The 144,179-nt window shown below is 37.2% G+C and overlaps 3 protein-coding genes across 3 annotated transcripts; 2 read left to right on the top strand and 1 right to left on the bottom strand.

The window, feature by feature from the left end:
* Nucleotides 1-35,239: 35,239 nt before the first annotated feature.
* LOC113076079 (heparan-sulfate 6-O-sulfotransferase 3-B-like) lies at nucleotides 35,240-36,228 on the top strand. Its single transcript, XM_026248748.1, has 2 exons — nucleotides 35,240-35,250; nucleotides 35,421-36,228. Exons 1-2 carry the CDS (start codon nucleotides 35,240-35,242, stop codon nucleotides 36,133-36,135), a joined length of 726 nt encoding a protein of 241 aa, XP_026104533.1. The 3' UTR covers nucleotides 36,136-36,228.
* Nucleotides 36,229-40,761: 4,533 nt separating this feature from the next.
* LOC113076078 (2-oxoglutarate receptor 1-like) lies at nucleotides 40,762-41,770 on the bottom strand. The gene has a single exon (XM_026248747.1). The coding sequence runs from the start codon at nucleotides 41,752-41,754 to the stop codon at nucleotides 40,762-40,764; it is 993 nt and encodes a 330-aa protein (XP_026104532.1). The 5' UTR covers nucleotides 41,755-41,770.
* A 27,306-nt stretch (nucleotides 41,771-69,076) lies between these two features.
* On the top strand, nucleotides 69,077-132,289 carry LOC113076077 (parathyroid hormone 2 receptor-like). The gene is made up of 13 exons (XM_026248746.1): nucleotides 69,077-69,264; nucleotides 73,729-73,825; nucleotides 76,104-76,214; nucleotides 85,566-85,681; nucleotides 85,761-85,858; nucleotides 89,832-90,018; nucleotides 101,191-101,344; nucleotides 107,781-107,841; nucleotides 114,465-114,531; nucleotides 121,222-121,316; nucleotides 124,054-124,192; nucleotides 125,441-125,482; nucleotides 131,351-132,289. The coding sequence occupies exons 1-13, from the start codon at nucleotides 69,112-69,114 to the stop codon at nucleotides 131,738-131,740; spliced, it is 1,710 nt and encodes a 569-aa protein (XP_026104531.1). The 5' UTR covers nucleotides 69,077-69,111; the 3' UTR covers nucleotides 131,741-132,289.
* The last annotated feature ends 11,890 nt before the right edge of the window (nucleotides 132,290-144,179 follow it).

Genomic DNA, 144,179 nt, shown 5'->3' with positions numbered 1-144,179 from the left:
ACTGATGAGAACAGTAATTATGACGGTTCCTCTGATTGCATTTACCCTGCAATTAAGCCTGGAAGGCCCTGTATATATCCAAATATAATACATATAGCACTTTGATTACTTGATTGCATGTGTGTTTGAACATATAACCCAGCAAGAAAAGAAACATCCTCTCACATTCAATGTGTAAATATTTGTATATAATATTTTTATTACCATGAATTCAGCATGTAAGGACAAGCATATTTATTTCTTCTGGTGTTTTTCATTCAACTCTTTGTACTAAATTATTATAACTCTGACCTTAATTGCCTACTGCCTGTAAACTGCAAGTGTCTTAAGGACAGTTCCTCTAATGCTCTTTATACCTGATGAGTGATGCTGCATTTTAATATATATTTAACAAAATATAGCGTCAGTCATCACTATGGTGGCTTGTTAGGACCAAAAATTTTGCATAGAACATAAAGCTTTTGTCGCGTCTTACTTACAATATAGATGAGGATGTTTCATGATGATTCATTCTCTCTGCTTATCAACTCCTGAGTGTATGATATCATTTCCTGATTATTAAACGCTACAGCACTAGCTCGTCAGCTTTTACAAGAGTGATGCCTGGAGTGATGTTCAACTTGAGCAGGTTGTTCTTCTCTTCAGATACTTAAGTTTTCACATCTGATAGGTGTAGCACAGCTAGACAGGAACTCGTAGTTCACTTTTACGTTTTGCTGCAGTAAGAGAGAGTTGCTGTTGCTTCCGTCTGCGCTTCTGACAGCTTGTGAAAATGAACACGAAGCCCGTTGTTAAGTCCTAGGAACAGACATGTGGAGGGTTGTCCAGTGTCTCTAATTTTATGGCCCGTCATCTGCCTATGTGCGTCAGATCTGTCATCTCGGGCCAAACAAGCTTTCTAAATCTGGGTTCTGGATACATGAGTGACGAGTGTGAGTAATGAACGACCTCAGTGTGACGTTTCGTCTGAAGCTCAATTGAGCAGATGCACCAAACGCTGCAGGATCCGTCTGTGTCCATCTGGTGTGATGGTTTACACTTGGCAGGATAATTTGGTTCAGAAAGAGAACTTTACAATTTAATGATTAAGAATACACAAAGCTAAAAGTCAACTTATGGAGACACAAGAACTAGCGTTATGCAAAACTACATTTTTTAACTTCTATATTTAGCTTCTATATGGTTTATAAGGTTTACTTAGCACTTGTTGTATTTTACAGGAATCAAATTATGTTCCAAATGCTCGCCATCTGTTGATCACAATGGTCGAATATGTGTTGCTGAAACTGTTTTATAAATTTTAAGGTCGCCACATTTGTGTGCATATATTTTATCATAAAAAACACTTGTTCGCTAAACAACTGCTGTCCAGTTTCACCACGGTGTGGCGTATTTAAAGGAGACCGATTATGCCCCTTTTTACAATATGTAATAGAAGTCTCAGGTGTCCCCAGAATGTCAGCTCACAATATCCCACAGATCATTTATTCTATCATTTTGATGTTTGATGCCCATGCTGTTTTCATGCATGTCTCTTTAAATGCAAATGAGCTGCTGCCCCCCACCCCGTTTCCCAGAATAGGGCCTTGCCTTTACAGCTGGAAAACACCTAAAAAACATATTTTGATCATGTCTATCACACCGAAATTATGCGTTTTAAACAATTATTAGTTTAAACTTCTGATATATGGTTTTCTGAAGTATGAGCACAGAAAGCGACTGTCATTACGGTTATTTTCGTAAATGAAAACCAAAACTAAGACGAAAACAATTGGTCAAGAAACATTTTCATAAACTGAAATAAAATGATAATGAAAAAAAAAGTCAAATAAAATTGTATTCTGTACCCAACCAGACCGGTTTGACGACCGCAATTAAAACCACATGGGCATTAAAGCTATATGTCAGGTAGCTATATGTCAGGTAGGCAAAATTATGTGTTTTCTAATGTAACACAAGAAATCAAACCAACATTAGGTGCTCTAAGTTGGTGCTTTAAAAAAAAAACACAAAAAAAAACAGCACAACATGGTAATTAACAAAACAAATAAAAAGATGGGAACATGCATCTTTCTGTAAATAATACAATACCTTTGCCTACATCATGTGAACACTCTGCCAGTTTTTTTTTTAATGCATAAACCACATAAGGTTACATTAAGTCTTTCTTTGGTCTGTGCTTTGGAAGGGATCAGTTTATTTTGAACTTTAATTACAGAAACTAAAACTGAAACTAAACAACATAAAAACTAATCAAAATAAAACCTAAACTAAAACTATTAAAATCATTAATGAAACTAATACAAACGAAACAGAAGTGTATAGCAAATTTGAAAATGATATTAAAATAAAACAAATAAAAAAAATGTAATAACCTTGATCACACAGCATGCGAGCACTATATTAATGTCTTGTTGCATTTAAACTGTCAGATATATCACAAGTTTATGCTAAAACATATGAGTTACAAAAACAGTTGGTTAAGTCTGCGAAGATAAACAGCTGGGTAAGAAATGTTTATGTTAGATCTGTGCGGTAGCAGCATAATATATAGTTAATAAATCGATACATCCACTGCTCTCTTGTCTCCTTCGAGGCTGAGACTCTAAATAGTGTTCTGTGCTCAGTCAAAGACAGAACAGTTAGCATGCTTTGCCATGGGCATTTCAACTGGTACACCGCTTTCGCTTGCAAAAACACTATGGCAGTGCCGTGGGTGAAAAGTGCAGATTAAGGCGTGGTGATATTATAATTGATCCCTTTTCTATGTCACAGGTGGAGTGAAATCTGAACGGCTTGTTTTTTCACATGCTTGCAGAGAAATTCACTGGGTTGTTCTTTTTCACGTTGTTGATGTATGCACCTGTTATCCGATTATAGCACTTAAACTGAAAAAGAAAGTCTGATTTTCATGATATGTCTTCTTTAAATGAAGTAGCTGTCATATGATATGTATCATAAGCTTATCATGGAATGTTCCTCATTCGTAAAACTCTTCCTAATACTTTTTTGGGTTACCTGATTGAGTAAACAATTAGCTCATTTTGAACAATTCTTTCATATGACTCACTTTGGAGTGACGGATTGTGTCAGAGAGTGATTCATTCATTATGTTTGTGATAACACATGCACAACATTCTTTCTTTTGTGATTAGTAGGAAACAAATATGTTATAAGGATGGCTGTGATATTCTACTGTGACTATGATATTTTAGGTCTGGAAGGTAAGTGTTGAGGAAAACATCCTTCCGGACTAGAGAGGTCAACTGTAATCATTTCTTTGTACTTATCAGAGCTGTTCGGCTGTCACCTATCAAGAGAATGAATGACTTGGACTGGAGTAATGATTTGAGAGGTGAACTGCTTGAGGTGATCTGTTTCCTGCAAACAAACTACGCAAAAAACTCGACAGTTGAGATGCTGAGTGGTGAATCAATCATTAATCGGTCATCATAATTTGTCTATGGCTGAAATTATCATGATTTCCTTGGAATGTGATGATGAATTTAACGGATAAATTCACTTCCAGAGTAAAAGTTCCTGATAATTTACTCAATGTCATGCGATCGCAAAGAAATTAAGGTTTCTGAGGAAAACATTCCAGGATTTTCTCCATTTCTTCAATGGGGCCCAATGGGTTGAAGGTCTAAATTGCAGTTTCAGTGCAGCTTCAAAGGGCTCTACACGATCCCAGTCGAGGAATAAGGGTCTTTTCTAGTGAAACGATCTGTCATTTTATTAAAACAATAAAAATTTACATACTTTTAAACCAGAAATTATCAGTTACTTTTTATTCTGGAAGTGAACTTATTCTTTAAGTTGGTGTACACAGTTGTGCTGAGGGAGTTTGGCTTTATTATCTTCCCTTCGCTATAACAGTGGCCAGGGTTCATTTTTCTGAATCTTCCCAGAGGGCTGTTTCTAATAGGATACACCTCCTCAGCTTCTTTTACCTCTGAACTGCGTTGATTAAATAAATCATATATCAGCCTAACCCAGGTGCCAGTAAGTAATTAGCATTTTGCAGAGCATTTCTTCAGTTTCTATGGTTACAGTTTCTTATTGCATCCATCCAGTCATGTTTGTCCTGGGGAGAACATAAAGGTTTTTCATAATCATGATCAGGACCATTGACGAATCGTTTGTCTGATGTTGCAGTTATTGCAATTTCATTTCATGCGCCTTGATAATGTAATTAGGTGTATTGATTGATTAACAAACTGGATGATTGAATCAGTTGATTGTTCTGGTCCATGTTCGCCTGCGTTCATTTTAGTGGTTCAGAACCGTTATGTGGTATAACCTCTAATGCAACTGGAGGACTATCGATTCCAGTCCTGCTCAAGATGTTTTATAGATTGTTGGATTAAATTCCTCTCTGGTATCGATTATGGTTTTTGAGGGCAGCACTGACACACAATTTCTGGAGGGCATCATCACAGGGACTGAGCATGGATCAATTCCATGCGAGATATTACATTTCAAATCAATTTCCGGAACATTTGAGGGAAGTAATGAGATTAAACTATTAATATCAGAGAGATCGCCCGTTTTAGGTCACGTTTGTGGAAAAGACCAATTTCAGGCCACATATTTTCTCTAATTACACACAAATCACAATCATACCAGGCAGGAGCTGGAGAGTAAATGTCACTGAGGCTGTAAAATGAAAATAAATAAATATGTGAAGGAACCAGAGATGCAGGGTAGAGCTGAAAATAGGAGAATATATCAGCGGTGGTATTGTTGTCCTGTTGGCTGTTAGCTGAGATGTTTTTTGTGTAATGAGGTAAGGAGGAACCATCACTGTTGGCTCTCGGCTTCCCACACACACAAATCTCTCATGAGAATCACACTGTGGCACCTCATGTGGCGGCAATGGCAGATGCACAGACAGCGATGTTATATTCCCATTCAGATGGCAAGTATTTTACCCTGACGTCGTGATCTGTGAGGAATTGTGTGCATGTGGGAACATTTTGGTTTGTTTGTTTGTGTTTGATTCATTTGTGTGAGCATGCACTTGAAACCCGGTGTATAGTATACAGAGTTTATCTGTGTATTTTTGACATTCTTGATGATGGTGTGTTTGCGTGTGAGTTTGTGTTCGGGCTGCGGTCCAGCTCTGCAGGGCTGTGGATTCATCCAGGTCTCCAGCATGCATCAGGATTATCTCCTGCTCGCAGGAGAGGGGATCGGCGTCACAGCGCTCTGCACTACCCAAGGCCATCAAACCTTACTAGCACACAGCACACCATCATCTGTCATCACTGTACACGAATACAGAGATGAGCTGCAAATTATGTATATTTATGCACACTGCGTTCACACTTTTGCATTTAAACAGATCGGTCGAGCAGCAAAACTGATCCGTTAAACAAAAACTAAAGCGAATGTTCAAAGTTTGATGTGATGTTAGAGCGTACTCAAAACAAGGTGATTTTTGTTTTGGAATGATGATGAGAATCTGAATTTATATACATGATCTGACACAGAGTTTGCATTTTAATTCATTTGTATAATAATTAAATTATTATAGTTATGAATTAAATAAACATTGTTAAACTTAATATTATGTTAAAAATGTAACTAAACAAATAGTGCACCCAAAAATGAAAACTTGCTGCGGATTTACTCGCTCCCGGGCCATTCATGATAAGTTTGTTTTTTCATCAGAATTGGAGAAATTTTACATTATTACTTGCCCACCTCTGCAGTGAATGGTTGCCGTCAGAATGAGAGTTCAAATATCAAATAAAAACATCACAATAATCAATGTAAGTATGTACACCACTTCAGTCCATCACGTAACATCTTGTGAAGTGAAAACCTCTGTGTTTGTAAGGAACAAATCAATTATTAAGATATAACTTTACTGTAAACTGTTGTTTCTGGCCAAAATATTATACAACTTCATTACCCCTAATAAAGCTTCCTGCAATCCATCCCGTTGTCCTCTGATATCAATATCAAATGACATATTTGTTTAAAACTCTTTTAGACTTTTCGCCTGTAAATAGTGTTAGATCTGTGCATATTTCTCTCCTGATTCAGACGAGGTGACCTTTTCACTTAAGACAGCAATATTATGGATAGAGGGTTCATTTGAAGCTGAAAACATCTTGATGCATTTGTTTTGCTTTACAAACGTTAATTGATGGACTTGAGTCGTGTGGATTACTCGTGGATTATTGCAATGCTTTTATCAGCTGTTTGAACTCCCATTCTGAAGGCACCCATTCATAGGAGATTTCTGCTAAATTTCTCCATATCTGTTTAGATGAAGAAACAAACTTATGTACATTTTCATTTGTGGGTGAACTAATCCTTTAGGCTAAGCCTTTAGCATGCTAGCTTAAATGTTACATTTACTAATTTAATCCAATACATGCAAATACAAGAGTTTCATTTTGATGGCTGTGCGGTTAAATGCCACTACAGCGACATTTCCCTTGTGAGAGTCATCATTAAATGGAACAGAGTAATTAAAATGTGAGGTGAGTTGAGGATTCGTACTTTGACAAACAGTGAAGCTGATCTTTGAAATAGGAAGAGGACTGCAAATTGTGTTTATAGTTATAGAAGCATTTATACATTTACTGTAAATTACTGACACACAACTCCTAAATCAATAACACCAAACGAGGAAAGTGTTTCATTATTCATGAGAAAACAGTGTCACACTATTATGTACATATCTGTGAAATGATGTTGAATATTCTAACACAATCCTAATTAGGATGTGGAAATGTTTTGGGAAGTGTCATTTGCTAGTTGGAAAATCCTATTCTTTTACACATGCACACTTTAGGATTTTCGTTTTGCAGACTGGAGAGAGTTCACAGCCCCAATAGGAAATCAAATATGAGTTCTAGATTTTGCCGGTGAAGGGGGGAGAATTATAGAGAGGTAATCCAGTTTTTGCGATAGAGAATGAAAACGATCGTTCAGCTTCAGTCCCGGTAATCCCCTGAAATAACAAGCTTATGTACCAAAGCTCCCATAATTTTATCTGGAATCTTTCATACAGTGGCATTAGAATGACATCAAAGCTGGACCAGTAATTCATGGCCAGCAAATCAATAGACAGATGAGCCGTGTTAATTCTTGGCATGGGCTGAAGCTGGTGTCTGTGGCTCAGGTAGGGGTTTCCTGAGATAACCATTCTGGTCTGATGCTCATATCACTTTGCTTTGAGCTTTATGCATAAAATACATAACTTTCAAAAGTTTGGGTTAGTAATTGTAATGAAAAAGAAAGAAAAATAAATTAACTTTAATTTAGCAATGAATAAAATACAATCAAAAGTGACATTTACTGTGTCATGATTTCAAACAACTACTGTTCTTTGAACTGTATTTTTATAAAAGAATCCTGAAAAAAACGATTACATTTTCCACAAAAATATTAAGCAGGAAAATAGATATTTTACATTGTAGTCATATTTCTCAAAATTTATATTTTACTGTATTTTAGATAAAATAACTGCATCTTAGGTGAGCAAAAGAGACTTTTCAAATAAAATGCTGATAATTTGTATAAAGTTAAACTCAGTTCAGTTTATTTTACATCACCGTTAAGGCATTTTACAGTTTGTTTCTGCATTAAGGATTTAATGACTGGCTCCCTGAATGAACTGTTGACGGTGCACTGAAATTGTGTCTTCGACAATAAACTCATTTGGGGTTACAAGAATTGTAATTAGGTCTGCTGAAGCTCTGCAGTAATCCCTCTATTAATAAAGTTTTTAATTATACTTAACAGCTGAATTGGGTATATACATTGTTCCTTCTAGGATGTTTTGTTTACTGAATGGCAAGATTTGTCTCCAGAGCCTTCATTTAGCAAATTAATTTCCTAAATAAAGGTGCACTCAGTAAGGTTTTTCTCATTAAAAAAGTTTTATACATAAAAAAACACTTTTGAGAAATCTTAGAATAATGTTTGCTTATATAAATATATGAGTGGCCCCCAGTTATCATCTCAGAAAAAAAATGGTTATTGTAGATTATTATGATGTTTTAATGAGTCCTGAAAAAAGATCATGCTAGATATTAACTTCAGTTTATTGTCCACACTGGAAATGGTCAAGTGCATTAGATCATACAGTATTTCCTTGTAATGTATAAATGAAACAATATATAACTATAAATATTTTAGCAACCAACAGTTTATAAAACTGTTGGGATGATATTATGACGTTTATTACAGTGTGTGGTATTAGGTTGGGAAATCACACTGACTAAAAAGAAAACAAAAAACAAAAGATCCTGTGTTGCTCATTTGGTAGAGCGACCTTCTTGTGAGGCGGTGGATTTGTGCAGTGGTGACAAACAACATTTAAATCTCATATAGAAACAGATTACAATAGCTTAGTCAAGACAAGATAATAATACAAAAGCGAAACAGGCAAACAGCACTCAGAGTTGCCACAGTATAGGAGAAAACCAGAGGAGAGAGGGGTGGAGGAAGAGGGCAGTTAAAGAAGCGCTCTGCAGCATAGATGCTCTGAGGTAATTAGGCTCGGAGGAGTCAGATCCAGTCTGGCTCAAGGACACAGCCGAGCAGTACAGACATCATTTCCTTCTGCATGCTGCCACTAAAAGTTCTGCTCACTGAGGAGAAGATAGAGAGACGCGTGTTCATTTTAGGGGCTTTGTGATGGCCTGTGCCTAGCTTTACAACAGAGTCAGAAAGGAAGGCTGGGAGTAAAAAAGAAATTACAAGTAAAATCATTAAAGAAGTCCTGACAACACATTTTTGTGTGCTTGTATGTTTCCGTGTACGAGTGTGTGTCTGAACTGTATGTGTGTGCATTTGTATAGGAAAGAAAGTGAGAAAAGTGTGTGGTTTCTATACATAATAAAACAATTTTTAAAATAATTTGTCAGTTTTATCCTATTATCCTCTTGACTTGACTAGGTCTCTGTTAATGGCTATTTACAGACCTCGTAATATTTCCACACAAATTACATTTTAGTAAACGATTGCGAAGTTCGGAATGGCTGAAATCAAACTGGTTATCGTGTAGTGAATTTTGTCAGCTATTTTCAGTTTTAGTCTTAGTCTTAGTGCCGTGATAAATGTACTTGTTAGTTTTTGTCATATTTAGTCAACCTTATCCTATCTAGTTTTAGTCAAGTTTTAGTCAACTAAAAGTCTCAACATTGTAGTCTAGTTTTAGTAAAAGAAAACCTGAAGTATTTTAGTCTAACTTTAGACAATGAAAACTTGTCATTTTAGCAAAAAGATTATTATTATTTAACCATACAGCAGTATTAATATTGGCAGCCATTTTTTATTTAGTCTTAATCTAACTCATGTACATTTTAGTTACTATATTTAGTCACTCTTGTGTTTTTATTGTTTAGTCAAATTTAAGTCAATGAAATGTATGCATTTTAGTCAGGTTTTAGTCAAATCTTAGTCAGATTTTTGTCATGCTGTATAATGGTTAAACTGATTACATTTTTTTTTTATTATAATGATTGTTGTCATTTGAGAAACTTACTTTTGTATTTCAGGTATTGCACCAGTGAGCACAAATAAATAGAATGTGGACTCATGGTCTATTTTACCTCATGTGAACAGATTTATTATAGGCTTTTTATTATATAAATTAATACCAAAGACTTATGCAATCTATCTGTCTCACTATGAAAGCTAAATAAAATTTGCTAAATCAAATAAAATATATTATAACAGTGAAATTCCAAGTAACTCCACTAAATCCAAATTACAAAAGCCTATTTCTCCATTAAATCAACAGCAGTTGAGTAAGTGCATTTATTCAGCGATTACAATCACAAACAGAACACAGACCGGCTGAGTAACACTTTCATTTAGATCGTTAAACTCCAGCTTGTTTGTAGTTGTTATCGGCTCATCGACGGCGGCGCTTCCGCAATGAGGAGCGAGTGTTTGTGTGCGCGTGGTTGCCAGGTTCCTTCAAATAAGCAAAACACAGAGCAGAAAATGTATCCATGTAACAGCAAAGCTCTGATTCTGGGATTTGAACTCTTGATATCTGGCAACCGCACACATGAAAGCTTGCGTATAGAGGCATGTAGAGCAGTCCGCAATAACATTTTGTATCCTTTTCTGATGAAAATGTTAAATAAATAAATAAATAAATAATACATTTTAGTCTCTCCTTTTTTTGCCAACGTAATTGTATGTTGATATAGTCTTAGTTATCGTTTATTGACCTTATTGTGGTCTCGTCTTACTTGTGGGGAAAAAGCTCGTCAACAACAACAAAAAAAATTAGCCGAAATTAACACTTTTATTGTGTTTAGATACCACTCTACACTGGGTGATCAGCAGGGTGATCATGGAAGGGCTCAGTCATTTAAAAAGTTGTTTCCTTATTTTAATTCGGCCATTAAGATGCAGATCTTCATTCAGAGAGCATACATCAAGGGCCAGCCCGGGCACATCGGAGTGCACCAAAGGGAATGTCAGCGAGCACCTTGAAACCGCCTTCATTTGTCACAATCAGATTCTTGGCCCCTCTCATGCTTTTTGTATTCTGTGCAGTCAGGGCAACAAGCTCGCAGGGACAAATCGCTTATCCCTGATTCCCAACAGCTCCACACAACATCAATAACAGCAGTGTTTAACATAGCCTGTGCTCTCGTTATCAATGAGTCGTGTTGTGGGCTGCAGTCTAGACTCTTTATCTGTGAAAGAACGTTTCGGATGTTTGAGGTGCTTTGCAATTTACTCATGCAGGGACGGAGGCTTTGTTGTCAAAAACTTTGATCTTTAACCATATCCAAAACATTTGTTTAGTTGTTTGTAGTTGAAACACCAAAAAAAAAAAATTCTTAACAGTTTCCAAATCCATTTGTCCTGCTGCCAGAAGTATCCTCACATGGATATAATGAAACATCTATTTTTTTTTTTTAATCTGTTTTGGCTGTAAAATCCTTTTGGGAGCATCTGTACCAGGTCCGTTTAACATTGTTGAATTGATGTTATTTATGATTATCGTATCGCACATAAAATATTGCATTATTAAGGTATTGCACATAGCGTTAATCTTGAATATTGTGCAGGTCTAATGTGTACTAGAACATTAACTTTCTCAGGTCGTCTGCAAGTGCATAGTTTGGACAGCCACTTGTAAACATCTCTTTTTATAACCCTGAAGTTATGTTCAGCTAATTAGGGTCCATTGAGAGACGCTCTTCTGATGTTAATGTTTTGTGTCAGGTGCAGTTGTTTCTGTAATTTAATTACCTTCAGTTTTGCTGGTCACATCACGCTGACCTCAACTGTTTGTGCGATACATTGTAGTAAAGAAAGAAACTGCCTGTTTAATTGGGTCAGAAAGTATGATAGTCTAAATTATGAATAGAGAAAGTTAGAATAAATCACCTTTGCTTGAGGGTTCCTTCTGGGAAGGGCTGACAATTAAATTTTTTTGGACTACATAAGTGAGTTTGTTGGAGAATATGAGCTGCTTCTTATCGTAGAGATGTTTGCTCAAAGTTTGCATGTCAGAGAAGGGTCACTTATGAATTATAAAAATGTGGTTATCATATCAGATGTAAAGAGTAATCAATAGTGTCACCACTAGCACTAAAGGCTGTATTAAAATGAAACTATATTTAGGAATCAATCTATTTGCTCATGAGAATACAGCCGCATGTATTTCAGTTAGAATGATGTAACAGTAAATATTTGTATGTAATAGTGAGTGGATTCATATTTGGACGTTCTTAATAAAAGTAATCATTAATCAGTTGACTTAACTGAGAAATGTAAAATAAATCAAAGTAAAGTGACAGAATAAAATGTAAACAAGTGAACTTATACTAAATACAACAAAATATTTTAATTTACATGACTATGTTGAAAACATAGTACAAGGACTCAAATCAGGAAGTCCAAATAAACTTTTAGTACTGAGAGAGAGGGCAACTTGGGATGAATGATTAATGAATCATTGAACAAATTATGTTTTATGATGTTTTATTTAAAAAGCAGTCCCTGTTTATTATTGAGAATAAATGTTATCAAAGGCTTAAAGATGTTTGTTCATGTTTTTATTGGCTTTACTCTGAAGGTGTTGGTCATTCTGAAAGCCGTGGAGAGAGGTTTCTCAGCCCTGCAATATATCTCATGCACTAATGTCACTTAATTGTTGTGCAATTGTTGGTCAAAAACCCAGTTGTGACAGCCAAAAATCAACAGGCAATATAAGAACACTGAATTGAGTTCATTAGATGTAACCATGCAATACAATGAAAAGTGCTAAGTAACTTTGTTTATCATGTCTCAAGTCCACTAAATACAAAGAGCAAATTATGCTGGTTGTGGATTGCTAGAAAGTATTAGGGAAATTTGATCGCATGCTTGCTTGCTTGCTGGCTTGCTAATAGCATTCTTGTAATTCTAAAATAATGGCTCGGTGGGTTTTCTGTCATCTGAAACTCTAGCAAAAAGTTGGTGATCATGACATTGTTCCAGAATAACAGAATCAGTCACAAACATGGTGGCCAAAACTAAAGAAATTGCTTATTTCAGAATGGCCACAATGTAAAAAAACAAACAAAAAACCCCTGACATTTACGGTAAAATACCGGCAGCTGTGCTTGCCGGAACTTCACCATTAAAAATATGGTAACGACATTTTAGGTTTTACAGACTTAACTTAAATTCACCATAAAATACCGTATTTCATTAATTGATCTATTGTGTAATGTTAATAAATCAACATACTGAAGTACTAATATCTGTTTTGAACCATTGTAATGCACTAACAACCACCAAAAACTGGTGGTAATGAGAAAGTTACATGATTAATCAAAGCTCATCACTAACAGCTCTTCCACAACTGATTAATTTAACAACTTTAGATGAAAGATAAAACCCTAATGTACACAACTGATAAGAAAAAACTAAGAAGAAACATAGTTATTTCAATGAAAAAAAAAAAAAAACATAAAATATGAAGTGTCATGCAGGGAATTCTGGGAATGTCAATTTACAGTTTTTCTTTTTTACTTCCAAAACCTGTAATTTTAACGTTATTTTACTGTAAAATTACATTAAATATAATTACAGTTATTCACCATATATAGTATGGAAACTTACCGATAAACAATTAACAGGATTTTACTGTAGCATATATTTCAACAAATTCTCATGATAATTTAAAAATATTTAATGTTTTGGTGAATTGGTCATGAATTTGCACGATTTTTAAATAATCTCTTATGTATGATTTCGTACAATCCGCATATACTCCACTGTCAGTTAGGTTTAGGGCTGGGGTTCGGTAGACCTGCATTCTTGACCTGCTTTTTTTTCTAAAAACTGTACATTTCCATACCAATCAAATATTGAGATTGGGTGGTATATTTTATCCCAATTAAAGGGATAGTTCAGCCAAAAAAGAAAATTCTGTCATTAATTACTCATCCACAAGTCGTTCCAAACCTGTAAGATCTCTTCGGAACAAGGTCCAAAACTTAGCAAAGACATGGTTAAAATAATCCATGTGACATCCCTAATAACGACTTTATTGAACAATTTGTATCCTCTGTATCACCCTATATTTTCGAGAGTATCACATACTTAAAGTATGCAGCGTATGTATGCAGATATGTTGTTTATGTTCAGATCAAAGTGCAAACAATGTAAATGTATCTGTGTACAAATGTTGCATATGTTAAATAAATGGCACTATATGGTGATGCGAGGAGACTAATTGTTGCGGAGGAGACTAATTGTTGAATAAAGTTGTTATTTTTGTACAGTTGAACCCCTGATGTCACATGGATCATTTTAACAATGTTCTTGTTATGTTTATGAGCTTTGATCATGTTGGGATCGTGTCTTTGCTCTCTATGGGAGAGCTCTCAGAATGAATCAAAAATATCTTAATTTGTGTTCCGAAGATGAATGAAGGTCTTTCGGGTTTGGAACGACATGAGGGTGAGTAATTAATGACAGAATTTTCATATTTGGGTGAACTATCCCTTTGAATAAATGTTTCATGGACCCATATGCATTGACTTTCAAATACATTTACTTTTTCCAGAAAGAGGTTTTGTCAGATTTCTCCAACTTCCGAGGAATCCCAAACGGTGGCTAAGTAAAGTCGCACACACAAACACACTCCTGCCAATCGGTGGGGTGGAGATTAGCCCCTTCCAAGCGCTCTGCTGTTCCACAGATTTGCCAGGAAACAGAGACACGAGGCTGAGCTGCAGATCTCAGATTAAACCTCTTTTATCCTTCTATTCTCTCTGTGTGTGTACCAGTCTGGACTGCTGGTTTGATAACACAAAATAGGCTGTAAGCAAAGATATTGATTCTCGCACTGACGGAGTGCTTCTAATACAGTGCATGCAAATACTCAGCTTTGTGGTGATGCTGAATGAAGCTAAACTCAATCAGAGGAAGTGCTCGCTGCTCTGTGAAATGTGCCGCATTCATTTTCCTGCCTTGACCTCAATGGGCATAAATGACCAGTGAGGAAATTACATTCACGTTCCCACACAACAAATTATGGCTTTGAGTCACCATTAAAAGACCCAGTGAAATTAAAATTGGAGTTCTGTAGCTGTTAGTCCATGTCTGTTAGCTTTGAGGCCGCCTATATGCATTAGTACTCTCCAATTAGTTAGTTTAAAATTGTACTTTTTTTTTCAGATAAACATATTTAAAATGTCCTCTTTTCAGGTAAAATGTGCAAATATTAGTTGTTCAAATATTAATGTGCAAATTTAAAGGGTTAGTTCACCCAAAAATCAAAATTATGTCATTAATGACTCACCCTCATGTCGTTCCAAAGCTGTGAGACCTCCTTTTATCTTCGGAACACAGTTTAAGATATTTTAGTCCGAGAGCTCTCAGTCCCTCCATTGAAAGTGTATGTACGGTATACTGTCCATGTCCAGAAAGGTAAGAAAAACATTATCAAAGTAGTCAATGTGACATCAGAGGGTGAATTAGAATTTTTTGAAGCATTGAAAATACATTTTGGTTAAAAATAGCAAAAAGGTCTTTGGAACGAGTCATTAAAGGTGCTGTTGGGAACTTTTGTAAAAAAATATTTTTTACATGCTCCTCTGGCTCCTCCCAGTGGTCCTATTGCCATTTGCCGTTACAGACTGCTCCAGGTAAGAAATCAACCAGTCAGAGCTGCGGTCCGTAACTTTGTGTTCAAAATGTAGAAAAATTTATATAATAAGCAAATACACCATGAATCCATTTTCCAAACCGTGTTTTTTGGCTTGTCCTGAATCACTAGCGTGCACCTATAATAAGTGTTTATATTCGGACTATTTTAGATTGCTTCGGGGATACCGGGGCGGAGTAACCCAGTACCTTTGTGATTCCTCATAGACATAAACAGAGAGAAGTAGTTCCGGCTACGATGTTCTTCCGCAAGACGCAAACAGTTCTGTTTATTAAAGAGCCAGTAAGATGAAAATTCTAAGCTTCCTATCACTGTTTATAAGTCCTGTACATTAGGTTTAAATCCATCCAAGGTTAAAAAACATTGTCATTTTGTCAAAATATCATTTTAAAATTACCTCAATTCTCAGAGATCCCCAAACGGTTCGCACGAAGCTGTTCAAAAGATTCAGTTTCCTTAAACCCCACCTTTCGGTAGCATACTGTGTTCTGATTGGTCAACTAACATAGTTTTGATTGGTTGTTCCGCACACAACTTCATGGTAAACTATGCGTTAGCATCTGTTTGGGGTGAATTATGTCTCATCGCGAAGCAAACAGTAAAATAAAAAACTTGAACAGTCTTGCTGCTTTTTCTTCTGTGTGGGTGTATTCAAGCCGCGCGCTTCAGTTTGAATCTGAATAGCGCGTTCAGCGCGGGGACGTGGTCACATTACATATAACGAACGGCAACATGAAACAGACATCGCGTTGTTTTCAGAGATCCGTTTCTCCCAAGACGGTAGGCGGAGATTATTATGCAAAGTGCTCCTAGTGACGTACATAGAGATGGGCAAAAGATTTGAAATCTATAACGACTCATTTCAGCGATTCAGAGTCGACTTCTTACTTTAAGAAGCCAATAACTTTATAAATCGTGTACTTTTTGGTTTAATTACTTTGCACATTGTTTACACTGATGGACAGCTACATCATACACTGTAATACAGGTAATTTTTTATTTCCCATCTGTGTGGCTCTTTAACCGCTAGAGCGTCAAAAGTTCCCTACCGCAGCTTTAATGATATAATTTCGATTTTTGGGTGAACTAACCCTTTAAGGCAGTAAATGTCTTGAACACTGGGAAAGACAAAAACATTTTTAATTTGGGGTTGACAGGATTCAGGAATTGAGGTATTATAATGGAACAAAAGAAAAAGTAAAATAGTAAATTTGCAGTTAATATTTTTATCCACATAATCACTCTTTATCATGTTGTGTAATATGCCTAAAATGCCACTTTTAATGTTTCTCATCTTGTCACATTCAACTAAATGCATTTTAGGAACTAGGAAAATTATGAAGACGAAACCATTCAAAATGGCAAAAAAGTTAAGTACATGGCCATCACTGTTATTTAATATTTTTTATATCATAAAATGGTTGTTGGAACGAATCACACTGTAATTCATGTTCAGATTCTGTGAACAGTAAAACTCGCCTCCTTTGATTTGATTGGATATTTCAATCATCTTGATGTAGATGAGCACTGTTAGACCTCTGAGGCAAACCAGACTAAAAATGTAACAATTTAAACTTCCTCTCATCCTAATAGCTGTCACGGTTGCTTGCTGGCAAGAAGACGAAGGCAGAAGAATAAATTACAATATCCGCAAGTTGGTTACTGTTTAATCCAAGTTACTGAATAATCCAACTAGGCAGTCATACAGAGAGTGCAAAAACAACACAACATAACAGCGACTAGACACCAATGGAACGTTAGGGAAGGGTTTATAAAGACAACACAACCGAGATAATAAATCAAACACAGCTGGACACAAATGATAACAAACGAGGAGCTGGAACTCAAACAAAGGAAAGAGGAACTAATGACCGATAAACTAAAAGACTGTGAATGACAAAACTAAAGTCCATGATTGTGACAATAGCACAGACAGCAGTGCATAATGGAGTGTAGCAGAGCAAGAATATCAATTATTTGGCCGACAATCATGAGATAGTAATGTATCATGAAATCTGACATTTTAGATACATTTGTTAAACTTGTTAAAACTTTCATTTGTTTTACAACGTATTAGCAAAAATGCCAGGTTTTACATTCATGGCGGATTGAAGTAGGATTTGGATTTATTGGGTTTATTTATTTATTTACTATATTATAAAAACTGATTCATTTCCAGTTCCTGTCAAATCTTTGACATGATTTGAGTCTCTAAAAACAGATCGGTGGTGTGCAGGTGTTGAGAGCCTGCAGAACCAACAGCATGTCATCACCATGTACTGAGTGCTTTTCTGTGTTTCACACTAAAGCAGACTTGTCATTTTCTCTCAAAGGGAGCACAATACTGTATGTATATAGGATTTGGAGTATACTATTAGTATCTTTACCTATTGACAAACATGCAGGCACAGAAAGGGACAGTTCACCCAAAATAAAAATGATCATTTACCCATGTTCATGAAGAATGTTTCAATTGCTTTTGTCCATACAAAGAAAATCTGTGGGGTATAGACAAGAAAAACACATTATTTCATAATGCCTACTTTCGTGTTTCACAGAAGAAACGTTTAGGATGACATCAGACTGAGTAAGCATTGACAAAATTGTCATTTTTGGGTGAACTATTCCTTTATGAAATACTTAATGTTGAATAAGACAAAGAACATAGACTTTCATCCCTACTAAAAAGAAAAGAAAAGAAAAGAAAAAAGCTTAAACCAGAACACACTGGAGCTCTAACTGGCCTCCCAGCCTGGTCTGGTGTTCAACTGAACCAGAACAGACCAGCTAATAGCAAGCTTAGACTGATTATGGTGTTTTTTTTCAGCTGGTAAAAAGCACCTTTCTGTGCTCTGAACAGTGATGTGGTTGTCGTGGTGCACCTGGGTCGAAGGGTAGGCTTTTCTTGCTGCATTGTAACTGCCAGCGAGTGCCATTTTCAGTATGCGCACCATGTCAACTACCCCTAATGCCAGCTTCCTGACAAGTAAATGAAGGACCGCTCGTTGCTCTTGTTTCTTCCCAGGTGACATGCCGTCCCCATTCCGTCACTATCAAAGAGACAGAAGAAGATTCAGAGAGTCTGGAAAACGGTCCATTATGGTCTGCCAGAGGGAGTACAGGCACCATTAGGGAATGATATCCGTTACAAATAATGCATGTTTCCAGACTCTCGCTCCATTCTGTCAAGGGCGACAACGGGAGAAGATTGCAGAGCAGCAGAAGCGAGCACATTACTGTTTTAGTGTAAGACTACAGAAAAGAAAGTGATCAGCCTATGTTGGGTAAATTTGTTCACAATTCAGTCGATCTGCATGTGTCAGCTTGGTTTCATGTGGCTTGTGTCAAGATTGAAGCAGATGCAGAAATCTGTAGATGTGGCATTCTACTTAAAAATACCCTGATTAAATATTTAGTAAGCTTAAATGATACAGATGTTAAGGTATTCAATTTATAATCACATTAAACAATGTGCTTGATTATGTAAGCAGTGAATCTTTAAAGATTGAGTAGATCCACCATTAAATGTGATCCTGGACCACAAAACCAGTCATGAGGGTCAGTTTTGTGAAATTGGGATTTGAAATGAATCTGAATGAAAAAGTTTTCCATTGATGGAAGGTTTGTTAGGATAGAACAATATTTGGCCAAGATACAACTATTTGAAAATCTGAAATCTTAGTGTGTCAAAAAGATGGAAGAAAATTGCTTAAAATTTGTAATTAAGTACTTTGCAATGCATATTAAGTTTTGATATATTTACAGTAGGAAATGTACAAAATATATTCACGGAACATGGATCTTTATTTAATATCCTAATGATTTTTGGCATAAAAGAAAAATCAATAATTTTGACCCATACAATGTTTTGTTGGCTATTGCTACAAATATACTCTTGCTGTTACATACCTGGACTCTTTTAGTGTGTTTTTGCCCCTGTGACCCAGTTTCTGTCTTCCGTGTTTGGTTTGATTAGTTCCCAGTTGTGTCTATTCTATTCCTCATGTGTTCCATGTCCCTGTTAATTTAGTGATTCCATCCACCTGTGTTTCCCCATTATCCCAGGTACATAAGCCTTGTCCTTTCAGTTCTGTGTTGTCGGGTGTACTTGCTACTCACTTACTACTTACTTGTGTCTACCTCTGTGCTCCATGTGTTGAATATATTAAAAGCCTTATTTCGTTTATCCTTGGCTCCATGTTTCTTCCGGCAGCATAAACTGTAACAGAAGACCCGACCCAAAAAGAGAGCATAAAACTGCGTGTTTTTCCCTCCGTTTTGTTTTCATTTTTTTCACAGTCTTTTCTTTTCGTAGTGTCGATGGAACCCCTCTATAGCCCCGAATTCCTCCTCCTCCTGCTGGAGCAGGAAGGATGTTCTCTCGAGGACCATACCAGACAGTTTCTTCTGTTAGCTAATGCCACCAGCTACCCGGACTACGCGCTCTCCACCTTCTACAACACCAGCCTGAACTCCAAGTGCAGAGCGTTGTCGCCCGAAGATGGTCCTCAGGAGGAATTCACCGCATTCATGGAGTGGACTCTGGCAAGAAATGGCTCACCTCTCACCACCTGCCCCATAGAGGATCTCGCCAGTTCCACTCCCGACCCAGAGACCAGCCAGCCACCATCCCGCCACACGGAGCCAGAGCCCACCGCAGCCGCAAAGCCCGAGCCATCCAGTGACATGGAGCAGGATCTTGAGAGCGCGACTGACCAGGTGTGTGAGCCGGCAACACTGTGCATCGTGGGAGTCCTAGTGGAGATCGAGGGTGTGGAGGAAAGCCCTGCCCACACATCCACGACTGAGGGTGACCTACATCCGGTCTCGGGTAACATGGAGCAACTTTTGGATCTGATGGACTGGTCTATGGAGGTAATCCCTAATATTCCTGTTTCTCCGCTGGTTCCGTCCAGCCCTGACTCCCCTGTTTACCCTTTTAGTCTCCCACTCCTACATCCTCCAGTCATTTCCTCTGCTCCATTTCCGCTGGTTCTGCCCAGCCCTGAGTTTTCTGTTTCTCCGCTGGTTCTGCCCAGCCCTGAATTTTCTGTTTCTCCGCTGGTTCCGCCCAGCCCTGAATCTTCTGCGTCTCCGCTGGTTCCGCCCAGCTCTGAATCTTCTGCGTCTCCGCTGGTTCTGCCCAGCTCTGAATCTTCTGCGTCTCCTGTGTTCCCTGTCAGCCTCCCTCTCCCACCTCCTCCTGGACCTGCTGGTCCCTCTGCTCCACTTCCGCTGGTTCCGTCCCGCCCTGATCCTCTTGTCTTTCCTCCCATCCTTCCTCTCTCCTCCTCCTAGACCAGCTAGTTCCTTGCCATCCCTGCTGGTGCCAGTCAGTCCCGCAGCTCACCCTCAGTCCGCACCATCTGGGCGCGATGGTTCGCCGCTGGACTGCCAGTCTCCAGCTCCGCCTTGGCGCGTTAAGGCCCTGTCTCCGCCTCCAGCCTCCGAGCCCTGGACTCCTCCTCGGTCCTTCGACCCAGCGGCTCTTCCTGGGCTCTTAGCTCCCTCGTCTCCACCGTGGCCTGGCATCCCACCTGCTCCACCAGGCTCCCTCGTCCCTCCAGCTCCACCTTGGTCAGTCGTCGACCATCCGCCGCCTCGGGACTCCACTCCTCTGGTTCCACCTCGTCACTCCATCCCTCCGGCTCTGTCAGGCTACTCCTTCCCTCCGGTTCCACCTCCATCCTTGGTCGCTCCGGCTCCACAGCGGTCTTCCAGGACCCCGCCTCCGCCTTGGTTGCCTGAGCCTTCTGCTCCACCTAGGCCCTCCGGATCCTCGACATCACCCTGGCTCTGCGGCTGTGCTGCTCCATCTTGGGCTCCTCACCCACCTGTGCAGTCTCCGCCTGTCGGCCCCCTGGTGTCGTCGACCCCTCCTCCCGCCGTAGACTCCACCATGGATCTCCGTCCTGCCTGGTCTCTGGTGGACCATCTGGCTCCTCCTGCTCCTGTCCCCTCCCTGGCTCCTCCCTCTGTCATCTCCTCCCTGGCTCCTGGCTCCTTCCTCCGTGGTCCCTGTCTGCTGGCCCCCTCCTGGGAGTCTGTCCTCCACCGGAACCTCCTCCCAAGTTCCCACCCACGCCTCCCTCGGTTGTTTCTATGGTGCGAGGATGCACCTACCGGGAGGGGGGAGCACTGTTACATACCTGGACTCTTTTAGTGTGTTTTTGCCCCTGTGACCCAGTTTCTGTCTTCCGTGTTTGGTTTGATTAGTTCCCAGGTGTGTTTATTCTATTCCTCATGTGTTCCATGTCCCTGTTAATTTAGTGATTCCATCCACCTGTGATTCCCCATTATCCCAGGTACATAAGCCTTGTCCTTTCAGTTCTGTGTTGTCGGGTCTACTTGCTACTCACTTACTACTTACGTGTGTCTACCTCGGTGCTCCATGTGTTGAATATATTAAAAGCCTTATTTCGTTTATCCTCGGCTCCATGTTTCTTCCGGCAGCATAAACCGTAACACTTGCGACTTAAGACTTTTTTTTGTGGTCACATATCATAGATTGGCACAGATACTATATTTTCTCATGCTTTTGTCATTTGCCAGATGGCTCATTTGATTTTATACTATACTACTATAAAGAGGGTGTGTGTTCAGTATCGGGTGTGTTTACAGAGTGTGTTTACTGTTGTGTGTGTGCACTTTGGATGGGTTAAATGCAGAGCACGAATTCTGAGTATGGGTCACAATACTTGGCTGTATGTCACGTCACTCACTTAAAGAGGATAAATATGAGTAGGAAATAAAACACCTTCAGTGAGTTTGGAGTTTAATAGCAAAATGTAAGGATATTAAATATAATTTAGTTTTTATATTCTCATATATATATTTTATATTCTCATATAATTTATGAGAATTTAATGGAAGAACTAAATTGCTTTGGAAATGGTGTTATAAACAATTTCCTGATAAGTGAGGAAAGTATTAAGCAGCCTGATAAAATAACATTTCACATAAACACAAAACATATTGATGCTTAATTTTCACACAGAGACTGTGATTCATTTCAGGATTCTTCAAAAGAAGGTTTTTCAGAAAGTACTGTTTTTTCAAAAAGTTCAAAAGAACAGGATTTATTTTAACAAACTCTTATAACAGCTGTATTGTCACTTTTAATCATTCTTAGCCAAATGAATGTATTATAGTCTTTCAAAAAAGAAACTGTGGTCTAAAACTTGGTCAGACTCGACAGAAGCTCTCTGCGCTAACCATAGACTATAACGATATGCAAATTAAAATGCACTAAAGAAGAACCGTTTTGTCAGGATTTCTAATTCATCTGAAACTCTAAATTGGAGCTTTTAGGCGACATTACAATATATGCAAATATCTGTCAGTTTTCTTTTTGGTTCCCTTTGTATCTGTGATACAAAAAGAGCACTAATGATATTGAGACTGAGGATCGTGAATGTCATTTCTGCTGTTAGGGCAGCATGTCTATTATAATGTCACTGCAGAATGAGAAATTTTAAGTGCACTGACTTATTTAATATGCATTACTTTGTCTTTCCCCTTGTATCAATCATCCTTAAAAGTCTATAACATTTTCAGGTCTAGATTTTGCATGATTGTGGCAGAAGGTATGATAAAATTTTTAATTTTTAATTTTATGTTACATAAAAATATTGATTAACATATATCTTACTCTCTGTCTTAAATTATTTTCCTTCTCGGCTGATGACATCAATTCCCTTTAACCATCTGTTACATAACTTTTCATGGCACAGTTTTTGTTGTTATTGTATATCTTATTTCACTTCGAAATATGTCTCATTATGAAATTCAAATGGGATGCATCTGCCATACCAGGTCGACTATTCCTTGTCTGGTCTCATTTGCCTCATGCTGTGTTTTCTTCAGCATTTAAACTTCAGTATTGTGTATAGTTGGTAATGCAGTTTCTGGCCTGAGGGGTGGAGTGCTAGGAAATAGTATTGGGATTACAGCTGCCATTTGGCCTGAGGATCTGCTAGAGGCAAGCTCAGATTTACAGAATAAAAACCTTTTGACTGCTTAACACAACATTTAGAAGAACAATGAAAACCTGACAGCCCTAAACCATTTGACCAATACAAAACACAAAGATTTGTTGCAGACAAACTCGACTGGATGTTAGAGTTCTGAAATTTTCTGGGAAATTCTTGTCTGCAGCTTTGCTGGTGTGAAGATGCCAAGGCTTTAATTCAATTGAAACTGAAAACTGAAACAGAAACTGAAAGAGATTTATATTTATACATATACATATTTATATACATACATATATATATAAATCTGAGGGTACACTATAAAAATATTTTTCTATTTTTCAAAGTTGTCAAAAAGGTGTAATTTAAACAACATTTTATAGTGTCTCTATTATAGATTTTTGAAAATTACCTTTCATGCAGTGTGTAACACAGCTCTAAGTGAATGAAAACATTCTGCAAAGTCTTAAAGCTGCAGTAGGGAACTTTTGTAAAAATATATTTTTTACATATTTGTTAAACCTGTCATTATGTCCTGACAGTAGAAAATGAGACCGATAATCTGTGAAAAAATCAAGCTCCTCTGGCTCCTCCCAGTGGTCCTATTGCCATTTGCAGAAAGTCATGCGCTCCCGGTAAGAAACAACCAATCAGAACTGCGGTCCGTAACTTTGTTTGTGTTCAAAATGTAGAAAAATGTATAGACGGTTTCATCGGGCGCACGCGCCTGGACCTAAGTTAACTTCCGGTCTGTGTTATATCGGTCTGGCTGCGGTGCCATCTACAAACGCAGTTAAAGTCAAGGTGATGAGTAGACTGAAGTTGGGCTCAGGTGGCTGTGCTGCGGGATGTGTTTCCCATACATTTATTTATTTTTGGAGACTCGCAACAATTTTAAAACTGATCGATTTTCAAAAAGGCTTCGTTAAATAAACATGAGTAACGTTACGTAACGTACTGCACGTTTAATAATTATAATTCCTTACATTTATGTTTAAATATCAAAATGAGGCACGGGTGTTTTTATATCACTGTATTTCTGAAGGAAGACTTGCATGTTATATGCCTGATAGCAGCGTATGAGCGTACCAGCTCTGCTTTGTTTACAGCTGTTACTGGGGAAACCTCTATTTCTCGCACTTTATGTCTATGCTTTAAAACATCTCCTGCTGGCAAATAATGAATTAGCATTTTCATTAAGTCCGCCTGATCCACACAGAAAACACATTTTGTTTGTTATCAAAAAATATCTACTCTAGAGGGACTTGGCTGTTGTTATTGATTCTATTTGGAGTCTACCGGAAGTTAAGTTAGGTCCACAAAAGCGCTCACGCGCATTAACGTATGTTTATGTTGATGCCGTTGAAACCGTCTATATAATAAGCGAGTACACCATGAATCCATTTTCCAAACCGTGTTTTTAGCTTGTCCTGAATCACTAGGGTGCACCTATAATAAGTGTTTATATTCGGACTATTTTAGATTGCTTCGGGGGCACCATGGCGGAGTAACCCAGTACCTTTGTGATTCTTCATAGACATAAACAGAGAGAAGTAGCTCCGGCTACAATGTTCTTCCGCAAGACGCAAGCAGTTCTGTTTATTAACCGCTAGAGCGTCAAAAGTTCCCTACCGCAGCTTTAAATCTGAAAGTGCACCATGTATAAAGTTATTGTCTCTCAAAAGAAAGAGTCAACTCTGAATTATTGAAAATAGTCGTTTTTAAAACGAATCCCAAGGCGTTTCATGTTGATGTCAACATGAAAGATTAGCATATTGCCCACCCCACCGTAATGTCTTTTCCGTTGGTTTGAATAAAAATGCAGTTTCATTCTTTGCCACTAGGTGCCACTTTTGAAGCAGTAAAAATAGCTGTTTTCCCGGTAACGCTGTACACAAAGCAGCACTGCTCTCACAAATGCTGCTTTATTTTTTATTTTTCATTTATTTTATTTGTATTATGCTTTAAATGAACAAATGCTGCTGTATCAGACATTACAGACATGAGACCAATAAAATGAGACCAATCAGACCAATCACCGAAGATTAGCACCACTCAAAGGAGGGGTTCGGAAAAATTATTCGTTGAGTGAATCAATTGGGAGTCGTTGAGAAATTAAGGTAAAAATAAATGCATATTATAAGACAATGAAAAAGTTTTTGACCTTGCATACATGTCAACCTGATGTTGGAGACTTCCAAAAACAAAATATGAACCTGTCATTACCCATAATAGGGGCACTTTAAAAATATGATTTTTTTTCCATACTATGGAAGTCAATGTCTACCAACAGCTGTTTGAATTGACATGAGGGTGAGTAAATGGTGACAGAATTTTCTTTTTTGGGTGAACTATCCCTTTAAGGGACAGATATATGTAGAACGTTGTGAATGGCAGGTGTTTCAGTTTTGAAATAATCTGCTGAACTTTTTGCAAATATTAAAACATATATGTTTATATAAGTTATTTCCATGTGGGCTGAATACTACAGGAAATATTTCTATAAAAAGTGTATGACTTTTCCAGGTTCTTTTGAAGCAGATCTGGGCCTTTAATTTCTCCTCAGACAGCACTAAAAGATCATCCTTATCCACTGGTTTATCTTCCAGTATGATTTCTGGTCCAATGTCAGTCCACACAGAATATCCCTGTACTGAGACAAAATGTCATATCTGATACCAATAATTAAGACGAAAGAACAGGAGATGGGGACAGTGACGAAATATGTGATAGACGGCTGCCGAGCGGAGGAAAAGAGATAGAAGGATGGGGTTCAGATTTGTGTGAAATACAACCGAATCAGAGGCGTGATTAATCTAGCAACCTTTAGAGGAAAGGTCTGAGGTCCCGCGGGAGAACTGATGGCTGTGAGACACAGAAAGAAAACTGAATGTGGAAAGGGCAGAAGTCAATAGAGGTGCTGAGTGCATTCTCAGCCTCAATTATAATGCTGTCACTGTGAACTGTAAATACATCAGCTTCTCTGGGTGAATGAAGAGACACATTGTATAACCAAGAATCTTTACTGATGTCCAGGGGTGCATTAACGCACAAGCTATAAGGGGCTGAAGCCCAGGGGCCTACACTTGGGAGGGGCCCACTGGCTGCTGGGAAAATATATATTTTTAATAATTATTTGTATATATGGGAGTTTGGAGCAGTGACAATTTAAGCAGCCCAACAGTTTTAACACTGATCTTCATTCTGTATATTAGAACGATTTCTGAAGGATCTTGTGACGACACTGGAGACTGGAGTAATGGCTGGTAACAATCCAGTGCTACATCAAAGAATTAAATGATATATATATATATATATATATATATATATATATATATATATATATATATATATATATATACACACACAGTAGGGCTCGAAAGTTTGGGCACCCTTTGCAGAATATTATAATTTATTTATATATATATATATATATATATATATATATATATATATATATATATATATATATATATATATATAATAAATATAGCCTCGAAGAGCATTACTTTTGAATGGCAGTGCGTGTGTGTGTGTGTGCATATACTGTATATATATAGAGAGAAAGAAAGAGAGAGAAAACCATATACAGCAGATTTATAATATCAACCAACATATCAGTTACTGCCATAGCATAAATAAAGATTAATTTATGACCGACCCTTAAAATATTGAACTAAATTCACATCCAAGATACAATGGACAGCCTGCTTGTAGCTGTGACCATATTACCACCTTGTCTGCGCTTTCATTTCCAATAAGTAAATGGTGAAAAAAGTGAAAATGGCCTTTTTTTGGTAGAATGTTTGGAATATTGAAGCCTCACCCAAGCATATACTGTACAGTAGGCACTACAGGCGTTTGTGTGCATTTTTTTTGTTCTGGTGTTGATATGTGTGTGTGTGAACTTTACTGCATCTGATACAGTGAGGTCAGATATGAAGCGATGTGCACATCTGAGTTTGCAGGACAATTTTACTGCAGTATCACTTAGAAAAATAAGCTTCAAACTACATAATGTCTCCTGTAAGCAGTACTAAAGCAAATGTTTTTTTCTCTTTCTTAGCTGATTAGGCCACTTAACCAGTCACAACACTTCGGGCAACACACAAAAGACTCTGGGCTTTTTCAAGAGCTTTTCTCATCAGTAAGCATTTGCCAAGTCAAAAGAGAAAGTTAAACCTTCTGTTACTAGCAAGCATATAGTTTGGCTACATATATTTGGCTCAGTGGCAGAATGTAATTGGATAGACAATAACAGAGCGCGATTGTGCCATTGTGGCTAATTACAGGCTATCACAACCCACAGGTCTGAAACTGACACAGCTAGAGAAGAGAGATCTGTCTGGATGGTTTCTGTTAGCAAAATGCTATCAGAAGGTACCTTTTTGTTCCTGTTTGTTGCAGTGGCTTATTTGTTTCAACATTGTTGAGCAGCAGTATAGAAGAATTAGAGTTTGCTCAGAGGTTGCTCTGGAGTTCTCTGTTATTTAATTACAAGGTATATGAACAATCTGAAAGGCCAACAAAATGCTCAATTTGCTGTGTACTTAAAGGAATAGTTCACTATAAAATAAAAATTAGCTGAAAATGTACTCATTTTCAGGTCATCCAATATGAAGTTGAGTTTTTTCTTTTAATACAACAGATTTGGAGAAATGTAGCATTACATCACTTGCTCACCAATACATCCTCTGAAGTGCCGACAGAATCCAAACAGCTGATAAATTACTAAAATACACACAGCCATCTTGTGAAGTGAAAAGCTGTGTGTTTGTAAGAAATAAATTCATATAGATGTTTTTTGACTGATGCATTAGTCAGCTGTTTGCACACTGTGTTGGTATGCAAGTCTAGTGCAAAATTTCTCAAAATCTTAATAAACTCAATTACAGCTCATGAGTCAATTTTCAGCAAATTTCCATTTCTGGGTGAACTATTCCTTTAATCTCAGTACTGTATAGGAGATCATTATTAAATATGTGATTTTTCCAGATTACACAAGAGTTCACTTCAGTTTGAAAATAAATGTGTCAAGTATTAGGAGATCCTCAGAGGAGTCCAAGAATCACTCATTAATGCGCTGTGACATTTCATTTCTTCGGTCTCACCTGTTTTCACGCTTCCTGTAGTTACTGCACTCTGTGAAATCTGCCGTGCTGAGCTGTGTTTGGCGTATTGCCTCTAGTCGTTGACAGCTGAGTGTTATTGAGACACATTGTTCCACACCACGATCGCTCTCCCTGGGTTTGAAGAGCTTCATTGGGCTTCCGATTTCAGACGTTTGGTAAACCTCAGGTAATCTCTAAACACATTTGCCTCAGTCTACTTTAGATGAACGGCTGGGCTATTTTTGCTTGTTTGCAGCAAACTTTCCTTAAAGAAAAAGTTCATTCAAAACTGAAAAGCCCTTCTTTGAATACTTGGAAGATGACTTGATAACTGAATTTAACCTTATTCTTTAATTGGAGTGGTTAAGTCTAACCACTTAATAATCCACACAATCTATATATCTATCTGGTCGCCGTAATTTTGCCAAGTAAGACATGTTCCTGGATCAACATCTTTTGATGATCTTGGATCAACATTTATTGTCCAAAATATAGACTTAACCCAATCCCTACCCCTAAACCTAACGATACTGACGATAGCTGATCAGGTGAAATCACGCTCACCCTTTCTATCTATCTATACAAAGTATATATAGCAATATCTCTCTCATCTCTCTCTCTCTCTATATATATATATACAGTATATATTAATAGTTCTATTTAGCGAGGATGCATGACACTGATGAATGGTGACAGTAAAGACATTTATAATGTTTCTACAGATTTCTGTTTCAAATAAATACTGAACTTAGTATTTGCCAAAAGAATCCTGAAGAAAAGTATCAAACAAAAATGTCAAACATTTTTCTTTTTTCTCTGATACTAACAAAAATGTTATTTGAGCACTTAATCAGCATATTAGAATATCATTTCTGAAGGAAAACATGACACTGAGGGCTTGAGTAATGGCTGCTGTTTTTTATTGCAATGTTTTTTGTTTATTTGTTTTGGTAATAATTTTTAGTAACATATACCATTAATATATAATATATAATAATTTGGTAATATTAAATGCATCCTTGGTGAATATAAGAGACATTTTAAAAAATCTTTTAAAAAACTTTTGGATAGTAGTGCAAAGGATTTAGTGTCATCAAAAATGTATACATTAATGAGATATTTCATACAATATTTCTATGATCAAATGATTTGAATTTAATGTAATGACAGCATAAGAGTCAAATTGTAAGCAGCAACTATAATATCAATAGTTTTTTGCACAATAAATATCTCTCAAATATGAGGGTAAATATGTTTCAGAAAGAAAAAATTGGAGCTTGAGAACATTAAAAAGTTTGCAAACCCCTGAATTCATTTCTTCCTGTTACTATAAGCCAAGAGAGACAGGCAGTATATTCGAAAACATTTCCCAGTTATTCAGTAACATTTTGTGGGCAGAAATGGGTGCTTTGTGGAACGGTTGTGGGCTATGACTCAAATACATATCATCGAGCAGAAAGAAACGAGCACAGCTCACCACAATTGCACCTGGGTTGTTCTTGGCTGAGGCAAAGGGCCGAGCTGGAGCCGTTTGAGGCTAATATACTGTGACACTGATGGTGCTCACCATGACCTTTTTGCAGTCGGCTTGTTCTGACACCACTTCCTGCATGTGTTTGTGTCCCTGGGACAGGCTAATGAGAGAGTGTCTGCACTCCACCCACTCTGAAAGATGAGCCGGATACAGCTGCTGCCGGCAGGGTTCTAATCACACCCTACAGCCTGACACCCCTCTATATGTGTGTGTGTGTGAGTTAAACCCTAACAGGCTCCCCTCCCACACAACATCATCATCATGTAACGCTAGCTACCGATTTTCCACTGACACACTTACAAATATGAGTGTCTCTTTTCTACAGTATTTATACTTCCTCACCGGAGTCTTCGTAGATTCAATTATTCCCAATTTAAATGGAATGTGTGTGTGTGTGTTTGTGTGTATATATATTAGAATACTTTCTCTAGTTGCAGATTAAAGATAAAAATTACATTTCTTTTTTCTTTTCTTTTCGTTTCTTAAATATATTCTACAAGTGGTGTGATAATTGAAATTGGACAGATTGGGGAGTTAAAAAAATACACATTTCAACATTAAAGTCGGCAAAAAATTATTTTTAAAATAGTTTCCATCAATAGTGCACCTTGCTAGTGTTGTGGTGAACAGTTAATCTGTGCAAGTTAATCTTGTACAGTATGTCAATTGTTTTATGTCAAAATCTGATTATTTGCTTCCCCTCTGCCATCATGATGATCAGTCACAATCTGATATCAATAACAACCAGTTCACACAGACTTAAACTCTTCAAGTGAGCTAAATCAGTGTTGTTATTGTTATCGTTTTTGTAAATTAAAATAGAGCTGAAATAAAATATAAATAATAGATTTAAAACCTAAACCTAATTGAACTTAAAGAGCCAGTAAGATGAAAATTCTAAGCTTCCTATCACTGTTTATAAGTCCTGCACATTAGGTTTAAATCCATCCAAGGTTAAAAAACATTGTCATTGTCATTGTCAATATTGTCAAAATATCATTTTAAAATTACCTCAATTCTCAGAGATCCCCAAACGGTTCGCGCGAAGCTGTTCAAAAGATTCAGTTTCCTTAAACCCCACCTTTCAGTAGCATACTGTGTTCTGATTGGTCAACTAACATAGGTTTGATTGGTTGTTCCGCACACAACTTCACGGTAAACTATGCGTTATCATCTGTTTGGGGTGAATTATGTCTTATTCCTCTCATCGCGAAGCAAACAGTAAAATAAAAAACTTGAACAGTCTCACTGCTTTTTCTTCTGTGTGGGTGTATTCAAGCCGCGCTTCAGTTTGAATCTGAATAGCACGTTCAGCGCGGGGGCGTGGTCACATTACATATAATGAAGGGAGACGTGAAAAACAGACATCGCGTTGTTTTCATATGGATTACTATATCACAGAATATCTGTTTTCGGCAGCACTTGTTTAGTTTTAAAGTAGACATGTCAAGCTTTCTATAGATATCTCTCTCATGTCTCTTCGTTGAGTATTCACGGAGTTACACTTCATTTTAATGACGTGTTTGTACATGACGATCAGCGCAGACAGGCTGCAGGCAGCACACATACTGATAAGACGCTCGGGAGAAAACAGACACATAACTTCATAATCATACTTCGCGTTGTGATTCGAGATGCTCGTTGTTCTAAATAAAGTTGGTAATGAACCCTCTTTTATGGCCAAACGCTTTGAAAATCCCGCTGTACTCACCGAGATTAGAAAAGCAGTCATCAGTGAAATGTTGTGAACACAACAAAAGGGATTTGTTGTACTGCTCTGGTATTGTGGTAAAACTGAATTTTAGCCATTGGTTCTTCTGATCTTCATTATTTGGCAGTGAAAATAAAACACACTGTCTCCTCGACATGATGCTCTCACACCAACCAGAGCGTCTGTGTGGGGGGTGGGGCAGGTCAGAGATCCGTTTCTCTCATGACGGTAGGCGGAGATTATTATGCAAAGTGCTCCTAGTGACGTACATAGAGATGGGCAAAAGATTTGAAATCTACAACGACTCGTTTTAGCGATTCAGAGTCGACTTCTTACTTTAGAAGCCAATAACTTTATAAATCGTGTACTTTTTGGTTTAATTATTTGCACATTGTTTACACTGATGGACAGCTACATCATACACTGTAATACAGGTAATTTTTGATTTCCGATCTGTGTGGCTCTTTAAATATTAGAAATGTTGCCTTGACAACTAAGTTGAAGTTGAAGTTGAAGGACTAAAATTACTACAACTAAAACTGAGATAGGTATACATTTAAGGTATAGAAAATAAAATAAATAAATAAATTAAAATATAAATACAATGACAAAAGCACAATAAAATTCCTAAACTGAAAACTGAATATATTGCAATAAAAGCTCATTCAAGTGACAACAATTAATAAATACTACAATAGTATAAAATTAATATTAAAAAACAATGGGTTATCCTGGACTGAATAGCATAAACTGGCATTAAATCTAAATTTTTTTTAATAAATAAATAAAACCCAAAATGCTATTAAAGAGAGATTGCAAAAAGAGAGTCTTCCAAACCGCATCTTTACTTTACCCAGATACACTTTCATAAGTGTATAATAAGAATTTATATTTTAGAACAGACCACATGGATTTTTTTAATTAAACAACATACAGTACATACGTCATTTGCCAATGCAGGTCATGTCATATCATATCCGTAAACTGAAAAAAAAATCTGAAATAGTCTTATTATACCAAGGTCTGCAGCTCTACCATTGGAGAAAGCATAACAGCTAGCTTGGCTCATGTGTGCTTTAGTAACCAGTCACATTACTGATCCATTGATATCGATTAAAAAATGGCCTCTGGTCTCCTTGCCCGCATAGCATTCAACAGGTAACCCTGAGTTCATTATATAACATTTAACATTATATAACATTTATATAACATTCAAAAGCTCATCAAAAGGGTTATGGCAAATGTTATGGCAAATGGTAATTACTTGTAATGTAAACTTTTCTTAGATCATTAAACAACAGCATGTACCATACAGTCAAAGCCCTTAAAAACTTCAGGAGTCAGAGAAGGTGAGAGAGAGGCTGTGTTCTCTGTCCAGGACGTCTGTCCTCTCTGGGGGAACATCAGAACTGCCTCATTCACTATTCTTCCAGCACAGAGGCGGTCGCCACCTGCTTCAGGCCCATTCTCCATCAGACCATGACTGTGCCTGGTTTCTCTCTCTTCATTAACGCATCGGCCTGCTGCTAATAACACTGTGGTGGCATCTGTTCCCTCACGTGCTTTTCAAACGTTAGCGCAACCGCTTACAGTTGTGATTAATGTAAAAAGACTGACAATCTAATTGACTGTGAATGTAGATGTATCTTCGACTGTTCTTTACAGCATCAGATACAGCTGTAACTTCTGTTGATAGATACTGATCAAAATAAAAATGGATTATTATTAATTATTCATTTCAAACTAATACAATTATTTGCCTTTATAATCTTTAATCAGAATCCATATGGACTACTGGATTATATTAACCAGCAGGCAAATATCACAGCTATTTAGGCATTATTTGATTAATTTAGATTTTCACTGGCTCCCTTCTGGTGTGTACTGTAACAAGATTCCCAAAATGCGTAGTATCCTTTCACCTGGAAATATAAACAAGTTACAGTAATATATACAGTATATCAAGCCCTGCATGTGACATGCAAAAAAATAAATAAAAATAAAATAAAAATAAAAAATGTACTTCAACGACTTTTTTTTTGGCCACATTTTATTAATTTGTTCCCTTGTATTACTTAAATTGTGGATTCATTTTATCAATTTGTTGCCTCATTTTATGTAAACAGTGGCCACATTGTACTGATTAGTTCCCTTATTTTAGTTACATTGTGGCTGTAATATAAATAAATTGAAATAAAGAAACAATTTGGAACAACGTAAGATTAAATAGGTTAATACCTCAAACAAATACATTTTTCCCTCACATTTTAAGTGCGGGTCTCTGTAAAAATGGATTGAAAACAGGAAATTCAGTTTTAGCTAATACAAAGATTTTCTCAGCCATTAAGTGCAATGCTGTGTAAGTATATGCTATTGAAAAAAACATGGAACAATGTTAAGCTTACATAAAAATTTTGACTTAAGTTACGCACTAAATAAGACATGCACACACTTTTTGTTCTTGAATTTGAATCCTTCTCCATGGTGCACTGCTGAGGACGGATTAATTGAAACGTATCGGTTTTTCACTCTTCTGTGTCTGTCCTCCAGCTTACAACGACTGAGAAGATGGATAACATTGTATAACTGAAATGTGGAACCTAGATGACAGGTTGATAAGTTCATCATGGTTATTTTTATGAGAAAAAAAAAAAAACTCTCAAAGCTCCATAGAATAGTGCTGTTCAGTCATTATGTTAATTTGTTCACCAGAAAGGCTAATTCTCCATGGGTTCTGTCTAGAATTTCCCATGGGTTTTGCTATTTTAGTTTTCAGTTATGAGTAAAATATGGTTCGTGGTTCACATTGCTTGAAAAAACTTTAGTTTTATTATTCAAGGATTTGAACCCCCACAAGGATGTGTTTACATGCTTGATGAATTGTGTTTAGCAAAGAATGTTTTTACATTGCATTGAGACATTAAGCAGGAACATTTTTACCATGTTTACCTCCATTCTGTGGTCACAATCTTTTCTAATAAAATTACTTTTAATGTATAAGAAAATTATTTTTACTCAAAGAGACTTTTATATGGAGCCCCGCACATGACATACAAGAAAAAAGAAATAAATTGTGCGCAAAATTTACTAATTTGTTCCCTCAATTTACTAAAACGTGCACATGATTACTATTGCGTTCCCTCGATTTACTATTGCGTTCACTCGATTTGATAAATCGTGCGCACGCTTTAGCAAATCGAGGGAATGAATTACTAAATCGTATAAGTCAAATATGAAATAAATCAATATAAGGACTTTAAACACCACAAGGATATGAGTTTACTATGAGTAAGCTATAAGGCCTGCTGTTAACATTACTTAAAGAGATAGATAGAGTCATTAATTACTCACCAACACGTCAATTCAAACCTGTTAGACCTTCGTTCATCTTTGCAACACAAATTAAGATATCTTTGATGAAATACCAGTGCTTTCTGACCCTGCATAGACAGCAAGGATACTACCACGATCAAGGCACAGAAATGTAGTGAGGATATCGTTACAATAATCCATATGACATCAATGGTTCAACCTTAATTTTAAGAAGCTACGAGAATACGTTTTATTGCTTTTTTCAACAATTAATCTTCTCCACGTCATCCTGGCATCATTTTGGAGAGTATTACAACGTACTGTATGCACAGGCTTTGATCTGAACGTAAACAAGGCAAAGCGCATGTGTGTTCAACGTCAGCAGCACCACGTGCATACGCTGTTGACATTCAGATCAAAGTACTAGCATGATTACTCACCAAAATGGCGTCAAGGTGATGTGGAGACAAATTGTTGAATAAAGTAGTTATTTTTGTTTTCTTTGTGCACAAAAATATTCTTATAGCTTAATGACAGAATTTTAAGTTGTCTGTCAACTATCCATTTAAAGAGACTTTCAAGTAAGAAAGAAAATAAATAAATAACTTTGTCCTTTTTATTTCAGGAACTTCTACTACATCACCATGCTCCGAGACCCTGTGTCACGTTACCTGAGCGAATGGAAGCACGTGCAACGTGGTGCCACCTGGAAGACTTCCCTTCACATGTGTGACGGCCGGTCGCCCACACAGGACGAGCTGCCCACCTGCTATAACGGAGACGACTGGTCGGGGGTCACGCTGCACGAGTTCATGGACTGCCCTTCAAACCTGGCCAACAACCGGCAGGTGCGCATGCTGGCCGATCTCAGCCTGGTGGGCTGCTACAACCTCTCCACCATGAACGAGAGCGAGCGCAACCCCATTCTCTTAGCCAGCGCCAAGAGTAACCTGAAGAACATGGCCTTCTACGGCCTGACGGAGTTCCAGCGCAAGACGCAGTACCTGTTCGAGCGCACTTTCCGTCTGCGGTTCATTTCCGCCTTCACTCAGATCAACAGCACGCGTGCCGCCAATGTAGAGCTGCGTGACGACATGCGCAGACGCATTGAGCAACTGAATTTCCTGGATATGCAGTTGTACGAGTTCGCCAAGGAACTTTTCCTGCAGAGATACCAGTTCATCCGCCAGCGTGAGCGGCAGGAGGAGAGATTGAAGAGGCGAGAAGAGAAACGCTGGCTCAGGGAGCGCAGAGTCAACCAGAACAAACAGCCCAGTGTGGAAAACCAACCTCAGGTCACCACAACTGAGGACTATGCCAGCCAAGTGGTCCATTGGTGATACCTCTTGGAAACATGCACCGGGACACAGAGAACGTAATGGCTCAATTGAGGAAGAGAAGGTCACATTTTGGGCTCTGTCATTCAATTTAGCTGGCCGGGTTTTTTTTTCTTTTTCTTTTTTTTTTCATGAAGCCTGTTGCACTGTAAAAAAATCATTGCCTTGAGCAGTATTTTTTTTTTTTTTTTTTTTAGAAAAAAGGAAATTACATAAGAATCTAATTTTTTATTAATTTATATATATATATATATATATATATATATATATATATATAGAATTACATTTATTTTTCTTACCATACTTTTTTTGTTTTAAACATTAAAACAAGTTTTCTGCTTAAATCAACACACACACACACACAATTAAACTTGAGAAGTAAACACAAAGATGAGAAAAACAGACTTTTATTTGAAGATACAATAACTGTTTTTTAGAATGTTTTTTTAAGGCTGTTAGCAATCAATTTGTTCAAAACTACAGTAAAAGCAGTAATTTTGTGAAATAACATTGCAATTTGAAATAACTGTTTTCTATTTAAATATATTCCTGTAAAAGCTGAATTTCAACAGCCATTACTCCATTCTAACATGCTGATTTGGAGTTTATGAAACAAACACCAAACTGTTTTACTGTATGTGTAAACTCTTATATATTTTTTCAGAATTCTTTGATTTATATAAAGTTCAAAAGAACAACATTTATTTGAAATAATCATTTTTGCAACATTATATATGTCTTGTTACTTTTGATTCATTTATTGGGTCATTGCTGAATAAAATTATTTTATTTTTTTTAACTCGCTGACCCTAAACATTTGAACAGTGGTGACTATTCTCTGGGAAGTGTTAATATTTTGCTTTGCACAAAACTTATTAGATTAGATTCAATTCAGCTTTGTCATGGTGCACAGTGCAAGTACAGATCCAACTTTTCAGTAATACAACTATTTTTTTTTTTTTTTTTTTTTACAATTATTCATTTAGCACTCAGATTTAGTTTTTCATATTTTCACTGTAAAACATAGCAAAAATACTGCTTAAGAAAATGATTCTTGCAGTGTGGTTTATTCAAGATCTCTGCTGATTCCTTTGCAATAAAACCAGGGCTGCGATGTATATAGACTGAAAAAAAGGAGGATCGGTGCTCATTCGCAAAGCAACCTCCGACATCCTTGTAAAGGATCAACAAACCCTACACCACAGAGTTATATAAAGCTACAGCCCTGGAAATGTGAAGGGTGTACACTCAAGATGTGTTCTTACATTCAAAATCAGCTAGGCAGTGAATGCAGTAAAATGCTGACAAGTTTTTTACACTCAGGCCTGTTGCCAGTAAAGATTCTCAGTAGACACTCTCTCTCTCTTTCTTTTTTAAAAACGAAGCAAGCTTGCAGCATGGAGACAGTGTGTACTGAGAATCTCTAGTCTCTAGTAGTTTCTCAATGATAAGTTGTACAATTCAGGGTTAGCAGATTCCGTCACAACAAGAGCCTCATCTGTGACACAGTAGCAGAGAACTGTTACAGTTGCTACTGTAAACACTATATGATATTTACAATGTTTTTTTTCTTCTTTATTTTTGTCAAGTATTATTTAGTATGAGTTGCACATGAACATGAATATGTAAAAAATGAAATAAAAGCAATGCAAATGAAAGTTATACAAAAAAGACAAACAAAACCCACACAGCTCACTACGTAAACATTTTATAAATTACAACAATTCTAATGGCTTGAGAAATTATGTATATAATGAATGCAAAAAAAAAAAAAGCAAGAAAGAAAGAAAGAAAACCAATAGCACAGTTGGATTGTGAAAACACTTCATGTTTGTATGCCCCCTAAAGGTGAAAGAAGATTCACATCACAAAAAAAGAAGAAAAAAATAATAATAAAAGATTTGCACATGATTGTTCAAAGTTCTAATGCTTGTCTCATTAGTTCACATTTGACCTGCAAATGCAATGGAGCTGTATAAAGACTTTAGGAATATTTGTACACAGGATGAATCCAAAACGAAGTGCATTAAGCAGCGAGCGAAGTATGTGTTAATATCATGAAGACTGAATGAATGGGTGAATATTTTGTTTCTTCACCAGTGCTGTTTCACACTTGTGTAGTCCATCCACACTAAAACTTTCTGAAGCCAGAACTTCCAAGTCACAGGGAATGAAACACTTGTGGTCTTTCCATCCTTGAACCATTGGCGGTTTAAAAGAAAAGCCTTTTCTGGTCTGTGCTTTGTGGCACCTTTTAAAAACTAGATCCGCAGATGCTGTGTACAGATGAATAAAATATATGAACCCTGCAAATGAATAAAAGATGTGAACCCTGCTGATGCAAATCGCATCTGGATAATAATGGGTGATTTTGCTATCCCTAAAAGCAAATAAACTATCTGTATTGCTCATTGTGGTTATGGAGAACATGGGAATGCTACATTTAAAGATCAACGTTTTGGAATGCAGTACCAGAAATGACTGCAGACCAAAAAAGACGGTTTTGTTATCTTTGTGTATGTTGTTTCAAATGTTTTAACTTGAATCTGTGCTGCTATATGTTTTTTTTCTTTTCTTTTTTGAGATTTTATATTTCTTTTTTTGTGAGGCCAGAAGGCCTGAAGTTATGTACAAATGCAATTTTGTGTGCATCTCTGTGTGTGTGTGTGTTCTGAAATGAATATAAGTGTTGCAATGTGTTTTAATTGCTTTGTTCACTTAAGTGCAATATGATATTAAAAATAACCCCTTATGGGAAATACAGATGTTAATAAGTCTGTACATTTTGCTGTTTTGGCTTGTTTTATAAATACTACTTTTAATTTAGCCTTAATATTGTTAATATTATACATACTTACATAAAGTAAAATAACAAATACCACAAGGACACATTGATGAAAAAAGTGATGCTCAAATGTCTACAGTTCTTGATTATATTGACCATAGGCTGAAGCATCAAGCATTTGTTATGCTGCATATTTCACGTTTCAATGAAGTTTTAGTTTTGCTCAGAGTTCTGGCATCACTTGTTTGCAGGTGCCATTTGGTGTAATATTTTGTATCTAATGTAAATGTATTTTTACAGAAAGTGTGGCTTAAGTGTCCAAATGGGGAAAGATCTCAAATGTTCTAGTCTCTGTGTTTGTGATTAAACCACTAGAGGGCAGAGAAACCACCAATGTTTTACTGTTTCCTATAGGGTGAAGAACACTGTAAGTGTGTGAAGGCCTCAAAAATTGCATTGATTGCTCATAAAATGTGTTTTGATCTTAAAAAAATAACTGCATGGTTCAGATTTTTGACTAATTTACTAATTTTGTTTAAATCATTTTAGATTCAATTTATTTACCTTTTTGGAAAGTTAAGCAACGAAGCAATTTTTTACATATGTTTTAAATAATGTCCACTTACTAGAGAAAAAAAGGTTGTTTATTCTATACAATGGTGGTCCCCACTACTGACTAGTTGAATGCTCACTTTAGCGCAGTACTATTGGTGCTCATAAAACTCATAACTGAAAACTATTATTTAGCACACCTTTATAAGAAACAGTTGGAGGGACTAGCAAGAGGGGTATCAACCTGCACTACAAAATTACATTCCACAATGGCACATCTCTGGTAATTAAGCATGAAAATATGTCATAAGACAATGACTGATTCATCCACCGGTTACCTGAAAACCATTTTCCATATCATCATGGTCTGCAATGACAGAAATATAATTTGCAGAACACTTGAAATATCTTTCTCACTGAAAGATTATGTCTTTGTTACTCAAGTAACAAAGTACAAAAAGTAGAGTTAAAAGTATATACATAGGTTTAATACTTTTAAAATACTTTTTATAATTTAAATATATATAATTAACAGTATTTACAATTGAACTTTTTTACATTACATAACTAATTTTTTGACCCTATTTTTCTTTTTCTTTTAATAATGTTCACATTATAGAACTAAGTAGCAGTAATACAAAATAAAGTAGTTAAAATGCTATTACCCACTATTTTACATTTTGTACAAGTCTGTAAAATGATACCAGTATTAATATACATATATACACAACTGTTCAAAGTTTAGGATCAGTAAGATTTTTCTTTTTTTTTTTTAAATGAAGCCTTTTTCCCCCCATCAAGGATACATTAAATTGATTAAAAGTGACAGTAAAGAAATTGATAATGCTAAAAACACCATTTCATCATTATTGTTATAACATTTATTTTTTAAATAAATGTTGTTCTTTTGAACTGAATGATTTTTCACACAAATATAAAGGTAAATTGGTAATTACAATCAATGTTTCCAAATCAGCTTATTACAATTATTTTTAAAGCATTATGTGGCTGGAATTCAGTTTTGCCAATGATTTTTTAAATATATTAAAATGAAAAAAAGTTTTAAAATGGCACAACATCCATTTTTTACTTTATCAAATAAATGCAGCCTTTGTGAGCATAAGAGGCTTCATTCAAAAACCATTCAAAAAATCTTACCAAGCCCAAACTTCCTTTTAGAGTCTATACAGTACATATGCAGTATATACACACACTTAATATATATAATATAACACACACACACACACACACACACGCATACACACACACACACACACACATATATATAACACTTAATGTATCAGATCCTCATGTGGTCTTTCTTTGTTTGGACAGTGGATTACAAATATAGTGCTGCTTGTGTGCCCCTTCCTGTGCACAAAGCTCCAGAAAGCCTGCTGAAACTTGTCTCCTGCCAGTGTATACAGTGCTAGGTTGAAGAAGGTGTTGAGGCCAGCCAGGGGTCGTGACAGTATGTATGCTGCATGGATACCTCTCCTCTGCATGCATGACACGGCAGGTCTGAGCAGGCTATCCACCCTCAGTAAACGCATGATATGGTATGGCAAGAAGCACAGCACAAACACAACCAGAATCAGAATGGACAGCATGCGAACTCGTGAACGACTCGGCTGGTTTCTGGATATGCTGCTGCCCAGAGAGCCTGCAATGTGAGTGTAGCTCCAGCACACCACCAGCAATGGGAACACGTATCCAAACATTGTGAGGATCCAACCATACCACCACACCACCTGTGGATCATTACTGGCGAAGTCCAGGCATTTTGTCATCTTGTCCTCCTGCTGTACAGTAATCATCCCCAGCATCGGGCTGATCTCCACCAAGGAAATGACCCAGACTGCCAGACAAGCCAAGATGGTCCATCTTTTCCTCAGGATCTCAGCAGCCTTCAGCGGGTGCACTACTGCGATGTAACGGAAGATGCTGAGGCAGGTTAGGAAGAGGATACTGCCGTAGAGATGGTAGTGGAAGCAGAAGCGGATTAAACGGCAGATGAACTCTCCCAAGGTCCAGTTTTTAGTGACATAAAAGTGGACCAGCACAGGTAAACTCGACGAATACAGCAGATCAGCTACTGCCAGGTTCACCATTATAATGCTGCTGCTCTTCCAAGGCCTGAGTTTTACCAGGTAAATGATGATCACCAGGAAGTTTCCCACGATTCCAACTACAGAAATGATGCTGTACATCACTGGCAGATAATAAGCCATTATGTATTCATCAACTGGAAAACAGTCAGTTGAATTCGTTTCCAGACCCCCCATTGCTTTCTCTTTGTGGCAATTGTTTTACACTGAAAATGTACATTTATATTGTTTATTTAATGAATCAAGGTAGCCTTATATCACAGTATATATAATTATGTCATTGAAAAATACAGTACATAAAATATAAACTTAAAAACACACTGTACAGTTATCATGGTACATTGATGCATTGACAGTATCAGATAGTAATATAGTTATTTTATAATAATGTTTTTTTACAGTGGCACTTTCTGCATGTTAATGGCAATAATGTGCCTTTTGTGTTTTATGAATGAGTCACTGAACAATTTACTCAATAGATATGACAAACTGAACCAACAACGGGAATGACATATTGTTCGGTGCCAGAATGTGCAAGTTTAAATTTGTGAAGCCACAGATCAGTCACTTCAAAACGACTAACACTAATAAATGAAAAGTATGAAGTATGATCAGTATGAGTGAATGAATGCTGGCTAAAAATGCTGCCTTTACTTGCCTTTACTAGAATATGAATTTCATGGAGACACGAAACAATACACGTCAGTGAAAAATATGACACTAAAATATTCGTGGCATGCTAACGATTCTGTTTTAAGTAGAAGTGCACAATAGCATACAATGATGAAATAGCATCTCTGTGATGTGCAGTGCAGTTGCTTAAATGACTGTAAAATCCCCCCCCCCCAAAAGATTTTAAGTAGACGTGGCATGATAACAATTCTGTCTCTTATGATATTTGTTCTAAAATAGAGATCTGGTCATGGTTGAAATAGGCTATTAGCAGAAATTAGGGCAGAACAGAAAGACAAGCTGATGTGCAATCAATAAACTGTGGCTGTATATGGTAAAAAAATATTAAATAATGCCATAGTAAACGGCCAAATAAATATATAGCCATATTTAACCATGATATTATGGTATGTACAAATAACTCAATGATATAGTCACTAACATACACATTTCAGCAGGTTCAATATAAGATATTTTACATTCATTTGAACTTACCAGGTATTGTTAATCCCTTCCTTTCCCCTCAGGATAGTTTTCAGTCTTTGAGTGTGTATGGATGCAGTCTCTTGGATCCACACAGTCATCAGCAGACATTCAAAGACACTTGGTTATCTTATCAAGTGTCATGTGTTTTTGTATTGTCAGCCTTCACTCCCTACAAACGTATGAGGAGTGAGTCAGCTTCTTCATTACAGAAGTGAGCTTTATGCCTTGAGTTACTATTTAACATTTCCAGTAACTTCCTAATACATTCACATTTCCTCAAACACTTCATAAGAAATTAGAGATCTTTATAGACCAAACAGTACACTGAGGGTGGAGGGCCTATGTGATTATTCATTTCACATATATAAAGATGCAGTTCTCAAAGTTGTTCATGCAGACCCACCTTCACGCATGTCACTTCTTGAGAAAAATATGTGCAGTGCTTGTGTGGAAAAATGATTCAATCAGAATCAAAAGTCACCAGTTCAGATCAGAGATGACTCTGCAGCTAACGGTTCCGGTCTGCACCTAACAGTTTGTTGGTTTGTAAAAATCTGGTACACATGAGCACATTTACTGTTAAAGAACCCATTTATTTTTTGGTTTTATAGATTAAACCGGGAAGTTAAACACAGCTTGAGGAATGAGGAAACAGGAGGCCAAAAATAACCAGAAGGTCTTAAACTTTACTGTGTATTGTGTGAAATCAGTGTGCTCATCAGCTAAAGATGCTCATGCAGATGCTATTGTCTCACTGAGATCACAACCAAAAAAGCTGGAAAATATCTACTAATGACAAATGTTGAAAATCAGATTAAGAGTAAGTGAGACACAAGACTCATGAAAAGTGTCAAATTAGTTCTTGCGTTTGAGTGCAAACTGTCGTTCACCATTGTTTAAAACTCTGAGTTTTTTAACTTTTTTAAATGTAATTTAAAAAGTCTTCTACGCTCACTAAGGCTGCATTTGAAAAATAAATTGTGAACTATTAAAACGACAACAACAAAACCCAGTAAAATTAGAAGTAGTGTGAAATATTCTATTGGAATATATTTTAAAATGTAATTAATTCCTGATGGCAAAGCTGGATTTTCAGCAGAAACATTCCCATCTTGAGTATCATATTAACCTCAGAAATCATTCTAATGTAATGTAAATGTAAACCTCTGTACGAGACCGACAACAATACATCATGTGCAGTAATATTCCCTGTGTACCAGCCACTAATAATGTTTTACCACTAGATGGCGAGCAGTATCAAGTTTTAAAAAATACCCAGTTATCAGCATTTTCAAAACTCCATACTCACAATAAAAAAAAGGGGGGAAAATTCAGATATGCCCTTGTGGTTGCCGTTTAACCATCAAATATCATTTTATAGGTTCTGGATGAACCAGTGAAATAGCTCCAGCAATTTAAAGTCTGATTACTGAGAACATACTGAACCCAACTTCTAGAGAACTGTTATTCCCATCACATGATCCTTCATCTAGAACTGCCCGATCTGACAGCAGTTAGACAAACTGTTCCCAGTACCTCGAGAAAAGTGGACTTAAAAATGAAAATAACAAATGTCAGAAGCGGTGAATTGGTGGGTTTGTGTTAAACGTGAGCCAGAATCATCACAATTAAAAGAACCAAAGAATAAAACTACTTCAGTCAGATCAGGCAGAAGCATCCATTATTATAACTTCAAGCAAACTATAAGCAAAATGAAATACATTTAAATCAAATTTATGATTTGTATTAATAATAAGGAGATGATTAAGAGGGTGCTGAGTGTTGATGCATCAACAATAAATATTTGGCAGACAAGGTTTAAAAAAAAAAAAAAAAAAAAAAAAAAAAAAATATATATATATATATATATATATATATATATATATATATATATATTAAAGTTCATATATGATCAGTTCTTGCCTTCCCTAGAAATCAGACCTATGACAAAAACTTACTGCTTACAAAAATACTTACTGCGCTCTGAATTTCTATCAGACTTTTGATCACATGACAATTCTGTGAGCATCTTGAGATAATAGTGAGTGAATCTCTGGAGGAGACGCATATGCATCTTTTCTCCGAAGAAAAACGTGAGACTTCAGAAAAAGTTTTCTTTGTTTGTTCTTTTGTTTAATTTCATAGCTGTTGGAGACACAATTTAAACATTGAAGGGATTTCATTTGTGATTTTCCTTTCTTATGGAAGCCATGCGCCATAAGATGAAAGAAAGAGACATGTCATTTCAGCCAGTGTTTTTTTATTTTTTTTTATTTGGTAAATTCCAGAACACAATAAGAAAAGAGATCATTCACTTGATCATTCACATTGCAAGACTGGTTTCTATCTGGCAGGAAAATCTCGTAGGGAAGGATTTATTTCATTTTCAATGGCTAAATCGACTGGATTGGTGTTGGGTCTTTCTGGAAGGACAGACACTTCATTAGCGGGAGTTTCAGTGTGGTTGATATGATGACAGATTAGTGTGTTTTTCTGTTGAGCAAATCTGTGTCTGCTCTCTCCAGGCAAAAGCTGGAGTTTTTGAGCAAATTGTGGTGAAGTGTGGTGTTCATGTGAGATTCTTATCAGAGCACTGAGACACATTCCAATGGGTTTTAACCAAGAGAAGAATATTAATTAGTAGAAGCTTATAATTTTTTTTTTCTGAACAATGTTGATTTCAACCTACATATTTTCAAAATTTGTATTTATGCTTAATTTATCTATCCTTATATTGAAATTCACAGTGTTTTTTATACACATATATAAAAAGCTTTTGTTATGTTTGTTTGTAGAGTACATCCTGAGCAAACTCTTGGCAAAAACTAAGCTGGTGTTTATTGCTTCGACATTTTCTTTTATGAAAACTGAATGTCAAGGCATTTTATTTTTTGTTTGCTATTAATTTTCCTATTCCTCTCCTTTCTGAGTCTGAGCATTTGTGATTTAGGACTTTGGGAATATGTGTAACATTAAACATTTGCACCTTCTCTTTACCTGTGTGACCGCTGTGAACATCATACATGGAAGCTCACACTATATACATACAGTTTTCAAATAATGTGCATCATTAGCATCTGAGAGCCTGTCGTGAGCCCGACTCTGAGATGATGTTTTACAGCACAGCATCGCCTGAACAGCTCAACATGCAGCACTGCTAATGGCATGGACATGCATTTTTAGGCCATTTGGAAACAACAAATGGATAAGCAAATACTGTACATAATTTTACAAAAATGTAATGGACAGAGATATTACATATATAGAATACCCTTATGTTGAATTAGCAGAATTATCTATCCATTAATTATGATACATTTAGTTGATAATGAACAATTTTTCATTTTAGCAGATGCACACATTTAATCTTTCTCTTGTAGGAAAACAGATGAAAATATTGTACAGGTACATTTCAGATGTTGTGCAGCTTAATGTCTTGGCAGAACCATCTTAAGTGCTGTGCCAAGTGTGTAACAGCACAGGGCCTCGTGCCAAAATAAAGTGACAGCTGACTTGATGTAAAGCCAATAGTTTTAAAGTTGAATGATTTTGTACTTCAAAAACTTTAACATCTAAAAGTCATAGCTTAAACAGTGTATCAAGATGCTGTTTTATTCTGACTGTTAAATTTCAGAAAAGGAAAAATGTAAAAAAAAAATTTTTTTTTTAAATAATTACACACTTGTCAAAGTTGATATTGTTGCATTATATATGGTCAGACACTTGCATTTGTCATTATTAACATTTTGTCAAAATCAATCTCAAGTGCAGTTACAAGGTTATAAAGGTTCAACTAACAGGTTATAAAGTTTATTGGAAACATGTGGGCAGTTATCCGATCCTTATGCGGCCACTTATGACTGTTTTCTGACATTTGACCAAAATCTCATATTATAAAAATTAAAATGCTGTGCATAGGCCATTTAGAGTTATAAAAGGGATTGTTCTGGTCCTTGATTCTTATTGGTTGAGCCGAGTTCAATGCTTAAAATTACTCTACTACATACACTTTTTTATTTCTGCATGTTGCTTGGCAACCGCTTTGTTGTTTATTTTTTTGTTTGCACACAGTATCTATGGATGCAATCATAACTGTTTCTGAAGAACTATATTGTTTGGATTTTTAACATCATTACAATTATTTGCTTTGTTTCATTTTGTGAAACCTTAGTAGGCTACATATGTAGAACAACCATTTTATAATAGCAATAAGCCCTGTGAAGCCGTGGTTTACAGTGCCTAACAACACATCTTAGCTGTTTTAACCTCTTAAGACCCTGCAACCTCATATGAGGACATTATATTTTTGTGAATTTCTATGAGACTGTACATGCCACAGTTTTAAGTATGGATGTCCTGTACAGAGCACATTCAGGCTTTTCAGAGAAAAAAAAATACTGGATGTTTCACCATGATCACTCCCTCGCCTCGGTCTTCAAAAATGTCTGAAATCAATTTAGTGACAAGGAAATATGATAATATTTTGTATTTATCATTTAAATATGTCTAATTTTCTAATTGTGTATCATAAATAAACATCTCAGTAAAATGTTACGTGGTTTCAAATCAAAATATGATGTTGATTTCATACATGTCCTCATATGAGGACACCAGGACTGAAAACATGTTTATTACCACTGATCTATAATATATATATATATATATATATATATATATATATATATATATATATATAGTCATATATATAGATCAGCATTTATTACACATTTTAAGAGACACTACAAATTAACAGGGAAATAAATTATATTATGAAAATATTGTCAATTATTACTCGCATTATTACACTTCTTTTTTCATTACATGTTGCCCCAAAAACACATTTATATGCAAATTTGATTTACTGTAGTTTATAGATACATTGTAAATGACGAGGAAACCCATTTTACAAAAGGAAAAATGGTATATTGAATAATTCTGTTTATAACATAGTGTCACGCTGTCTAGTCTCCACTAGTGGTCTCACTTCCCCATAGGCACCTCACCGTAGGCACTACAATTCCCACAAAGCCTTGTCCCTTCATCACAGTAATTGCACTCCTGTTAATTGCACTCAGGTGTCTTCACTTGATAGTCATTACCCTGCCTATATTAACCAGTCTTTTTTGTTTGTCTTCATGGAGTCCTTTCTTTCCGTCACTCAGTTTCCTTGTCTTCCGAGTTCCTCGTCTTCCGAGTTCCTGTTCCTGTTCCTGTTCCCGTTCCCATTCCTGTTCCTTCCCTGTTTGTTTATTTGTTGGATGGATTTATGGTTTTGAACACTGCTTGTTGATTTCTGATTTGGATTACCCATTAAAACCCATACTGCGATTGGATCTCTTGTCTCCTGTGTTTCCCTGGGTCTCCGATCGTAACAGAAGATCCAGCGGTGTGGGACTTAATTCCCGTTCCCCAGCCAGTATGGTGGAGCGGAGGGTGAAATATTTAAAATTAACCACCCTCCGCCAATTCAATTCAAGTTTTCGATTCAAGTTTATTTGTATAGCGCTTTTTACAATACAAATCGTTACAAAGCAACTTTACAGAAAATAATTGCCAAGAGGGCAATGAGGTGAGTGCCATGGCACATGTGTTCTGGACCTTGGCGGAGGGGATGGGATATAATGAGCTGGCCCTTGAGGACATTTTCAACACCGGTCTGGATGAACCGGTACATCGCATGGAAATAGAACAGTTGGACGCGTTTGGGTTCTGGGAATTCATTTTCTACTTAGAACATTGGTCTCCATGGAATACCCCAGCCACACCTGTCCCTCCCGGTGGGATGGCCGATTCTAGACCGGGGTCTACAAACAGGAGCACCGCCAGCCCAGCGCCACAGCACAAGGGGGTCGCCAGTCCAGCGTCACGACGCAAGATGGCCGAGAGCTGTGGGAACAGGAGCGAGGCCGGTGGAGGGATTGGAAATGAGCGACACCTGCTCAACCCATCGGCCTCGAGTCCCACGGAGGAGATAGAGGATATAAAACAGGAGCGACGACAGTGACGGACGAGAGAGGACCAGTCCTGGGTTTTAGTTGTGTTTGTTTTTTATTTGTGAAGGAGAATTTCTGTTTTGTCTTTATTTTGTAATTAAAGTTTCTGTTTGATTGTCCGCCGGTTCCCGCCTCCTTCTTCCCAATGATTATGAAGGTTTAATTTTTACAGTGGTGCCGAAGCCCGGGAGAAGGAGGGACGTTCTGCTGAAGATCCCTCGCCACTGTGGTGAATCTGCGGTGAATCTGCGGTGCCATCAAGCAGGCGAGGGAGTGTGCCGCCATGGACACTCGAGGCGGTGGGCTGGAGTGAGTTGCCGGGGACGGGCGAGCTTGCTGCCGGCTGCCCGTGATGTGGAGGGGCGGCTGTGTGACGAGTGGGGCGGGGCCAAGAGACGTGGGAACAGGAGCGACCTGCTCGACCCACCGGTCTCGAGTCTCACGGAGGAGATGGAGGGATATAAAACCAGAGCGACGACAGTGACCAGCGAGAAGGGACCAGGCCTGGATTTTAGTTGTGTTTGGTTTTTATATGTGCGCGTCAGTCATCCGTCAGGGGTTAAATGTGTTCTTTCAGGGAAAAAAAAGAAAGTAAAAAATAAATAAATTACTTATGGGTCTTCAAACCTATAAACCTATCACGCTCATTGATTTAATAGATTATTGAAAGATCTCTCATTAGAGTATGTCTGAACTCGAGACATTTAATATGGCCTGAGCTTTTCTCTAGATACTGTAGAGCTTCTTGCGAAATGTGAGAAGACTGCTTTGTAGTGCTCAAAAGCCTTTTTTATTATTAGTTTATTGTTATTACTTTCAAAAGTTACTTTTCTTGCCACACTTTTAAAATAAAACAAATGAGCCATGTCAAATAGCATTTCCTTTGGGAAAAATTCACAGTAGGTGATTTAAAAGTTAACATATATGTCTAGTTTGAAGTAAATGTGTTTGGGGGGAATGGTACCGACCTAAATTTTTGGCATCTTAAAAGCTTTCCTTCCAACAGAAAAACACATTTTCATTAGTAGCTACTCAACATAGAGCTTTTAAATGACGAACATGGAAACTCTCAGGGACTGCCCTACATTTTCCATTCTTTTTATTAAGACAGGAAAGTTCAAGGGCATAAAGCATTTTTTTTTTTTTTTTTTGGCTCCATTAGCTTAGAGAGCATAAGGATAAGGATCTGATGAAGTGCTTACAAAAGAACATCTCCACACCCTTGTTCTAGATCTAAGGACCAAAGATGATTATCATCATCACAGCTCTAAGCTAATTGCAGAGGTACAACACCAATGCAAAACAACAAGCACAAAAGAGAGGAGAGAGATATGGCAGCTCCTCCACCAACAAACAACTTCCTGCACGTGTGATTAGGGGAGTGTTGCTACAGCAACTGATGTAATGCAGCATTGCTTGCAATTATCTTGCAGACTAGGTGTTTAAGGATGGGACTTGTGTTATTGCTTAGAATGCTGATGCATAATGAGGTTTAGAAATTTTAAATTGCCTGTAGGACCTTGTTTTGTGATGCTTCTGTCCATTTTATTGTGCTCAGTAAGTTTAAGGGCTTCTGCACTCGTGTCAGTATATAAGTGTGTTGAATAATAATAGCATTTTTTTTCTCAGTCCATGTATAGACACATGGAGCTGATGCGTGTTAAATTACAGTACAGCCGAAGCCTCCACGCAGTGATTGAGCTGTCTATTGGTGACACTGATAGTAATTGCTGTGTAAGCTTAACATTCCCCTGAGGTAATTGTTTTAACTGCAATTATCATGTCATACACATATATGCTATATTATCAAATGCATTTTTTTTTACATGAAACAAAAAGCTTGTCTCTGTTCAGTGGCTTGGAAAAAAGGTACCTAATAGGATAAAGGAGTGAGTGACTATTAGTCTCTGCTAACTGTGTCACTGGTTAAAAAGTTGCTATGGATGAATGTTTACATATATATATATATATATATATATATATATATATATATATATATATATATATATATGATTTTATGGAAACCATCAAAACATTCTTTACAGTGCATGATTCAACATCTGTGCTGAAAAAAACGAATATCTTAATATGTAAATAATGTACTTTCTTTTATTCCATGAAAAAAATGGTGCTCTTATGCAATTCAGCAAATTAACATCACACATTGAAATAAAATTCAATAAGAAGAAAAATACTAAGAAAAGAGTAATAATTTTAGAGTCCTATAATGTGTCTCAAATATAGTATTAATTAAATAGGATGATAAGCTGCCCACATACAATTTTGTAAAGGTTGTGGTACTGTGTTCAACAGGACACATGCAGATAATACACAGGAGCTTATGTAACTGTTCCTTAACTTATTTTTCTTATTATACTGTCATTGGCAGTCTAAATGCACAGCATATAATTTCAGAGACTAGCCGTCAAGAACACCATGTGTTTGTTAGGCCGAGTAGAGCATTCTAAAAGCTCTAATTGGTCCATGGTTGTTGATTTCATTGTTACACCCATCTGAAAAATATAGATTTAGCTTAAGGTTTAAATATTCTTCAGACTGATGAAACTATGTTTATAATGAATTTTAACTAGTGGAACAAGAAAAGAAAAAAAAAACTCATGCTTTTAACTGAACTCAACAGACTGAATAAGATTCAGTGATGCAAAGGTCCTGGATGAGAATAAATTATATTTAATCAACAGAATTCATTTTAATTGTACAATTACTGACTAACAGAGCTGCAAGGTGGAATGTTTTTAAAATTGCAGGTAACACTCATATTTATAATACTAAGGGAATACTATATTCTTAATGAATGCATAATGCATTACCAAAAAAAACAAAAACAACAACAACAACAATCTCATCTCATGAATATTCATAAGAACAGTTTTAATGTACAGTATTGTAAGATTTTTTTCTCAAACAGCCATAAGATCAGATATCAGATCAAATGAATGCGTAATATGACATATTTGCTTTGAACATTTCATTTTAATATCAGTTTGATTATTTTGATACCATTTGGTACCCTTTAGACAGCTGTTGATAAGTATCTCTGCTCCTACATGGCAACTAGCAGTCATTAGAATAGCCTATTAGTTAGTTGACATGTAGTTGCAAAGTTGCTTATAGTCAATAAACTAAGAGGACCATCAAAATAAAATGTAACACTAAGCACCCAATCATGCACAATATGTACAAATACTGTGCCGTTCTTAAATGAACAATGTCAAGATATGGTATAGTCCAACATAATTGAAGTAGATTTAATATGGTGTTCATTATGTGTTATAACCACAAATATGTAAGTATGTATTTTAATGGTGTTATGATTATTTATGAGATGATACAACATATTATCAGGTCTTTTATAATGCATTATGCATTAATTATAATGTCTTAAGAATACACTTATAATGTATTATAAAAATGGCCTTTATAGAAGGTGTTACCAAATTGTGTTTAAGTGTAGTTCTGGTAATCAGTGAATATGAAAAATCAAATCAAATTCAGTATTTGAACTGGACATTTCTGAACAGTGCAAAACCCTGCGTGGCCTGAACCAACTCATTCCTGACTCACACCATTAAATGGTTGTATAACTAAAGGAAAGCTACAACAACTTTATTGGAGCAACAATATTTTAAACTGCCATCATTTGTAGAGTGAAGGTAATTGTTTTGTTTTTCGTGCATTTCTGTCCAGTGTCCAACCCTAGGGAGAAATATTTTAGTTTTAACATAGCAAGATTTGTATTTGTTCAATATATCTGTGTTATCATGAAACGTATTGAAGTACCCTGAGGGAGACATTCACAGTTGATCACAGCAAAGATGAAAGGACTGTAGGCAGAGTTCATGATCTCTTCAAAAGCCAGACCCTTATAGCATGCTTCCTTTGCCAAAGTCATACAGGACCATTTCCGCATTTCTCTTTCCTGCTTTTCACATCTTTTTGTCCTTTCCTAGCTAGCTACGAAAATATGGATGTATGCTATCTTCTTTTCAGTAGGTGTGTCGGGGTTGGGAAAAGAACCTTGAAGTCTTTGAAAAGTTGAGATCAGTCAGATAAAAGGAGGATTTCTTTCATCATAGCTGCTTTGATTGACATTTACCAGGTTGGCTGATCTGAGACTGTCACTGGTGAAAACACTGATTGCATGAGAGAGGCAAAGATTTATTTTGCACAGCATATTGGAACAATAAGCAAGTAGTAATATATATTACCATCAATGACCACTGCAATTCAGATGCATTGTAACATTCGATTGTATTTTTATGTTTGGGTCAGACGTTTTCTCGCATAACCAAATTAAGTCTGTTCTAGATTTCTAGATTTAACTGATTCTGGCCAAAAACTTCAAAATGGACAGTGATTTGATCAATGGAGATCACCCAGTCATTGCACTGTTAGCTGCTAGTAGGCATTTCAACTGCTAGAAGTTCTTACATTATTGGTAGGCTGCCTAATTGGCAATAGCTTTTACAACATTATTATAAATTGGCAGATTCAAGTTTGCAATTTTATTAAATTTTTAATTGCATATAAATTACACAATGTACACAATAATTAATAAATAAATAACAGTAATATGAATGATTATCAATTATCAACGCATGAATTAAACACGCTCAGAATGCTGACAATTTTCTACGTTCTACATGCATTTTTATTACATCTTAGTCTGATGGCCCAGCCAAATCATATAGAATAATACAATAGCTCACAGTAACACTTCCCGTGTCTCTCCTATAGTCTGCTCTTCCTATTGGTCATTGTTGCTCATTTTAGATTAGATTAGATTCAACTTTATTGTCATTGCACATGTAAGTTACAGTGCAAAGAAATGCAGTTAGCAACTAACCAGAAGTGCAATAAGCAGTAAGTACAGACACAAGGGCTACAATATGTTACAAATGTAAAATAAATATATAAATAAGGCAGTATTATGGACATAATTTACAGATTTTAAATACTATCAGCATGATACACAGATGTACTATGTGTACTATGAACATACTATACAGATGGAGTATGTAAAAGTCTATGTACACTACAGGTGTAAATAAATCTGATTTAAATAAATAAATCAGATGTAGTGATGAGGAGGGGTGAGGAGTCTGTGTGGGTGGTGTGGGGGGGTGTTGGTGGGTGTCAGAGGGCAGAGTTCAGTAAGGAGACAGCTGTAGGGAAAAAGCTGTTCCTGAATCTGCTGGTCCTTGTCTGAAGGCTCCTGAAGTGCCTCCTGGAGGGCAGGAGGTTAAACAGTCTGTGGTCAGGGTAAGAGGAGTCCTTAAGAATGCTGCGAGCTTGACGTAGACAACGTTTTCTCTAGATGTCCTCAATAGCAGGAAGTGGTGTCCCTGTGATGCGCTGGGCAGTTTCACCACCCTCTGCAGTGCCTTGCGGTCAGCCACTGAGCAGTTCCCATACCAGACTGTAATGCAGCTGGTCAGGATGCTCTTGATCGCACACCGGTAAAAGTTCACATGGATGGCTGAAGACAGCTGGTTTCTCTTCAGTGTCCTGGTGAGCCTTCTTGACCAGGCTGGAGGTGTTTGTAGTCCAGGACAGGTCCTCCGAGATGGTAGTCCCCAGAAACTTGAAGTTGGAGACATGTTCAACAACCATCCCGTTAATTTGGATGAGGTCATGCATGCTTCCTTTCTTCTTCCTTCAGTCCACAATTAGCTACTTTGTCTTGCTGGTGTTAAGGAGCAGGTTATTGTCAGCACACCATGTGGCCAAGTGCTGTACCTCCTCCCTGTAGGCAGTCTCATCATTGTCTCTGATAAGGCCAATCACCGTGGTGTCATCTGCAAACTTGATAATGGATTTTGATCCATGCACAGGCTTGCAGTTATGGGTGTAAAGGGAGTAAAGGAATGGGCTCAGCACACAGCCCTGTGGTATGCCGATATTGAGTTTGATGGTTGTGGAGCAGGTGTGGCCTGACCTAACATGCTGAGGAGGTCTGTTGGTCAGAAAGTCCAAAATCCAGTTGCAGAAGGAGGTGTTAATGTCCAGGTATCCAAGTTTTGTGGTCAGCTTGGAGGGAATGACAGTGTTAAATGCTGCGCTAAGGTCAACAAACAACATCCGTATATATGTGTTGTAATGGTCCAGGTGTGTGAGTGCAGAGAGTAGCACAGTGCATACTGCATCCTCTGTGCTCCTATTGCTATGATAGGCAAATTGGTGTGGGTCCAGTGTGGGTGCGAGGCAGTTCTTGAGGTGTGCTAGAACCAGTCGCTTGAAGCACTTCTTGACAATTGGTGTGCGTGTTACTGGGTGGTAGTCATTTAAGCACATTTGGGAGAAGTGTTTCGGCACTGGCACAATGGATGTGGACTTAAAACATGTTGACACAGTTGCTTGGGTGAGGGACAGGTTGAAAATGTCTGTGAAGACCCCTGCAAACTGACCTGCACATGCCCTAAACACACGACCAGGAATGCCATCCGGGCCAGCAGCCTTACGTGCACTGATCCAGCTCAATGCAGTGTAGACATCTGTGGAGGTGAGTTTGAGGGTTTGGTGGTCTGCTGAGAGTGTGATTTTGGTGGCCATCTCCTTGCTCTTGCTGTTGAAGCGAGCATAAAAGTAATTTAGCTCATTAAGGAAGGAGACGTCTGTGATGGTTGGAGTTGCTTGACTTGTAGTCACTGATGATCTGATGCCCCGGCGGTCGACCTCTAGTTGTAACACTGTCAATAGTGGTGTTGATGTAATTCAGTACAGAGGAGGTATAGATATCAATTTCCTTGTGAGAGCCACATGCAGCCTGAGAAGCAAACATACTCCAGTCCGCGTTTTGAAATCTGTCCTGAAGTAAAGAGTCTGCTCCAGTTGGCTACACTTTGATGGTCCCACCGATTGCTTAACACGGTTGATGAGGGTTGAATACTTAGGGGTGAGAAACAAAGAAAGGTGATCAGAGTGTCCAAGATGTGGGAAGAGTTTCGCGATGTAAGCTCCATCCGTGTTTGTGTAAACATGATCCAAAATTTTGTCTCCTCTGGTGTGACAGGAAACATGCTGATGGAATTTGGGGAGCACTGTCTTTAATTTGGAATGATTAAAATCACATGTTACAAGAAAAGCAGCCTCCGGGTGGGCAGTCTGTTGTTTACTAATGGCCGCATACAGTTCATTCAAAGCAAGCATGGCATTAGCATCCGGTGGAATATAGACTGCTATTATAATGGTGGAAGTGAATTCCTGCAGCAGATAAAAAGGTCTACATTTAACTATGAGAAACTCTAGTTTAACTGAGCAGTGTCTCCCAACAATGACATTGTTTGTACACGCTTTATTAACGTATTTATTAATGAGTCATCTGGCGTTGCCTGGACAGTGTAGCATAAGGCTAGCTCAATAGCATTATTGGGTACGTTGCTGTGTAGCCATGTTTCTGTGAAAACCCACGACATTGCAATCCAAAAGTCTCTTACTATGTGTGATGCAGAGTCATAACTCATCCATTTTAGTGAGGAAAATGCTGGGTAAAGAGAGCCGGAGAGGAGAGACGTTTTTAAAGCTTTGGTGTTTAAAGTTGTTAATGCTTTGGTGTTTAAAGTTGTTAATGCTTTGGTGTTGGTGTTGGCAGTGGCTCAGTGGTTCATGTAGGTTGTCTACAAACTGGAAGGTTGGTGGTTCAATCCCCGGCTCCACCTGACCAAGTGTCAAGATGTCCTTAAGCAAGACACCTAACCTCAGCTGCTCCCAATGAGCTGGATGGCGCCTTGAATGGCTAACACCACAGTTGGTGTATGAATGAGTGTCTGAATGGATGAATGTGAGGCAACTTGTAAAGCGCTTTGGATGGCCATGTGGTCTGTTGAAAGTGCTATATAAATGCAGTCCATTTACCATTTTACCATTCATGATGCCTTCATTTGCCAACTCTTCTTGAAACTGAATGACTGCTGTTTGCTTTGTCATTACAAATTGCTGAACATCACTTAAAACAGAAAGCTTCTCTCTGACATGTTAAGTTACCAAACACAAGTTATTTTGTTTGTATGTGAATTCTACTGACAGGTAAATGAGAAATGGTTGACGACACAATAATAGATTAGCATAGCCTTACAATTATCATATCAATTTGCAAGTATATAGTAAATAGTCAATTGAAGTCTATCATTTTTTGAATCACTATTTGCATCAACCTTCCATATGTACTGTACCTCCTCCATATTGTTGTTGCATTGTTGTTAAAAAAAAGATAGACGGTATTATATATTATTGCAGAAGGAAACATAAACATTGTCCTTTACGGTAGGTACAATATTTCACCTTAAGTCTGCTTCCTCTCAGAGAAGCTTTGAGATATTTTGAATTTTCATTATTTTTCTTTTGAATACAAATGAGCTTAAATATCAGCACAAATTATACAATGGGGCCCAATACGCATAGGAACTTGTGTGTTTACAAGAACCGCTTGCTTTAGTAGAATCCACAAAGCTGTTTGAAGAAAGTAGAACAGCGCTGACATTTGAGTACAGCAACACTTGAGGCTCACCAATTATTCAGAAAGAGTTTTCCTAAAATGCTTTGAAGAAATCAAGGAGGAAGTAACCTGAGTGCATAATATATATTTAGAGGGCATATTTAATTATAAATAATTTAGTTTGACATTGGCGTTACAAATATCTTAATGTCACATTATAAAGAATTAAAGTTATTAAAAATTAACCATTATAAAATATATTAAAGTTAGCTGTTTTGTGTTTGAATATATTTAGAAATTGTATTTCTCTTGTCTTCAGTGTCATGAATGTCACATTCTGCTGATTTATTTTGCACAACAACATTTCTATTGTAATAAGTTCACTGAAATCAGTTGTGCTGCGTATATGAGTAAACCATGATACCATATATTAAGAACATCATTTTTTTGAAACAGTAATTTTTTGTAACAATACTAATCATTTTAATGCTGTCATGATTCTGCCCTCATGTCCTTGATTTTTCCTCTAGTCTTGAGGCAGGATCATGACAGGTCCATGTTTTGTGTGCAAGCACATGGCCTTGTCTTTGGGTCATGTGCTTGTGTTGTCTCGTTTCCCTGACCCGCTCCCTTGTTATCCTTGTTCTGTCATTATTGCTTCACCTGTGTCACCTGTTATGTTATCATTAGTGTCCCTATTTCATTCGCCTAGTGCATTGGTTCCCAACCTGAGCGGATATGCTTTGAGGTGAATAAAGATGCATAAAATGTTCTAATAATTTTATATAAAAATATTTTTTCAAAGTAAAAAAAAAAAAAAACATGCTAACAATGCCAATTTCAATTAAAATTTCGTTATTTCAAATGTAGGCTTGTTGCGCGTGGCAAGCGCGCTCATAATGTAATAAGAGACGCCGACGCGACCACAACAGTACCCAACATCAAATGGCAAACATAATGCAAGCGGAAAGAATCTGCTCATTATTGTGTGGTTGACGGACCTTTTATCAGTTTGGGCCAGTGCAGCGCGAGCCGATCGTGATCATGCGACGCTGTTACTACACAGCGCTAATAAGAGATCCAGTAAAGAAAGCATTTGAATTTGCCACAGAAGTAATAACATCGCTGCGAGATCTAGAGAGAAACATTCACATTTCTCCATTATTAACCGATCAAACAGCGCGTGGAAACCAGGAAGAAACATTTTGCCATGAATGAATTATCCAGTGTCCAGATCTGCAACATTCACCATGGATTTACTGTAGTAACACTAACCGAACCATGAAAGTTTGGCAGGAATAGTAGGCTATAATGCCTTCAAGTAACATTACGTCGGTTTTATTTTGACATGAATACAATTGCTGCCCTCAAATGTTAATCTGAAATAAAATAAAAATTGGTTTATAACTACTACAATTTCATTACAATTTTCAAAAACGTACTGCACCATACCGTGACACAAGTGTATCGTATCGAACCGAACCGTGAATTTTGTGAACCGTTACACCCCTATATATATATATAAATATTAGTGCTGGGAAAAAAATTCATTGCATCCAAAATAAAACATACACAGTACACACATATATATTATGCAAACACAAACTTTTATTTTGGATGCGATTAATTTTTTCCCAGCACTAATATATATATATATATATATATATATATATATATATGTACATTGTTTAATATGTACACAAGGAAAAAGGTTGGGAACCACTGGCCGAATCTTTGCTGTCCAGTGCGGTTCATTGTTACACTTTGACTAAATGTTGTGAAACCTGTGGATTGTTTTTCTGTAGTGTGAAGCACCAGAGTGAAGAGTCTTTTGTTTCTAGTCTTAGTCTTGTTTAGTTATTTGTCTGCTCCCTAGTTGTTGTTTTCCCCCTCGCGGGTTTTGTGTTCCCCTATTTGTCATTAATAAACCCTGTGTGTAGTGCATTCTGTCTGCACCTGAGTTCATCCCCGCACCCCCACGTGACAAATGCATCTGTGCTGCTGAATAAAAGTATTAATTCCTTTAAAAATCGTACTGACCTCAAAATTCTGTTTACTGATTGTAACCTATACAGTACATATAGTCTTAAAGGGGTCATCGGAAGCAAAATGCAATTCTGCATATTGTTTGAACATAAGTGTGAACATAAACACAACCACCCTATAATGATAAAAATCCACCCAATGTTTTTTTTTTTTGGTTTATATTTATTTATAACAGCCCAAGTATACCTTTATACATATAGAATACTGCATCAAACTAATTCATCAGGGGAAAAATGTCAACAATAAACTGTAGAGCTGATTCTAAGTGATCAAGGGCTTAGGGTGTTCCGGTTTAGCCCATTGCTAGGGTTTTGCCAGAAGTGGGCACTTATGCAGAGTAATGACGTACATTCGTGTGAACAAGAGTGAATGAGATGGAGGGATGTTTGCGATTGAAGGACATAAAATTAACTGGAATGCAGGCCTTTTGTCTTACCTTAGACCAGCCCTGAGTGAGCTGTCATCAGTCCGCCATTGTTTCAATGTTGGAGCAGATGTAAACAACAATGGCTCCTATTTTTTTTTTTCTTATTTTCATTTAATGGTGCCATATAATGCAAAAATCACTTTTAAAAGGTGTTTGAACACAGTTGTGTGGCTGCAGTGTTTGAAAACAACCAGCCTATAATGGTAAAAAAATCAACTCATTCATTGTTTTATAATTCCCAATCATTTATAAACAGTCTCTTCACACTAGTAGTACCAGGTTTCTCACTACTATGAAGACATAGACAAGTCAGTGAAAGAACCACCCATTTGTGACGTTCTCTGCTCTACTAACATATACACAGTCCTGAGTGAGAAGCAGCGGTCCGTCATTACTGTTCTCTTGCTGTAGATGCTGCAGGTACAATGTCAGCTCCAAAGAGCCATTAAAAGTGTTGTGTGTTGGGATGCACCTTTGAACATAAGAGTCTCCATAGACCGCTGATGATACGGTGGTTAAATTTCATTTTCGAATGACATATTCCTGAGAAAAAACTGAAAAGTCCTATACAATTGTGCTAATATTTTACACCGGACTGCCTCACAAACGAGGGTCAGTTCAGCACTGGAGTTGTACAAAGATTGCTTCTGAAAGAGGGTCGATACCAAAGCTTTGTGCGCAAATGTCCAGACTCCAGAAAAAGTAAGCATGATGCCTCATATTTGTTTCCCAAAAAAGAGCATCTTGTCTCCCTGTAAAGCTAATATTGCTAAAGCTACCATTGTCTCTGTCTGTTTTCATTAATGCTGCCTTCACGTGCTACCAGAATGATCATGAATAGGAATGAGGTAGTTAAAAATTGCATTTGGAAGCAATGTGAAGTCAGTAACACGGTCACTACCAGTTAACCACCACCACCATAACACTGGTATGCCTACAAGCATGAGCTCTGGACGCTCTGCTCTCTTCTGAAAATTGAAGTGGAAGCCCAGCTCATTTTCATTTAAAGGGGACAAAACCAAAAACATTTTGGCTTATACAATAAAAGTGGCAATTTCAACATGATCTGTGAGGTATTTTGAGACAAAACCTCACATACACACTCAGGATGTGTAAGAGAACAATTTAAAAATGTTGTATCAATGCATTCTATGTCAACTTTAAAGTGCCATTCAATAAAATAGCTTTCTCTAAAAAGAGCTGTTTTTGACAGGGTAAAAAGGGTGTTGTTTTACACTTCTATTGAGAAATTTTAAGAAATGTTAGTATGTCATGGATTTTTCATTATGTCCACATAAATCATATCAACTTGTGGACAATGGGCAGCCGATGACCGCTTTAAACATCACAACATCATAGTGTTGTTCTCTCTGTAATCCATCAACATAATAATAGCTGAATGTTCTAAGCCTGAGAGAGGTGCTGGCTTGTTTACTCTGCAAGATTAGGAACATAGTTTTTCTTCTTGACAAACTTTGCAGAATTTCTTCTTGCATCTGCATTGCTTAATTAAGCCAATTCTGCCTTCTTTATGTTTTTTCTTTTTTCATCCAATAATAATTTTCTTAGCTGACAGTAAAAAAGAAGAGTTTCATGGGACAAGCAAACAGTAATGCCCTTTAAAAGACTGTGTGAAAAAAAAAAATCCTACATAGGTTGCAGAAGTAGTGCAGGATAATGAAGAACACAGGCTATTTATGATTAAATAAATATGTTGCAGAGTGTTGCTGAGAATGCTCCCAGCCATATTTTATGAGAGAATGTCAAAGTAGAAAAAATAAAGAAAAATAAAGCTTGGTTAAAAGTGCAAGAACATGGACTTGAATATGAAATTGGAGTATAGTTTTGCTTTGAATAACATGAGGAATTGTGTTGTGTGAACAGAATTGAAATGCTTTGTCTCTTTTATGTTTCAATCTGGTCAACAGTATGTATAGGTAAGGTGCAAAACGACACAAAAGTGATCATACACACTGTTCTGATATGTTCTGAAATGAGAAATCAAATGCAAATACATCATATACTGTTGAAAACATCTAACACAGAGCAGCAAAACTATCACGGAACAGATGTTATCTTACAGTATCTAAGCATCTGTCATAAGAACATATTCACAAAGGATTTTAATTGGTTTAGGTCAAGAATGATGACACTAATAATGACTCCCTTCCCATATCTTAGTTTTAGCAAATTGTAAGCCACCATAATTTTCCAACCTATTCTAACTGTCAAGGTGTCAAAAACTGAAGCATGGTTAAACAATATTAATATCACTATTAAGACCTCAAATGCTTCACTACATCAACATACTAGGAATGTCATTGCTTTCATTTGCTTGCCATATGCATCAGATCAAGACATTTGTTTGCTTGCATTTGTAAAAATATAAATTCTTTTCATATAATCACATAAGTACAGTCAAGGTAATTTATTGCAAAAACTTAAGAAAAAAAAAAACTGTATAAAAGTACTGAAAAATTAATCGCATTCCAAAAATGAAATGCATTCCAAGTCTTCTGACGACAAATGATAACTATATGTAAAGAAAAAGGGTGAAATTCTCAATTGCGGAAAATGACCCCACCCCATTCATGCAGCAATATCTTATTCAAAAGATGAATTTGAACTTAATCATGAAGAAATCAGTCACAAAACACAAAGAAGAGTCAAGGACATTTTACAATCAAAACTGATGTAACAATCCTTTAGGAAGCAATTTCTGAATGTAAGCAGGATTTGAGTGTTACTGTGAATGGAGAGAGTGATTGCTTTTGAGTTTATCACACAAAGCAATCGTTCAGCCTTGGAATAATTCAATTAATTGTAACTTTTGTCAAGAGTAAGTTTTATGGGTAGGTGCTCAAAAATGAATAAATAGTGTAATTTAAATAAAAGTGTTGTGGCTGATTAAATTGAACATACATAAAATATATAATAAAAAATGATACCCCACTATATAATTTTATGACAATAAATGAACCATGCTTTTTCGTGTGTACTGGCACCAAAGGTTTCCTTATCTTAATTACATTTACATTTATGCATTTAAGAGAGGCTTTTATCCAAAGCAACTTAAAAAAGAGGAGGAACAAAGCCAGTTGTCAATATTCGTAATACACAATGCCAGGTTTATTAGACAGCTAGATTAGAAGCAGTTTAGAGAAGAGTAGTAATGGAGGGGGAATGTGTGTGTATGTGTATTGATACACCCTCCTGGTAAGGGAACAACAAGGCATCACTCATGTGAATACCAGTGAGGCCAAAAATGCTTGTGCTTGGGGTTTAAATGTCTTGTGAGTGAAAATAGGTAGAATTTTCAGCACTTCTACAGCTGGACTGAAGCCTTTTTGAAGCAAAAGTCTTGTTGTTTGCGTGTGACTAATAGTTAACTGCACATGAGAATTTCAGTGTAAGTAAATAATAAATGAGATCAAGCAAATGTCTCTAAAAACTTACTTCTACTGAAGCACAGCAGCATGCTGCACTCTGGTCATTTCAGGATTCACCAGGATGCATGTGTATTTGGCTTCAAATCCAGATTGTTAACAGCGGGGTTCATTATTTTACACAATTCTGTGGAACAGAACTAAAGGGGAAAATAAGATTCTTAGACTGAACTTATCTGAAAAAAGTTTGCTGCACTTGGAAGTCTAATACATAAATCTGTAATTAGATGAGTGATTCCTAAGGCATCCTTTATTATCTTGTTCACTTGTATTTCTGTATTTTTTTTTCAAGTATTATTCCTATTAATGCTTATTTTTGGTTTCAGGGTTTTCAGCAAACCAAAAAACAACTTGGTGTGCTTTTCTAAAAATTTCCAAATCTTTTGGAATTTTTTTTTACATTTTCTTCAAGGGCCCAAAAATACAATATAAACAATAAATAAATAAAACTCATAGCTAGGTAAGTAATTAAAAATGAAATGACTTAATGGCTTTTACCGTATTCAGATCTTGAGAAAGTTTAAATTTGACATTTGTTTGCATTGATTATATAAAACTTTTATAGGTGTTTTTCTGGAGCTTTGGGTTGAAATGAAATTTATTTCTTAACCACAAGAGATCAGAGGAAAAGAGAACCATTAATTCTAAAAAAGACTGAAAACTCACCCGCATCATCGAAGGTTAGGCTTATGGGTTATGGGCTGAGAGTAACAGCAATCACATCTGCTGATGAAACCTAATCAATCTGATCCATTGAGAATGACATGGAAACACTCCCCTGCAGTTTAGCAATTAGCAGGGATTGCAGATTTGGACGCATCTAGCAGCTTTACATACTGCTGTGAAGACTTTTTGACATATCCGACAAATTAGGACTTTACACATACAGCAAGATCAAAGGTTTTTTTTTTTTTTTTGGAGTTGGAAACAGTTTATCAGTGTTACTTGGAGCAAATTATTGTTTTTATAATTAGAAAGATATTAACATTTGTCACAAACAAGAAATGTATCACAGCATTGCAAATTCATTCAACTGTCAAATAATATTTATTTTAATAATATTTTATTTATTAAAAGCCTTTCTCATTTATCATTTCAAAACGGAGAATGAGCAAACTTTTAAGAGACAGATAAAGAAACATGGATCCACCTGAAGAGTCAGTGGTGGAAAAAGTGCTGTGAGATTGAAAAAAAAAAAATACAGATGGAGGAGTTGTTGCAGAGATTCGATAGAAGAGAGATCTAGAATTTTTATATATTCATAAGAAAAACAATTCACCACATAACAATCGATATTCAACACTGACTTAAGCATGGCTGATGTTTACATGTAATTTCAGAGCTTTGCTTGAGGATATGACTTTTAATTAAATCAATTTTTATGTAAATATATAGTGTCAAACAACACTGTACTGAAATCAAATTAAAGAGATAGTTAAAGTTCTGTTATTAATTTGAATTATGTCTTTCAAAACCTTAATTAATCTTTTTTTGTTTTTATTTTTTTGGTACACAGATAAAAAAGATGTATATGGGAAAAATATGTAGTTATTTTTTTGTTGACTTTCATTAAATATACAAAAACAATTCCTTAACATTCCTGATTTATTTTGAGACCTTGTCTGGGACTGGCTCCATCATTGCTACTGTGTATTGATGCTAATAAAATGAGACTACATCATGTGGGCATTTGATGGGTTGCAGTATTCCTAAAGAAATAGTAATAAATAAATCAGAAGGCCTTCAAAAATATTGTACTATTGTCAGAGTAAATACATTACATTACAGAGTAAATACATACAAATACATGTGTTATAATAATTCTTTATGATAATTGCTTGTATTTTAATAACTATGGTTCTAAATATATGTGTTAATTAATAATTACGCTATTTCGTTTGGCTTGTTTACACCATAAATTGCCAGATTGTCCTTGTTTTGGTCTTAGGTTATTGCATGCAAGTTTTATTCTTTTATTTTATTTTATTTTATCTTTTTTTTTTTTTTTTTTTTTACATTACCAGTTGACATCTCAGTTGTTGACTTAACGGTGGCCTGCTTGTTTCCAGTGTGTGTGTGTTTATGCAGATTAAAATATGGAAATTTCTCCAAAAATGTTAAACATTTATAAAATGCCTCTCTGGTCTTTCGACATACTGTATGCATGTGTTTTATATTGTACCCTTCTTAACGATTTAATAAAAATTACCCTGTGAAAATATGTATATGAACATTTACAATAAAAAAGACAGTGTCAAAAGTTTGTGAAAAAAAAAAAGCTGCAAGGTTGCTGTGAAGACATGCACTAATGAGGACTAGTCTGATGCAGTGCATGTTTGCTTCAGCTAGGAAGTGACAGGAAAAAAAACTACAGCATTAGAGAAAACAATTCAAAGAAATCCTCTTAATGTTGAACTCCTTTCACAATATGTGACATTTTCAAGCAGTTCAGATAACTCTGAGCCATTCTGAATCTGGACCACCTATAAATTAGGGTATTTTGGTAAAAGCTGATTTGGTTTGGTGGAGACAGACATGACATATCCCCTTCTTAAGATTTTTTTTGAGACATTTTCTCTCAACATTGCTGCCTTTACCAGGCAAACACACAATCTTCGACTTCTAAGACTCTTAAATAAGAAGTAGCAATGTGCCAGTTAAATGCTGAAATGCTGCCAGTGCAGGCTTGTACTTGAATTATTTGCACCTCAAAGAGTGGGAGCCCAAAGTCTGAGTCCACTAGTGAAAATGTTTCCAGTTTGCATTTTTTCCTATTTAATCAGGTTTTTTTTCTTTACAAATGATCTTTTGGCAAAACTATTTGAGTAAAAGTTGAATTGGCATGATTAAAAAATGTAAAAATTTGACTTTAGCATGCACTGGGACACATTAACTCTGGCCTTTTGTTCGAAATGGTTAACTGCTCCAGGTGTGTGTTCATGGTGTGTGTGTTCACTGCTGTGTTTGTGCACTTTGGATGGGTAAAATGCAGATCACAAATTCCAAGTATGGGTCACCATACTTGGCTGTATGTCATGTCACTTTCAGTTTATATCTTTAAACGTTATAATAGATTTTAAATCCCAGAGTTTCAGCACTGACTTGGACTACTAGATCACTGTTTTCAAATGTTTGCACAATTGACACCAACAGAAAAAAAACTAATATATGAGCCATCTGAAAGTCACTGTCTGAAGAAGAAAGGCTTTGATAGGATGATCAGTCTCTTGTAGTAATTACATCAGATGAGCTGCCTTTAATGAATTTTAAACAATGCTACACTGCACTCTAACATCTCTTTTATAGGTGGTGCATGTTTTGAAGCTCATTACTCCCCTTGCACAAAAAAGGAAATGATTGTTCACTCAATTAGAAACAGAAGATGGTAATGAGATTGTTGTGGAATTTGAACTGAAGATATTTCTCTGTGCTCATTTGCATGTAAATCCTTTAGGTTAAGGCAAAGTTAATAAAGGTCAAATTGCAACAGTGTTACAAAGAAAATTTGTGTAAACTTTTCAAGGTAGAAAATTCAGGCCTTGATAGATTCTTCTTAGATTACTTGTATAGAAATGCAAATATATATTCAGCAAAAGCAAATACGGTACATAATGTAAACAAAATAGCAATACATATAAAAATATTGTTTTTTGAGCAGCTTTTACTTACAAAAAGAAAATGGACAGAGCATGGTCAGAAAGATGCTCAATTCTTCATAGAAGTGGACAACTCTGAGTGTTTCTTGCATACATATCAGTGATGATGATTAATGGTGATGCAATTAATATGAATATGGGCATATGAATAAATACCAGGTGTATCAAATGTGTCTTTTGTGACTGATATAAAAGTTAAAATCTCCACCTGAGACCCTGAGTAACTGGACTATATATATATTGAACTTCCTCTCAAACCTGACAGGGAAATGAAGCTGATTTGTTCCCTGTCATCATCCATAATGTGGCTTTTATTCACATAACATCTCACAAATGTAGAAGCTGTCTTTCATTAAATATTTTCAGCTTTTGGATCAAGTCAAAAAATAGAAAACCAAATGTGAGCTCAATTTCTGAAATAGTTAAGCGAAGGCCTGTCGCTTCCTCTTTAGAGAGATTGAATCCAAATGATAAGAGTTATGCTGAATCCTTAGGGCTGCTCTGAATATCTAGTGTGCTGTGTGAGAAAATGTGTTGGCATTTTGCCCCACAGGACTCCTTTTTATAATGGTTAACCACAAACAGGGTTTTTACTACACAGAGTTTCATTTCTAGGCTGCTTTATTTAATTCATTTTATAATAAACTATTTCACCTATATTTTACTGAAATGTAGAATTGTTGCAGTGAAAAAAAGAAAGAAAAAAAGATGTGGCTAAATAAGCAGTCAAATGGGAATTGGATTTGCTAGTTGGTGTTTCAGCACCATGGACAGGTCCACAACATAATCTTATTTGCAGCTCCTGAACACTAATATGGTGATTTTACTTATGAGTTATTCATTTCACTGAACCTCCCTGTGGTTTGAACAATCGGATACCAGAGCAGAATATACCACACATCTCATGTATATAGCCAAGCAGTTCCACAGAATTTAGTAAGAGACTGAAGGTGGATGCAAAGATGGACCCTGCTTTTTTGAAAGAACATTAGATTACAGGACAGTACTTTTTTCACATTACCATCTGCTACTGTTACTGAGTCACATCCCAGCAGGCACACAATGTCATGAATCATTGATATTTGGTTAAATACAAACATTCAATGTCAGTTCAAAGTCTCATGTCAATGTTAGTTTGATGTCCAATACTGACATCCGCTGACATTGACATTTGTTGTTTTTAGGTTGTGTAACCAAACCCAAATGTTAAGTCAGTGCCAAATTGTGGTTACATACTGACATCAACCTGATATTTATTCTCAACTCAAATATAACATCAACCTGACGTTATATTGACATCCAGCCCGCTGGTAGTACTTTTTCCTCATGAGGGGTTTTCCTAAGCAATTATGCAAAAGTTAGTTGACTATGGATAGGGTTACTACAAGTAATTTAGTTCATTAACATTAAAATATAATCAAATTTCTGAAGTATCTTCACTTAATGTAAATCATAACACAAGCTCATTGATCACCAGGCTGACTCTTTGCGCTCCCTAGAAAAGAAGAGCCTCATTCACTTTCATTGTGTGGAAAAGAGATGCAAAAGTAAATGTCGAACATTCTGCCTAACATTTGCTTTTGTTTCACAGAAGAATAGAAAATCACATGTTTGGGATGTCAGATTTTTTTTTTTTTTGACAGAAATCCATTGTAATTAGCCTACCTGTTGGAGGATGAAATGGGCAGTTAATAATACGATAAAGAAGCCATCATTAGCATTTCATTTATTAACATCAATAAAAGAACACAAATAATAATTCAACAACTTACAGAAAGTTAAAGACGTTATTTCGGTCTCAACTTCGAAGACATGACGAGTAAGCGCTGCTTATTACTGCGTCCGTATTTCTGTGATGAGCGGAAGGACAAATAGTTCCTAACCTCTACAACTGATGTTCATATGATTCATGTTTACAATTTTGCGGTCTTGATAAACATTCATTCGATAATAAAATAAAGGAAGAACGTACTAGTTAAAACTCTTAGTGTCGATATTATGGACCAATCATCGCGATAAACTCACTAGGCTATTATAGATATATTGAGATCGATCCGCCCATCAGTAAGTGTGAGTCAAGCTCGCTTTCTGTGACAGGAGGAGCGTCTCATTCACTGTGTGAGTCCGCCAGCAGCAGAACTGACCGAAGGGCTTTCTTCGTGGAGTATACTTGCAAACTTTCAGCTGCTTTCATTTTAAGTTCATTTTAAGCTTTTTTTCTGTGAAGGAGATGTGAACGTATTTGAACACCAAAGAACCACGACGTCTTGTGATTCAGTGCTTTTTATTCGAAACTGAAGAAAATATTTCGGGGAAAATTAACGATGTATTTAACTGATGACATGAGCAGATCATGGTCGCTGGGGTGTGTGAGGAGATGCACAAAGTCTTAAGGGACGAAGATTGCTTGTTATCTCGACAAAAGCTTCACCTCAGAAACATGAGGGATTGTCTCCTGTGGAACTTCGCCAAAGTGATTCTGTTCTGGACATTAGCTGATGCTCAGGTAAGACACTGGGTCTGTACAAGCGTGTAATGACTATTTTTTTTCTTTACACTGAAACAACTCAGTATTACATACTTCATATACAGTACGTTTAAGATGTCTTTTGTGTTATTTTATGCAAAATCCTTTTTGAGTTTTCATGGTAGACGATAATCAAAGAAATTTCATTAAAGCAAACTGTCTGCAAAAGTTGGTAGTCGATTTCACTGAACAATTGCAGACCTGTCTGTTTGATTTCAACCTCAGCATTGTATCATACACTTTATCTAAACACATTATGTATATGTAGCTATGTATTCATATATGTATGGGTATCAGTCTATTTATTTTGATTCTAGATTCTAGTCATTATTATTATATGCTTAAAAAAACTTGTGTATGTGTTTTACTTTTCATTCATAATCCTTCTGCTATATTTTTGTTGAAACTACATGGTTTCTCAATAAAGTGCAAATTAGGTTTTCTTAATCTGATCCTTAAACTCTCTTTTGCTGAATAAGACAGTTGATTCAGTGTAGACGATTTCAAGCTGGCAAAACATTGCAGTGTGATATGTGTGAGACTGTACACATGCAGTCAGATATTGACTGAACTATGATTCAGGTTCACAGCCAACTTCTGCAATGCTCATCCCTAATATCAGCCTCTGAGAAATGGAATTGAGCAGTGAAGGTTTTAATAAAAGCTTGGTGTGTTTCATAGCCCTTATCAACTCTCCTAAACTAATAATCCTGATTATACTTTATAAAGCGTTGCTACTGCCTGCACTATAAGAATGTATTGTCAGGTGACCTAATATGTGCCTTGTGAATTTAACTCAATAATAGTATTTAATATGACTGAATCAACCTGACCATATAGAGTGGAAGTAAGGTAACAACTCGATATTTCCAATTTTTTTTTTTTTTTTTTTTTTTTACAGTGGATATAGAATCTGTACAATATGCACATTTTTTTTTAGCTTGTCATTATATGTTGAAGCACTCTTTTTCTGTCATTCCAGACCAGTAAATGCAGGCACATGTGCAGTGGGTGAAATGACACATAAAAACAAACTTCAGTGGCATGTGCATTTGTTCATGCATTAAAAGGATAGTTCACCCAAAAGTGACAATTCTGTCATTAATTACTCACCCTCAAGTCATTCCAAACACGTAAGAGCTTCGTTTATCTTCAGAAAACAAATTAAGATATTTTTGATGCATTCCGAGAGCTCTTTGACACTCCCATAGACAGCAAGGGCAGTAGAGCACTACCACAATCAAGGTCCAGAAACATAGAATGGACATCAGTAAAATAGTCCATGTGACATCACCAGTAGTTCAACAGTAATTTTAAGAAAATACAAGAATACTTTTTTATGCGGAAGCAAAGAAAACAAAAATAACAACTTTATTCAACAATTTGAATTCCTAAGAGGAACAAAGGTCTTACAGGTTTGGAATAACTTGAGGGTGAACTATCCATTTAATGAACTAAATTAATTGTACTTTGTTTTGCAAAATGATTTCTGTTTAATACACCCTTTTCAATCAGCCTGAATATATGCTACTGTATGTTCTTTGCAACACCAAAAAATCATACTTGTTCCTCTCACAATTGTGCAGTTATCAGCACAGCACAGTTAAACTAGGAATGCTTTGTAAAATTTATTTTCCATGAGGGTCAGCTTGGTCATACTGCATGTTTGTGCACATTAATTATTACCTTTAAACAGCTGAGACTTATTCACACTACATTGCCATCAAGGTACAGTAATAAATTAGCAAGTCATTAATGCATGTATAAATGTGATTGTCTAAATCATCCGCTATGGCTAGGAACTATACTCTCATTCTGGCATAATAATTGAGGAACTTTGCTGCCGTACCTTGGGTGCAGCAGGCGCAATTATATTACGCAGCGCCTGAAAATAGTCCCCAGCTAACTTCTAATGGTAGTTTATTTTTTGGTGCTGTGTAATATCATTGTGTCAGCGGCACCCATGGTATGACAGGAAAGTTCCTCGATTATTACGCCGGAATGAGAGTATAGATCCTAGCCCTATCAGCCTAGAAAATCACAACTTTTAACTTTCTGTTGGTCTTAGTACACGATGTAACTACAGAAGAGTCGAGTATTAAATTGGAAAAATATCGAAACTCTTTGTTAATTTTTTAGGAAGATGCTAACGCTCTAATCACATTCAATGATCTATGCTAAGCAAAGCTAAAAGTGCTACCGCCAGACACAGAGATCAGCTGAATGGATTCAAAAACACTAAAACACAACTGTTTAACTCTAGGGGAGTTAGACAATGAGCCTTTTTTTTTTTTTTTTGCACAGACTTAAGATTATCAAGTGTGAACAAATACCCCAGTGTTTCGAGTGACTGTTTTCATTGTGTTCGGTGCTGATTGGCTACAGTTCTCATTTGGCTACACATCTCATTGATTAGAAACATTTGACACTCTTTACGGAGCAGTCACACACATGAAATTGGGATTTGAAATCAGCTGTCATAGCCATGAGACATAAGTAAAATTGGCTTACTGCCTTTATAAAGCTAAACTTTCAACAGTATTGTGATATACAAGATTTTGCCTAATTTTATATTCTCAGCAAAGATGACAGTATTTCAGGTAATTGTGTTATTTTTTTTTTTTTTTTTTTTTTGCATTTTAACTGTGATTAGAGTTTGATTTAAATGATTTTGAATAAGTTATTCTGTGGCCTTCCCTGGTTGAGAACCACTGATTTAAGTGGGTGTATTCAAGCCATTATTTATTTACTATTTATTTATTCTAGAAATGCCTCATAAAATCACTGACTGACTGAGTTCAACAGGTTTCACCTGTCTATTTTATTTCACTTTACAAAAAATTCGCTTTCACAAATTGAGTGGTTCACATTTGCCAGAAATTTTTGCATTGCACATTCAGGAACTGCAGAAATAGCAGTAGAGCACCGATGCATGATCTCCATCTGCTGTCAGTCACTCACCAGCAGGTGGCGCAAGCGGCTGTTGATGAAAACCAAAACAACCAGGTAGCGCAAGTAATTCATTCATTCATAAAAACTAATTTGCAGGAATGGATCAAGTGGTAAGTAGAAGTTATGATATGGACTAGTATACTATATATAAGTGGAAAAGCTGATGTGTTTACATCTGTGCTTAGTTTCCTTAACTTTGTATTGCTTCGTTAGAAGCTGATTGTAATACTTGGGTTCCCCTCATAGGTCACACTCCAGGATTCCCTGGTGACTTGTAATGTGAAAAACGCATAATGGGCCTCAGTGAACTAATCCAGTGATATAAAAAGCTCATATATAACTCAGTATAAACATTACTGATGATGCAAACTGTATAGAGTTATGTAGAATATGAACGTAGCAATTTGTTTTGCCTTATTGCAGTTTTTATTATTGTTATTATTATTATTTTGAAAATTCCTTTCTCATTGGCTCTGAATGCACATACTGACAAACCATAACCGGAGGGGTGGGATGTTGATCAGTACTTGCTTGGGATGGATGCCATCATGCATCTCAACCAATGAAAGCATTTGGGGTGGACCTTAGACTGCATCAGCGCTCACATAAACACAAAGACTATAAACACTCCTGATAAAATTATTTAGGCGCCCTGATACCTAAACACACCCATCTCCAACCCTTAACCTATCTTTTTATGAACCACTTTTATTATATGTAAAGAATACAAAGGTAAGAGATTAATGGATGCATTTCCATGTTATATTTCATAACCAATTAAATTTTTTGATCCAGCAGCATTTCAATATCATCCTGCAAAGTGCTAAAATTGCAATGCTCACAACTGTACTTTGCTTTGCATGACTGAGAAAATGACTTTAATTGAGGTAGAAATGACAGCTCCAATACCTTTCTGATACACTTTTACATTAATTGAAAACCTTTCTTTCGTCATTACAGAGAGTGAATCTTTTAATTTCTTTCATCTCCTCAGGGTATTTAGAAGTTCAACTCTTCTCACTGTCTTGCAGACTCATTTAAGCAACCCGAAATGAAACGGAGAGAGAAAGTCATCCCTAACCCTTTGATAACCACACCAACACACACTCAGTTTTACATAATGCACTCTTCTTTTGATAAGGGAATGAGACTATTTTATGGACCTTTTTGAAAAATCAGTCATTATTTTCTCTTCCTTACATCACTCCTAAGTGTATGAAATTCTTTTCACATAATTAGCAGCAAATTTCAGATCTGTTGTTTTCCATACAAAGAAAGTAAAAAGAAATGACAAAAAGAACAATGTGATAATTTTAAGTGAGAAAGAGACTTTAAATCTTACTTGTGAATCAATGGAGTTTCCTAATACATCTCAAATATGCCTTGATAGGCTGAGATTTGCAAATAACTTCCTCAGATAAAGCTATCTGATGGCTTTAGAAGATTCAGTACACAATGAAGAAATAAAATCAAGCATTTTGTGTTGGACAGGCAGGTGAAGATGAGATTACAGCTGAAGAACAGGTTCAGATGCTGCTGGATGCGAAGCTGCAGTGTCTACAGAAGATCTCCACAGACGACCCTACAGGTACTGTAGATACCATTTCCACTCTTATGTTTCTTTCACACAGCTTTCAATTAAGTGTCTTTTTCAGTTCTCCGCTTCAACCACTGTTGTTGCACACCACAGTTCATCTAGAAATAGTAACATATTCACCAGAAGTATGACCATCATCGTCTGTGCCAAAACATGTTTTGCATAAAGCTTGAATGAGTCAGCTCAGTCACATGAGGTTTGTCGACGTAAATGAAGCTGTACTGCTAATGAGACAGGGGCAGTTTCTTAGGGGCAACTCTTGGTTAGGCACTGCACAGTTTGTTAATTAATTTAGCTTCATTATAAACTTGTCACAAGTGATAAGGCAGAACAGGGAAAAAAGCTCTGTTGGAGATGACTCATTATAATGGCCTTCCTGGTCGTTTTATCAGTAGTGACCTGGCAACTCAAAATATTAACTTGGCTTACTCCCATCTCCCTTTAATCTTACCATCATAGGTTTTAGGGTTATGTGTAATTCAAGGAGATAAAAAGAATTATATTCTGTACGAAGAAATTATGTGCAGATGACGTTATCTACAGTACAAAACATATTTAGTTTTCAAACTGGTGCATGACGACACGTCTGGATTTATTTGAGCTAATCTGGACTGGGAGAAATGTTTAGTATAATTATGACTCATTTTAATTATAATGTGTATGTGTTCTTTTGGTTTCTGAGCTCAATTCTGCCAAAATAAATTAACGTAAATTCAAATTTACCTTGCTTTATTCATACATAAGTATTTTCTAACGAGAGTTCAGCAGGTGACATCACCTAGGGTATGAGATAAAAAAAGGACAATCTGATATTTTTATGCTTAAAATATCAACAATTGTTTTTTAATTTTTGTCTGCTTTAGTGCATGTGCTAAACATCATTTTTACAATTAAACCTTAAACTATAATAAAACATGTTAACATCTTAACATGTTCCTAAAATTTAATTAAATTAACTTATTCTGCTGTCACATTTACCATTGTCATTTCAATAGGAATCCATGCAATATTGGGAGAGGGCAAAATATTTCAGATTTCGCAATGGGTTGGTCATGTGAATTTAACTCATTGGCCAAAAGAAACCTGCTTGGTTTGAAAGTGACTTTTCTTTGAACTGTGTTTCATACATTGCTACACTATTGACAGAAGACAATGGACCTTTTTTGTCTATAACATGTATCTGAAATTTCACTAATGTAATACACTTTTAAACTTTTATGGCCCCAAAAATTTGTAAATGCACAAATTTGAAATAATAACAGAAGGTTGTAGTTACATCGCATGTTCCTGTGACCAGGAGGTTGTGTAATAATTGAACCTGATATGCTGACATGTCAAGATGTTGAAGCTATGTTTCAAGAGTTTTCATTATATTGCATCATTTTTGACGGATGAAATCAAGTTCCATCTTACACTGTCTTCTTATTTCATGTTTCACTTGTTAAATGTCACATTAATGGATAACAAATTACTGTTTCATGTTGACTTTAAATAGTATCAGAACTGCACAAGACTTCTTTTGAATAATTCCGAAGGAATAGTTTGAAAGCACTTCATGTCTAATGTTTTCAAACTTAACGCTTCATTGCTTATGTGGTCTGAAGCTGGCAGAAATCTGCAGCTGCCGGACTGACTCTGTTGAAACCTTTGCTGATTTATTCAATGTCTTCAACTATCTGACATTAATTGGATCAGCTCCACATCTGTTTATTTCAGCAGAGATCATTACAGTCATTGATATATTTATAAATTGCTTGATTGTTTTAGCACACAATGATAAGTAGGGTTGCAAAAGGGGTGGAAAACTTCTGGTAAATTTCTGGAAACTTTCCAAAAATCCCTGGAATATTTCCAAAATGTACTTGAAATGTTTTGAAATGCACTTTTTTTGCAACCCTAATGATAAGTACATTGACCAAGTTCAGTATACATAATGTAATTAAACAATTAATTTATTACAGAAGCACACTTGTTGTCTCTGCATGATGTGGCAGTTTTTGGCATCATGTTATTCCATGCCAGTTGGATATAATCCAATATCCATGCCCAGCTTTTATCTGAAGGAAAACATGATTTATTTGGAGATGGGAAGGATGTATGACAGTTTCATACTAGGCCTTTACTGTAGCTCATTTCATGTTTGTCTTGCTATGGAATGTAATCTAAATATCAGGAAGGAATGAAAATGAGTCACGTGATGCTGCAATATTCTATGATTTCATATTTTGCCCTTTGGTGAATTGAAATCTCTGCTCTGTTTTGCTCTCAGTTGGTGTTTGTGTCCCAGAGTGGGATGGTCTGATATGCTGGCCTCAAGGCTTCCCTGGAACCCTGACCAAGACTCCCTGCCCCAGATACATCTATGATTTCAACCATGCAGGTCTGAAAAATTTCTTATCATCTGTAGTTTTTTTTGTCTTTTTTTTTTTTTTTTTTTTTTTCTCGATACTTTTAAAACGATACCAGTGCCAGAACCGATACTTATATAAAAAAAGAGCCACAAAAACTATGGATAACATTAAAGAATGAGTGCTGTCTGTCACTATCTTTAATCAGTCCTGTATGGTCATTTTTTATAAAGTAGCAACAATGTCGTTTGTAAAGTACCGTAGGCCACTAACGTGCCTAAGACTGATAGCTTGAACTACATGTTGAATCAGGCAAACTGCCGCCGACATTAGCCGACGAGGTGAAAACACCAAACAAACTAGGCTTGGGTATCCCAGCCTTAAGAGACTGTGGATTGTTATAGATATTTTTTTTACGTTATCACAAAGTAATTTTCTTGTTATTTCAACATATCAAAAGTTGCTTTTATTTTACAATTATTGTTTAATTCTGAAACAAAATGGACCAGAATCTGCGGTAGGTGAACATGATTTCACCAAGTACAACAAACATCAAAATTCTTGTTGATCCTGGAACAACATTCCAGTCAACCAATCAGAATTGAGATATAACTTTTCAGGAAAGAAACTAATTACAAGTGATAGGACAAAAAACTAATATAAAATACTACATACATTGTAAAGGGTCAATCAAATGAAATCAAGTGCATATCCTCAAGGTGTAAATTAAACACTTATTCTTATTAAAGTTGCAATAGTGATTTTGGTCAAGAGCAGTGAGAGATTTTCTCTTGTTGTTTGATTAACATGAATGAGAGACAGCAGGAGTTTTAGATTGCTGTCACTTTAAGAGCTGCACTGATCCAACTCACTGTTACCCGTGTTTTCTTTCTCAGCTGTTTGCTTTCAAAACCTAAATGACTGTTTACAAGGATACTTGAAAAAAAGAAACTATTTTGATACATAAAACTGTGTATTTAACCGTTCAAAAATAACTTGCTTCAATGAGTCCTCATGTGTGCATTTTTCACTCGCTGCTGATTAATGGCTTAAATCGCCTGCTTCTAAACCGCAATGCATGGAAATTATACGTTTTTGTGACCATGTAGCACAGCAACGTCACATGTTCGTATAATTACGATAGAGACAATAGTCCAAAATCTCTACTGGTTGACAAATTGTATTCTTAGTGTATATTATTAGTGAATCTTATTTGAAAGCACATACTACAAAACGACCCATACTACTCTGTGTAGTATGTAGGCCTATACTGCTGTATGTACATATGCAGATTTTCTGAATGCACGTGTGGCAAGAAGTGGTCAGGTGTTCGAAGATTACCAATAAGAGAAATCCTATAGTCGACTACGCCACCCAGAATACACTGGGACATAACAGCCCTAAACGAAAGGCACACAGGTTCGTTGCCAGAGGCAGGGTGAGCATAAAGAGACAACAAAAAAAAGAAAATCACACAAATACAACACTTCACACAAGGTCTCAAACATCACAAATCTGTACCAGTAACATACAAAACAATAGAATACAATACAGTAGAAAAGAGGGAGGTGGCCAGCAAAGACCCCCAGATTTCTACACCAGACTCAATACCCATGACACACACTCTTGTGAAAAACCATGTGGACACAAAACAGGGTATCATGGTCAACCCCTCCCACCTAAATCCAAACACAAAACAATAAAAAACAGATGGACCCAGATGAATTCCAGACAAAACAAGAGCAGGGCAGAGCAGAAGTGCAGTCAATCACTTGATGTTTGTTAGGCTTCAATTAAGATCCTTGGAAAATCCTTGATGTATAGTTGCTCACCACGCAGGATTACAGATACTTGCAGGCCCATATCTGAAAACAAACAAGGTAATAAGCCTCTCTATTTAACAGGCAAAAGAGGCATTTTTAAAACAGGAACCAACCTGAAAACTGGCCAATAGGCAGCACACGACAGACAGGAAAATAACTAGGGATGTATCGGTATCGGACCAGATACTGAGCCCCTGTACTTGTACTCATTATTGGGAAAATGCCCCAATACCAAATGCCGGTACCACACAGCATGTGATAAGTGTCATATTCAGACAAAGAAACATAGACAACAGAACAACAGAGAGCAGAATTGAGTTATAAGAGATGAATGTTGTCTATGTAGGATATCTATGCAATTAATATAATGTTAAAAATTCAGTATTAATGCCTGTATATCTGACGTGCGTGAGCTGGTCAACCATGCTGAGTGGATTGATTGTGCAGCGGCGGAGATGCGCAAGCTTGTCGAATGTGGATATGCATTTCGTCACTGGAAAATGTATAGGTCGATTGGATATGTCAAAAACAAGTAAGTAAAACAATGCACAACTTACTAAATGGAAGGGAAGGGGGTGGTGGAGGTGAAAGAGAGCGAGAAAACAAGTTTGCGCACTTCTTGCAACCGGTTCTTGAATCGAGAACGAGTCAATCTTGGCTCGGTGTTCATCTTCAGTTCTCTCTTCACAGTAGTTCAGTCAGTGTACTGTTTGAGTAAATGAATTACTCCGGGATATTTGTTTGTTTTAACTCAGAGGGAGTGTCAGCCATGTTAAAAAAATTAACAGCTTAAGTATTTTTGTGGATCAATGCTTATTGGAGACGCAAACCATTTCAAATGATTCAGTTCGATTTGGTTAACTGGTTCAACTGGTTCACTAAGAAGAACCGGTTAAATCTAATGATCCGTTCGCGAACCGGATGTCGCTACACTGCAGTGTTGTAAACGCGTTCACAACAGACCCGGAAGAGAAGACTATGCTGAATAAAGTCGTAGTTTTTGTTATTTTTGGACCAAAATGTATTTTCGATGCTTCAACAAATTCTAACTGACTCTCTGATGTTACATGGACTACTTCGATGATGTTTTTATTATCTTTTTGGACATGGATGGTAGACCGTACATACATTTTCAATGGAGGGACAGAAAGCTCTCTGACTAAATCTAAAATATCTTAAACTATGTTCCGAAAATGAACGGAGTACTTATGGGTTTGGAATGACATGAGGGTGAGTCATTAATGACACAATTTTCATTTTTGGGTGAACTAACCCTTTAAAACTAAATCGTAAAAAAAGACAATTTATATGGGCATTCAGTATAAACATCATTTATTTTCCACCTTAGGCATACATGACTTTCTGGTGAAAGTGAATCTAGCAGCCTGTGAGTAATGCACTAGGCAGTATGTTACTACTGTCCCTCTCATTCTACAACAGTACAAATACATGCACATGTTTTGCTGGCTTGAGTGTTTCTGCATTATATGAGTGGCTTTGGAATATAAATCGCAGCACTTTTCAGATATATATATCACAGGAGATGGTTCCCTGCATTATTACAGCAAAGCGCATCATTACAGTACTAAGTCACTGCAATGGAGCGGCTCTAATGCTCTTAAATTACATGATGAACCATAGAGCAAATAAAAAAAGTAAGTAACAAAAACTTGTCAAATATATTTTAATGGGAACAATTATGTGTGAAAATAACCAAAGGATATTGTCACGAGACAAAGAAGCACACGACGAGCGAGTGAGTGAAAAAATATCCCCGAAGGGTGGATTTTATTGAGAGTGCCAGTGAGGAAGTGTCGAAAGTGCGGGTCTTCGTGTCCGTGTCCTTGTATCCCTCTTGTGCGCGTGCCTGGGCTGTGCCGGTGTCACCGTGGTTCGACGGGGCTGCGGCTTAAGGGCTGCTTTCTGCGGGGAAAAGAACAAAGAGTCACTTCCTGGCATGGAGACGTTTCTCGTTTTCTTCCTCCTCTGCCGTATCTTTATAGCCCGCTTGATGAGCCGCAGCTGGGCTTGCTCAGTGGCTGATGAGCGGGGACAGGTGCGGCGTGTCGGTTGCCAGGGCGACGCTGATGAGGACTCGGGACACTTGTCACACTCCCCCCCCCTAAGCGTCGTCCTGTGTCTGCGGGAGAATGGGGAGAGAGGGTAGGGGTGGGGAGTGGAGCCTGACAGACCTGCGAAAGTTGCCCACATCCTGGAAAGGCCGTCGGCGTTGGCGTTGGCCGTCCCCGCCCGATGTTGTATGGTGAAGTGGAAGTCCTGGAGCGCTAGGAACCACCGGGTCACCCTGGCATTTGTGTCCTTAGCCCGTGCCATCCACTGTAATGGGGCGTGATCCGTGAGGAGGGTGAACCGGCGGCCGAGGAGGTAATACCGCAGCTCCAGGACTGCCCACTTGATGGCCAATGCCTCCTTTTCGACGGCCGCGTACCGCGTCTCAGCGGGGGACAGCTTTCGGCTGATGTAGATCACCGGGTGTTCCTCACCGTCGTGGACCTGGGAGAGGACGGCTCCCAACCCGGTGTCTGATGCGTCCGTCTGCAGCAGGAAGGGGCAGCTGAAGTCGGGGGCGTGCAGGACTGGTTCGGAGGTGAGGGCCATCTTCACCTGCTGGAACGCCTTCTCCGCCTCCGGGCTCCAGGGAATCTTCTCGGGCTGCCCCTTCCTGGTCAGGTCTGTCAGGGGAGATGCTAAGGAGGAGAAGTGAGGTATGAAACACCGGTAATATCCCGCCAACCCCAAAAAGGCTCGTACCTGGGTTTTCGTTGAGGGCTTCGGTGCGGACAGGATGGCCTCCACTTTCTTCTCCTGCGGCCTAATGAGGCCGCGACCGACCTGGAAACCCAGGTACTTGGCTTCTGACAGCGCTAGGTGACACTTGCGGGGGTTGGCGGTTAGTCCCGCCCGGCGCAGCTCCAACAGCACCCTCCGGAGCCGCTCTAAATGCTCTCCCCAGGTCTCCGAGTGGACTACCACATCGTCCAGATAGGCTGCGGCGTAGGACATATGGGGCTGCAGCAGGATGTCCATCATGCGCTGGAAGGTGGCAGGGGCCCCGTGTAGGCCGAAGGGAAGGACCCGGTATTGCCAGTGGCCACTGGGGGTAGAGAAGGCGGTTTTTGCTTTGGCTTCCTTAGTCAGGGGGACCTGCCAATATCCTTTCGTGAGGTCTAGTGTAGAGATGAACCGGGCTCTTCCCAGGCGGTCGAGCAGCTCATCCACACGGGGCATGGGGTAGCCGTCGAACTCGGAGACCTCATTTAGGCGGCGGAAGTCGTTGCAAAACCGGAGGGTGCCGTCGGGCTTCGGGACCATGACGATGGGGCTTGACCAGGGACTCCGAGATGGTTCGATCACACCTAACCTCAACATCTCCTGCACCTCCTCCTCGATGGCGTGTCGCCGAGCCTCCGGGACTCGATAGGGCCGCTGCCGGACGATGACTCCAGGTGGTGTCCTCACATCGTGCTCGACGACCTTGGTCCTTCCGGGCCGGGGGGAGAACACATCGGAGAACTGACCGACTAGGTGTTGCAGCTCCGCCTTCTGGGCCGCGGAGAGGTGTGGATTGACATCTACCACCACGGGAGTAGAGGCGGTGAGGGCCGCAAGTTGGGGTCCGGTCCCCACCCAGCGTTTCAAGAGGTTGACGTGGTATAATTGTTCGGGTCGACGCCGCCCAGGTTGTCTGACCCTGTAGGTGACGGGCCCTACTCTCTCCAGTACCGTGTACGGGCCTTGCCATCTTGCCAGGAATTTACAGGCTGAGGTGGGGACCAGGACCATTACGTGGTCTCCTGGCTGGAACTCCCGTGGTTGGGCGGCCCGATCGAAGTGGCGCTGCTGGGCTTGCTGGGCCTTGGTCAGGTGCTCCCGGACTAGTGGCATGACCCTGTCGACTCGCTCCCGCATCTGGCGGACGTGTTCAACCGTCGTCCTGAGGTTGACTGGTTGTTGCTCCCAGGCCTCTTTAGCCACGTCGAGAAGCCCTCGGGGTTGGCGGCCAAACAGAAGCTCGAACGGGGTGAAGCCCGTGGATGCCTGGGGGACCTCCCGGATGCCGAAGAGGACGTAAGGTATCAGCTGGTCCCAGTCTCGTCGGTCCTCGGCCGCCACCCGTCGCAACATCTGCTTCAAGGTTTGATTAAACCTCTCGACGAGGCCGTCGGTCTGGGGGTGGTAGACGGACGTCCGGAGTTGTTTCACTTTCATGAGTCGACAGAGGTCAGCCATTAGCCGGGACATGAAGGGCGTCCCTTGGTCGGTCAGTATCTCTGCCGGTATGCCGACCCGGCTACATAGGAGGAAGAGCTCCTGGGCGATGGCCTTTGCGGTGGCTTTGCGGAGAGGGATAGCTTCGGGGTAGCGGGTGGCATAGTCGACGATGACCAGGATGTGTTCATGCCCCCGGGCGGACTTCGGCAGCGGCCCAACGAGATCCATTCCGATGCGCTCGAAGGGCACCTCGATGATGGGTAATGGAATCAGCGGGCTGGGGGGAGGTGTGTGTGGTGAGGTCCTCTGGCAGATCGGGCAGGCTTGGCAGAACCGTTTCACATCGGCGTCCAGGCCCGGCCAATGGAAACGGTCCCGGATCCGCTGGATGGTGTTCTGGGCCCCAAGATGACCCGCCATCGGGTGAGCGTGTGCCAGTTCCATCACCGTTCCTATCTTGCTGCGGGGCACTACGAGCAGAAGCTTCTCCTCCCCCCTCCGCTGGGCGGCACAATAGAGCAGGCCATTCCGGATGACGAAGTGAGGGATGGGATGAGGTGCTGGTTGGAGATCCTCTCCTTCCGCAACCCTCACTTGAGACCAGCAGTTCTTCAGGCGATCATCCTCGTGCTGCTCCTTCGCGAAAGCCCCACCTCCTGCCACCTGCTGAAACACATCAAAATATAGGTCAGAATTTTGGGAGGGGGGCTCACCTTCTCGAGGGCTGTCCGATGTCAGCAGCACGGGATGTCGAGGAGGTCCCTTTTCTGGCCTCCGGCGTCGGCGGTTCCCGGTCGAGCTGGCAGGCTGTGCGGCTGCGGCGAGTAGACGGTCGAACCCCGGCCAATCTCTCCCGAGGAGGACGGGGACGGGCAGGTCCTTCACGATCCCTACTTCCAATGACCAGGTTCCCGGGGCAGCGGTTATGGCGACTCGCCGAGTGGGGACCCGTCTGGTATCGCCGTGGACGCACGTGATGGCCATCCGGGCCTTGGCTCCTGACCGTGGAGGGAGGACGGTGGGCCGCATCAATGTAATGGAGCTCCCGGAATCCAGCAGCGCCGAGAACGGGCGGCCATTGACGGCGACTTCGGCCCGAGTCGCCCCAGCTGGGGGGTCGTGAACGGCACAGCCTGCCAGCCAAGCGCGTCCTGGGGAGCGTGGTGGTTCCGTTGGCATGGGCTCGTCCTGGGGACCGGGAACCGCTGGCCTGCTCATGTGCCGCGAGGTGCCCTCCGGCGTGCGTCGCTCCTGGACCACCCTTCGGGGAAAAGGCGGCGCTCGCTCCCCAGCCTCCCGGTGGTAGGCGGCATCCGCCAGCTCAATGGCCTCGATCACTTCATCCACACTGGAGGGGTTCCGCATGCCTACCGCCTGGCGGATGGATCGGGGCAAGGCGCGAAGAAGGCGGTCGACGGCCACGCGCTCCGCCACCTGGTGCGCGCTGGGATCCCCGGCCAACAGCCAATGATGCGCCAACCTGGTGAGTTCCGCTGCCTGTGCGCGAGCGGGCAATCGGGGTCGATATTCCCAATCGTGGAACTGTTGGGGCCGCACATATCGGGGACAGCCCCACGCGGCCGAGGAGTTCTTTCTTTAATTCATCATATGAAGCCCTTCGGTTGGGGAGTCAAAGAATAATAGGCCCGCTGTGCTTCCCCCGTCAGGAGCGGGGCGAGGAGATGTGCCCATTCATCCATGGGCCAGACTTCGCGCACGGCTGTGGCCTCAAACATCTGCAGGTACAGCTCGACGTCATCACTCGCCGTCATCCGGGGCACGAGCTGCGCGGCTTGGACGCGGGGATCAGGCAGCGGAGCGCGCTGGGCGGTGGTAGTGCGAAGCGCGGCGAGCTCCCGTTCAGTTTCCCCTTGCCGCGCGGCCATGTGTTCGACAATTTGTTGCTGGCGGATGCTCACCTCGGTGAGGTGTTTGAGCAATTCTTCCATCACGGGGGAGGAGCTGCCGCCTGCACAAAAAAAAAAAAAAAAAAGAAAAGAAAAAAAACACAACGGTGAACGGGGGAAAAGACTCACAATTTTGGTGATCGCTGTCGGTGCTTCTTTCAATTTGCTGCTCGCATTCTCCACCAAATTGTCACGAGACAAAGAAGCACACGACGAGCGAGTGAGTGAAAAAATATCCCCGAAGGGTGGATTTTATTGAGAGTGCCAGTGAGGAAGTGTCGAAAGTGCGGGTCTTCGTGTCCGTGTCCTTGTATCCCTCTTGTGCGCGTGCCTGGGCTGTGCCGGTGTCACCGTGGTTCGACGGGGCTGCGGCTTAAGGGCTGCTTTCTGCGGGGAAAAGAACAAAGAGTCACTTCCTGGCATGGAGACGTTTCTCGTTTTCTTCCTCCTCTGCCGTATCTTTATAGCCCGCTTGATGAGCCGCAGCTGGGCTTGCTCAGTGGCTGATGAGCGGGGACAGGTGCGGCGTGTCGGTTGCCAGGGCGACGCTGATGAGGACTCGGGACACTTGTCACACTATACAGTCAAAAAAATATTCACAGACCAGACACTATGGTTCATTTATGTAAGTGAGGATAGCAAAATAAAGTAAACTGATCAAGATTATTTTTTCTGACACAGTTTACCTATGAGTTCTTGTCATATTTTATTACCCTCCTCTAAACTATAGAGAATAAACTGTGATACTGTGAAATGTTGAAGGTGTCTGAATAAATTTTGGCTTGACTATATATTTAACAAATTAAGTTAACCAACTAACATTATACATACCCTTTGGTTTCTGTACCCAATAAAATGTTTTTTTAAAATTGCAATAAAAATATTGGTATCTGTATTCCGTATCGACAAGAACCAAAAATAAAAGTATCGGTATCGGGCGAGTACTGGAAAAATTTGTATCGGTGTATCCCTAAAAATAACCCAACTGCTAGCACTCATTCAAAGCACCACATGTCACAAAGGGGCAGTACTAAGCATAATGCATCCCAAGCAACCAAACACTTCCCCCTTCTATATGCACAACACAGGCACTAATTGGCTCATGAAACTCAATGATGATTAAGTACAGACACTGATAGGTTCAGCTGTTTGGATAACGCCAGCCAATCAACCTGGGTCTATACCTCACTCTGCTACACATGGAATACCCACAATGCAACTTTATTGATTTTACCTTCAATTTTACACAATCAAAAAATGTCAAATTAAATAATATTTACTACAGTTTCAAACTTGTATTGTTGGATAATGTTTTGCATACTATTTCTTACAGTTTATAGGCAGCATAGCTACTGTACAGTATGCTAGAATTCCAAACAAGCAAAGTTCATGTTCAACAAAGTTCTTATCAATCTTTCAGGACACGCTTACAGGAGGTGTGACTCTAATGGTTCTTGGGTGCTTGCAGAAAGCTTAAACAAGAGCTGGGTCAACTACACTGAATGCATCAAATCCCCAGAATCCAACAAAAAGAGAGTAAGCTACATTACAGTCATTTGTCTTTAATGAACCGAGATCAATCGTTATTTGACACGCTATGTCTTTGTCCCCACAGCAGGTATTTTTTGAAAGGCTGCACATCATGTACACAGTGGGCTATGCAGTTTCCTTCAGCTCTCTTCTAGTGGCTATCTTTATTATTGGATACTTCAGGTGAGTAACTGACTAAATTTGAACGCATTTACTTCTCATATCTTCAAGGAAAATAATTTTCTTGATGTTTTAAATAGTTTTCTTACACCCTCAAGTCAAATATTATATTTCTATTTATATCATACTGTAATTCCACAAATGAGAATCAGCGCTGCTATGTCTGTTTCTCTCTCTCTCTGTACGTAATGCTCCATTAGCAGCTCGTTGGATGCATCTTGAGTTCAGTGAGAATGTGCCGTTAGATGTCACATGCCAATACTATTCACACAGTAAAGGAAGTGCCTTCTCACGTTTTCTCATTTTCTATTGAAGATAGACCACTGAAAAAAAGATAATTAAATTGATCGACAATCTACTTATGGATTAAGATAAATAAATAGTGGCTCAGTTTTCAAAATATGTGCATTTAACTAATAGTACAAAATGTCAATATTAATTGCACCGCAGACAAGCAGAGAATCTATCAGAATTATCGCTTACAGGTTAATTCAAAGCAATTTGAAAAGAAAGACAAGTGCAATCTTGGAAATAATTTTTTTTCTCTTTCTTGTGATTTAGTTTGATTGTTTATATTCATACGGACATATTTTTTTATATACACACTGTAGATTAATATCAATGCATCCATTATAATCCACTATACATCCTTTATCTGTTTCCATCAACTGTGCATCCTCTCAAATTTCAAATAATTTGTTCAAGCTTTAAGGCCAGCATTGTAATAAAGTATCTCCCAATGTGCAACTTTCACATAATTGCAATCGGCCTCTCTGTGAAATAGATGGTATTTTTCAATTGCTATACGTATTAAAATATAGATTATAATTAGGGGTGTAACGATATTACAAACCGAACCGAAAGATCGCAATACACCACCCACGATACGAATCCCGGAACTTTCGTGGCGTTTTTGGTTTTCCAGTGGAGTACAGGAATGGAATTTGTGTCGTAGACAAAGCACACACAATATGTTTCTCAAAACGACAGGAAACACGTCTAAAGCAAGCGCATCTCTGGAGACATCACCCCAACATTGATATTAGCGACACACGTAAGAAGCCTCAAAAACAGGAAACTATTCCCACTGCCTTTAGAATGAAGCTACAAGCTAACTTTGACCATGTTCAAACAATTACATGGGCAATATATGTTTTCATGGCACTAGATATGCAGCCGTTTTCCGTTGTTGAGAATGACGAATATCATTCATAACCCATACAAAAATGAACCAACACTCAGTGAAAACATGCTTCACAGACATAATAAATATATCTATAGAAAGGCGGTAGCACGGTCTCGTGTTGTTTCCACCAGCGTGGCAATTTTGTTTCATTACTTATTAATGGATGTCTAAAATATAAAAGTAAGGAGAATTATAAAACAGGCGGTAGGCCCAGCCCGTGTCTGAATTATGACGTAAAAATTGGAGCAGTTAGATGTGGCATCCAGCAGTGATGATCCTCCAGCAAAAAAGGCACCAATCTCCGAACTTATTGGAAAGTCATTTCCAGTGGAGCCGGGCACTCCTGCACCCTGTAATGTTTGTCATATCAAATGTCTCCATATCTATATAATATATTTATATATTTAACTTTAGTTTACTCAGGCATGCTGACTGCACTAAAAATGTGAAGCCAAAGTTAAAGGGGGGGTGAAATGCTATTTCATGCATACTGAGTTTTTTACAATGTTAAAGAGTTGGATTCCCATGCTAAACATGGACAAAGTTAAAAAAATTAAGTTGTACACTTGAAGGAGTATTTCTGTTCCAAAAATACTCCTTACGGTTTGTCACAAGTTTCTGAAAGTTTTTTTTCGAGTATGGCTCTGTGTGACGTTAGATGGAGCGGAATTTCCTTATATGGGTCCTAAGGCACTTCTCCCGGAAGAGCGCGCGCTCCCGTATAGCAGAGCACTGAGAGCACAACAGACGTTCACTGATCAGAGCGAGAGCGTTGCGAAATGTCACTAAAGGAGTGTGTTTTTGGTTGCCAGGGCAAGACAACCCTGCACAGATTACCAAAAGAGAAACAGCATTAAGGGACCAGTGGATGGAGTTTATTTTTACAGAGCATCAACGGAGTTGTGCAAGTGTTTTTGTTTGTTCCCTGCATTTCGAAGATGCTTGTTTTACAAACAAGGCCCAGTTTGACGCCGGATTTGCACATCGTTTATTTCTTAAGGATAATGCAGTCCCAATGAAAAAGGGTCACGATCGTGTGTTGGAACCGCATGCGGTGAGTAAAACTGCTTTCCTCACGGTAAAGTCACAGCTTCCAAACGCTCTCAACACAAAAGCCTACTGGCGCTCGTGATTCTTTAGTTCCGCCCACACGTCACGCCTCCAGCTGGTCGTGTTTTTCCGGGAAAAATCGGTACAGACTATCTTTCTCTTATGAATATAATAAAACTAAAGACTTTTTGGAGTTATGAAGGATGCAGTACTACTCTATAGGTACTCAAGATTAACAGGATATTGAGTGAAAAGCAATGATGTCTTTGTGTGGACAGATGATGAGGTGGAATTGTTACTCAAAGTAACTAATGATTACAAGGTGGCTGAAAATGTCGATTGGGAGTCATGCCAAAACAAATACAGCCACATTGATGACACAGTCATCAAGGATATGCAGAGATCATGTGGGCAGCCATGCCATCATTTTTGAAAGTCTACGTTTTGGTCCATTGTAATTCATTTCATACCATTCTATCAATGTTATCAGACATTATCAAGATTAATTTGTTCTGAGACAGTTTGTCATATTTATCACAATTTTCTAAACTATAGCAAATAAACTGTGACGATGTTAGAAATGTTGTCTGAATAAATTTTGGTTTGACTGTTTACTTAATTTTTACAGTAAAGACTATGCAGTGCTATTTTACCATATTTTAGATTTTATTATTCGGGTTCTGTACCTGGACACCTACAAGCCTGAAAAAACTTAGACATTGTGTAAACAGCACAAATAAATAAATAGAATGAACAAACTAATTAAACACTTTCAAACAGAGCCCACTTGTGCAACCTAATCCAGTTACGGCCCTGTTTCTACTACCGGACAACAAAGTTTTCTTCTGAATTAGCATAACTGCACAAGTTTTATAGTTAATAATATCTTCAAAAACAATTTATATTAGTTATACTTTTATTTCCTTCATTAAAAAGGAAATTGAGTTAAACGGTGTAAAAGGTGTGCGGACTTGGATTAGTAATCTGAACCCTTGGTATATAGGAGTAAAAAAGCTGCCCCTCGTCACTATCAAAGTTGCCCAACCCTGCAGTAGAATATGTAAGAGTTCTTGCACTTGGACGTGTCTGTTGCAGTGGATGACCGCACCAATTGCTGACAAAATACACCTGTCAATGCATTTGCTCCTGAGGTGAATTTTTGAAAGTGGCAGCAGAAGTGGTGTTGAAGTACAGGAGTCAAGCCTGCCCTCAACATGTAGTGCTTTTTCTAACGCTAATCATAAATACAAACAGAAGACGAAGACACACTCTCCTTCAGTACACTGTGGCGTTCTTAGAAAAACTAATGCGCTACCTATCTAGAGAGCATATTAAGCCATCATAGGCACAGTTTCAATGTTAACGCTCTTAAAATATTCAAGAATCTAAAATATAAAACATCTTATTATGTTACCCTTCATGGATAAAGCAATCCCAGAATGCAGTGCAGTGAGCACTTAATAAATGTAATTGTACCAAAATCCCTTTCGGGACAGTTGAATGCTTGAATCTGATTCCAGGCAGGTATTCACCTCATCACATGTCCATATCAATTCGCCAAATGATTTGATTTATTTCAAGCCTAAAAAATCAAAAGAAACAAAACCCACAATGACATTGTGATGGTTCATGCAATCTACCTTAGAATTGAGGAAAACCTTCCTTTTCCTCATTTCCTTAAATGCATATTGTTTTTGAGGTATACCATATTTATAATTCTGTATTTCTTTGTGTTTTCAGGCGTCTCCACTGCACCAGGAACTACATTCACATGCACTTGTTTGTTTCCTTCATGCTGCGTGCTGTCAGCATCTTTGTGAAGGATCACGTTGTGCACACTAGTGCTGGGCTGCAGGAATTTGATGCTGTGCTTATGAATAACTTCACTAATGCTGTGGATGTGGCACCAGTGGACACTTCACAGTATGTGAGTCATGCGCTTTCTCATCTTAGACGTATTTCATCAAATAGTATTTATGAAGTATTGCATGTGGCTACATTTCAGATTATGACATACATTTTTACAGGTGCTTCTCAATAAATTAGAATGTTCTTTCAGTAATTCAACTAAAATTGTAAAACTTGTGTATTAAATAAATTCAATGCACACAGACTGAAGTCGTTTAAGTCTTTGGTTCTTTTAATTGTGATGATTTTGGCTCACATTTAACAAAAACCCTCCAATTCACTATCTCAACAAATCAGAATATGGTGACATGCCAATCAACTAATCAACTCAAAACACCTGAAAAGGTTTCTTGAGCCTTCAAAATGGTCTCTCAGTTTGGTTCACTAGGCTACACAATCATGGGGAAGACTGCTGATCTGACAGTTGTCCAGAAGACAATCATTGACACCCTTCACAAGGAGGGTAAGCCACAAACATTCATTGCCAAAGAAGCTGGCTGTTCACAGAGTGCTGTATCCAAGCATGTTAACAGAAAGTTGAGTGGAAGGAAAAAGTGTGGAAGAAAAAGATGCACAACCAACCGAGAGAACTGCAGCATTATGAGGATTGTCAAGCAAAATCGATTCAAGAATTTGAGTGAACTTCACAAAGAATGGAGCCACCACACACAGACGTGTCAAGGAATTTGCTGAACCACAGACAACGTCAGAGGCGTATTACCTGGGCTAAGGAGAAGAAGAACAGGATTGTTGCCAAGTGGTCCAAAATCCTCTTTACAGATGAGAGCAAGTTTTGTTTTTCATTTGGAAACCATGGTCCTAGAGTCTGAAGGAAGGGTGGAGAAGCTCATAGCCAAAGTTGCTTGAAGTCCAGTGTTAAGTTTCCACAGTCTGTGATGATTTGGGGTGCAATGTTATCTGCAGTGTTGGGCAGTAATGCATTATTTAGTAACGCGCTACTGTAATCTGATTACTGTTTTAGTAACGGAGTAATCTAACGCGTTATAATTTTCAAAATATTAATTAGAATATAATTACAGGCCGAGGTCTCTATATGTTACTGCTGCGTTACATTGCTGACAGAATGCAGTGTTTTATAATCTAGAGATTGCAAAAATGATGTAGCACACACTGTCAAGTCAAGTGCCATTGGATTAGAGACCTTCTCCCGCATGACCCGACGCAACAGAATGCAGAGTGTTGGACAATATTTGATAGGCGAGTGCAGAGACTCGTGTGTGTGTGGGATTCGGCCGGGAGAATAAATGATTCACAGGACTCCAGTAAAATAGAAATATCTAAACATAAAAATCTAAAACAATAAATAGTTATTCATCTATTGCACAAAAACAACGTTAAATAATAAAAAAATATAAACGATAAGCACGCGCAAGTGTATGCAGAGTTTCTATTTAGGCTATAACAAGTGTTTGCAGCGTTGAGCAATGCAGTGCTGAAATTTGCATGCTCACGTTTCCTCTGATTATAACACACGAGTTGTAGACATTATGAAATATCAATTATGCAGAAATTCATTCTGTTATAACAGAGATTTGTGAGATTGCGATGAACTGAGATGTTGTTTAGAGATTATAAATGCAGCGCTTTTTGCTGGCATTTTTCCAAACCATGCACGCAGCAGCCGCTTGCTTTAGTTAAAAATAATAGTGTTCTGTGAATGTTGATGCTTTAATAACAAATATTTATCGGGAGTGTGTATGCTGGGTTTTCATAAATTTCATAGAGAAAAAAAATAAATGTAACTAGTAATGTAACTAATTAGTAATTACTTTTGAAATAAAGTAATCAGAACGGTAACGTGATTCATTTTTAAAGAAGTAATCAATTATCAGTCATTTGATTACATTTTCAGAGTTACTTGCCCAACACTGGTCATCTGCTGGTGTTGATCCATTGTGTTGTTTGGAAACTAAAGTCACTGCACCCGTTTACCAAGAAATTTTGGAGCACTTCATGCTACCTTCTGCTGCTACCAGCTTTTTGAAGATGCTGATTTCATTTTCCAGCGGGATTTGGCACCTGCCCACACTGCTAAAAGCACCAAAAGTTGGTTCAATGACCATTGTGTTGGTGTGCTTGACTGGGCAGCAAACTCACCAGACCTGAACCCCATAGAGAATCTATGGTGTATTGTCAAGAGGAAAATGAGAAACAAGAGACCAGAAAATGCAGATGAACTGAAGGCCACTGTCAAAGAAACCTGGGCTTCCATACCACCTCAGCAGTGCCACAAACTGATCACCTCCATGCCACGCTGAAATGAGGCAGTAATTAAAGCAAAGGAGCTACTACCAAGTACTGAGTAGTATTAAGTATTGAACATACTTTTCAGAAGGCCAACAAATGTGACGGTGGGGTGAAGGAAGGACTGGAAACAATAGCGAGTTAGACGATTTAATGAAAATAAATAAACAAACAGGAAAAAGACAATGATGCTGGGAAGACGACAATCCAAGATGGTGGTGAGGTGATGAGGAAACCGGATGATGACAGTGAGAAGGCAGCAGGAGAGGATGGCGGGGAATAGAGCCGAAGGTAAGTATTTGTGGCTGAGTGGAAGTGCGTAGAGTGGATGAGGTTCCGGGAAAACACGAACATCCAAACGCAGACAACACTGAAGCCAACAAACAGGGGAAGCGACATTAAAACAACAATCTCACAAACACAAGACGTGATACAAGCCAATATATAGGGAATGAGTAATGAGTGACAGCTGCTGCTGATGACAATTAACAGAGACGCCCACAAACTAATCAGTGAAGACGCGAAACACACAGAGTTCACCACAAAGTGCAAACACCCAGAGATCACGGTTTACCAACCATGACAACAAATCACTAAAACATTTTTAATTTAATTTTTTTAATTTATTTTTTTATTGGTCTTATGAAGTATTCTAATTTGTTGATATTGAGATTTGGTGGGTTTTTGTTAAATGTGAGCCAAAATCATCACAATTAAAATAACCAAAGACTTAGAACTACTTCAGTCTGTGGGCATTTAATTTATTTAACACATGAGCTTCACAATTTGTGTTCCTGTAGCTCAAGTGGTGACGCATTGCATTAGCAAGCGCAATGTTGGGGGTTCGAATCCCAGGGAATACATGTTAGGAGAAAGTTGTTAGCTTGAATGCAATATGTAAGTCGCTTTGGATAAAAGTGTCTGCTAAATGCATACATTTTAATATGTTTATTTTTCCTTCAATTTGTTTATTCAAATATTCATTTATAAGTAACCCTTCAAATTCAGTTATATATGTATTCTATCAATATTCAAGATATATACAGTAGATCGATAGCTTGAACATAGAGGCACAGCGAAGTGTTAAACAAGCCTGGAAGAGCGGAAATTGAAAGAGTTCAAGTTTGGTCTGGACAAAGAGACATCAGGGTGAGGTCTGACAATTCTGTTTGTGGTGGAAATTAAATAATTTAATGCTAGTGCAAGGTTGTGCCCCACCTTGACCCTTTGTTTGGCTGAACTTGCTGGAAGAAATGCCAAAGCTTTTGTTAACTTGTCAGAAATGTCAGAGGTTTCTGGATTGCAAGAAGCTGTAAGTGCTCACAGTCTCATCCTGTGCAGTGTCATACTCTTACCGGAAGGCTTTTGTTTCATACCATCTCCAATCTCCACACCAAAGCTTGCACTCAACATGCCTGAGTGTTTTATTATACTGTACGCCTACCACATGGCCAGTCTCAACAATCAATGCATAGAGGTTAAAAAAGCTCACTTGTCCCCATTTGCTGTCTTTTGGGAAGGAAATGATTATCCATTTCCACCTACGCACCCGCTGTATCGGTGCCCATTCCGGGCAATGCTGAGACTCATTGACTGTGCTCTCAGCTTTTTCTTCAAACAGCTGCACTGCAGGAGATAACTGCTGTGAAGCCAATATGTGAGGGAGGATTTTGCAAAAAGTTGTTTAGCATCCATAGCTGCAACACTTATGTTAGGTGCCAATAATGTGTCTTCAGAAATCAAAGGCACAACTGCTGTGCTTTGATTCATTTGTTTACCTATAATATGCAGCAACTAACTTAAGTGTGTTGCATTTTCTATAGGTCAGTCAGCCAACAAATTTAAATAAATGGGTTGCTATTACTCTTAAATTTGGTATTTCAAGAAACATGCAGGAAATTTCCTAGCCTTTCATTTTCTTCGGTGGAACAATATGACAGCAGAATCAACTTAGTGGCAAATGTTTGCTTTGTAAATACTGTAAGCTTCTGCATCATATTGGGAATCTTTGCAAAGACTTTTCAGTGACACCAGACAGTCATTTGTTTTTCTTCTTCTTTTTTTTGTAAAGCCTTGCAAGCAGCATATATATTATTATAACTTTATTATTATCAATATTATTGTTATTATTATTATTGTTATTATTTATAATAATACTATTGACAATACTGACAATTTAGTTCATATATTCCCATGATACAGTCCATGTTATTTTTTGTACAAGAAAGGTTTTTTGGGTTCAGTATTGAAGGGAAAAAAGTTCAATATTAGTATTATATTAGGACAGAACAACAAATAGAATTAAAGTAACCAATATTGTGAATACACTACAATATTGTGTTTTTAATTTAGGCTTAATTTTTTTCTAAAGACTGTCCCAGTAAGCTAATGTCAATCCTTGGTATAAAATTGTGATACTACATTGTGGGTGGATTTAGAATGACTCATAGTGCATTTGCATCATAATTTAATGTTATTTTTGGTCTTAAGTTATTAACATTTAATGACCAAGGCTGCTATGGCAGAAATTATGATACTAGAAATATTTTTTTTTCAACCCATTATGCTTCCCTCGCTATTTTTGTGAATAGAAGAATACACTACCATTTTTTCCAGTATTCACTATTATTCATTATTTATAATAACTGGGCTCTGCATTGAGCGACAAGAATAGGAAATTGTCCATTCATACATTAATCAAATTGTGCAATTTTTGGTTATTTAAAGATGATGATTTAACTAGTGCTGTTTCAGTTACTATTTTTGTTGACTTTTAGGTCCAGTTTTTCCAGAAGTACCTTGTTGACTGACGATTTCTATAACATTTTTACTTCTATAGAAACCTCCCTACTGCTTCACTGTGGTGGTCTGCAGCAGGCATTATGTTTTCAATCAGTACTGCGAAAAGAGGGCAGAGATGTCTTAGAGTACATTGTCAGCAGAGAGGCAGGGAGCAGACAGAACAAAAGTTTGAGGTGTTCAGGTGAGCCGTCCAGATCCTCCAGGTGTACTGATAACATAATCTGCACCTTGCTTTTCTCCAGCACCTCTTTGATCATCTGTCAGAAGCTCTGAAGCTCTCACGGTTACCCCTAGTTTCTGGCACTTTCATGTGCCTGGAGTTGATGCGCCTGTTATTGTCCATGCTCAGAATAGCAGCCCTTTCACTGGGTGTTGCTCTACTGAGTCCCAAGTGTACTCCTTTGGGGTAAAAAAAGTAAATACAAAAGGGAACAGAGTGTGATAGTCAACTCAAAAAAGACAAGCCTATGATCATTTATTAACCTCGTGTCATTCCAAACCTCGCTTCTGTGGAAAATAAACGGAGATGTTTAGCAGGATGTTCATGCTGCTCTTTTACACAAGGGATGTCAAGCTGTGAATACACATAAAAATAGCCTACGACTCACATACTGCATTACATGTCTTCAAAGCCAAACAAGCTTTGATGGAAATTTAAGTCTTCCTTTCCACCATAGCTCTCTAATCTTATTTAAGCATACACATATTTAAACTTACCACATCACATGCAAAAATACAAATTGATCTGAATAACCGCTTTTGTTCCGCATACAAAGTTATTACATTCTGAAAAAAACCCTTCCTTTTGTGTTCCTTGAAAGATAGCCATACAAGTTTGAAACAATGTCAGAATGAACAAAATAGCACTAGAGCTGTTCCTTGAAGAAAAAAAAAACGTAAAACAGATTAAAACCACCAACATCACATTCTCACTCATAAGCTGCAATGTTTACCTCTTTCTCTGGGCGGACTGAATATGGAGCTCATGTTGGCAAAGACACTGTAATTATATCTGTTTTTGCATATTATAGGCACTAATTACAGTTTATTCAAATCACTTGTGACAGATAATGTTTTGATGAGTGAGGAAATGATGCACCACGTTCATAGTTATTTGTGATGAATTTAAACTCAGACATTAAAAACCATTGATAGCCTTGGCTTCTACACAGAATCAGACTAAAGTTTTTTGTGTTATGAATACGGTAGTGTGGAAAAAGAAAAAGAACAGATACAGAAAACAGTGTATTATAGAGAGTGTAAATCATAAAGAAGAAACAATGAGATTAAATGGAGAGCGAATAGAGACTTTTATGATGCTTATAATTTTATCTCCTGACAAATACTCCTGTCATCACACATCTCCTTTAGAGTTTCTGAGGAAATCTCAACAGTGTCACAAATTATGCTCAGATTTCCACAGATAGCAGCCTGCTATTAAAAGTACTCAAATTTCAAACCTAATTCAAGCAAATACCGTTAAAATCTAAATTTATTTGGCACTTCAGTACTGCATTTATTTTGTCAAAAATACAGTAAAACAGTATTTGGATTTAAAATAGATATTTTCTGTACTCATTTCTTAAAATGTACTGGCCATTCTTGTCCAACAATCATATTTATATTACTTTATGCAGTTAAAGCCTGGAGTGAAAGCTGAGCTAAAAAGACAAACCTTAAGGTTCGATCAGTCGTTGCTGTAGCAGACATTAATATTATTGATCACACTTGATATTAGGGATTTCAAGAAACTCCTAATCCGTGGCATTAAACTATAGGGAACTCATCCTTTACCATTTGTGCTCAGTGATACCTAAAATACTGCAGCTCGTGTGCAATTAACTCTCTCTCTCTCTCTCTCTCTCTCTCTATATATATATATATATACATACATACAATAATTTTTGGATGGACAGATATTCTGGCTGAGATATAGTGGTTGAGAAGGCAATGATATAAAAAGGCTGAGGTGAAGCTTCTTCATGTCCGTGAAACTTGCTCACAGCTCAGACAAGGTTAGATCTGTTATTTTATTGATTATTTGCTTGAGTGATTTTATGTTGTGGAGATTTCTAGGCACAAAATTGGCAAAAAGTCACGAGAGGAGGCAGTGCTTCTGTGATTGTCTGATTAAGCGTTTTACCCACTAACACTCATCTATTATGTCTATAGCAGTTCCACAAATCAGCCTGAATGGGTCAGGCTTGGTAATGGATGGACTAATTACTAAGTAAACAACTCACCCACTTGTACATCACTATCAAACAGTGATTGTTGCAAATGCATTTGTCTTTTGTGTCAGTAATAGAACAGGGCAGCAGTTACTTTCATTTAGTAGCAGTTATTTATTCATTGATGTTGAAGCATCCAGTGTACACAGAATGGCTGATTTTAAAGGGGTCATGAATCGAGAAACCAAAATTCCCTTGATCTTTTGTCATATAAAAGCTCACTGTACTATAAAAAACATCCTGTAAATGTCACAACTCAAAACTTTTTCATTAGTCTAAAAACAGCTTACAGTATATAAAATCTGCCAAAATGACAGCTTTTGGAATGTTCTACTTTTATGATGTAATAGTGTGATGCACCGCCTCAAATAAACTTACGGCATGGGTGTTTTTGGAGTAAGATCAATTTCTATTTCATGAGATTACTTCCTCTTTTTGGCAGGGTTTTCTCCATGTCATAAAATGTAGCGGCAAGACTTCTAAACCAGGGTGTTTTTAGAGGCGTGATATTCAAGTTGTTGTCTGCCGCCAATCTCATGGTATGAATGATTGTTTGTTGATAAATGTGGCAGCAGAAAACAATCATCACTTCAATATAACGCCTGTAATGAATGAGGTGAATCAGACACATGAGTATTTATTATATTTAACAAGTAGTGGCCATCATCTGCATGAAGGGGAGACCTGCACGAGCCGCAGTAATGACGTGGCGTTTGCATCAATGGCAAGATCTTTTAGTATTCGCCGGATAGTGGAAGGGGAAACAGACCAGAACTGCTGCATTGCTGAAATGGCAGAGAAGCAGGTCAGCTTTGTTTTTTTTTTTTGTTAATCTGTTAATTATATTATAGCCTATTATATATTTTGAGTGTTCCTATTAATTTTATTTCTATTTCTCTCAGTTCACAGAAGCACTGCAGGTGCATAATGCGATGATTGAATCCTCATGGTCTGTTGTTTATGCTGCTATTTGCACATATAAAGCTAAAATATTACTTTCTAATATCACTGGTTAACAATCGACTAATGAGCTTCATTTGACGGTCAGGAAAATAGCATAAATTAACAAAATGCTGTCATTCTATAATTTTCAAATTACAAAGTTCAGGTAACTCTAAAAATACATCGTAGCCACTGTTTACATTCATATTGATAAATTCCAAGTTATGCATTGAAACAACCGTACAGCCAATTTTTTGTCATACGTTCGTGTCATAAATGAGGCCCACTGTGTGGTGGCAAGTCGTGGGAAAACAGTGTGTGTGTTGCCTTTCTTCTGATCCCAACATTAGGAAAGAGTGAATGAACTCTATTTTTAATGAAGATCCAGACAGTGCCAGTAAGAACTTGGTCCATTGTTCACTTAATTTTACTGTGGATTCATCTACAAACAAGGCGCAATTCGATGCAGGATTTTCAAAAAGATTGAAACTAAAAGACGATGCTGTGCTTACTATATTTGATCCAACAGTAATGATGCAACACACGTGTGAGTAACTGTTTTCATTACGTGGTCACTATTGCTTTGTCTCTTCTTACAGGTTGTTTGATGAATTGAGTTATTTTTGCGTTTTTGGCTTAAATCACAGCAGCACCCATGAACAATGAATGCACGCTGTCAAACTTACACAACTATATGCCATCAATACATTTTGTGTAACTTCTGAGCCTACAATCTGCCCCTCTTAGTCAAACAGAGCATTCTGATGAGGGAGGTAAAAACAGTAAATAGCTTATTACTTCTGAATAACTTTTTTAATGTAAAAATCCTGATAAAATTATGTCGACCTCAGAGAACAGTACAAAAACAAAGGCAGTTCATGACCCCTTTTATGGGTTATATTGATTTCTAAAGCACCTTTTGGTTCCCATGCCTTTAATGCATATATTGTGTAAAGCTGAAGGTATGCATAGATCAGATTTTCTTCAGTTTTTTCTTAATTTTTGAAGTGCAAACCTACAATTTAACATTATGCAATTGCTAGTGACCAGACAGAGAATAACTGAAAAGTCATCTAACAGACAGCTGAAACTAGATGAACACACTCAAAAGAAATTTAGTACACATGTATTTTGGAACAGAATTATAGATGATTCAAACACTTCTCTTTTTTTTAAATTTGTTTTCTCCTTGGCTCCACTTCCAGTAAATATGTTATGTTAGGTGGTGTTTTTGTGTTTTTTTTTCAGGATTTGGATGAATAAAAAGCTCAAAGGAACAGTATTTATTTGAAATAGAAGTCTTTTGTAACATTAGACGTTTCTATACTATCACTTTCGATCAATTTAATAGATCCAGCATTTATTTCTTTACTAAACTGTTGAATGATAGTGTATATAAATCCAACTTACTCTACAGATTCAGATTTTTTCATAGGAGACAAACAATCCTACAGGCACAGACACATACTTTTTTTTGGCAGATCCAGGCACATTGCAGAGGTTAGGGAGGTTTGAGAGACAAGACACTATTCTTTAACATGACTGATCTTCTTCTGTCGGCTTCTGAAGTGTCCAAGAGTCCTACTCCAATTCCTAATCTTATTCAGGTGAAGATTGAACTGTGCCACAGGTAATGTTTTCCAAGCAGTTTCCTATGCTATAGCTACTTTACTTTCCCCTTCTTTACTCCTTTCACTGTTATTTGTCTGTTCAACTGAGTGCAACAGTGCAACATTTAACAGAATATAAATAACAATGAATTGAACAGTGTTCTTTTAATTTTCATCAAAAAGCACCCCAGATTATCATTTTTTAACACATCCACCTAACCCAGAGTACCCAGTGTACACAGTAAGTCTTTGAATGCTCCTTGAAAAGGATGCCAGGCTTCATGACTTCATGAGATTGCCTGAGAGAATACCAAGAGTGTGTGCATCCCCTCTGGGCTTTGATTCCAAGATATTGTCAGAGTAAAACAACCTTATAAATGTGCCTGATATTAAAGAGAGAAATAGCCATCCTAAGTAAGCTTCGATAATGTTTTGATGTGGGATGTGAAATCCCTTTTAATTCAGTTCATTGGTTTGGAAATGCTTTAAGGCCATTAACCACACACATCTGTCATGGTATTGAGCTAATAGCTTCATTAAAGTGCAGCTCTCCTGCTATAGCATACAGCCACTCAGCTGACTGTAGTGAAAGCTTGTCATTTAGTCACACTTCCACTGTCCTAAAGACTGTTCCTGTCATTTCACACTGACATTGTGTCATTTAAAAAAAAGATAGTGAGCTAATTATTCTAAAAGAGTATTCGTGACTTGGGCATTTTGTAGAATATAACAGGGCGGACTTAAAGGTGACAGTTCACCTTTTCTTTCATATGTGGAGCACAGAAGAAAATTTTTTTTGGTTCATACAGTGAAAGTCAGTGGGGTCCAATTCTATTTTGATTTTCAAAAGGTGAAACATTTTTTATAATATCTTCTTTTATGTTCCACAGAAGGTCATACAGGTTTAGAATAATTTAAAGTGTGCGTAAACTGAATTTTCATTGTTTGGATATCACTTTATTTTAACAAAACATTTTTGTCTCTGAATCAGTGTGATCATGTACACTCAGTGTACATGCAATGTTTTAAACAAATGCGAGTATATAAGAGAGTTTTTGATCTAAAGATCTAAAGAACCCCTTGTGATTCTATTAATTGTACCAAATCAGGAAACCATACAAAAGCATATTGGTTTGTTTTGCTCTTCTGTCTTATGTCAGTCTGAACTAAGGCATCTCAACTGAAGATTGTTTATCTTGGTAGCCTCCAACTGAGATTGGGAAATATGTTTGTCACAGCAAAAGTATTGCTCCCCAGCCCAGCCAGTGTTTAACTGTTTAATCAAAACTGCCATGTTGTGATATGAGTGTTGACATTTTTGATCTGGGTTTTAATTTTTAGATGGGTTGTAAAGTGACTGTCTTGCTGTTCATCTATTTCCTGGCTACAAACTACTACTGGATCCTGGTGGAGGGCTTGTACCTGCACAGTCTCATCTTCATGGCCTTCTTGTCTGACTCTAAGTACCTGTGGGGCTTCACTTTGATCGGGTGGGGTGAGTATATCATGGTAGTGATTGTCCTGGAAAAAGCAATTTGTGAATATTGCAGCTTCTGTTGGGTTTGTAACATTTCTAGAGAAATGAAATGCTGCTGCTGGTGTTTTTTCCTTTCTGCCAGGTATCTGGTTTTGTTCATGGATCGCTGTTTGACATGTAATTGTACTCTCCTCAAAGAACAAGGCCAATCATTTTTCCATTCATATTTTCATTTTTGACTGCCTATAGCTGGCTGCTATTATATAGTGACTATTGTGTGAGATTGTGTGACTGAGAGAGATACTGTAACAAATATATATCAGCACATGTTGTAAACAGTTATTTTCTTTTCTGGATTGCTCTGTGCATTCACATTTCAATAACAGCATTTATATGAAATCTTTAAAATGACTTTACTCTCACTTTTGACGAGTTCAACGTGCCCTTGCCAGTATCTTTTTTGAAGAAAAAAATATTGAATCCAAATTTTTTGAATGATAAGGTAGTATATTTATGGTGTATTATAAAAGTAGTTTTTATATTAAATATACAGTATTTCCCTCTGCATCTTATCTGTAGCATGTTGACAAATGGAATCACATTGTAATACACCGTAATACACATCACAAAGGAAACACAGTTTACTGAACTGATTGTGAAACCCATTGTGAGCCAACAATAAGGAACCTGGTGGAACAAAGAAAGGTGTATACTGAGAAGAGATGAATAGAGGAAGGAAACCGCAGAGAGGAAGTACATAGAAAAGCTACAAAAAAACAAACAAACAAAATTCACTCTAATTGACCATACAAATCATGATCTGTACTTGACAAAAACTGAACAGAGTTCAGTTCAGTCAAGTATTGCCTTGTTTGTTGTTGTTGTTGTTTTGTATTACTGTACTTCGTAACTCCAAGGAAAAGAAGCCTGCAGAGATATTGAGCCACTTGCATGCCATGCAATGTTCACTCTACCCTTTTCTTTAACCTGTGGCTTAAAAAGAAATGAGAGGCTTTATAAATACATATTCTACATCTGCAGAATCATGTAGAATCAAATGATCTTTGTTTGTGGAACTTTGATAAACAAGCTTTTACAGTGTTTCAGCAGTGTGTTTATAGTGTAGCAAATACTAATAGTATTAATGTGAGGATTGGCTGGTGATAAACATGTTATCTGACAAAAAAAAAAAAAATGCAGTACTTCATTATAAAATAAATTTGATCTGTTTGGCAAAATAAAGAGTTTGTTCTGTATGTTCTGCATTCTGATGCCTCCACATTATATATAAAAAATGACATGTTAATAAGAAAATATTAACTTAAGGTTCTACTTTGTTATTTATGTGGATAATAATGTAGTATATTAACTGTTGGAAAATATGGTAAGTTCTGCAGTGTGACATGATAAGCTCAATGTAAAAAATTGAATTGTATTTTAATTATTGCACATGAAGTTTTCATGACCTTGTATTGTCTTGAGTTTTATTAAAAAATAATGTCATACTGCACAAGCATTCCTAATAAACTAGTGAATGCAAAAACTAGATCAAAAGGGGCAATAATATAACAAAAAATGAATTGTGACAATTCCCAGCATGGATTTTATTATAATTATTAGTCATACTTTTATCTTTTAAAAATATTTATATCGAAGTGTTTAGCCTCAAATATCGTTATGCATTTAGATGATAGATTTATTGTAAATCTGCTAATTGTCGTAAATTATGTTGCTCATTACACATTCCTTTCCTGAAAAAGACAAAAACATTAACGAAATGATCAATTGAGAGCTTTTTATTATTATTAGAGGTTTAATGAGCCCTGAATATCCAACGCTATTTTACAACCAATTCATACGTATTTTATGAGGTGGCTAATGTGTACAACCTCACATGATGACATGTACGATTTGTCTAGACCTCAATGATGGGAAGGTTTAGGAGTGGGGCTATGTGTAGGTCATTCATACTGTCACGATCATTACATGGAGTGCTCATGAACTTTTGTAGAGGGCACTCCAATCAGGACAATTCCACACTCACCACCAGATGTCACTTGGACTCTAGCACCTCTTATCTGTTGCACCACACCCTAACTACATTTCCCATGAGTCTCTGCATCACAATCACCCTGCCACACCTGCACATCATTCCTCAGTCAATCTCCTTGCCACACCTGCACCTCATTTACACACACATATAAGCAGCACACTCACTCTTACTCTCTGCGAGGTCTTGATTTGCTGTGTCTGACATTTCCAAGCGTTTCCCTTGTGTTTGATCTCTCTGTACCTGACCTTTGGATTGTTTAATGCGACTCTGATTCTCTGCTGCCTGCCCCCGACATCTGCTTGTTCCTGTTTTCGATTCTGGTTATCCCTATATACCTGATGCCGTTGCTGATCATTGCCTGTCTGACCATTTTCATTAAAAGTTCTGCACATGGATCCGAACATCTCTGTCTCATCATTACGCATACAAATTCCTATGAATTGTGCAACTTGTAATATGCATTTGATTTAGCAAAAATTGCATGCATTTGTACGAGTGTGATCGTACGAATTAATACGAATTAGCGACCTTGTAAAATATGTATGAATTGCCATGAGATCATGCTGTATTATGCCATATTTTAGCCAGATAAACTCAGACACTGATGCAACATAATTCCTGTTGAAAACAGTGGTGCCTGGTGCAGTTGTGCAATCTTAAGTGACATTGTCACGGGCCGGCAAAGAAAGAACAGGATCTGGGTCCAAATGCAGGGAAGTTATACTTTAATAAGAACAAAAAACAAACAAGGCAAAAACAGAACAGAATCAAGGACAAGAGCAGAATAGGAAAAAGGCAAAATGCAAACACTATCAAGATCTAACAATTAACATCAATCTAACCAGACAGAGAGGTGTTAGAGAGGAGAATATATAGTCCATGACAATGAGCAACAGCTGTGTGTGTGATTGAGAGACCGGTGTGCAGAGTGAAGGTAAATGAGTCCGGGAGCAAGGGAGAAACACAGGTGTAGCAACTAAAACAATGATGAGGTAACAAGAGAGGCAGGGTAAGAAAAGAGACAGGAAAAAAGCACATGGCACCAAACAAACACAACACTCACAGAAGGCAGTGACAGAAAGACAGAGGACTGTGACAATTATAAATGTCTTTACTGTCACATTCTTTATATTCTTACAGAACAGAATTTATATTAAATATATTTCCCTCTGTTTACTCTTATCAATAGCATGTTGTAGAATGGAATCACATTGTAATACACAATAATACACACCACACCAGAAACACAATTTACTTAATTGACAGAGAGGTTAAATGAGCTCTGAATATTGAATATCCAATTTTTCAGCCAGCTAAACCTTGACAGTGATGCAATACAAAGATGTTTGTGAACTAAATATTAACAGGGTCTCATTCCATTTTTTTCATCACCTTTCTTGTCAGAACAGTGTCTTATCCTATTACAAAGACAACAAAACTGTCTCAACTGCTGGCAGCAGAACTGTTCTCTGCATGGAGTTCATATTATTAAGTTAATTCAGTGGGGATGCTGGTGGCCAGCCCACGTATATTCTGCAGCTGTTAAGGTATTGTTTATCTAGGGATGCAGTGCTTTCTTTCTATTGCTGAACATACAGATCCCACCTCAGAGATGGCTGCCTTTTGAATCTGTATCTCATGTATTCCTGTGAGAAATGTCTACATGGAAACCAATCAGCTATTATTCATAGCGAGTGGTATTCGTACCCTTCTCTCCGCTCCCACACTGAGAAACAGCACAACGATAGCTCACGGCAGTTTGTTTTGAGAGGTTGCTTTCTTTAAGTGTTTTCAAGTTGAAGTGTTCTTTATTTATTTGTCATTCCTGTTTGATGTGTTCCTACTCGAAGGGCAGAGATAGAAGCACCTTTGATATGCAGATTCCCTGTTCTAGGAGCGGCTGCTCACTGCATTCTTGTGAATGTGTTTGGCATGGCTTATTAATGACCAATGGGTTAAGTCTGTGAAAGTTGTACACAATCATGTCACAGTGATTGGGTTAATATAGTCATAATGAGGCAAAATCTTTTGTGGTCAGAGGATAAGTGATTCATGTTGTGAATTTGATTTCATTTACTTTTCAGTGCCTATAATAAGGGCACAATGAGGGTGTTACATAAAGGGCTCATATTTATTTGATAGAGCCATTGCTAAGAGAAGGAAACTAAGCCATGCTGTGCGATGCAATAATTATTGTGGCAAAGGAAAATTTGGTCTCGGAATTATTTAAAGAGTTCAGGAAAATGAGGACATGCCTGTCTTACCCGCATTCATGTTTTCCAAACCTGTATGATTTATTTTTTGTAAATGTAAAAGGAGTTTGGGTCTGAGGTTTCCATACTCTGCACTATAGTTGAATGCTGAAAAAAAATCAGACAAAAGATGTTTACACCTGCAATATCACAGTTGAATTTGGAATAAGGAATGTCCATTTTATTTGGATTTAAAAACTAACATTTTTATTATTGATCAAATTAATATTCAAATATATTGTATGCTGCTGAATATATGTAATATTGATGCATCTTTGCACTTCTAACAGTTAAATCAACATATGTTTTCAGAACACTTGGTGTATATTGCATAAGTTGTATGAAGTACTTTTATGTTGCTTTTATTTGCCCTTTTTAGAGCATGAGACTTTTTTTTTCTTTTTTTAAGAACTGCATAAATATTCTTTAAAACATTTTTTGTGTGTTCCACAGGGGGAAGAAAATCATTGAAACAACAGGAGTTAACAATTAGAATTATTATTATTATTATTATTTGTTTTTTTTCGGTGGACTGTACCTTTAAAAATTGATTCAATAGATGAAAGTACAAATTCTGTGACAGTGGGATATTCATACATAGATTGACTTCTCACCTATTGCCCGAAATTATAGGAAAATGTCTTAATGACATTTTCATGCTAGCAGATCATATCCAAAACAGCATGTGTTCCAGTTGAAGTTCATGAAATGAGCTCCATTCCTTCGGTGGTATCATGAAGAGAATGTAGTATGAGTCAGGGCACACATTATTTCAGCGAGATAATCCCAGACTCCCACAGTTACCCTATCATCGCCATGGGAACTGGTGTCTGAGAGGAGGGCACCCTCGACGGACACGCTTACCCTCAGAACCAGGCAGTTTTGCTTCTTGATATGCATGGTGTGTTCATGGTTTTTCTGAGGTTATACCATGCATCTCATCAACAGGAAGCAAGATTTTTCATTTAGTGGCTGAGCCACTCAAGATTAAATATGCATGGTAAAAATGAATTAATATTAAAATTTGTTGAATAATACCATCATTATGGGTTTTCCAAAAGCAGAGAAATACTTAAAAGTAAATTTTTGTATTATTATGGTTTGCATTTCAGCATCCGAGTGTCTGTGGGAACAATGTTTCACTTTTGGTCTTAACTTTACTTTAGAACATATCATATATCAATATATATCATAGTTTATCAATTTTAAATAAATTGAGTAATTATTGTTCAGAAAAAAAATTACGATTAAAGATATATATATATATATATATATATATATATATATATATATATATATATATATATATATATATATATATATATATATATGTATAAATATATATATTTTTATTATTATTATTATTATTTCTTATTTACTCTTTATTATATATATTTTTTATATTTTTATAAATATAAATTAATGTCCCTGTATTCCTGACTACATTATTCCTGTCAGCTAAAGATTTGAACTTGATTTTGTTTACTGGGCTGTGTAATGATGGGCTTATAAAAACCATGATCAGAATCAAAAATGTGTTTTTTTAGCTAATTTTTGAATTGATTTTGAATTGAAGTCAACTACTGAAAGTAAAATAAATACATTTGACATTCTGCCAAACTGAAATATTCAATCAAGTTTCCGATGTACCAGACAGAACAGATGCGCTTCCTGACCAGTGTGTGGAATGAAAAACACTCCATTGGCAATAAGTAAACAAGCAGTATTTCTTATTGAGATTACTCCACATGATATCCATCTATGAGTGCAAATCTCTGCTCTTGAAACCCTGGGGAGACGTTGAAGGTTCATTCATGCTTCAATGCTTCCTTAAATAGACATTTTAACATCCATTTATTAATGTTAGCTTTTATTGATGCCATTTATTGTGTTTTACAGAATGCACACTAAATTACTAAACTAAAATAGCATTGGATAGTCCACATAATATCAGTGGATGTGATGTCAGCGAAGTTTCAGTTCTCCAATTACTTCACAAATTCAGTTTAGTATCATTAGATGTATATCTGATATTGAATGTGTTGATATTAGATTGATAAAATTACCACTAGCTTTACCATAATTTTCACTTACAATTCAGTGAAATAAAGTTAATTGAAATATACCTTTCACCTTTGTTTCATTTCAGGTGTTCCCGCTGTTTTTGTTGCAGCTTGGGCAGTTGTCAGGGCAACGCTGGCAGATGCAAGGTAATTTCATGTGTTTAGGCCACATTTATACTAGTTTTAAACTATCGTTTTAAAACAGAGTTTTAGAATTAAAACAATCCACTTTTACACTGGAATTTCAGCTGGATTGCAGAAATCAACTCCGTCTACACTACATAACTGAAAACACATGTCACGTGACCATTCATGCACACTGGGCATGCGCGTAAATGTGTAAACAAGAAGTTAGTTGCTAGTCACTGGCAGGTTCAACAACGAGCATGATGGTGAGGAAAAGCAATGATGTCTTTGTGTGGACAGATGATGAGGTGGAATTGTTACTCAAAGTAACTAATGATTACAAGGTGGCCGAAAATGTCGATTGGGAGTCATGCCAAAACAAATACAGCCACATACTCGACAGAGACATGATAAGGTTACACAGTCATCAAGGATATGCAGAGATCACATGGGCAGCTATGCCATCGTCATCGCCACGTCTCCGTTTTTGTCCATTAACACTGAAACGCAACCCTGGAGTTTTCAAACTAAAACAGGGTCAGCAGAGTTTTCTTGGTGATAAAGCTGAGATAAATTATGTCTATTTTAGCATTTTTATCATATTTATATATGCACACACACACACACTTACTGTCCACTTTATTAGGTACACCTTGCTAGTACCGGGTTGGACACCTTTAGCCTACAGACCTGCAGTAATTCTTTGTGACATAGATTCAACAAGTTGATGAAAACATTTCTTAGGCATGATGGATCCATGCTCTCATGTTCTTTACGCCAAATTCTGCCCCTACCATCTGAATGTCACAGCAGAAATCAAGACTCATTAGACCAGGCAACGTTTTTCATATCTTCTATTGTCCAATTTTGGTGAGCCTGTTCGAATTGTAACCTCTATTTCCTGTTCTTAGCTGACAGGAGCGGGACCCGGTGTGGTCTTCTGCTGTTGTAGTCCATCTGCTTCAGGGTTTGATGTGTTGTGCGTTCAGATATGCTATTCTGGATACCTTAAATTTGTTGTAACAAGTGGTTATTTGAGTTACTGTTGCCTTTCTATCATCTCTAACCAATCTGCCCATTCTCCTCTGACCTCTGACATCAACAGGGCATTTTCGTCCACACAACTGTTGCTCACTGGACATTTTGTCTTTTTCAGACCATTCTCTGTAAACAGTAGAGATGGTTGTGTTTGAAAATTCCAGTAAATCAGCGTTTTTTGAAATACTCAGACCAACCTGGCACCAACAACCATTCCACGTTCAAAGTCACTTAAATCGCATTTTTTTCCCCATTCTGATGCTCGGATTGAACTTCAGCAAGTCGTCTTAATGCATTGAGTTGCTGCCATGTGATTGGCTGATTAGCAATTTATGTTACCAAGCAATTGAACAGGTGTACCTAATAAAGTGGCCGGTGAGTGTGTGTGTGTGTGTGTGTGTGTGTGTGTGCATATATATATATATATATATATATATATATATATATATATATATATATATATATATATTAGGGGTGTAACGGTTCACAAAATCCACGGTTCGGTTCGATACGATACACTGATGTCACGGTTCGGTTCGGTACGTTTTAGATACAGCAAAATGTAAAAACATCTCAACTTTTCAGAATGCCGCAAGCGCACCGCGGGTCATGTGACAATAACTAACCAATCAGCTTCATCCTTTCCCGTAACAACGTTGAAAGATTAGCCAAGATGAAGGAACAGCTGATCTTAGTTGTATATGGATTGCAATTTTGAAATAAATTTAGTAGCAGAGCTAGCCTACTGCAAGCGATTTTTAGAGCTGCAAATCCATTTATCCTTGGCTGAAATTTCCGCGTCTTCATGGAGAAAGCACTTCATTGTTGCTTAGCAAAGGCAGACGCCTCAGGGGCGCTTCTGCCCGAGCGCTTTGGAAAGGAGGAGAAAGACGCGCCTAGCGTTTTCCACGCGTTTTTAGGCACGATATGTGAACGGCCCCTAAGGCGCTCGCTCACTCAGCACGTGCTGAAGGCTCTTTGCACAATGTCTAATGCATTTAACAGACCAGAAATAGAAGATCCTCCAATAACCAACAGGTCTGGTGTTTGGGTGCACTTTGGATTCCCTGTAAGCTATAATGGTGATGATAGAATGAATGGTAAATAGTAAGGTCTCATACGATGATGTCTTTTGCCCTGTTTGAGTCAGTTGTAAATGTCTGTCTAAATGCTGCTGGGATAGTTTGTTGCGTGTAGCCTATGTTTCTCCTTTTTTTCGTCTTTATCCCAGATACTGACACACTAACGTGATGTCGGTGTAAATGAGTTGACATGTTTCAAGTATTCCCGCTGGTTTTTCTTTTTCTTTCTTTTTTTTTTATTCCCGCTGGCAGATGCGACCGTTGTTTTTTTATCCACCACTCTCTTGCCATCACCATTATAGCTTACAGGGAATCCTAAGTGCACTCAAACACCAGACCTGTTGGTTATTGGAGGATCTTCTATTTCTGGTCTGTTAAACGCATTGGCCACATCGTACCGTGCATGAACTGCTCGCTCACTCAGCGCATACTGAGTGTATCGCGTATCGTTACACCCCCAATATATATCCACATACACACATACATATACATATATATATATATATATAAAATATCTTGCTAATATTCTATTTGATATTATATACTTATATGTATGTGTGTGTGTGTGTGTGTGTGTATATAATATATATGTGTGTAAAAAAAAACAGCCCTGGTTACAAAGAAGATGAAACATTTTAATACTGCAAAGTACATTTTATTTTTTTACTATACAGAAAAGTAAATAAAAAGTGGGCACATAGATAGTCTGCTAACACTAAACAAGGAAAATAATAAGTGTGTTAAAATTGCCAGAGTATTGTTTAGTACTTTGTTTAATTTGTATAGTTCAAATGTGAATTATCATTGATGATGTGGCAACGCAGAGCTAGAGCTAGTTAGAAATTCATTAGATGAGTCAGTGTTTGTCTTGGATCTGTAAATGTTTGTGTTCTTATGTTAAAACGTCACTGGAGTGTTCAAGCTGTTTATCACCAGATCGTCTTAATGAAGTGGTGTTTTCAACTCACATTGATGTTGGCCATGCCTGAGGCGTTATCTTCCCCTGTTTTTTTTTTTTTCAAACACTTACTGAATGTCATTGTCTTACTCCCCTCGAGAGCACAATTTGCATTCTTGTAGCTTATGGTATAAAAGTAAATGTCTTCAAGCTACAATTTACTGCTTCTCAAGGGGAGCGTACTTTATCAACATAAGGTTTTGTGTTATAGCTGTAGTCTTTTTTTTACTAGTGTTGTTAAGATGGCCTACTTTAACTGAACACAAATAGTATCTTTATCTTGATCTTTAGTGTATCTAAAACTAAAAGTCTCACTGCATAATACATTTCAAAAGGGGCACATACAGGTGTCACATGACAACGCTTTTGCAATATTAGGGAACATCACAAATTAGTTTATATTTTTTTAATGCGTTTCAGAACAAATGTTCTCAGAAATTAAGGAAACAATTAATATTGTTAACCCCAAGTAGCACAAGGAGAATATATTAATAAGACAACAATAGAGGCTGTTTATAAGCCTATTAAAAAGACCCATCTGAAAATAAGAAATGAGTAAAGTACACATTAAGCGCAGCAAAATGTTTTTTTAGATAACAGCAGCAGCAAGAAAAAGCCTCATTTACACTTTTTCCTCAATCAATTTGACACATTTTTCCAAACTCAGGTCACCATTCTCCAAACAGTGAACACAGTGATCGGAACACTTTGTAATTGTCCTAGACAGATTGTATGTTTACATTCATTCCATACAAATAACAAATCATGCAAATCATTTTCTCAAAACAATATGCACAAAACTCAATAGTTACAATACAACACAACTCACCAATTCTTTAAAATATCCAGGAGCACTAAAGGAGGACAACAAATTAACTTAAATTTTTTCTCCTATGATGCAAACGCAGCAAATATTTAGTGTAAATAAACTGCAGTTAATTTCTTTTTCAGATGCACATGAAAGTCAAGATCAATACAGTAATTCAGGATAGTCCATGTATACAGCAAACACACACACACGTGTATATACAGTTGCATAATTTTGTGTTTGGATGGCTGTGCTAATTGTTTTACATTGCATTACATTGCATTGTAAGTACATTGCATTGGAGAAAAGTGTCAAATCGATTGAGAAAAACTAATTTTAAGGCTGAGAAGGAAAGGGGAAAAAAAAGGTTAAGTAAAAAAATGACGACTGGTTGAGATGACTTGGGCCACTTAAAATAAATTTACAGTGGCTATTTACAGTGAAAATAACATATTTTCTTAGCGATATATGCAGTATTTTTAACGATATGCCATTTAAAGTAAGCTGCAATAGCTATAGATACTGTTTACACTGTTAGAGAAAACATTCTGCTACATATTACAAATCATCTGCATTTCAGTATTATAGTGCATTATAAAACAGTACGCAATAATAAGATATTGAGTGTAAATTATAATTTAAATGCAAATTATTAAATGGATGCCACCTTATTGGCACAATAAAGCCCTCCATACATCTACCCTATCCCTACCCAATAAAATAATTTTCTGAGTTATGAAAATACTTAGAATTCTGTTTCTTTTTGTCATATGCAATTTAAGTATCATATGTATTTTTTGGAAAACAAATACTGTATTTTTTTCAGCTATATAAACAATTTAATCTAAACTAAAATACATTAAATCAAGATTGTGTCAGAAAACACAAAACAAGAACAATAATTAAGTAATTGAATCATTTGAAAATAAATTAGACTGTTGAAATGTTTAATTTCTTTTGAATTAATATCCTTTGTTATTAAAGATAAAAATAGCTTTACTCTGACATCTAGTTGATCTCTTATTCCACTTGAGTAAAAGCAAACGAAACGTTCATTTAGAGAAGGCGAAAAGTGAGCTGTCAGTCTCCTGGCATTTGTCAGTTGTGAGTGATGGTGGGTTAATGGCTTTCTGCAAGACCATGAGATATAACACTCTGAAAAGCAAATGTGAAGAAGATTACATGTATCATCAAGCAGATCTGATTTGCATTCTGGTAGCGTGATCAGAGGTCATGAGATTGATTCCCAGGAAATACACATGCTGATATAACCTATGAATACATTATAACTCACTCCGGCTGCCAAATGAGTAAATATGAATGTTGTCTTGGTGTTTGATATTCAACATTCATCTCAATATGTGTGTACAGCATTTATTCTGAAATATTACCTATACATATTTTTTTACCTATACATATATTTATTTTTAATAAAACATCTCTAAAGACACTGTAGAAAAAAAAAAATCACGATGCAAGTGAAGCAGGTCTATTAAAGCAATCTTCGGGACACTTAATATTCAATTAAAAGTGTGTTACTGTAAATCATTGAGGTGTTCACAGTATTTGTTAACTTTGCAGTATAGTCAACAAACAATATAAAACTCATTGCAAATCTTCAATATACAGGTGCATCTCAATAAATTAGAATGTCGTGGAAAGTTCATTTATTTCAGTAATTCAACTCAAATTTTGAAACTTGTGTATTAAATAAATTCAGTGCACACAGACTAAAGTAGTTTAAGTCTTTGGTTCTTTTAATTGTGATGATTTTGGCTCACATTTAAAAAAAAAAACACCAATTGACAGATTATGAGCTATATGAACTAAAATATATAATGAGACCACAAAGAAAAATGTTGTTTATTTGTGATACATGTTTTTTCAAAGTACAAACATTATCCACAGTAAATCACTGTAACATACTGCCTTCTGTGGCATATCGCTTCAGCATATTCATATGTTGTTGCTGTTGTTTTTCAGATTAATAAACATCTGGTCTGAATATTCAGATTTAGTTTTTTTCACATCATTTTTGGTTTAAGTGTTGCCTTGTACACAAATATTGTTGAAGTCTGTATGCTGTGAAGCTTGTTTTATTTACTATTGTTATGTAAAAAGCAGTGAGGCAGTATAATTTTATTGCATCCTTGTCAGATTTCATGTGACAGAAACAACAGCACTCTTTCATTTGTTCCTTTATGTGAAAGTATTGTGGACTATGACATGACTATGTGGACTACTACACTGCCTGCAGTACCCTTATTTAATAATAGAGGATAAATAAAAATAAATAATTAATTACTGAAGTAATTAATAAAGAATGTTCATTATGACTCTAGTTTTTTTTTTCTCCAGACTGCATGCATTCTGCTTCCCTTGCAGTATATCCTATTTATGGATATCCTCTGCACCACAGATTATCCATTCAGCTGCACATCATAGTAAACATTTGTAATGGGATTATGAATGCGAAACAAATTGGTGGTAAACAAATGGAAATGAGTTTTATAAAGCACCATTTTATAACGAAAGGAGTGGGTCAGTGACTTCAAGGAAAGAGAGAGACTAAACTAGGTCCTTTTGATCTGTACAGAATGCACAGTGAAGTACAGTAGATGTGTTAGCACTGCCTCTGGGACTGGAAACTTATCTGCCTCTTAGCCACTGTCTCGCTCTGTGCTTTTTAAATATCTCCCGAATCATAATCCATGTGTGCTGGTTAATTTATCATTCGATCTGTCTTTAATCTGTGCAGATGCTGGGAGCTGAGTGCAGGAAACATCAAATGGATCTACCAGGTCCCCATTCTGACAGCCATTGGGGTGAGTAAAAGTGATGTAAAAAACTGTCAGGCTCTTAATAAACACGGCATGAGAACTAAGCGACAGCCTGGGAAACAGTTCAAAGACTGAGGCAATTTTCCCTGAGGAGGGAGAAATCGTCTAACTTTGCTCTTTAACTTAACTCTTTTCTGCTATTCACTACTGCAAGATGAAAAGCACTTTGGCAAAGAAGGCAAATGTCAGAAGAACTGGCAAGATCATTACCGTAATTACAACGTGCATGTATGTGTTTCTGCCAGTTCTGCCAATTACCGGATACAGACAATAACATGATTCAGACATGGGCACAGTCAGGAGAGTCCGAAGTGTCTCAGCGGGGGTGCCTCATTTCGTCTTTCTAGTTCATTATGATCATTTAGAAATGATGAATTTTAAAAATGGAATTTATTTAGCACTTTTTAAATTGAAGTGATGATTTACAGCTGCTGCTTTAACTATTCAGATACTCGACTGCCAAGGTAACATTAGCCATGCATACATGTAAGGTAAGTACAGTGACACCAAATATATATACATATATCAGACCAAGTGGTGACTCAGAAATAAATCTTGGTGTTTTTGCTCTGAAAATGTGTTTTTAGTTCTCCTCAAGTTCACACCATTTAACTCATAGTGACCATATATAGTTCACATTAACTGTGAACATACTATACACAGTTTGACAATCAGTATTTAAACAATACATTTATTACACAATATACTGTTTAAAAGTTTTTTTTAGAGAAATTATACTTTTGCTTTGACTTTTTTTATTGTTACAAAAAAAATCTAATAAATGTTGCTCTTTTCAATTAGCATTAAAGATTCCTAAATATTAATACTGTTAATGTTAATGTTTTTAACAATAATAAGAAAAGTCTCTTAGCACCAAATATAAATATTAGAATGATTTCTAAAGGATCATGTGACATTGAAAACTGGAGTAATGGTTACTGAGAATTCAGCTTTGCCATAAAAACAGTGATTTATTATTTTGCAATATACCTGTCTGAGTTCCTGTGGCTTAGTGGTAGAGCATTCCATTAGCAGTGCAAAAGGTTGTGGGTTCAATTCTCAGGGAACACACATACTGGTAAAAAAAAAAACCTGAATGCACTGTAAGTTTGCTTTGGATAAAAGTGTCTGCTAAATGTATTCATGTAACTGTTTTCTCCTGTATTTTTGATCTAATAAATGCAGCCTTCTTGAGCATGACCTGCTTTTTTACATCTACATATATCTATAACAGGGTCAAGGGAGTCAGTGCTTCCTTAAGATATTTGATGAGAATAAAATTTGTTGTACATAAATAAAACAATGGCAATATTATAAAATATATAATTAAGAAGTGTATGCATCCAACAGCAACACCAGCAGGTAAAATTACAGCACCTCTCTCGCTTCCCCTGAGCCCATTGATTTTTTACAGACCCGCAAAGCATGTGGTGAGTTTGGTGGGGGGTAATTGAGAATGAATAGGGGAAAGTCACATGAGAGGAGGCAATATGACTGGTTATATTTTTATATTTCGGCTGTGATTGGTGCATGTGATAAGTCGTTAATGTCAAAATAAGACTTGAAATGGTCTATGACCACTATTTACCGAATGAAGATCTGAAAATTAGAAAAATTGTTAAAAGTTAGCTGTTAAAAAGAATAGCTGCACAAAAGTTCACAAATAAAATGTATTAAGTTGTTACTGCCTTGAGTTATTATTTGGGAATAAATGCAAATGATTTTAAAAGCACTAACTAGATTAGATCAATTTGTGGCTTTATTAAATAGAATGTGGATTACACTGTTAATGTAAAAATATAAAAATCTGATTGTTTTTTTTTTTTTTTTTTTCTGAGAGTGCAAGTAATGTCTGTTTAACCGATATGTGCTTAGGATATGAATTTACATTTGATTAAAGAAAGAAAGAAAGATAAAAAGAAAAAAAATCCTGGCTTCAGAACCCCACAATATATACAGTGAGTCAATATTATGCTGATTATGCAGTCAACTATAATTTATTTTGCTTCTGAAAATGACAGCTGCTTCTCAGTCAAGGCCCTTGAAATTGACTTAATGCCTCTTTTTTTATTCTAAAAGCTACACTTGTAGCTAGCACTGAAATTTAATGTACTCATCCTTTATCACTCCAGATTCAGTTTTTCCTCAGCAAAACATGGCTATAACCAGTATTGCGTGGTCCAGCAGTTTGATGCTTGCTCACATGATACCATCGCTTCTGTACATCCGTTTCCTCACAGCTGTTGTTGATTGCATGCTGCTAGCTGCTTTCTGGGTAATCTACTGCCATCCAGGTGGCAGAGAGGGTCAGAGCTGATGTATTTCTGAGTGCCCTGTCGTGAACAGAGAGTGATGGATTCACAGATGCTAAAGTAGCTGAACTGGCTGGCCAGGCGAGAGAATCGTGAGAAAGAACTGTGCCGTTTCCACAGAGTGATGCAAGTCAAAATGTCTAACTAAATGTAATGGTGCTCTCTGGTTCTCCCACTAAGGTACAGAAATGCCATATGGCAATAATTAAATTCTACTCATTTGCTTGTTATTCTGAAAAATACAATATATTGCAATAAAAAGGGCAGGCCTTAAGGTCGACAATGATGTGCTGTTTTTTTTAAAGACACATGACATTTGAATGTCTGTCCACAGAAATTTTCCCCCGTCACCCTTACAAGAAAGACACCTGTTGAATTCCTCCAGAAAGTGCTCTCTTAACCCCATTTCCTCATAACCTCAACTGTTCTCAAGGGTTTTTTTTTTTTTTTTTTGGCAGCATCTTTAAGGAAATTAGATATTTTCATCCACAATTTAACTTTATCTAATGTAGTTTTACTGTTAATAAGGAAAATATTAATGAAATAATATGGCAACGCTGCACCACAGTGGAATTGCAGTAATATATATCCGTATTGAAATGTTTAATAGATAGTAGCATCAATATGATTGCAGTTATTTATTTTAAGCATTTATTGGAGTATAGTTGTTTTTATGTATACATAGCAAAATATTTTCTTCTTTTCAGAAAATGAATACTGCAATATTTTACAGAAAGGCTAAAGAAGGCCAATAGTGAGAATGAATTAGCCTTCAGTGAAGGTTAAAGGATAGAGGTCCACTTATTTTTGGTTTGCATGTAGTTCAGAGTATATAAATGTATACATTTAGGAAATGTGCATTTAAATAGAAAATAAATCATAATTTTTAGACAAACTACTTTTTTGACCTTTTTTCAATGTGGTTCAGTGTTGCCATAATGCAATGTAAGATTTGTATAATTGAAGCTATTTCATGTAACAAAATCTTTTCTAAAAATGATTAATGACTAGAACATAATGCATACCATAGAAGGTCAACAGCTTAACAAGACGTCCGTTGTTCTGTAGATTTACTGTACATTCTGTCATCATATAATGAACCTCATGCCATTCTAAACCTATCACTTTCTTTCTTTTGTGAAACAGAAAAAAGTTTCAGCTTTTGTGCAGTGATATTGAATATATAATAGGCCTAATTAATCTCCACAAATGACAAAACAAAGCACCTAAAAATTGCTTTAAGTTTGTTGAAAAGACCAGCGTTGTTGGTTGCGTACAATAACCATTTGGTTACCCATTAAATATCTTCTTTTGTGTTCCACAGAAGAATGTCTGTCAAAGAGGTTTGAAACGACATCAGGGAATACATTTTCAAATAAGTCCAGCTCTTACTAAAGCCTTCATATCACCAGGTGTACCTGGACAGTACTGAACATTTTCCTTGAGTCAGCATGAGGTGCCTGCAGTCTTCAATTATGTTTTGGCCACATCCAGTCACCTAGATGATGCCATCATGACACTCTGTGAGCAAGAGAGAAACTGCTCTGACTGCAGATGCTCCTCTGCATGACCAGTTTTATCTTATTTTTTTTCTTGGGATAACAGACTTTTTTCTTGAAGGGCTTTGGTTGTACTGAGACCATGCTGAGTCATGCTGGCAGAGGTGGAGCCAGGACTTTTGACAGGCATGAGTGGACCAGGACCAGTTATTCCTTTGTGGTTATTAAAACACTAGGATGTGCTACCATCTATGGAATTTACTATTTTTTACTTTGAGCAAACAATATCTATCACTGTTTATGTAAATTGCATAATTTGTGAATAGACTGTGACAAATAGCATAATTCTATTTACATAAATTGCAGTTGTGATGGAGGAATAGATATCTAACAGATTACTGACATGTTTTGTTCATCAATGGATTATTATTTGAAAAGAATCTTTTTAAGGTGTTTAGGTCATTTTATACTATCTATGTATCTTCAAGGATACAGAAGCTGGCAGGTAACTGTACAGCTGAAAGATTAGTCAGACATCAATGCATTATATATAATAAATGGAATCTTCAGTAACAAAACTAGGTTTGAGTAGATGGGGTTTTTTTTGGCAAATAATTATTTGAAACTGAATCACAATAGCCATTTAAAGACCCACTAATAACTGGATTTTTTTTATTTTTTATATTGATTTAATATTTTTATTAATTTCCAGAGGTTGTAGGTCTCAGGTTGGCTTTGTTGCTATTGTTTTGGTTTTTTGCATTTGCTATAATATTTGTACATTTTCATTATTTGTAAATGGAATGTACACTCATTAAATAGATATTTTGTATTAATTGTTATTTAGGGATTATACATGCTGTTTGCATGGCATCATATCAAGCATTTGAGGGACATGTTTATGTGTGGATCTCGTGTGCATACATAAATAGACCCGCTTGCATTAGTTGAAGGTTTTAGAATTAGCCGTACTGGTGAGGGATTAAACTGTGTACATCCAACTGTTCTAATATCTTTTGTGCACATCAAGCAAATGTTGTATTCTGTGGGGATGATGAAGCTGCCTCAGCACGACTACTTTTATCCACAGCCTTGTTTAACTTGTGCCAGGCAGCACAGCTGGACTTCTCCTTACAAGTTACTTGCACGAGGCGATTGAAGTTTGTGTGGTTGGTGTGTGTGGTTGTAAAAAAAATAAATAAATGATTCCAACTTTAAAATGCATGAATTTTTTTGCCCCAGAAAAAGAAGGAGAAGAAAAAAAAAAAGACTAAAAATCACTGAACGGTCCTCAGTTCCATTTCAGGCTGATCTGCTCAGACACTGAAATGATGCCATTTCACGCTGTGTCATTTAGGTTCACACATTTACACTGAAAAGATTAAGCATTTAATCATTTTTTTAAAGAGACTTATTTTTAGACATCTCACATAATTTGAAAACCTGTTTTGTAACTACTGTATATGATTGATAAGGCAATTCATTTATGTCCAACCTTTCCTTCTGCCTCACAAGTACTATATAATTATAAGACAAAAAAAATACAGTTGTGCTTTTTCTCCTCATTGCTGATGTACGGTTTAAAAATACTGTACAATACATTACTATACTGTGATACTAATGCTGTTATTCAAAGGCATTGTGACTGTTGTGGATGGATGGATTACAATTAGTTGGAGAGTCAAATGTATAATGAGAGTAAAATCTGGCCAATGATGATTCATATGTTGCAAACTGTAAAAGCCCATTTACATTTGCTCCCATACGCCCACTGAACAGATGGTGGATATGGGGGCATTTTCTCAGAAGGGGTCATTTAAATGCGTGATTGCCATGATTGAAGAATGATTGAGTTTTCCTGTTGCATGTCAAAGAGCACCGCAGGTTCTTAATGGATGAAATGTGGCGGGGTTTTGTTTAGAGATAATACCAGTCATTGTTTTTCTTTTCAGCAATTTGAATGTCCTCTTGTTTTTTTTTTTTTGAATAATAGAAATGTATGCATTGCAGTTCAGTCAAACTATTTATGTTCACTTCTATAGGTCATTTTCAAAGCTCCATCTATTTGTCTTGCCTTTTGCCACCCCTGAACCAAACATCAGTTATTTTTTTAAACAAAACATTCATTAGCAAGACTGACTTTTGTGGTTACTGGACGGATGTTTGGACACTGTAGGAAGTGCATCTCAATATAGCTTTGAAACATTTTTGCATACACTAGTCTTTTGAGGTGTTCATTTATCATTTGTGCACTACTTGGTATCATAATTCATGTTGCTCAACAACACCAGTGTTTATAGGAGAGCTATGTATTTTACTTCATTAATTATTCATGTGCAGCTAAGCAATCTAAATAGTGCTAAAAACACTTTTTAGTACATAAACATAATAGAAAGCAATATAAAATAATTTCAGAATAAAGATAGACACCAAATAATGCATCTATATCGGAGTCTTTTTGTATTTGAAATGCTGAACTGCAAACACTATATCTTAAATAATACCCTTATGACTCTAAACCATATTTTTTGCTCCCAGAATGCATTTTTTTTTTTTTTTTTGGTCTTATTGATTCCAGACTGAGCTTAAAATCTCATGCACAGACACCCCACTCATTATGATTAAGCAGATGGAAATTATCATATTTCAAATGACATCCCTGCTCATTTGGGAAAAAAGCAGCCATACACATCACTTAGCCGGTCATCTGCCAGTGACCCTTCTGTGAAAAGCTTTATTGTCCAGATATGCATAATGGATAAAATCCTCAGTCCCATTACAGTCTTTCAGTTACTCAAATAATAATTAGGCAGGCAGCAAGTGTCACCTTTTACAGTTATTTCTCTTTGCTCTTTCTTTCTCAGCTGAACTTCCTCCTGTTTGTGAATATTGTGAGGGTTCTCGCCACCAAGATCCGCGAGACCAACGCAGGCAGATATGACACACGGAAACAGTACAGGTTTGTGCATCCACTTCCACTGAGCCTCTTTTTATCCATTCCAGTGCCTTGAAATTGTGAATTCAGTGTTATACCAGCCCAAATTGTCTGTGTCATTACAGCAGCATCATCTCTGCTATTAGACTGCAAAGAATGGAAGCTACAGCAACTATTTATTTCCTTATGTAATTTAAGCAAAATTTTTCAGGCAGAATCGCCTGTGGCTAAGAGATGTGATAATAAGCTTCCCCTACGCCTACTCATTCTGCAGTTTGATTCGGATTGTGGTTTCCATCATTCCATCATGTGCTGTAATCAGTGTAGCATTTCACTGGATATTACAGATTTGATCTTGTTACATGCTGAAAGGAAATTTTTCGTTATTTTTGTCTGGCTTTGAAAAAAAAAATGCTTTTAGACCCTATAAATGCACATTTGGGTTTGGCATGTCAAATGTTATTCTGGATGCTCCCTAATAGAATCCAGTTTGGAGCAAACACAATGCCAATAGATGTCATTTTGTGCGACTAATAACCGTAATCAATTTGATCATTGCTGCCTCCCCGCCAATTAGCAGCATGAAGAGTCACAGGTGTCAGTTTGCACAGCTGGTAGAACAGACATAAAGACAAACAGTCATATTTGCAAACACAGTGAATAGTGCATTTTGCTCAGCCAAAGAGAACTTTGTCATAAATCTAACAGAAATAAATCTGTAATGCAAATGACCTCGAATGCTGGTACGTCACATCATTTTGACTCTCGTTTGGTGCAACACTCCTTTTACTGGAACACTTTGGTTGATCAAACTTAGCGGGGATTCAATTAAAAGAGGATTTGTACCTCATGATCTTCCAGCATTGCTTTTTTGCCAATTATTTTTCAGGATAATTTTCATGACCAATTTGCAAGACATTTTAACCTGTCTGGCAGGCAAGGCGTAGCATTTAAAAAAAAAGATCTTGCACTTGTCTTAATTCTGATTAAAGCCACACACATTCATCAAACACAGATTAAAGACTACATCACACACTGTACTTGGCCTTATCGGCCAACATAAATACCTCACTGAGATCAAAATTGTATTACATGTTGCTTAGCTGGGGATATTTCAACGGTGGTCACTTTGCAGTATAAACAGAGTGAAATTGTGCATTTATATCACTTGATAGGGATATAAATACATTTCATTTTTCTTTTCGACAGTCTGACAGATAATAAAAATTCATCAAATGTCATCATTTACTCACCTTCATGTCATTCAAAATCTGTACGACTTTCTTCTTTGGAACTAAAAAGATGTTAGGCAGAATGTTTACACTTTTTGTGATGCCCTATATTCCTAATCGACTGAATCCATGTGATTCTTAGCTAAACATGTTTTTAGTTTGTGAAGACTTAGACATATAGCACACAAGGTGTACAGACCTCTTTAAAATGGTCATAAAATGCCTTTTCAAGCTTTCCTTTCTCTTTGGAGAGTTACAAGCTCTTGGTTGCACAAAGAAGATCTGTAAAGTTGCAAAGACTGAAGTCTCAAATACAAAGAGATATTCTTTATAGAAGTTAAGAGTCAACCACGTCTACCTAAAACGTCTCATTCTAACAAGCCCCTACATGTCTGTCACTATGTGGGAAGATGTGCATATTGCTGCCCAAATGTTCTCACAACGAAATGTGTAACTTTTATTCTTGCTGTTACTTTTGCCATGTAGTGGAGTCTCTGTATAAAAAGAAAATATAATCAGTAATTATGTCCCCACTGGATGCAACAAATGCCTAATTTAAAATGGGTTTAATTGTTGTTGTCTTGTCACGCCAGGACACACGGTATCACAGTATGGTTTGGGTGTAATATTTCCATCACACGCTTGAGGCATTCGGCCAATCATAATTGCACTGGATAGCTGGCCAATCAGTGCACACCTCGCTTTTCAGAACAATGAGCTTTGTAAAAACCACGCATTTCAGAAAGGCATAAAGGAGAAACTATAATGTACATTATAGATTTTAACCTTAAAACACATTTCATTACACCAAATACCCCAAATAATGTTCTTTTTAGCAACATCATATGACCCCTTTAATGATGCTTTTATACTTATAACATCCATTCCTGTTTACAATATAGAAAATACCAGCCTGAAGATTCTGCCTAAAGGTGTGATTACATTAGTGAAACTTTGTAGCAAAACATGTCTATTGTCAATAGTGAAGCAGGTCACTTCCGAACCAAACAGCTTGGTTAACAGCAATTGGTAATGGGTGCAGCATGCACAACGATATTATGCAGTGCCTACAAATAAAGTTAGCTGGGGTCTATTTTCAGGCGCTGCGTAATATCATTACGCCGAAATGAGAGTATATTTCCTAGCCATATCGGCTTAGAGAACCACAACTTGTAATTTTCCGTCGGTCATAGTAAACAGTGTAACTACAGAAGAGTCAAGTGTCAAATAGGAAAAATATTGAAACTCTTTGGTTATTTTTTAGAAAATGAGCCTATTTTCAAAAATAGTGGAGTGTTCCTTTAAATCAGATGGGAAATCTGCATGGGGAACTTAATCAGTAAGTGTCCCCATGCAGTTTCCAATCATGCTGATTCCATATGACATGAGAGCATTTCGCTCTCTGAAATTTGCTGTATAAATGTACCTGCAAATTCATACAGGTTTGGAATGGTATGAGGGTGAGTAAATAACTGATGTTTTGTTTTATCCTTTTAATTCATAGAACATTTTCATTTCTCTCTGTTCAGGAAGCTTGCCAAATCCACGCTTGTGTTGGTGCTTGTGTTTGGAGTGCATTACATTGTGTTTGTTGGGATGCCGCACACATTCGAAGGTCTTGGCTGGGAGGTGCGGATGTATTGTGAGCTGTTCTTCAATTCTTTCCAGGTACTTGGAAACGATGCCTTTAAAGCACGAATAGCTAATGTAATCAGTGATCTCTGCCAGTCAAGATGCAAATGTTTTTCTTTTGATAAATGCAAAAATCAAAAAATTATAAATTCTAATGTGTATTTTAGCATAATTTATATAAATGTTGTGCATGCATTTTGCATGATTTATTATTGATTTGGATTAAACATTATAAAAAAAGAAGGAAAAACACTCTTTATTTGCAAGTCAGTGATGATATGAAATTTGTAAAACTGTTCTTGCAACTTTTTTATTTAATAATTTTTTACAACTTTTTCTTCTACTACGAAAATCCTTAGCTACCACAGAGGAAGAATTAGGAAAAACATGTTTATAATTTCATCACCTCAGAAAAAGAAAAAAAATAAATAAAAAAAAGTAACTTTGCTAAATAAATTAATGTTAATGTTCTATTACAAACCTTGTTGCAAAGGAAATGAGGAAAAATTGGTTTCTTTGGGAAACGCTCAGATATTTAGCACTGGTTGTACAGAATATGCATGGTACTAATTTACAACTAGTAAATATAATTAAAAAGAAACATCCACCCACAGGTGTTGATGAGAATGTTGCTTGCATGTAAATGCTTGTTGCACAAACTGCTAAAACATTAAATGTTTAAGTAGCTTATAAGACAGAGAAATACTGACCGGTCAATCCAGTTCACAGCACTCCAGATAGGCTTGACATCTCATGACACACCATTGATTTCCATTTGAGATGTTCGGTTGTCTTAAATGACAGGTGCTGGTTAGGTTAAGAGTCTTTTATCTGGAGCTTGATGACACGATTCAGTGCTTGTCTTTCCCAAAAAGAATACATCACTTCCCTTTACAATTGCAGTAACTTAAGAAACACAGTCACAGAACTGGGTAAATTCAATAAAATAATTTAATTACATTAACATTTAATTTGTTTTATGGCTTTTAAATATAATACATAAACTAAACAGATGGTCACTGTCAGCTGTAATTAATTAAATACCTAATATAAAAAAATAATGATTCCAAATCAGTGAAAACTGGACCAGTGCATAATTAACTGTGCTGTAATGTAAATATTATAAACATTTTCCAGAGATTAATGATTTATTTTTTTCTTAATCACTGACTCAACTAAACTTACAAATGAAAATCAAAAGTCATTATTACCAGAGTCATTAGTTTGAGACATTTTAATTCTGTTGAGAGATCGCACCAACAAATATTTTTGTTTCTTCTCTAGGGCTTCTTTGTGTCTATCATCTACTGCTACTGTAATGGAGAGGTGAGCACCAGCAAAGCTGCTTTACAATATTAAGTGGGTTATCACCGGATGTGCTATTGCATTCTGTACTTTTTTTATTTTTTATTATTATTATTATTGTTTTTTGGCACTTTGGCCACTGCACTGTGTCTGCACACACATCGAGCCTAAAAATTGTTGCCCAGTCACACATTCATACTACTTCCTGCTTGTTTTTTGTTATACTAGTGCACAAATAATCATGGACCACACCGTTAAATGTAAAGGTTCTTTATTGGATTCTATGGTTCCATGAAGAACTTTTAACATTCCACAGCCACAGCATACCACAGCCATATCACCCTGCAGTCCAAGACTGGTTACCCACTATAGCTAGGCAGGATTGAGCCTGGTCAGTACCTGGATGGGAGACTTCCTGGGAAGACGCTCCAGTTACTTGCATAACCTTGGTTCCCTGAGATGAGGGAAAGAGCATTGGGTCATCATTGATGACTGCTTTGGGGAAACGCAGGCACATGCACACATAGACATCAAAGGGGGCTTGAGCACCTGCCCTTTTTATTCCTGGAGAGAAAGTGCCCTTTTTTCTGGGGTGTTTTTTTTTTTCTTTTTTTTTAAATAATATATATTCCTGTTTGCACACAGCTTCCCTGTCAAACAAATATATTTATTGAAGAATTGTATATATAAATATCAGGTCAGGAGTTATGAAGCGCTCATTGAGAACCGTTTCTGTCAGACGCGTCTGATTCGTCGAGAACCGAGGAGCTGATGATACTGCGCATGTGTGATTCAGTGTGAAGCAGACTGACTCACAGCTCGTCTGAACCGAACTGATTCTTTTGGTGATTGATTCTGAACTGATTCTGTGCTTATGTTATAAGCGCGGGTAAACTGAAGGCTTGAATTAAGCAAGGGGCAAGGAACTCGAGTGGAAGTTGAAGTCGGGTGGGGGCTGCCATCTTGTAGCAGAACTTCACTTGCGTTAGCATTCCCATTGACTCCCATTCATTTTGGCGTCACTTTGACAGCGAATAACTTTACATCTGAGGCGTTTAAAGACTCTGTTTGTCCATTATTTATTTCTAAAGATACACCACAATGTATAAAGGGCTCCATTACCTTCTATGTTACATTATGGCCTTGTATAAACAGTTTTTGTAAAAAATAGGCTAACGATTGCGTCATAACCACTCGGCTCTCTGTCGCATTACCGTACAGACAGGAGGAGAAGCTCGCAGGCAATTAACTTAATATGGCTTACTGGCGTTACATTTTAAAATACTATACAAAATAATTAATCAGAATACTTACTCCTGCTCACTCACAACAAAGAACTCCCCGCTCAAGCTCGCCGTCTCTGCAAGATTAACGATGGCAGTTTGCACGCACAGCTACTAGAAGATTTACATCTGTCAGACAGGTTGCTGACGTCGTCAAGCTTCGTTTGAGTCTGCGTGTCAGAAACGGAAGTGCTAAAAAACGCTAAAAATGGGCTTCACTTGTCTCAATTGAGTTCCAATGGGGTCGCTGTGTCCATTTCTTTTACTGTCTATGGAATTAAGGGCAGTCATCGCTAATGACATTACATCGAGTGCAAAAGAACCGGTGAACCGTTTTTTTTTTTTTTTCAAATGGTTTATTTGATCGAATTGTCCGAAAGAACCGGTTCACTTGATCACCTGCTCCTTTGCCTCAAAAGTGCCCTTTTGTCAAAGCAAAATTTCCTCAAATTTTTTTTGTAATAACATACCCTTTTGTGAATGCCTGCCAACGCCCAATCATAATATTATTACAATTTATTAATAATAATTTAGTCGTAAATAAAATGACCAATATGATGACCTTTCACCTGACCGGGAAAATTCCTCAGGCCGCACGCGCATTTTTAATTGTATTTTCAGAACCGTGGCAGCTGGTAAGTGGTGTTTCATTCTCAGCGAAGTGATTTTGATGTTTATTTACTTATTATTATTTTACAAGAACGATATGATGTGAGAACATGCAGATAAGTTGCTGTGTGTAGCCTGTAGTAGTAACACTAGCGTGCTGTTTGAGGGAGAAAGGTTTCACAGGCATCGAGGGGTCTGATCTTTTTTTATGTTATTTGACTAAACTTTTATCATATTACAGTACTTATTTATTTTTTTACACGTTGAGTGCCTTAAAAATAATTATCACAACACTGGTAAGGCTCATTCAGATTTTCTCATTCTCTGAATTATCATTATAAAAATTCAGGAATTAATTATATAATTATATTTTAAATGTGACGCAATTTTTTTTTTCTACAATAGCAACAGTGTTTACAACAGCAAGACCACTTTAGCCTGTAAACTCAATAATATCTCTCTGGAAATAAATGTAAAAATATCAATGTCAATAAAAAATGCATGATATACCTGACATCAAAGTGCAGTGTGAAGGATATGAATAACAAATGTAGCCTGTCATTTGTTTACATTGCAAAGGTGTTCAATTTTAGACAATAACAACTACAACCGTAATAATAATATTAATCACTATATTCCAGTGGATCAGTTTTTTTTATGTTTTGTATCAATATTTAAGGTGGACTTATTGATTAGGTGCAAGAGTAGTAGTGATGGTTAAAATAATAGATTCATGCTGAAACAGAGAAGAAAAAAGCCATCAAGTTGGGACAATTTCAGTTTCTAATCCCAGAGCTATTATTATTTTAAACTTAAAATTGTCTTCTCTATTGTTTCTTTGCTTCAAAGCATTTGCTGCTGTATCAATACATAACCATCCATATCGATACGTGAATCCCCAAGGAATGCATCACAATATATTGCTGTATTGATATTTTGAACAGCGCCATTTAAAACCTTGTTCCATGTGCCCCTTTTATACTTTGAGCACCTGCCCCTCCAAAGGTCTCTGCACGGCCCTGCCTATACATATCCAGTAGCGCCATGCTATAAGCACATGAAGAACTTAGCGAGGGCTCCATAAGCCTGAGCCACAAGGAGACCAGAAAACGTTCTGAGGTCTACTTGAGATAAAACACGCACCTGCAGGGCAGGGATGCTCAGATTGTAGAATCTAATAAAGGTAGACGGTGACAACCAGTCAGCGGTTGCACAAATCTCCCCATTAGAGATTCCACTGGACCAGGACCAAGAGGAGACCTTTCCTATGGTGGAAACCTCAGGGTTGTGTTTTGTTAGTATGTGGATTGGAAGCCTGCTTGAGAAAGTTATGCTTCTGTTGGATGTTAGTGAGGCCAGCAGGGAGTACTCACCCAGCAGCCGACTCCAATGAGATGTTAAACTGGTCCTGACTCTTTGATGTCATTAGCAATCCCAGGGGGTTCCTTAAAAAAATAAAATGTGTAGGAATACAACCCTGGCATGCTGGACAAATTTGCTCTTTGGTCTCCATCCATCATAACCTCCTACTCATGCTTATTTAAACTGATTGGCTACGTCTCTTGGTCTCCACTCCACCAGTAGCCAGTGTGTGGTGGGCGTTTTGGCACACAGCGGCTGCCAGTGCTTCAGCCAGGCAGATGCTAGAAACTGGTGGTGTTAATGGAGATCCCCCACCCATTAAATCACATTGAATGTTGTATAGATGTAATAATACTGTTAATTTAAACCTATTGTAAAAGTGCTTTGCAACATATTGTAAGGGAAACAGGTCAATTTAGCTCAAAGGGAATCATTTAAGATTTTAAAGGGAATTTGAACAGAATCACTGTTTCACGGCTGTTCACGGAGACGCCCTGCGATTCAGTGAACTAGCCGTTTAACATCAAATCTGCGCTGGATACTAATATCCAAACTATAGTGAAACCACTATCAATTAGCACAGTAATAAGATCGGCAGTTTAAGACATTAACTTGTAAGCACAAAACACAAGATACTTCTCTTTTCAATATGAATAAGGCTTTATTAGATAAATCTAAGACATATAAACTAATCTAACACATAAACGCACGCACACACACATTCACACAAGTTGCAGGAAGGTCGAAAGTTAGGGAAAGATGAGTTTAAGAGAATGGAAATATGGAATCCCAAGTTTACAGCAATACGTTAAATTGCATAGACATGAACAACCATCAATCACGTAATTAGCGCTCGCATTGAGTTCCTCAATGGGGTTAAAATTATATTAGATACACCAGCACAACAAATATCTGGGAATACGTTGCCTTCGTTTGCTGTGAAAGGGACTCCAGTTGAAAGGGGTATCCCGGTGTCGCTGATTGGCTGGAAGTTCAGTAGTGAAGTGACGTCTTGGGAAGCCCGTGGTTGTTGAGCGTTGGCTGAAAGTGCAGAGTCGTGTTCGCTGGTTGAAGTTGAATGGACGTTACAAAACTTAACTCAGAACACGAAACTCTCAAACGGAAAAGAAAAGAAATAAAGTTTGACGAGACTAGGTTGTTTTCTTTCTCATCGTGGCATAGTAGCAGCAGGCAGGCACGCTGGAACCGCGCTCAAAGAACAATGATGATTAACCGCATGGCTAGATGCTACAAGCTAAAGCTAGGTAGCAAAGCTACAAGCTAAGAGCAGGCATGACTGATAGCACGAGCAAGGCTGGAACTAAAAGCAGACTAAAAGCCCGCATGACTGATAGCACAAGCAATGCTAGACTAAAAGCCGACATGGCTAATAGCAGCAGCTAGACTAGAACTAAAAGCAAGATTTAATCGTGTCCAAAGTTTTTAAACTTCCTTGTTGGCCACCCCTCAAATGCTGCCTTGACCAATCAGATATGGTCCTGGGGTCTGGGGTATCATAAATCATTGTTTATCTTACCAAGCATGTGGTTCTTGCCTCACAGGGTCTAATTTTGGACATGATTCCTATAACATGATTATGATATATTTTACAAATAAATGATTGTCAGGACAATATCAAGCAAGAAAATGCGATTATTTGAATACTAGACATGACTAGGTATCCTATAGTTATCAAAAGACATACACAATAAGTGATTATACATGATAGTCAAATGTGTGGGTTACACGTAAATGAATATGGAGTTAAGCAATGGAATGATTCATTCATAAGTCTTTTTTTTGAGTTCATTCTGGTCCATATATAATGGATAAAAAGGGTTTCTTTGCCATTCTCTGGCAAAGGACTTTTCTGTGAAGACAAAGGTTTAAAGCCCTTCCCCCTTAGGAATTTCAGTCTGGTTTCACTGGCTGGGTGGGGGAAGTCAATGCAAGTATTTAACTTGATCTCCTGGGTTTACATGTGATGTCCAGCATTGCATTCCAATCACGAACAATAAATTTGACAATCTCTTCTTCGAATTAAAATTGTCAATAATTGTTCTATTGGTGTTAATGTTGAAAGCTGTTGTGTGAACAAGTTGGTTGGTTGGTTATCTTGCCTGGTTCTTGTGGCACTAGAACTGATTTATGACTTCCTGAGGAATTCAGCTCATGTTTCAATGCACACAGCTCTGATAGACTCTTTGATTTGTCTGATTTGACTCATTTCTGCTACAATATGTTAGTTTTTAATCAAGACCAGTCAGAACAAACTGTGAAGTTTTAAGTGTTCGTCATCCTAACTGTCGGGGTAGACTGTAGTGTTGGAGTTTAGGAGAATTTTACAATCACTAGGATCCATTTCCCAAAACTTTCAATGCAGTGAACAAGACCGCAATTAGTGTGGGCTAAACTGTGGATTATTTTTGAGTGCTTTGGTTCAAAATGCATTCAATAGCTGCAGTACATTGTTTTTACAAAACAAAACATTGTATTATGGTACCTCTTGTTATAGTTTTTTAAGGTTATTGTCTTATGACTGACAGTATATAGAAATCTGCCTTAGTGATTGTATAAAAAAGTTCCTGTGCATTTCAACATCCAGTGTTCTTTAGCATCTAACTCTGATCCACAGGTCCAGACTGAGATCAAGAAAACATGGACCCGGTGGAACCTAGCGTTTGATTGGAAGGGTCCGGTGGTGTGTGGGAGCTACCGCTACGGTTCTGTGTTGACGGGTCTTAACAACAGCACCAGCAGTCAGTCCCAGCTGGCTACTGGGGGCCCTGGCACCCGCTCCACCACGCTTTTCTCCAGCCGAGTCTACCGCAGCAGCGGGGGGCCAACTATCAGTGCCCATGCCACACTGCCAGGCTATGTGCTGAATTCGGATGCTGACAGCTTGCCCCCATCCATACCTGAGGAGCCAGAGGACAGTGCAAAGCAGGTCGATGACATCCTGTTAAAGGAGTCCCTGCCCACGAGGTCAAGCAGCGGTCTGGAGGACGACGAGGAAACTCTGTAGATATTGGCGTGGTGATAGCTAAACTGGGTGTAATAGCACACAGGGAATTTGTTAAAGAGCAAAAATGACAGTTCATCGCCTGCAGCACACACTGCTTTGGGTGGCAACAGCACCTCTACAACAGACACTTCCTGTTCAAGCTGTGACACATAGTTTGTTTTTGACACAATGTCATGTGCAGACAGATTGATATGTTCATGGCAAGATATCGTCACTCATCACTATAACAAAAAAACTGTTTACAGCAATGGAAATGCTGATGGATCAAATTTCTGGTTGCTTAATTCAGTTCTTAAACTTAAACGTGTTGGGTAAAAAAATGTTAGCCTGGATGCACTGTTAGTTGATTTGGATAAAAGCATCTGCTAAATGCATTATTTTAAGTTTTAATTTAATTTTTTTTTTTTTTACATTTTTGAAAACTGGTTTCCTTCGCTTAGAACCATGATGTCATCAAGATTTTAGTCAAAAGCATGACTTCCTGACATTTGTGTAGACCGTGGAAGCAACGCTCAGGATAACTGATATTTATTAAGGACTATTGAATGTTGTGGGGGGGGGGGGGGGGGGTTGGGGTAAATTTACTGAGGTTTCCATCATCCTTATTATTACATTCCAGGGAAAAAATAAAAATTTAATAAAATTTATTTCAACTGCATATAAAATCTGACCGTGTCGTTTCAGTTCTTGAAGGTGAGTTACTTTCCATTTCACCAACACAACATCATGACAGGTTGAGAGCAGAAACCCCACAGCTGCATTGATTTCAGGTTCACTAGCAACAGACCAGTTGTTGGTGTGAAGAGACGAGGATGGACTTAAGCAGCGGTAAAGTACATGACTTTGTTTCTTTATTTTCAGCACAAATTATTGGTATAAACTTATATTTGAAATTTTTTGAAATAGCAATAAAATGTAGCCCTATGTTGGCTCATTTCTGAACTTTAGTCTTCATTTTGATGAAATGTGATTGATCTTTTGGTCTTCTGGTTTTCTGTTGATGCGCAAACGAAACATTACTAAACATTAGATTTGCATTACACCTGCCATTCAATAATCCATATAATCGGCATAATCATTGTCACTTGTTACTTTTGACATGAAACAAGATCTCAGCTTTCAAGTGTTATTTTATTCTGAAAATTAAACGACAAACGTTATTCTGGCGCACTTTAATGTGGTCCGTAGCACAGAGTGCAAACTTATCTTCTCTCCCTCTTTACTTGACTACTAGATATACACAAAATTACCATGAATGATCATCAGAATGCATGCCAAAAGATGGTTTCCAATTTTAAATAGATTATGTTTTGTGTAATCGCTCTGTGTTTAAGCCGTGGAAATACATCAATAAAACAGCTAGTTAAACAATGTCACGCAAGGTTACATTTACCCATTATCATACTGTAGATCAGTGCATTTAATGCAGGAACGTCATTCAGTGTCCATAGCTCTTTAGTCAACTAGAAAAGAGAGAGAGAGAGAGAAGGGTTGCTGAATATATGCAGTATATTTGTTATATCCTCACTTAACCTTTCGTCAGTGATGTTTTCTGTAATGTTTGTTTAAATAAATTTGACATTAAAACAATCTTTTTTTAATGTATGCCACTGATTAAATATTTATATCTTAAAAAAATGGAAACATAAATATATAATTCATTAGAAATTAATTTAATATTATTATGGACCATCTGACAGGGTTCCCTTAGTTGAGCGGGATCCTTAATGTTTTGCTTATGACAAATTGACATGCATTGAATTGACATAAGAATGGAACTGAATCAAGAACTGAAATCTGTAAGTGTGCCCAATTTTTGTACTTATATGCATGTAATCCTGTTTCTTGTCACCCTTGTGTGGACTACTGGTGTCTTTAAAAAAAAAAAAAAATGTATATGTATGTATATATATATATATATATATATATATAACTTTTTTTGCAAAGAACCATCTTCCATGATTTTCATATAATTTAAAGAGATAAAAAGCTGTTAAAAGATATAAAACTTTTAAATAACGGTATGAACAAATTTATAATAGTTTTGCTCCCTTTTAACCTTCCTGTTAAGTTTAACCAAAGATATAATGCAAGTCTATATTCATTTTGTATATTTTGTCAAGTATTGTACTTTAAATTTTGTATTTTCTAACTTTGTTCAACAGTGGATATCAGTTTATCCACAATCCATTACTATCCTACTGAGCTCTCAAATGTACAATAGTTTGTGTGGATACTGTAACTTAAAAGAGTTGGATCATTTTGAAATGTCAAGCCTCTTGTGCAAGCAAACATCACATATGGAAGACATTGTGAATAATTCTTCTTTGACCTATAAGGTTATTAAGTAAAGTGCAGTCAGGAAGCTTGAAGCATAAATCAATTTAAAAATTATTATGTAAACCAAATATGTGAGGCTTAAATGAGTGATAAGCTGAACACTGATAGTGCTCCGTTTTATTTAATGATAGTTTATAGAAAAACAGTGGTGTGAACACACCAAGTAATTGTGTTGTCAGAAGAGACATGCTCTTATGAAAGGAAATTATTCACCATGTTACCACAGCATCACACACAGGGGAATTTTTTTTTTTTTTTTACGACAGAATGTATGGAGACCTGGCATGTTTGTGTCATAGTCTGAGGGTCATTGTTCTAAAATCTGATTTAGTTATTTTAGTCCATGTATACAAATGTGCATTATTCTGATCTCAACCACTTGCACAAGCTGGAAGAAAAAGACTTCAGTTTATACACCTCTGCCAGACCTAGACTTTAATCTCCAGAGAAACACAACAGCTCATCCAAAATGTATGCAGATGTGCCACTCCTGTCAGTGGGCTGATGATATGATATAACAAGCCCTCTTGAGCCTGTGTGGTAATGTCATTTTTAATTGGACCTGTCCATATACTGGTCCACCATGTGAGTTGTAATCTGAAGAAGGCCAGAGGCTGTAGTGTTTCGATTCTGAAGATCATTATGTACAGAATAATATAGTGTGTACTCTTAAACAGATTACATAAATACAATGAAAAAAGTTTTAACACCCACGTTGGAGAAACTTAAACTTTTCATTTTCTGTTTAAAAGCAATAATTTTTGCAAAAATTTAAATTTTCTGGAAATTTTCTCACTCTCAGGCCATTTATAATGTATAGGAGCTTACATAGGCAAGCACTGTAGTTTATCTTCATAATGGCCTTCAAACTGATCCTTTCCAGATCACTCCTGATTCTCAAACTGCCTGGCAGGAAATGCAAATTAATTTTGTAATAAACATAGACAAAAATGGTGGAAAAACTGCAGCAATCCAACAAATTTCCCAATAAAAGATTAATTTGGGATGTTTCAAAAGGCTATTCATAAGCTAACCATTATTACATTTACTTTCATTAATTTAGCATTTTTCCTCCCAAAGTGAGAAGGATGAACATAAGTGATTACACACAAAGAAATTGATATTAGATTAACTTCCACGCTCAGACAAACAAACCATATTTACTTTAAATGAAGTAATAAGAGTGCTTACAGAATAATTTAAGTATACTGCAGTTATAGAGTTTTCAATTATAGTTTAGTCAAAATTATTGCTATAAAGCATTTACAGAATGAATTATGTAAATATTTGCTATTAATAGGAGGATTATGTCACTTGCTCATCAATGCTTCTGCAGTGAATGGGTGCCATCAGCTGCTATAACCATCACAAAAACCAGATTCAGCTTGATATGGTGCACATTAAATTACAATTAAAAGTACAGGTAGGTAGGTCCTCCATAAAAGTAGGTCTTACCATACCCTCTAGAATAATATGTGTATTATGTAAAACTCATCCTGCAAATGAAATGTAAAAATTCTCTAAATTATTTAAATGATAATTCACAATACATGATTGGCCAAGAACTCGGTACTGTAACAAGCTGCTCATAAGCTGAAGCGAGTTTTTGCACAAAATGGTTTAAGTGCAACTTTTGAAGTTCAGATATATATATATATATATATATATATATATATATATATATATTAAAAAATAAAAAAAGGTGGCCAACAAAAAAGGTATGATTTTTCCTTGATTCTAATTGAAAGACATTCCCCAACATTATGCTTTGCTGTATGTGTGGCGGACTGAGGAACGATAGTAGAGCTGACATATCTAGTCACCGAATTTGCAAAAAACAATCAAAAACTTGTCTTGACAGTGCAAAAGCATTCACTGCGCGATGAAGACTGTTAGAATACATTTAGAATGTTCTTATAATACAAGCAATGAAAGAAAAAAATACAATTATATGCCTAACAATCATATGCCTAACTTCTGCATTGTTCTATCTGAAGGATGCAACAATGTATTGTTACCCTGGGCCTAATATTTTTATTGCCAGAAATAACATCATATCAAGAAATGCTCAGAATGTGTCTTCAGGATTTCAAGAAACCTCTCCAGCATGGAGACAGCTTGTCAGGTTTGATTCTCCTGGGTTTAACTTGGAGCAATCAGACATGTCTCCTCGATTCTCTAAGGACTCTATGAGGACTCACTGACTGTGTGAACCTGCTTCCGTAATGTGGTGATGGATACTTTCAAAATCCTCTCTACTACAGGATAATGGCTGTCTGTTCGTTAATAGCACTGCATAACCAAATAATGCAATGCCTCACAGACTGAAATGCTCATGTTTCATAATGTGTTGTCAATGACACATAATACTCAATGATTACATAATACATAATATATTTATTTTTGACAAAGATGAAATAACATTAGTATGTTTTTGCATGTGATTATGTGAGGTCATAATAAAAAGTGAATCAGTCCTGGGAGACCTTTTTTTTTTTTTTTTTTTACACCAGATTCAGCTTTTTCCATTTTCGTTGCAAGGAGGTAATCTATGGAATTTCTGTAGGTGGTTGAACTTCTTCTGTAAATGGAAGGCAGGAGGACCCATATAAAAGTTGATTTCAAGCCCACAGGAAAGCTTGGTGAACCGCATGGGCCAAAATGGCAGGAAATTACAAGAACAGCAGCTTCAACCTGCAGTGGAGTAATAAAAAATAACAACACTTTTCTAAATTGGAAAAAAAAAATGTACCTCACATCACATGAGTTTTCATATTTGTGCAGAGTGTCAGACACAATGCTCCTGTGATTTAACAATTACTGCTTGTTGAATGCAAACAGTGAATTGCACTCAAGAGTACACAAGTTGAATTATGTTTAAATGAGTTTGAAAGGCTTTCAGATGGAAATAGTTACTTTGGAACTGTGCCCTAATCTTTCTTTGATTCATTTTACATTTAGTAGTGCAATTTAGACAAATCACTTACCTGCAAAGTAAACAACAACGTGCCCGACAATTACTAGTGAATGAATTTTGATGCAAGCTTTTGGCAGACATCATTTCAAAAGCAATCCTTTCTCTATAATCAAAGGCCTATACCATGTTTTATTATAATGATTTGTTCATTTTCCTAGAAAGCATGGCAAATAATAGAAAAAATAAATAACATGCAATGACATAAATGCACCAAGGCTGTTTCACTTCTGAAATAACAATGGTTCTACTTTACATGAGCTCAATAATTTACTTTTAGACTCCATGAACATAAGGTACTTGCTCATAGCAGTGAAGTGGCCCGAAATGACCATTTGGCTTTGCATCTAAAAATAAATAAATAAATAAATAAAAAATAAATACATTTGAATGATATGTAATTAGTCTTTTTGTAACTAATGAAAAGGACTGACTAATATCTTTTCCACACAAGTGCAATTTATCTATTTTCTTCTGATGGTATTTGTGAAATGCACTGCTTGATTCATCCTGTGTTCCCATCCTGTCTATTTAATGTTTATCCATCTGCTTTCACATGTGCAGGTTTCTCATTAAAGCAAGCTGTGTTAGATAGTTAACCTACAACAGCTGTCACACAACCTGATCACCTGAAGACTGAACACGGTAGCACTTTATTTTACAGTCCTGTTCCTCATGTAAATACTATATACTTATTATAGTAATTACAATAGCTATGTAATAACTAGGTACTAACCCTGAACCTACCCCTAAACCTAACCCTACCCCATGTAGTTACCTTGTATTACCAGAACTTTCTTAGATAAATACACTGTATGTACACTATAAGTACAGTACACGTACTGTAAAATAAAGTGCAACCCTGAACACTGTACTCAACAGTCATGTTTATTATTATATTCCTTTTTTAAGAGATACAAATAGATAAGCAATCACCTGGAGCATCCTTGCAACCTAACTTTAAGCACCTTTATATTTAAGAGTGTAACAATTAATAATAATAATAAAAAAAAAAGATGTAATAATAATAATTCCTCGGAATACCCTATAAATTCCCTTTCAGTTCTAGACATATATACAAAACACCCTAGTAACCACATAGCATCCAGATTCAAACCCAAGAGAACACCATAACGATGGCAGCAGTGTAGGCTACCACCCACAACTCTCTTATGATGGCTAGATTTTATTTCAGAATTGCTAACATTTTTTTCCCATTAATTAGTAATGTTCTGCGGGCATTTATCACACATCATCAATGTTAAGAATAAAAGTGTCAAACATGTTGATTTTTTAATCTCTGACACTATTAATATGCTTGAAGATTGAAAGCAGATGCAGTAATTATCTTTAACTAGACAACTGTTGATCCAGGCTTTATGATGAGGGGTTATGTTAAATAACATGCTGAGGAGGCAGAAGGCAGATTTTCCCACCAGGGAACATGGCTTTTATGCTTGTAGCGACCTGACACTTTTCTTGACTGACACTTCATTAATCACGTTCACGGTGGATCGCTATAGTAATGGTGTTTGGGAGCTCGAGGACAATGCACACAGAAAAGCAAGTAGGAGAAAAGCAACTAAATGTGTTTTGCCCCCAGTTTAGGGCATTTCAGAGGAAAGAGATGTGTCTGATTTATCAAGCACCCTTGTTATCCATCAACCCTCTCCTGCAACTGCTAGTTCAACAGTTTTTATTTATTTATTAATAACTCAGAAACAATGCAGCATTGTGCACACAATGTTTGCTGAATGTGCTTCTACTGAGTGGTACCCGGTGAGATGGTGGCTAATTTTCGAATCTCTGTCCTCAGCAGAATCTAGCTGGATATCCCAGGTGGCCAGCTCAGAGTTTCATCAGCATTTGTACAACACAGTCACATTAGAGAGTCACAGCTGGAAGGCATGAAGTTCTTCAGCCGATCCTGTCCTTAATACAGTCTCCTGTTGAGGCAATGCAGTGTAACCAGCAATGTCACCAGTGCTACTTAAAGCATTAAAACAGCTGGAGGCATTGCATAGAGTAGTCAGTGAGCACTGATACAGTATGTGATGCTAGTTACACCAGTAAGAAACTTTGAACCTGATTCATGATATACGTAATCTTATCCCCCATTGCCTCTCTTATTTCAGTAAAGGCTATAAAATCAACTAAACCCATGACTTAATTTTAGTTTCTTCTTCAGAGTATCTTTTCATTAATAAATATATAAACATATACATTTAAGGGATTGTTCACCCAAAATGTATAAAAGATTAAAACAATTCTGTCATCTTTTACTCACCCTCATGTTGTTTCAAACCTGAATGACTTGCTTTCTTTTGCACAACATAAAAGAAGTTCTTTTGAATATTGTTGGTAACTAAGCTGTTTTGGTCATTAGTGACATTAAATGAACAAACATCCTGAGATGTTCCATTGTAGCCTAAACATTTAACACAATAATAGCTTTAAAATTATCTTTTGAGGTTACTTATTTATCCAATCCAATCCAACTTAATTTGTGATTCATTCGATCAATCACAGCACCCTGTAATTAATTAACACACACACATACACACACACACATATATATATATACCGTATATATATACACAGTACAGACCAAAAGTTTGGACACACCTTCTCATTCAAAGAGTTTTCTTTATTTTCATGACTATGAAAATTGTAGAGTCACATATACACACACACACACACACATATATATATATATATATATATATATATATATATATATATATATATATATATATATATATATATATATATATATATATATATATATATATATATATATATATATATATGTAACAGTATGTATGTATATATACATTTTGATAGCTTGTAATGTAAATCATTATATAATGTAATGCAATACACTGATGATTGAGAGATGTACAAACAATAAAAAGTCTTATGCATCATGATACTTTTTCTTATCATTTTTTTTCATCAATATTTTACACAAAGAAAATGAACATACAATATACATACTGCAGAAACAAAAGCAGTTTGCTATGATGCAATTACAAATTGCCATGGTTATTTCCTGTCCTTCAACAACACCTGTGTCTTGTCTTTAATTAGTCAGTGTGTAAACACTTCTGTGTTGTTCCAGATGTCATGTAGCATTGCCCACAATTTCTTGCAGGAGCAAGAGAAGGAGCTTGTGTCCATTCTCTTTGGACTTTACGGTTAGCAACGCATGTTCACTTAATTTTGAACTGAATACTACGTTCATGCATACAAAGTGAAAATTTCCAGTAAATCTAATCACATGCTTTGAGTGTCTAATATTTAATCTGCACTTGTATTATTTAAAATCAGGGTGTTTTAGCCACTTGTTACTGGCTTTTAAGCATGGTTGAGGTGAATTTTACCATGTTCTTTCTATATATTCTTTACAGAGTTTGCCTTTTGTCAGTATTGTGGCACAGCAGCTGTAAGTGCTTTTAAATAAATCACAAGAGAGCCACTGGCACACTGGTATGCCATTGTGTATGTGATTGCTCAGCCATGCATCACCTCTCCATTCAATCTCACATGTTTTTATTTTATTTTTCACCTTAAAATAAGTGTTTTATTTATTTATTTATTTATTTTTCTCTATGGGCAATTTAGTCTATTGTTTTTTTGTTTTGTTTTTTTGTCTCTTTTCCTATGAAGTAAATAAGGTGTGACATGCCATAACCTCTTTTTAAATTTCAGAAATTGCTTGTGGGCAACAGAGGTACATTATTCCAGAGAAACAGAGTGTGTGTGCATCTATAAAGAATATCAAGGTAATTTCTTTGCAACCTCTCCTTCTTCACCCAGACACCCACACACACACACACACACACACACACACACACACACACTATATAGCTACTTTACATTATTCTTCCTTCATAATGGTGCCACTACTACTATGCAATCATAGTTTGAATAAATATTTGGAAAACAGAAATGCAAATTCTCTTGCCAAATGCTGGGATCATTTGAATGATAACTGTAAACAACTTTCTTTCTTTCTTTCAAAAAGGAAAATACCCCTAGAGTCTGCGAGAGTGGGGGCAGAAGATGACTCATCGATTGACAACCTGGTTATTGACCCTGGCATGAATACAACAGTGAATCAGATAATCGGCATGCCATATAGCATCAGCTGTGAGACAAGAACACCAAATATGCAGCTGCGTCTGGTCCAAATTAACATCCATCAGAGGTCTAAAAATACATAAAGGGCGGATGAAGGGCTTGAAGGAGGTGATGCCTGGACCTTGCATTGACTCTTATCTCTTGACGAAAAGATTGAATCAGTCGAGTGAAGCTTAGGGGCAGGACACAACCCACAGTCCACTGAGCATCAGTACCTCAGTGGCTGAGGAGGGTAGTTTGAGCACAACATCTGAGAATCTGGAACCCAACCAGATGCAGCTTACTACGGAGAGGAACATCCAACGCTACAGACCTCAAGTGAAGTGGCCAAAGTCCTGCAGCAAGAAAGAGTGGACGACAGTCAACGCAGACCTGAGTAAGATCCTGATTGAGAGAACACCTCAGAGAAACAGCAGAGAAGGAGCTGGATAAAATGAGTGACCTGAACTACATATATGGGGTGGAAAGATTCAGAGCAAAAAAAGAGAGTAAAAGGAAACAACAACCCCTCCCAAGTCCAGAAGGTAGTGAGAAATCATGCACCTGGTCAAAGAGAGAAGGGATTTGAGAAAACAGTGGAAGAAATCTAAAGCCACCACCTTCATAAGAGCAGGACAGCTTCCAGTAAAGCCAACTACAAAAATGGAAACAACCCTGCTGGACACCACTCGGGACTGGAAAATGAAGATCGATCTGGACCAGAAGCTCAGCTTTCCACCTGAGACAATTACAACTAACCTTAAGCCAGACCTAATACCTCACAAAAGTCTTTGTTCATCATGGAACTAACTGTGCCATGGGAAGCTGCAATTGGTGTAGCAATTGGTGGCTGTTGTTAAAAAAGAAGGGTCCCAAATTGGCTGCAAAATGAACTAAAGGGGTAAAAGCAGAGGGGAGCACACCTGGGATGCCAGGTGTTGCTGTTGAACCCTTTGGAGGTTTCGGGGCCTATCAGTGAAACAAAGAGGAAGGAGGGGGCCAACCTGATGACCCCAGTGAAGTGATCACCCCTACTCTCCACTCAAGATGTCAACAAAGTGCAGATTATTCTAAGGGATGGACTATCAATTAGGACTTTCCTACTTGATAGTCAAGTTGGACATGACAAAAATAAATGATTTGCATTTCTTTGATTGAGTTGGAATGACTGAGGAACTGACCCACTTGAATCATAAGTGATTTCTTAAAAAGAACCAACTAATTTACTTTAAAAGCCCCTGGATGTCTTGAAACACGCAGCATTATTCTATGTGGTGACATAATTTCACCTGAAACAAGAAGAGAGGGCGGGTCATATCGAGCAGCCATGCTCCATTTTTTAAATAGCCAATAGTGTTTTGTTTATATCTGCTTGGGCCAGAGCCGTTGAGCTCAGTAGAGCCACGTTAGACAGCCACAGTCTAATAGATTACCCCCTAGATTCAATATGAAACCCTTAGTGAAACAAAATAGTGATCAGAATCATGCTGAGGTTGTGTAGTTGTGAAAGTTTTTAATGTATATGAACTCTTGCCTATGATCCGCTCCGTGCGTTCGTGTCTCTGGACTGGAGCCAAAGTCCAGATCCACATTTGCACCATATATAACCTTAAGAATAACATATTGAAATTAACACCCAAAAAACTTTTATTTTGATTTCATGGGGACTTGAAAGCCATTAACAGTGCACTGACTGGTTGTGAGTGCATTCAGCTGGTCATGTGATCTTAATTGGTTGGGCACTGGGTGGAGTAACAGGTGGCATGTTTTTGATTTACTACAAAGAACTGGGTTATAAGAGTCTTTTATTGAGCAGTCTGACTTCACTGGTTTCACAGTATCATATGTTTTTCATTCACTAAAAAGAACTGTCTCATAAAGGTGTTTTTCACCCAGAGTTTGTTTTGTGCTGTTTATTAGTTTTAGTTTAGTTTAGTTTTATTTTTTTTATTTTGAACTTTGATATGTGAGCATTTTTTTTTTTATCAGTCAGTTTAGTTTTAATGAGATTTTTTCCTTAATTGCCAAACCGAAATATCACTAATATAGCCTCGTCTCTCAGTTGAAAGAAATGTTCATAACCTGCGGTTATCAAACTTGTCAGTATTTGAGAATTTTAATAAGAAAAGTACTCAAGGTCACAGTGAATTGAATATTAGCTAAATGTTAACTGCTCACAAGTCCAAGTCATATCAAATTATATGTCATCACAATCTCACACAAAAACAAAAATCCACACAAGCATACATCTGTCCATTTATTTATCACATTTTTTTTATGGGTCCTCTTGCAGGATGACTGTTATGTGGCCTTGAACTGACTTTATTTTACTCAGAAGGAATTTGACTCTGATATTTAAATGTTACAAATGATCTTCAATATATGAATATCAATATATGAGTTAAATTTCAGCAGCTCAACAAGTGCAGTAAACCAAAGTATGCTTTCTACAGTGTACTGTAGATAGCTTTTCCAAGCATTACAAAGACACACTGTGTCCATTCGTAGCATGTGCAATTTTGAATTGAATGGATGTCAAGGTCTTCAGTATGAGAAGGGCACGAAATGTGAAGGTTTTGAAAATTCTTCAAGATTCATATAAACAGAGGAAATATACAACAATTGACTCCATTCTTTGGCGCTTCTTCAGAAAGCATGTATTGGTTGTGTGTGCTCTCACAGAATCTGTAGAACAGTAGGAGGTGAATGTGACCTTCCTGTAAATGTCTGGGGTTTTTAATGAGCTATGTGTTGAAAAAAAAAAAAGGATAAGCGAATGCATTAACACATGCTTCTTTCTTGAGCTTTGAATGTTTTTCTCTTTTTCAGAGCCATTAGTTCCTTAGCATGTAGGTCCTCTAAAGTCACAAGTTGCGTCCAAAATGATGCACTATACACTTTGCACTTATGCATTATATACTTATCTTTGTAGTACTTGAATTATATAAAGTTATTTTGTCTTTCAGTATCTCCGATTGCCCCCAACCCTCCATTATGTTATTA

This window comes from Carassius auratus, unplaced genomic scaffold (genome assembly GCF_003368295.1).
Source record: "Carassius auratus strain Wakin unplaced genomic scaffold, ASM336829v1 scaf_tig00018592, whole genome shotgun sequence".
In the NCBI taxonomy this organism is placed as follows: domain Eukaryota; kingdom Metazoa; phylum Chordata; class Actinopteri; order Cypriniformes; family Cyprinidae; genus Carassius; species Carassius auratus.
The sequence above is the reverse complement of the archived record's forward strand: the minus strand, read 5'-3'. Positions and strand labels throughout refer to the sequence as shown.

What these genes read in the sequence shown, in the direction of transcription:
- LOC113076077 (XM_026248746.1), top strand. Translation starts at nt 69,112, where the DNA reads ATGGTCGCTGGGGTGTGTGAGGAGATGCACAAAGTCTTAAGGGACGAA. An exon ending in GCAACGCTGGCAGATGCAAG is followed by an intron (nt 107,842 to 114,464) that starts GTAATTTCATGT and finishes TAATCTGTGCAG; the next exon opens with ATGCTGGGAGCTGAGTGCAG. An exon ending in ACTGCTACTGTAATGGAGAG is followed by an intron (nt 125,483 to 131,350) that starts GTGAGCACCAGC and finishes TCTGATCCACAG; the next exon opens with GTCCAGACTGAGATCAAGAA.
- LOC113076078 (XM_026248747.1), bottom strand. Translation starts at nt 41,754, where the DNA reads ATGGGGGGTCTGGAAACGAATTCAACTGACTGTTTTCCAGTTGATGAA.